Source organism: Dermacentor albipictus, chromosome 1 (assembly GCF_038994185.2).
Source record: "Dermacentor albipictus isolate Rhodes 1998 colony chromosome 1, USDA_Dalb.pri_finalv2, whole genome shotgun sequence".
Classification (NCBI taxonomy): Eukaryota; Metazoa; Arthropoda; class Arachnida; order Ixodida; family Ixodidae; genus Dermacentor; species Dermacentor albipictus.
The window spans coordinates 134,810,624-134,954,802 of record NC_091821.1 but is presented as its reverse complement, the minus strand read 5'-3'; the positions used below and the strand labels follow the sequence as shown (position 1 = coordinate 134,954,802).

At 44.5% G+C, this 144,179-nt stretch overlaps 3 protein-coding genes across 9 annotated transcripts in view; 2 read left to right on the top strand and 1 right to left on the bottom strand.

The window, feature by feature from the left end:
* Positions 1-8,680, top strand: part of LOC139050022 (tetratricopeptide repeat protein 5-like) — a 37,367-nt gene extending 28,687 nt beyond the window's left edge. For all 3 annotated transcript variants that reach the window (XR_011508716.1, XR_011508715.1, XM_070526122.1), the window contains one exon: positions 1-8,680. This exon is cut by the window's left edge and continues 5,729 nt beyond it. The gene's annotated coding sequence lies outside the window, so the exon portion shown is untranslated.
* A 23,054-nt stretch (positions 8,681-31,734) lies between these two features.
* Positions 31,735-96,747, top strand: CngB (Cyclic nucleotide-gated ion channel subunit B). Of its 5 annotated transcripts, none has more exons than XM_070526079.1 (19): positions 31,735-31,892; positions 50,479-50,602; positions 53,429-53,521; positions 56,090-56,324; positions 70,731-70,858; positions 72,646-72,819; positions 73,429-73,637; positions 75,002-75,052; positions 75,751-75,837; positions 75,959-76,023; positions 76,493-76,618; positions 80,198-80,499; positions 84,626-84,723; positions 84,813-84,896; positions 85,008-85,126; positions 87,712-87,858; positions 88,943-89,078; positions 89,795-90,080; positions 92,795-96,747. In XM_070526079.1, exons 1-19 carry the CDS (start codon positions 31,851-31,853, stop codon positions 93,196-93,198), a joined length of 2,910 nt encoding a protein of 969 aa, XP_070382180.1. In that variant the 5' UTR covers positions 31,735-31,850; the 3' UTR covers positions 93,199-96,747. The 5 variants fall into 5 exon arrangements, with proteins under 5 accessions (XP_070382180.1, XP_070382199.1, XP_070382188.1 ...); XM_070526087.1 differs by lacking the exon at positions 31,735-31,892 and adding an exon at positions 34,093-34,111; XM_070526083.1 differs by lacking the exon at positions 31,735-31,892 and adding an exon at positions 42,696-42,840.
* A 17,967-nt stretch (positions 96,748-114,714) lies between these two features.
* On the bottom strand, positions 114,715-142,037 carry mRpL39 (mitochondrial ribosomal protein L39). Its single transcript, XM_070526068.1, has 10 exons — positions 141,852-142,037; positions 140,951-141,160; positions 138,531-138,670; positions 138,245-138,344; positions 130,721-130,782; positions 127,943-128,055; positions 124,913-125,060; positions 124,582-124,653; positions 124,439-124,486; positions 114,715-114,947 (listed from the first exon to the last, which is right to left on the bottom strand). The coding sequence occupies exons 1-10, from the start codon at positions 141,916-141,918 to the stop codon at positions 114,765-114,767; spliced, it is 1,143 nt and encodes a 380-aa protein (XP_070382169.1). The 5' UTR covers positions 141,919-142,037; the 3' UTR covers positions 114,715-114,764.
* Between the last annotated feature and the right edge of the window lie 2,142 nt (positions 142,038-144,179).

The window sequence follows — 144,179 nt, the reverse complement described above, 5'->3', positions numbered from 1 at the left end:
TGAGCATGAGAGGCAGTATGGGAATGCTGGCATGATAAATTGCATCTGAGCCGGCTGCGGAAGAAGACGACGATGGTAAACGTATGAGCAGTGGCTCGAGCGCGGTTACACTGAGGGACACTGACATTCAACCCAGGAATGGCTGCCTAAGAACTGCGCTCTGAATATCTGCTTCTTACAGTCACTAGAATAACTTTCTCTTTTAAATGCAGCAAACTTCATCAAATTTGGTGCAGTGGTTGCCAAGAAAAACAATTTCTTCATTCCCATGTACTGTTAAACCTCGATATTGCTACACTTGTGTGGTATTTGATTGTTTGAACGAGGCGTGTAAATATAACCTGTAAATAGTTGCTTGTCTTACTGACTCGTCCTTCGCTTAATATTGTGGTGGAGTGGAACGTACCCCGTCCTCGCCACGAAGCTCCGAAGTGGCCGCACCGTCGTCTTCTCAGCCATGGCTTCTGATGGAACCACCCCGTCACAGCCTACACCTGCGGCGCCAACCACAACATACGTTACGGTTCAAAAGTTATCGCGGACATCCTACAGTCCTGTGCCACGAGGCACAAGCTATCCACGCCATGCCATCCGCAAACAAATGGCCTCACGGAGCGTCTCAATCGCACTCTCACAGACATGCTTGCGAAATATGTCTCTTCAGACCACACCGACTGGGACTTCGCTCTACCATTTGTCACATTTGCTTATAATTCCTTGCACCACAACACAGCTGGTTATTCCCCATTTTTCCTTCTGTTCGGCCGAGAACCAGCACTGCCCCTCGACACAACCTTCTCTGTTCACGCGGCACCGACCAGTGAATATGCACTTGACGCCATCGCCCGCTGTGCCCACGTAAGGGAAATTGCCCGTGATCGCCTTCTGAAATCCCAGGAGAGTCAAAGGCGTTTGTACGACCGGCGACACCGAGACGTGCACTTCCTGCCTGGTTCTTTGCTGCTTCTATAATCTCCGTCTCGTCAGGTCAGCCTGTCAGAAAAACTGCTGTCTCGTTACACAGGCCCATACCGAGTGCTTCGTGCCGTGACTCCCTTCACCTATGAGATCGCCCTTGACGCCCCATCTGGTTCCTAGTCCAGTGATATTGTGCACATTACACGACTGAAGCAGTATCACCCTCCCAGTAATGACATTTACACGCTCCGGGACGTCGCTTCTGCCGCCGGGGGATTACGCTACACGCGTGTGGTATTTGATTGTTTGAACAAGGTGCATGGGCGCCGTCACTCGAGAAAAGAGGAGGAAGAACGAACTGGGCTTGTGCAGTGAATCTAACCGGTCAGCGCTGCAACCACTGTTGTAAATATAGCCTGTAAATACCTTTGCGTAACGATATGATGAACTTCAATATGATGAAATTCGTGATATAGCGAAGTATTTAACCTTTTATAACTTCTTGTCCATAGAACACCTTGTATTTTGAACCTCAATATAACAAAATGTGTTTATACAGGATTTCAATACAACAAAATTTCACTGCCCCCACAAAGGAATACAGAGATAATAAATAGAAACTTCCACGGATGCAGATGGTCAACTGGTTGAATAACGTGCGACTGCTTGTGAACACACCAAATCATGAGCTGTGCAACTGAGAGCAACTGCCAAAGTGTAGCAGTGCCATGTTCCATGTAAAGTGCAAGTACGATAAGATCCTATCGCGCCCCGCAGTCTGTATGCTTTAGGCTCTTTATGTGCAAGTGAAAGCATCTAAGGGTGAGCCAAGAAGGATGGTGGCTTGATGAACTAAGTCTTCCCATACAGACAAGTAAAAGGGGGGGGGGGAGCCAGCTCATGGTAACGTGATCAAGCATGCACGAGGGCAAGGGGAAAAGAGTGGTGGGCAGGTTGGCGCACGTCTCCCTTTCTAGCATGGCTGTGGCTGCAAGTGGCTGTCAGCATGGCTGAACGCTTATGCAGCCCACATGCCCTGTTTTAGAAGTAATCCAAACTCTATCCAAATGGGTCATGAAGCTTCAGACGAAAAGCAGTGCAAAACCAATTGTCACCAACATCAACAAGGGTGGTTATGGGAACAGCAATTGAAGCATGACTGTGTGAGGAGGGAAGAAACATTGAGAAAGAAAAACACTTTATGTAAAATGAGGCATTATTTGATTTTTTCTAACAAAAATTAAATTCCTAATTAATCTTGTATACGTGTTATGTAGAAATAAAAGACAACTCTCTTTATCATTGGCTATAAATGCCTCCTTTTCTATGCACACTATAAAAGGGGGGCATTCACGCATCTATAAATTGCATTACAGTGTAGCTCTTGAAACGTGCAGAAAGGTGCGATCGTAAAGTTAACTTACTGTACGGCCCCCTCACACGTGTTTATTTACTGTAAACGTTTGTCTGAATTTCAGTGAGGCGGTGTTTGCAAGATGTTTCATCGTTCAACGTGTTCAGTCAAACATAGTGAGTTACGGCTGCAAGATAATTGTTTACTTTAGCTGCCTTCGTGTGGCTGTGCTGGCCGATAGACCTTGCATCTAACAATGCAACCAGCACTCAACACCCAAAGCTTTCTTTGGCCTACGAGGGAATAATGATCTGTTCATGGGTGCGATTTTGACACCTGGGGTGCTATAACGTAAAACTGTTCCAAACTTTTCTATTCCAATTCTGCAATCAGCCCACCGCGATTGGTCAAAAACTTTTTTGGACCACCCCCACTTCACCTGTCTGTCACGCGACGTCACGAAAACCGCGATGGCTCCCCATCTGATATGACGTGTACACACCGATTATGCATACTTTGACCGAACAAAACAAAAATTGGTATTTCTAATTCGACGCCTTTTTACCATTAGTCCTCGGCTATTCATCAAAAGTTTGGGCTGTACCCACTTCACCTGCCTCTCACGTGACGTCACAAAACCGCAATAACTCACCGCGTCAAAGTGACGTGTACACGATAAAGAAGCATTAATATGCTAAACAAAACAATTTTCTTCTGTATAGCCGCAGGCTGCCCCATTCCGAAAGGAATAAAAGATGGCTGCCGCCGATCGCTCCGGCACTGGCTACTTGCCCCTAACCCAGAGCATGGGTTTATTTGCTTGTAACAAAATTTTTTGCATGGCCGTGTAACGTTTTCGAGAACTTTCGGCACGTTTATGACCTTGTTTTGACAACTCTTTTTTGCTCAGGATCCGTTTTACCGTCATTCTTAAGCTTCCATTGCATACCGCTGCGATTGTCGACGAGCCGCCGCAAGCTAAGTAAGAGAAAGCGGACCAATCGCCGACGCCGGCACCACCCTCTTCATCCGGTTATCGATATTCAGTGCAGTGACTCGGCCCCTTCGAATCCCTTTCCACTTGAGCATGCTTCTCGCCTCTTGTGAGCCAATTAGATAAGACAAGCCGCTCAGTGCAGGCAATGTTATTCGTTTTTCAAGCAAGCAAAAGTGACCTCCTATGAACGAGGAGATCGTTTGATTGGTTTGTTCAGACAACCCTGCGGGTGGGTGACTGCCCGATGCTTGTGTTGGTGGTTATGCAAATTTGGCGTCAGGAAATTTGAATAAAAACATATGGAATAGTTTTACGTTATATGGCCCCTGTACTGGCGATGTTTTGCTGCATTGCTTTCCGTGCTAAAAGCTTTAAACGCCCATTCAGTCAAATTGCTGGTCATTTGAGAATACAGCTCCAACGTTAGACCACCAAAACAAATTTCGTGCCTTTTACAACAAAAATCATGTAACTTCTGTTAATAACTTCGTATCGCCAATGTCAAGGTATCGTTGGCACAGCATGAAACTATCTTTTGTCACTTACTCTCAAATTCAACAACTTATTCTTTTTCCATTCAAGTTTGCTTCTTCAGTTGCCCGATTATTTGGAAAATTTTGTGGCCCCTTCCGTGGAAGAAAAATAAATCGGCGACTGTACTGGTGTACATAATAGATCTAATTTCAGTACAATTGAATTTCCATATAACGAAGCAAATTGCCTATTTTGCTGCATCATAATATAGAGGTTTAACTGTATTTAGATTGGCTTCATCTTAAGCTAAAGCTCCCTCTGAAGAAAATGTGCGAGTTTGCTGATATAGTATGCTAAATATTTTGGAATGAAAGCACAGTGAGAATAGTGAAGCTTTTGTTGTAGCATATAATAAGTATAAATATTGCAGCTGAAGTTTTCATATATGTTGCTCTTGTTGATTGGTGGGCAGCAAGAAATTTGTTCTCCTTCATCTACAGCATTGTACTGCTGCCAGTGTTGTGAGGAAAATGCTGAAATCACTAAATAGTTCCGTTTGTTTACATCTAAATAGTACGCAGTGTGTCCCAACTAATTTTAAGCCTTAAAATTGAAGTATTCTGTACTTACGAAATGGTTGGGCTCCTTATGTTGTTTGCACTGGATGTTGCAGATGTAACCACTTACAATGTGTAGATAGTTGATTTGTGTGAAGTATTTGACAGTTTGAGCAAAACAGACTTTCCAACATATTTTTTATTTTTGCAAGAAAGGCAGGAAGGTTAGTTGGTGTCAGATGCATCCTGCCGAGTTCTGTGCAAAAGTTAGAAGAGAATCAACAGATGTATGTGTGTGTTGTTGTGTGGTACAGAGATTTGCTAAAGGCACAACTCCAGTTCAGTGTTCTTTGAAAAGTCTAATGTGACACCTTTTTTTAGCTTGCACATTTCTTGTGTGGCCAAAGAGCCCCGTGGCTATGAATACATGGCTGGAAAGAGGCAAAACTCCAATTCATTGTTCTTTAAAAAGTATAATGTGACACCTTCCTTTTTTTTTAACTTGCAGATTTCTTGTTAGGCCAAAGAGTGCCATGGCTACATACATGACAGGAAAGTGGCCAGTGTCTGGTGTTCAAGTGCATGTGAAAGGCAGCTGTAAAAATATGCCTTGGTCTCGTGAGTCATAGCTTGGGTTGTTCGCATGGATGACAGAGTGTGGATACTCCCTTCGGAACATGATGCCCAGATAGATCCTGATGGCCAGCTTGCGTTGCTGAGTTTGACTTCGGGAGGTACTTGAATTATGTGGTTTTGTTGTAAGGTTGTTGCAAGTTAATTGAGCCCTTTGAGTAGCATTTGCAAAAGCCTTTGTTTAGTAAGCCTTGTTAACAGTTTGTCTCTGAAAAACACCAAAAATATTTTTAACATGTTCAATAATGAGGTAATCCAAAAACAAGCAACCACCTTGCAATTAGGGCTCTTATTGTCAGGTACTAGTGTTATGTAACATTTATTCTTAGTACTACCATATCTGTAAACTTCTCTATAAGATTGTTCACATTGCTAATGGTTTATGACCATGGTTGTTGGCCACAGGGAAGTACACAGGAACCTGCTTTTCATGGTTTTATGGTGGCTAAAGTACGGTCACTTTAGCAAGGCCACTCTGAAGGTTTCTCAACAAGCTTATTCTTCCATCCATTTGGATATGAAGCTTGCTTTGGAAAGTCATTGATGTGGATTTTGATGTACCTAGCAGTACCTTTTTGGTTGAAAGGTTCTTCAGTGGAGCTACTATAGAGCTGACTGAAGCCATTCACAGTTTTCAGTAGCAGATGGAGAACAGCTCCTTGAGCTTGTAGAGTTTCTGGAATAGCCATAACATCAGTAGTGGAGTATATTGTGCAACTTTGTTTATAATTTTTTAACATTGTTATTGAAGTCTGAGATGTCGTTCTTTGAGTGTATACAAGTTTGGACAATTTAGTTGTGGTGAGCTAGCACTGTTTTGTGGTGTTTTATTCTGATGATGATAGGTAAATAGAGACATTAAAAGATCTCAATGATTTACTAAGCATACTACAGCTGCGAACTAGTTCTCGGAAATAATGAGCTTCTTTCACATATGGGGGAAGGGAAAATGCAGACTTGTTAAGACTAATTTAGGTTTGTAACAACTGCAGGTATTATTGTTAGATCTGTTAGTGCTGCAGCACTTGCCCATTTGGTGCTCTGTAATATGGCAAAAAAAGACTAGCTGAGGAGGACTTCATCACAGAGAGATGCTGTTGGGGCTGCAGAAAAAATAAATGGGGCCAAAGCACGATAGGCTGTAGGCATTTATGGAGTGACTGGCAACCTTGTCGTTCACTTTCTTGGATGGTTATTTTGGCCACAAAATTCATGGCTAATTTCAAGTGATGGTCATCTGTTAGGCTGACTAGAAACACAATGCAGTCTCCTGACACTTTTGGATTGAATGACTATCATCGTGGATGGTTTATATGGGCACTCAACTTTGCTAGTGTTCACGTTCAGAATGACATCCAAATGTTTTGATACATCATATTATTTGTTGTTCAGTCTTGAGCTGTCTGGTTACTCTAGTGAGGCAAGTTTCTCTGTTAAATATGTAGAGCTGATCCCTGTATACGTTGGCAAGCAGCATTGTTGCATGGTCACCACTCTGTAAATTATTTTTCTGTTGTGCACTTTGAAATGCCAGTGTGTTCTCTTAACCCTTTAACTACCAAGTCCTAGCTGCGCCCATCCAAGCTGTTTGTACCAATATCACTAATGAGCCGACTTGTCCAGGCAACAGCTTCTACTGTTTTGCATGTCCACGAGTGTCAACTTAGTTCTGGCAGTGCTTTAGAGTTTGGGTACCCAAACATATTTTTCGAAGCTTTCAATTACTTTCGCTATTGATTACTGTCATTCTTAAGTTCAGGTTATCGCACTCAAGCCTTGCATTTGTGCCGAGTGAAAGTATTTTCCAGAACAGATGTCTTTCATTAATATTTTGGTTGAATACAAGAGTTAAAGAACTTATGTAATACATTTTTCGAATCTGGATATAATGTGCAAAAATTTGTTGGATTAAAAGAAATTGGGGAAATTTTATGCCCTTTCTTACGAGAGAAGTTGGGAGTTAAAGGGTTAAGTGCTCCTACACCTCCTTAGGTATTGTCTTATGTGCAAACCTCATTGGATACTGTTTGCAACTGATGTTAAGTAAACACTTCTTCTTTCTGTTAGGCCAGAAAATGTCCTGGCAAATTAACAGGCAAAGTGTGATGTGCATATCTTTCTTAAGTTGAAAGCAAAGCTGTTTAAGGAGAAATTTTTTGTTTCATGTGCACTGTGCATAATGGGAACCAAGTGTGGCTTGTTTTTAAATATTTTAATATACTCATGTAGAATGCAAATTTAGTTTGAGTTTTGCACATGCATAGTGGTGCTTACATTATTCATTCGGTACCCTAAGCTGTATGTAGGGGCAGTACTCTTGCAGAGGTAGGCGTTACTCATTCTTTGTGAAATTGCTACTTTGTTGAAAGATGGGGATAAGCAATCTAATGCTGGGAATGGGCAATAACAGCAGGAGGGAGGTCATGGTGGGGATGGTTTGAATATTAATTCCTGCCCATAGCAGTTGTCAAAAAGCTTCCAGCACAGAATGCAATTTGTTCACAGAAGCTTTTTTTTTTTCATAGTATTAGTAAACAATCAAATTATAATGAATAAATTCTTTGGCAGCTAAGCAAAGTGCTCCTGCTTGCTCCAACTCCAACTACTCTGTGCTAGTGTATTATTTGATAGATCACCAAGTTTTCTGAGATCTAGGTCCAAACTATGTGGTGCATCCTTGTAAATAACATATCTTTGTGGTGAGTATTGTTAAAAGCTTTTTTTCTCCTTTGTCACTGTTAATGTCTTGTGACACAATACATTTCATCACCTCGCCTTAAAACAGTTTTTTTTTTTTCTTGTTCACATTGGTCATACTTGCTGTCAGAACACTTTCAGATGAACTGGTCACAGTGTTGCCTGTGTATTTGCATATTAGTTAGAAACAGTGCAGTACACTTTATTTTTCTTATTGCTCTTTTTGTTTGTCTGAAAGGTTGCAATTTTCACTTATATCTTGATGAATAAGCAGGCAGTACCTGCAACATCTTGAGTTTTGTACATGAATTGTATGCATACTGTGAAGCATTGTGGGATACTTTTTTATACATTGCTGTTATGTCTGAATGTTTTTGAAATCAGTCTGATCAGACTTGTTCTGTGCCCTAAAAGCTGCACTTTAAGAAAACATACTGTACTGTTGCTCTTTGCTAAGCTGCTCTACGGCTTCTTTCATGTAAGGTGATTTTATGACATATCTTTTTATGACAGCCACATGGGCTTTGACACACAATGTCTTTCTTTATATGTATGTATGTATGTATGTATGTATGTATGTATGTATGTATGTATGTATGTAGTTGAAGAAACAAAGGTGCACACTTACAAAAATTGCATTTTTAATGTTTTAACGTTCCAACCATGGCACGGCCTTGCCACGGCCAAGAAGTTAAAACATTAAAAATGCAATTTTCATAAGTGTGCTCCTTCGTTTCTTCAACTACCTGTGCACCGGACCTACAGAACTTTTCCTTGAATTATATATATATATATAACTATTGCATTGTTTGAACATACCAAGAAGCTTTTTACATGTAGCAGCTGAAATCTTTTTTGACTGTCTGACCAGGGGATAGCCACTCACTATAATGTTAGCATGTGAGACAGTGGTCAGTTAATAAGTGCAGCGTGTATTTAGTTTATTTCCCCAGGGTGTTGCAAGTCTGCCAGCATATCTTATTTCACTGGCATATCTCTTGGAGGGCCAATCTCATCTGTGCAATGAAGAGCATCTTGTATTACGCTTGACTGTGTGCTCTTTTCTTCTATCATATGTTTACTAATCATGAAAGGCTTTGCCTGGAGACTGCGTAATAGCAGAGCACTGCCATCACATTGATTCTTGCGTCAAACCCAGGTAGCTTTAAGGTGTAACAGAAATGCAGTCAGCCAGCAACTGGCTGTGAGCCGAAGAAGACAGTGTATGTAGTGCAAAACCATGAAAAGTATTTTGCATATCACACTACCACTACCAGGCTAAAATCCAGAAGGCTAGGAAAGTTTACAGCAGAAGTTCTATAAGATAAGCTTTGGCAGTCTGCACGCACTAAGGCTGTGGATAGTTAAATACAGTCTGAAGTACGAGTGGCTTATAACCGGGGATCTGAATTTGTGGATTAATTCAATCAAGTCTGAAAAACATTCACCGGCAAAAAAAGGGCAATTCAAATTTATTTTTAAAATCTCAGAGTTATGGACCTCACCATTGTGATCACATGACTCTGCCGTAATGATAATCATGGAAAAAATGAGGTTGCAGACTTTCGTTGGGGAACTCCTCGCATAACGTGGTAATCAAGTTTGCCTTCCAAAAAAAAATTTAAAATTAACTACTTTTGATAATTAAGAAACAAGAAGCTCGGTCCACTCTTGCATGATGTCTACCATCTTGCACGCCTGCAGGCGCTGAAAAGTTGATCAAATGACGCATCCGCGACAATCATTGCACAAACATAGACTACATACATGGCACTGTAGATGAGGTAAAGTGCTGTGAAGTGACTAATTGCTTCCAAGAGTACTATGTTGCTGTTGAAGAAAAGTGGAGCCACGCCGTGGAATAAACCAATCCTCAGGACTTGCACTACACCAGCAAGTCATTCTGATACTGCGCTGAGATCATGAACCCAAACATGAAGGCAGAATTGCCTGCAGCATTTGACACATGTGAGCAGTTGTGTCTGCCATTATATCACTAGGGCATGGCATGATCTTGCCGAAAAGAGAGTTCTGAGAATAATAGGTGTACAGCTGTTGCAACTACCTTGAAGGGTGTGTGCTAGGCTCGAGAATGGCCCTTTCCTTCACATACTGTGCTGGGTATACCGAGTTTTAACAGCATAGCTTTTCTTTGCGAGCCTCGCTGAGTTTTGTGACCATGGGTGCTGAAACCTGGCTGTTCTCTTGCCGAATAGGCCAACTAGTCACAGCAGAACACACACGCTGCTGGGTTCCTTGCACCACTACCAGATGGCGTTCACATCCCCGGCGGCATTTTCAAAGCGAGGTCAGGATGCCTTAGAACACGCACTTATAAAGCGAGATATAAGAAGAAGCATGTGCTTGCTGCGGTAAAGCTAGGGAAACGATGGAGCATGCTTTATTAGAATGTGAAGGTATCTTCCCAGCGGTCAATTTATGAATCACTGGCCTCCTTGAAGCCCTTGGGTTGGGTGACTGGAAGATAGGTGGAAGAAAATAGGGAACCGACAAACAACGGAGGCGTACAAAAAGAAGGTTCACAATAGAGGTTCAGAAACTTTGGTTATGGGAATTCATTGCGTTTTTTTTTTTTCCTCTTTTAACATAGGTAGGACATTAGGCAATAAAATAAAAGCTTAGGGGTGCAACCTACCGCCCTGTTCCAAAGGGAATGCTCATAACATCCATGCATCCATGGATGGATGTTATGGTGTTGCCGGTTCATTTCTTTCCGCAGATCCCGAACCAGTTTCATCGGAGGCGGAGTTGCTGCGGGTTATTGCGAGCATGGGCGTGGTATCGCAACTGAGTCGACGATGGTGATTTGCTGCTGGACAGTCTTCAGATTCCCTATTTGACTCGCCTAGGGAAGACACGATTAAAAGCGGAGACTTTTCTAGAGTGAGGACAGAGGGTCCTGGTGTGAACTGAGATGTTTATCTTGCTCCTGCATGGAGTGGGCTTCCGTATTGGAGCCGTGTAACTAAGCTAATAAACTCCTTTTTCCTTCATTTTCGACAACTTGACATCGTAGTCGATGGGCTTGGTGGATTCCATGCCCTGAAAGCCATCCTAGCCGCAGCAAGCTGGTTTGAAGCGGTGGGATCAAGAAGGCAGTCCTCACGATCTGAGATCCGCGGACCTGTGTACGTGGCTCCGGGAGACGCGAGCTTAGCAAGATCGAGGGAAACTACGGACGGAAGAGCGACTTCTGCAGATCCGGGATCAGCAGACCTCCCCTTCGTGGCTCGGAGAGGCACAACCGTCGCAGTAATGGCGTGGAGTCTTAGACTACTTGAAGAATCTGGAAGGAAGAGATCAAGAAGGCAGTCCTCATGATCTTGGATCGGCGGAGCTGTCTACGTGGCTCCGAGAGACACGACCTTCGCAAGCTCAACGTTGGGCGAGTACTTGAGCGACTACGTTTTGCCGGACGATAAGGGCAGTTAGCTGTGATTGATTGCCACTGGGTGTGCGGGAAATACAGGGCAAGTTGTAGTCAGCTCTCGAAAAGCATAGATATTACAGTGTTAAAGAAAGAAGAGCTGTTTCTCTTGGCTGTAGAGCTCGGTATGGATATGAACCATAGGTTTAGGAAGCCCGAAATTCGTAGCGCGATTGACGAAGTGGGACGAGCTCACAGAGGCTTGGGAAAATATATGTCACGAAAAGGATCAGAAGTGACGCGAGAGGAAAGAAAGAGCCCAAGAGGATAGAAAGAGTGGTAGCGAAGCGCAAGGAGGAAGAGAAGCAGAGGCAACATGAAATTGAGCTCGCGGAAATGAGACTAGAAATCACGAGATTAACTCTTTCCCTGACATGGGGAAAATAGGTGTTTTTTGTAGGTTACGCCAGAGGTTTTTTTTCTGAAGGAAGTACTGCACTCAATATTTTATGCAATGCTTAAACAAAAGGCAAAATGAATGCACTTTTCAATGTTAAAATATGTATGTCATAAAAAAAAGATATAAATTGCCAAAATCAAGATTGTGGGATAAAATTTAGTAAAGTTTGTGAAGACACGCTTGTATTACTAAGGCAAAAATGTAAAAAAAGAGATATACAAAATGTACTGCCGTCTAATTGGCACTACTACGAAAAAATTAAAATATTTCATTGAACAGGTATCCCACTACAAAAATTTAAGTGCAAGCACTACAGCTTGGCGAGCCAGGCTGCGGTCGTCGATGTCCCGGGCTGGCTTGGAGTGCATTAAAAAATTAATGCCTGGTGGCGTTAATTAACTGCTTAGAAAACAAAAATATATTTCTCCTTCACGTCTTACGGTGCAGAGTGTCCGTGAACGGCGCGGGAAGTCTCAAAAGCTGCGTTTCAAACCATGCTTTGAAATCGTCTATAGCGGGCGGCCATTTTTGCTTGTTATCTCGACGAGCGCGAAAACTGAAGAGCGCATTCAGAAATCACAGCCTGGAGGAAAAAGGCGAACTGCTTAGGAAACGAAACAATAGTTCTCCGCCTTCGCGTTCGATAGCGCAGTGTGTCCGTGAGTGGCGTGGAAAGTCTCTAAACCGGCGTTTCAAACCATAGTTGCGGGCTAACGATGCCCAATGGGCGCGGTACGGAAAGAGTTAAGGCGCAGAGCGCCGTCACAAACAGAAAGCGTGAAAATGGCGAGTTTGCTTCAGCCGTACAGAACACGCGAGGACATCGGTCTCTACCTGATTAATTTCGAACGTAATTGTGAGAGGCGATCATTTCACCAGGACACATGGCCGGAGCGGTTGTAGTCCGACTACAACCGGGAGAAGGTTGGGCCGGTAGAAGTCGCGCCGGTCGTAGTCCGACTGAGCGAGGCCGAGGCATACAAGTACAGTTTAGTGAAGGCGGGTTTGCTCGCTAAATTCAAGCTCTTTGCAGAGGAATGTCGGGAGGAACCGTTTTCCTCGACTGAAATTCTGGAAGAAGCGACGGAACACAGTGCGAAGAAAGAGGATGAAATCGCTAGCTCGGGAGGCGTAGTTAAGCCAGAGGAGAAAATCCTCGACAGAAATTCAGAAAGAGGAGCAGGCACTGTGTTGCGATGCGGAACACGTGCAGTGCAGAGAAGGAGGTTGAAGTAGCTAGCTCGGGAGACGTAGTTAAGTCGGAAGAGAACATCTTTCTGATTTCCCCGACCGAAATTCAAGAAGTTGGTCAGGCTGACGAGCCGCCAACGGAAAGAAAAGAAAGGCAGTCGGAACAGCGCACAAGAAACAGTGCCAAAACAAAGAGGCGTCGCAAATTAAGAATTGCGGTAGAGAAGACCACGGGGCTGAGTAAATCTAAAGCCAGTAAACCCCGGTAGAGAAGACCACGGGGCCGAGTAAATCTAAAGCCAGTACACCCTGTGGGGAGCGCAGAGAAATATTTATAAAGTCGCGTTTGTCGGTTGCAATGTTCCGAGTCGGAGCGCGTCCGAGTCGTGAGACGAGGTTGAAAAGAAAGCGACGTCCGGTGCGGAGGAGGACAAAAGCCAGGGGGCAATTATGTTCCCCCTCGTTTAGCTTATTTCGATATATAGCCTGTGTGACAGGGCAGAACGCGGCGGTCAGGCGACGCGACATGGCAATTCAAAATCTAGGATACGTTATTCAAGGCGCCAAATTCTTGGTCGAGATCGACCATGGCCCTCTTGCATGGCTGAGGCAAATGTCGCCAAGAAACGGGAGACGAATGAGATAGTCGCATTTGGCCGGAATAGGAATGCAAACGAGCTATGCCGGGGACACGGGCTCAGAGTTTTTTTTTTTACGTATTTTGTACGTATCGCTAGTGATGCTATTAAGTTAACCTATTTCTGTCTTGTTGAGAGCCGACCACGACTAGAAAGGAGGAAGACAGAGAGAGGGGTAAAACATTGTAAAGCGATACGGGGATCGTAGCGTCCGGTAGGCGTGTCGCTCGGGCACGCCGCGAGTGTGTGTGTGTGTGCCTGTGTATTCCCAGGGAAGTAGACACAACGAAGCGAGGGCTGGGTCCTCGGGCTGCCGTGTAGCATCAGCCATCACAACTAGAACGATCCCCAAGGCCGCGACCGAACATCGATGCTTCGGGCAACCTGACATCTGACTTCAGGTCGGATCTCTTAGCGGCGGAGGCGTTTGTTACGTCTCAACACCACCAAGGGTGTTAATTGAACGGTTGCCACGTGTCAAACCACCGCACCTCCTATCCAGACGTCAATGCGGTGTTGACAACGACTAAAAGCGCCCACCCCACCATTACCTGGAAAGCGGAGAAAAGGATGAACGGGAGGGAACAACGACAACGAATGTATAGGCGCTGTTAATTAGATGAGTCAAATCACCCCCCATCCCTCGGCTCTTAACACTTTCTTTTGCCCATTTACATACTTTGTTCAAGCCACGCTGAACATGTCGCTCACAGATTGCACGGTTACATAATTTAAATCTCAATTGTATATCATCTACGTATGTGTTATAAAACATATGCCGTCATATTATGAGAAGCCAACAAACACTGACACCAAGGACAACATAGGAGAAATTACTTGCGCTTAATAAATGAAGTAACGAAACGCTACATTAATTGAAATTAAAGTGGATGAAAAAAATTGGAGGACGCTTAAGCTTCGCCTTCAAGAGTGGAACGCGACAGCGTTCCCGTCGACCCGCCAAGGGGTGTAAGACAATGGGCTACAGGGCAGCCATCACTTACGAGGCGCCCCGCATCGGACGCGGTGAGCGTCGAGCCATATGGTCGAGCAACGCAGCGTTCGGCGCAGCAACGAAACGTGCGCCTGAGCAAGCGGAACGAACCAAAGAACTCGGTATCTCGGAGGGAGAAATGATGCACGCCAGCCAAACGTCGTGATCGGCACGGGCAGAGAGATAGACAGATAGTGATCTAAAGAAAGGAAGGACTCTTCATTCTACAGAGGGAGCAAGGCGAAGCGTTGTCAGGGGAGAGAGAGTCCGAGCCGCACAGCTCCAATGCGCGCGTGGCGCGCCATCTGTCGGGGCAGCTCCGCACATGGAGAGGAGGGGGTCTTCTGTGTTTGCCGCAAGATGGCTCTGCGTGTGCGGAAAGCGCAGAAGAAATGCAGCGGAAACGCACTTCGCTACTCGTGTAATTGCGACTTCTGTCAGTTACATGTCCATAATTACCTATATACACCGCAGTATAACTTTCCACGGCTCGTTTCGAAGGCAACACCGCATTCACTAGAGGCGCGTTTGTACCGCTTGGAAGCATCGAACTTGTGGCTGAGTGGTAGCGTCTCCGTCTCACACTCCGGAGATCCTGGTTCGATTCCCGCCCAGCCCACCTTGGAAGTTGCTTTTTATTTATGAAATGCCTGCCGTGATTTATCGCTCACGGTCAACGCCGCCGATGCCGACGACACCGGCTTTTCTGCGACGCGAGCTCCTTAACGCTATCGCGTTAAAACAACTTGCCGCAGGTGGGAACTGAACCCACAACCTTCGTATTTCGCGTGTGATGCTCTACCAAAGGAGCTACCGCGGCGCTGTATGGGATTCATGGAGAAACAGCGCCGCGGTAGCTCAATTGGTAGAGCATCGTACGCGAAATACGAAGGTTGTGGGTTCCGTTCCCACCTGCGGCAAGTTGTTTTTTCATCCAGTTTAATTTCAATTAATGTAGCGTTTCGTTACTTCATTTATTAAGCGCAAGTCATTTCCCCTATGTTGTCCTTGGTGTCAGTATTCGTTGGCTTCTCATGATATGAGTAATAAAAATCGGGCCCCTTGGTTAACCCCCTTTCTTCTCGTTTAAACATATTCCGTGGCATACATGACCGCAAGGAGTTCATCTTTGCGATAAAAAGAGTACTACTTCATACCCCACCTTGAGGTACCCGTCACCTGTATAAATGGCCTGAATAGAGTGGTGCCAACTCTCACGCGCAATGTTCGGTTTGCTAAGTAACTTTCAATTACATTCAGCATATTGCCTCGGATGCCCATTTCTTGGGGGTCTCGTACAGTCCCATGTCGCCAACTTGTGTCGTATGCCTTTTCCATATTCAAGAACACGGAAAGGAAGAACTGGTTGTTGTAAAGGCATCGCATAAGGATCAAGCATTTTGTTCAGCTCAAGAAAATGTAAAAAAAACGCCCATTTATCTTTTTTTTTTTTTAGCGTTTGCATAAGCAGCTTGTGAGTGCTGTTGGGCGGCAACTTAATACGTCGAATGGGTCTTTATCATGTTTCAAGACCGGGACAATAATAGCTTCTTTCCATGTCGATGGAAGATATCCGGCAGCCCAAACAGCCTTGAATAGTAGTACCAGCAGTGTCATCTGTGTGTCAATGTGCAGGTATTTAATCAGTCATACATGATCTGTCGGCTCCAGGCGCAGAGCTCCTACAAACGCTCAAGGCAGCTCTCAGCTCGGCAATATTAAAAGGACGCTTGTGCGGTTCAGTCGGTCGGCATTTACGGTCCAGTGATTGGAATTCCATATGCTTGGTTACATTTAAGAAATGATTCTGACTAGTGTATGGACTTTGATACGTGCTCGAACTGTGTGTCAAGGGCGTCCGCCTGGTCTTCCAAGGTATTCCTTTCGTTATCGACCTAGGGCAACGGGTGTATTTGCTGCCCCTTTAGCATTATTAGACCACTCCATACTATCGCCTCCTGCGTGTATGAATTTATGTTCGATAAAACACCTTATTCACCTAGCCTCTCTTCGCGTCCTCCTTCCCTGTTTCTTGGCGCGTTTAAATTCAGCGAGGTTTTCTGCAGTTGGGGATCGGGACATTCTATTGGCGCATGAACGGTGTTCCGTTGTACTATGCCATGGCTAGCTGGCACATGCCGGAGGTTTGTGGCGAGCCTCTTTTACCCGGCCATTGCCTGGGGTCACGGTTTGGATCAGCACTAGCACGAATGATGCCGGAGGAATTCGAGTACTCCCGGCTTACATTCAAGGAAGAGTAGCGTTTATGTTCACGTGGGGCTGACGCTCCCTCCGGGTAAACAGGAACCATGCTGCAATGGCTGGGAGCTTTGGTAAGCCCTTGTAATCCAACTTCTTGGAGGCTTTGATATGGAAACGCGTTCCTTGTGCAGGAGTCAATAATCGTGCTGTTAGGGCTGGGGATTGGTTGCGTGCCCCTGTAATCCAGCTCACTGGAGGCCACAGCGGGAAGTCGGGTCTCGTAATTCGGTCCTGGGAAGAGTCCGGCGGCCATTCATGGTCCAGAGGTGCCTGAACGATGCGGATGGTTGCGTGTTCGTGTAAGCCAGCTTAGGCGGAGTCGTGGCCTCTGGACGGGAGCTCTCCCCAGACTGTAAAAACATTTACACCCTTACGGGTGTTCTCTTATCCCACTGGTAACACTTTTACCGTTAGAGCCTTGCAAAAAATTTCTTGCCTGGTTTTGAAATGTCCACATTGAAGCCTACAACGATGATCACAGGGGTAGTGTCATCACTGCTAACCCACGCAAAGTGCGTGGTCATGAGTGAGTGAGTGAGTAAAAACTTTATTGAATATAAATAAGGCACGATGGTTGGAGCTCCTATTCCAGGGCCCCACTGGCACGAGCGGCTAGCAGGGCTTGGTGCAGAAGAGCCAACTGGCTCTCTCGACCCTCGTCCGCAAGCCATGCCTCCCACTGCCTATTCCTCATTAGTGGATGTTGGTATAATATGGGGCTGTCTATGTGCGGAGGCCGGGCAGGTTGCGTGCGCCAAATGTAAGTATTAGGTGCTTGGTATTGATCTTATTTCCCATCACGCCTCATTTTAATTATTTTGACATTGATCACGGTCTGATCATTCCACCCTTCTAGAAGTTCGGCTTGAGTCAATTACATAAGATCATCATCGGAAACGACACCTCGGGTTGTGTTCAAGGTACGGTGGGGGGTAATTGTCACCGGGATGTCCCTGATGAGACCAGATTAGACAGATTTTCATGCTGCTGCTTATCACGGAGTTCCAGAAGGAGATCACCGCTCGGCATCTTGAATACTTTATATCCTGCACCAAGAGTTCCCGTTCGAGATTTCGAAACTACGAAAGGTGAGATCATACTCTCTTTTCTGGCTTCTGGGAATGGATTACATGGTATCGCGGAACATTTTGTTTTTGTCGTCCAAAAAACTGGAACACTTCATCAGTGCACCTTGTTTTCAGAGGGCGATCAAGCAGTGAGGGAAAGGAACTAGCCATAGATAAACGTGTAGTTTTCGCCAGCAACGCCACCCACCCGCCACGGAGCCCTACAAGGGTACGCTGCACGGCCTATAAAAACAGGTCCTGCAAATGCCAACTGTACGTTACCACTATAACCAAGTATGACAACCTAGGTTGCCTACTCGCACAAGGTTAACGCTTGCTGCGTGGAGAGAGAGAGAGAGAGAGAAAACATTTATTTATCATGAGTTTGGGCGACTTCCTCGCAGGAAGATCGGAGTGCAGAAATGAGTAGGAGACAGGAAAGATGGAAAGTAAGAGAGAAAGACGAAGGCTTGGTGGAATGAAGAATGCACTCGAGACTACAGAAAGAGAAGAGCTGCTTTAAAAAAATTATTGCATAACCAGAGTCCCAAAAATTGGAGTGACTATATATTTTTTCGAGCTGTCTTTAAACATGCAGTTTCTCAAGCCAAAGATGAATTCGACTGTAAGCATTTTGATTTCTTGTCTAACAGTAAAAAGCGTGCATTGTTCCGTTTTTTCCGCGGTAGAAAAGTTCTTCCGCGTCAAATTAATATTGACTCTATAATCTTAAGTAGCGATGAAATGAAACAATCACTAGAAGAAATCGCGAAGGGATTAGAAATTAGATTTTCTTTTGTCTTGCCAAGTTGTTCTCGCTTACGAAGGGCATCAGATGATTTTACAGAAATCCCCGTGTTAGAATTGGCTGAAATCGTGGAGCGACTTCCAGATTCAGCTCCCGGCGTGGATGGGGTAACATCTACTATGATCAGAATTTTATTTAAGGAAGCTTCTGATGACCTTTTAGCTATTGTAAATTACTCAATTCGGTTCTCATGGATTCCGTCTGCGTGGAAAATTGCTAAAGTCATCCCTATTCTTAAAAATCGTGGGGAAGGATATACAATAGATAACATTAGGCCAATTGCGCTAACTTCAAATTTGGTTAAATTAATTGAAGGAATTCTATATGACCATATGATTAAATTTATGCAGAACAAAGACTTGCTTAGCCCCTGCCAAATTGGATTCCGACCATCACGTTCAATTTGGCATGCTCACGTGGACTTAGAAATTAGAATAAAATTAGCACGGCGACAGAGGCAAATAGGTGATCTTGTTACACTAGATATTTCCAAAGGCTACGACAGTGTAGAGCACTTAATTTTATTAGATATATTGCGAAATCTAGAGATTCCAAATTATTTTTCAAACTGGATTGGTGAATTTTTAAATGGAAGAACATTTTACTGCTGTCTAAGAGGCGTTTCCTCGAGTATATATAATCAATCAGAAGGTGTTCCTCAAGGAGCTGTCACTCCACCATTACTATTTAATATTCTGATGTGTTCCATTCCTCTTCATCAAGATGTACAAACATACGTATACGCGGATGACATTGCTTTCTTCGCATCAGAGAGTGATATACACTCTCTATATTATCGACTACAGAACTACCTCAGCGCCATGGAAACCTGGTTAAACAAAATTCGCCTTTCACTTAACGTTAGAAAATGCTCGATATTGGTCTTCCCTCTTAACGATCCCGTTAACATATCGATATCCTATCGCCTCGAGACTATACCTTAAGTGGAGTCGGTGAAATATTTAGGTGTAGTGTATGACGGTTCCCTCAGCTGGCTCGGCCATATTGACCATATAGTTAAAAAAGGAGTGCGAGCAGTTGGTATGCTACTTAAGCTGTGCAACAGTCGGTCCGGAATGCGGAGAGATCCACTTTTAATGATATACAAAATGTATGTGCGGCCCATTTTAGAATTTGGATGTGTTTTATTTGCTGGTGCTCCAGCTTATAAATTACGTCCCCTTGTTCTACTTGAGCGGAAAGCCCTACGACTTTGTTGCGGATTACCGAAGTGTGTTGCCAATAACATACTACACCAAGAAGTCAGGTTGCCCTCAATATTGTGTAGATTTTGTTTACTGACGGTGCAAACAGTCTTAAAATTGTATGAATCCCCTATTACAAGATTGGAATACATATTCATTTCCCAGCCTGCACTATTCTTCGGAGTACACTGGCGTCGTTTTCATACACCACAGGTGGTCTTCGGACAAACATTGATCAATCCCTTAATAGGTCTCTGGGAGGAACCGACTATTTGTGATGTGCGAGAGAACCTACAAATTATATATGATGACATCTACGCAAATAATGCAATACTTCTCTCTTGTAATATATTAAACGGCTTATTACAGGACCATTTATTGAGTTTATCTATAAGTACGGTCATTGCGACAGACGCCTCACAGTGTGAAGAAAAATGTGGAATTGGCATTTTCTCTCCCGCTCTAGACTGGTCATTTGCAATCAGGATTCCGGACTTCTTTTCCGTATTTTTGGCTGAATTTCTAGCTGTAGTTCTAGCCTTACGCAAACTAAATTCGTCAATATCGGCGGTAGTAATAATAACATATTCTTTATCCTTATGTTTCTCGCTCACAGCAAATGGTGTCACTAACCTTTTACGGACATTTCATTTTCTAGTGCCTGCCCACATAAATTTAATTAGATTGCTTTGGGTGCCTGGACATAAAGGATTAGCCATGAACAAAATGGCTGACAGTCTCGCGAGAGCGGCCCTCAGTGGCCCTGTATTACCATTACTTCCTACAATAGCTTATCTAACGACTACTAGATTCCGGAGATATACAATTATTCAAGACTCTTTGAACCCAGCTGTAGCTAATTTTTCATAATATCGACACCTCCTATTGCCTTGGCCCAAAAATTCCTTTCACACCAGAAAACCTGAAGTCATCTTTACCTGATTACGTTGTCGAATACCAAAATTAAGCTTCTATCGTCACAGGGCTGGTCTGGTGCCCTCCCCTCTGTGCCCAGTCTGTGGAGAAGATGAAACAATAGATCATTTTTTTCATATTCTGCCGCCGTTTTACTTATTTAAGAAAAAAATATTCTAGAATCAAGATTTACACAGCTTGGTTTAAGCTTTTCAATTATAAATATCCTTTCTCTAGGAGCCTCCTCTTTTGGAAAGTGTCACAGGGATATTTACTCAACCGTGGAGGAATTTATAATTGCTACAAAGAGATTGTCTTGAATTCTTAAACGTTTTATTTTTGTTCATTTCCTCCAGTTAGCTTTACCAATTTTAGTATTTAATAAAGATTGCCTAATTTCATCCACATCTTGGCCAATCCCCCACAGTGGGTGTGCGCCATCGCATAAGGAATATCATACCATACCATTTCGCCCGGGTAGGTCAGTCCGGGGGCGCCGTCTACGTGAAGCAGAGGTCAAAGAGGTGTGTTGCCTCTGCCGAGGGACCATAAAGGTGCAAACACCCGGCTTCGACTCAACCGTCCAGGATCCTCTTTTCCCCGGACACAGCTAAGCCGCGCACGGCTACACGCGGGAGGGCCCATCCCTCGTGTGCTCGGGTACGTGGTGCCGCAACAGACCAAACGCCTGCTCACGCAATGGATGGATGGAAACAACTTTATTTTGAATCCGGCAAATTTGACGACCCGGGCTCAGGTCTCCCATGAGGGGACTTCGAGGCCTTGCCTCGTCGCCGCCTCTCGGGCTTGCTGGACAGCCCACTCTTGTGTCTTGAGGTTGGAGCTGCGCAGAGCGGCGGCCCACTTCGACGCAAGAGCCTCCGGAGCTACTGCCATTGTAGCTGATGTAACCCGACACTCCCACAACATGTGTGACAGCGTCGCTCTAGTTTCCTGACATAATTTGCAAAGAGCAGTCGGGTATTGCGCGGGGAAAATGTGCTGCAATCGCACCGGACTGGGAAATGTTTGTGTTTGCAATTGTCACCAGATGACTGCCTGGCGACGTTTCAGCATGGTGTGAGTTGGGGGCAGCAACCGCCTGCCTAGCTGGTAGTGCATGGTGATGTCATTGTACCTGACCAGGCGTTCTCGCGTGTTTTGAGCCAGGAGTTCCAAACTCGAAGAGGCGGTCTCCGATTCTGCGCGACGGGTCAGTTCTCGCGCAGAGCGGTGTGCTACCTCGTTCAAGTTAATGAGGCCCTCATCGGTGGGCGTGGCGACGTGCGCTGGAAACCATATGATCGCGGTGTTATCGAAGTGCTGTCGACCAGCTTTCCTCAGAATCTGGAGAGCTTCGGAGGAAATGCGTCCCCGCGCGTAGTTGCGAACTGCGGATTGTGAGTCGCTAAAAACTACCTCGCAGAGGGGGTCGGAAAGCGCGAGCGCAATCGCTACCTCTTCTGCTGTTTCGGGGTATTCCGTTGCGACACTACACGCGTGCGTAAGCCGGGAGCTAACGTCTACGACTACCGCCGTGAACCGGTGTTCTCGTGTGTATTCTGCGGCGTCTACAAAGCGCGTAGTCCTCTTTCCACCCAAGGAGCGCAGCAGTGCTTTGGCACGGGCCTGGCGTCGGCCCCGATTAAATTCGGGTTGCATGTTTCGAGGTATAGGGGCGACAATCGGCGTGTCGCTGAGGTCGGGTGAAATGACCTGTTTTGTGGTAGTTGAAGCCGAGTTTCTGCAGGATGTACCGGCCCGTGGCTGTCAGAGACATGCGTTCGAGTTGAGAGGTTCTTTGCGCATCCACGATTTCCTCAAGCGTGTTGTATACCCCCAGCTGTAGCAGACGAGCAGTGCTTGTGGACTCCGGTAGGCCAATCGCCCATGCGGGGCTACTCTCATTCGAAAGTGTGCATTTGGACGGTACAGCATATATTCATGTGTGAAAGTACGCAGGTTTTAAGTATAATACGTGATTGAAGAACATCTAGGCAGAAAACTTGACGGAAAGAACAACATTCGTCCAAGGACGGTAATATAAAAAGGTCGCTGAGTTTAGGAATACAAATGCATGTTTCCACATAACAGTTCGCTAACATGATATTAAAAAAAAACGCATTGAAGAACACGTAGGTAACCAGTTATACATGTAATAGGAACGAACGGAAAGATAACGCAACGCGTCAAGAATTCATACATTTGTGTAAAGACATCCGTTTATAACATATAACACTTTGAGAGAAAGAGAAGAAAGGATGTGAGAAAAGGGGGGAAGGATGCAAAACCAACACTTTTCAAAATTTGTGACGATGATCCATGCGATGATAAATTATTTAATTACGTACTTCTGCTTATACTTGTGAGGTAAATTGTTATAGTGATTCGACGTTGATTATAGCAGGATGAAGTCGGTTCCGTTCAGTTACTGTGAGGGGAAAGAAAGAATAGTCGTTGGCGCATGTGTATTCTGTTAAAGTGTACGCATGTTTGCTACGTGTTTTTCGAGCATCAGAAAATGAAATGTACCGGGACATGTCTATCTTATCGTTATTTTTTTTAGTAGCTGAACCAAGAACTTCAGGTGAGCGTGTTAGTTGCTCTGGTACATAGCGTTCGCAATCCGGACTGCGTTAGAAGATTAGTTGGTGAGCCTGCGTGTTTATGTTCATTGTGAATTAACCTTATGGTCTTTGTTTGTATCGCCTCTAATTTTGTTATGTTAGTCACTGAATGAAGAAACAAGACTGTGTTTGCGTATTCGAAAACTGGCCTTACGAACATTGTGTATAGCTAGTAACTTGGTTGATGTGGTAGAGAGCACAATGCTTCTTTTGAGGAAGAATAATTTTCGCGTAACGCTCCTGCGGTGATATTCGTAATATATGATATTCGTATTAATGACAGCTGTGCTTTCATTAATAAGATTAGGAGCAGCAATGACCCAAGAACTTAGCCTTGGGGAACTCCGTAAGTAACCGCGACAGTGTTAGATAGCCTTTTTTCGTAGATCACGAATTATTAACGACTAGCTAAATTCTTTTATCCAGGCTGAAAGGTGCCCTTTTCCAACAGCACTTCCAACTTCAGTGATTAATTTGTTATGGCATACATAATCAAACGCCTTAGAGAGATGGAGTGAAATCATGTCAGTCCGACCGCGGTGATTGACTGTAAACGCATGATCGTGGACTAGTTCTGTTAGTTGCGTTACTGTTGAGAAACCACTGCGAAAAGCATGTTGGTATGGAGACAGGAAGTCAATGCTCTCTAAAAAATCATCATGTGTATCAGTATTTACGACCGACAGTAACATTATTCCCCTATATTCTAACCAGGCAGGGGTAAGAGTTGGCAAATTATACATCACGGACGCTGGCGCACTTAATCTTCAGCTTAATCTTGACCCTAAAAAAGACAGCAGTTCTGACAACATACCTAACGACTTTCTGAAATGGCATGCGGAATAGTGCAGTAGATACCTTGGCATAATCTTTTGCAAATCACTCACGACTTCACAGCTACCAAACGACTAGAAAATTGCAAAGATAATACGATTCATAAATTAGGTGACCCAACAGAAATTTCAAATTTTAGACCCATTTCATTAACTAGTACATCCTCCAAGGTTCTAGAGCACACAATCGTAAAGCGCGCGCGCGCACACACACGTTATGTATATATATATTTATATATGCAGGTAAGAGACGACGAGCTTTTCGGAAGTAAGAAGTGTTAATAAACACGTCTTACTTGCCTGCATATTTGATATATGATTGCCTGCATATGTTACGTCGGGTCCAGTGTGCTACACTTTCAAAAAAACCCCATTTATGTATGTATGTATGTATGTATGTATGTATGTATGTATGTATGTATGTATGTATGTATGTATGTATGTATGTATGTATGTATGTATGTATGTATGTATGTATGTATGTATTTAGCAACACTGGCGATCTCCCAAGAGAGCAAGGCGGGTATACATATAGATTCACAGCAGTACAATCAGATCATTTATACCATGCAAAACGCTGAAGTAATCAATACATTAAAATCAGTAATAGCAATGCGACAAGTGGCAATGCGACAAATCGCGACGAGACTACATATTATGACGATCACAATGGTAGGGTGCGCAATGATGCAATCAGGTTATTGAAACATCTAATGTGGCACTTTGTAATGTCGGTATCCGGCCGATCGACATATCTTACGCGCACACAAAGCTCTAGCATCAACTATATATACCACTGGTAGCTCGCAGCTTTTTAGCGATTCTAAACCGGTAACTTTGTCGAATATTGACGCAACAAACTGCAGTTCACGCTTTGTATCTAAAGCAGACCAGCTTTTCAATAGCAAAGTTTATTAGAACTTGAAGCTGACCGACTCCAAGTTTGGCCCGTGCCTTGAAAAGGGTGTGCTGGGGGTTGTCAAAGTGATGGCTTGCTCTAAGGCATAATTCCTAATAATTACTTCATCAATGTTAGAATTCCCGGCAATATCGCAGAGATTCCATTTTTTTCCCTTTCGTCTTCAATTGTGGCCAAAAATTCGCCGAAGAAGCGAAAATTCTCCGCACAGAACATCACTGAACTTACTCTCCTTCTGCATATGGGAGTGCGAGCGAGGTTCGACGCAGGAAGGCGCCAGCGTAGCAGCTAGGCCCTGACAAGCCGAGACATGGCAATCGAGCATCAAGTGCTCGTGCTCTGGACGAATCCCTCTCTGTGGCAAGAGTGTACCCGGGTGGTTATGGTGGATGGATATATGTTTACTCAGACAAGTATGGCTTCTTAGCCTGTTTTAGAAAATTGGTTATAAAACTGACGGTCAGAACCTTCCCTTCGACTTTCATACACGAGTATCTTCCTGAGCTAGGTCACGGGATGAAATCCCGGCCGCGACGGCCGCATTGCGATGGAGCGAAATGCAAAAACGCCCGTATCCCGTGCATTAACGTTAACGGGCCCCTCACCAGGCCCCATAGCAAATTTCGGTTATACGGTGGAATTTGTTACGTGTCCTCTAGCGAGAGTTCTGCCGCAAAAAATTTTCAAATTGACCCATTAAAAGACGAGACAGAAATATTTCAGTGTCGTGAACGCATGATTTCAGTAGCCGAGCTTCACCGCAAACATATACGCTCTCTCCACTTGCTCCGTCTAGCCTCCACAAGCGAAATTCCTTCTCTGCGTTCTCCCATACCGGACCTCGAGGACCGCGTGGCGCATAGGAATGGCTGCCATGCCTGCGTGCGACTGAAGTTGAAGTTTATTTACATCGCCAAGAGAGAGAGAGAGAGAGAGAGAGAGAGAGAATGAAGAGGAAAGGCGGGGAGGTTAACCAGATATGAGTCACCGGTTTGCTACCCTACACTGGGGATGGGGGATAGGGGTTAGAAAGATGACAGAGAGGAAAACGCAAAAAAAGAAACGAACGCGCACACATGGAGACACACACACAAAAGGCCTTCCAGTTAAAGTCGTTCACACAGGCCGGTAGATCGCAGGAAGCGCAAAAGCGCTTGCACGGCCTTCTTCTGTGACGGTACGTCCTTTCGATGTTGCAGAATTCTTTTTTCGGACAGCGGTTGGTCGTCCAGTTGGTCAAGTTCGTGGCTAAGGCATGCCCTCTGTGGACTGTACTGCGGGCAGGTGCACAAAATATGGCCAATTGATTCTTCATGGCCGCAGTGGTCACAGGTTGGGGTGTCGGTCATCCCTATGCGGAAGGCATAGGCTTTAGCAAAGGCAGCGCCCAACCAAAGTCGATATAAAAGCGTGGCGTCTCTACGGCGAAGCTGTGATGGCGCTCGAAGACTTAATGTTGGATAAAGTGAGTACAGTCGCGGATTCCTTAAATGTGGCTCATTCCATTGCGACGCGGTGCACTGCCGAGCAAGTAGGCGGAGCTTCCGTGCCGCGTCAGTTCTAGAAAGAGGAATTAGGAAAGAGGAATTACATCGCCAAAAAATCAACTATGCGGGTAGGCCCGGACAAAAAGTTAACACAATCACTTGAGGGACGCCCGAGCCCCCCTGTACAAGGCATACAGCGAAAACGCAAAGTGTAAAAGTCATAGTAACACTCTGGCTATTTAACAAGGGCAAAAATATCTCGTATATGCATGAGTTTGTGAACACAGCATAAACAGAAAAAACACAGCATAATAGTAAAAAAAAACACAGAAATGCAAAGCAGCAAGATAAAATTACACAGGATACATCGCAGCAAGATACGAAAAAAAGAAAAATACATGAACGCGGCTTTCAAAAAGAAGATATTAGTGAATTAATGCACTTCTCATGTCAACAAGTGAACATGTTTCAGGAATTATACCTCTTGACAATAATTTATTCAAAACAGTGGGCAGGCTATGTCGGAGCATCTGTTGCCCGTACATTGTACGGGAGAAGGGAATGTGCCAAATTTCTTTTTTGCGAAAGGAGTATTCTGAAAGATTTTGACTGAGACAGGGTAATTCAAGAAAACTAAGCTGGTTATTTTGGATACAACGCTTATATTTTAATGCTAAGTAATATTCGTACACGGTATTATTCGGCAAAATTTGGCAACGAGCAAACTGTTCCTGAAGGTGAGCAAGGTAGTCTACGTTTGCAATGTAGCGTACAGCTTTCTTTTGAAGCATGTATATTTTATTAATATTTGTTTTAGTGGTAGTACCCCAAACCAAGAAACAATAATTTAGGTGGGATACAAACAGCGCATTGTAAATAATTAATTTTATGCGTTCGGGCAGAAAATGCCGAAGTTTTGCGAGAATTCCGGTGCACGTTGCCAGTTTACTCATAATGAACTGAACTTCAGTGTCCCAGCTCATGGTCTTGCAAAAATTACCCCTAAAATCTTGACAGTGTCTACAAACTGGACACATATACGTAGGCGATTCACATGTATATCGGGTTGAGTGTTGGAAACCGTCTTGTACGGAATAGAACCGCTTTAGTTTTTTTCGTGTTTATGAGTAAAGAGTTTGCTTCAGACCATTCCTCAAATTTATCAAGAGCATTGTTAGTAACAGAAACCAGAGATTGTATGGAACTACCTGTGAAAAATAAACTTGCATCGTCAGCATAAATTACAAATTTCGGCTGGCTAATAGTCAAAACAAGGTCATTTATATATAAAATGAAAAGTAGAGGTCCTAAAATACTACCCTGTGGGACACCAGCAGTAATAGTTTGAAATGAAGATATATGTGGCCCTATTTTAACGCATTGTACACGATGACGCAAGTACGATTTCAGTAGTTCAAGTGGAGTGCCACGTATGCCATAAAGGTCTAATTTTTTAAGTAAGGTATTATGATTAAGGCGATCGAAAGCCTTTGAGAAATCTATGAAGATGCCGATGCACAATTCTTTATTTTCAAAAGCATTAAGAATAATTTCTTTTTGAGAGAATAAAGCTGATTCGGTAGATTTACCTCGTAAAAAGCCATGTTGTGCTGTTCATAACAATTTAAACCTATTGCAAAATTTCATTAACCGTTTTTCAATAATTTTCTCCAACCCTTTCGAAAAAAGCGGTAAAATGGCAATCGGTCGGTAACTTGACATGCTATTTTTATCATCGCTTTTATATAATACTGTTACCTTAGATTTTTCCATCTGCTTTGGAAAAGACCCGCTTGATAAGGCAAGGTTATAAATATAAGTTAACACTGGTGCTATTAGAGTGAGGACAAATTTTACAGGTGAGATTTGAATGCCATCTATATCACAAGACCTGTTGTTCTTAAAGGAAGTAAAAGTACTGCACACTTCAGTGTCATCCGTAGGTTCCAAAAATATACTATTGCTATTCCGTCGTATAGTGTTGCAAGCGAAATCTGAACTCAGACCGGTATTTACAATATCTTTGTAAAATGTATTAAATTTATCTGCAAGTGCAACACCCTCAATACGTTCACCTTCAAACCAAAGCTCTGTAACTCCTGACGTAGACTGTGCTCGGTTTAATAATTTATTAACTTTTTTCCAAACTTGTGCGCTACCATCACAGATCTCCTTGTCAAACTCATTGTACAGAAAGTTTCTTTTTTCGTTTCTGAGAAAAGACGTTACTTTATTGCGGTATTGTTTAAACTTGCCTAGATCAGCAAGGGACTTGGTCCTCATAAATTTCTTGTATAAATGGTCTTTCTTTTTAATCATTCTAAGGCAATCTCGATTTATCCGTGGCTTACGACTTCTAGTGGACTTTTTTACAGTTTTCTCAGGGAAATGATCATGGTATAGGCGTTTAAAACAGGTGATGAATGCCTCATACGCCGCATCTACAGTCTCAGAAGAAAAGACGTCATCCCAGTTTTGATTTGAAAGAATAGAAAAAAAGGACGCGAGGGTGTCCGGAGTAATATTTTGCGCAGTATTCTGCGCTGATTTCAGGAGCACATAAATGGGATAATGGTCGCTGATAGAACTGTGTAATAAGCCTGAAAGTAAGCTACTAGAATTTAGGTTCGAGATAAATACATCAATAAGTGTGGCTGTCTGCATCGTAACGCGTGTAGCCGTCTGAGTCAGTATGCAATTACCACTCGATTCTACAGTTAGTAAAAGAGCTTCCTGTGCAGGAGATCGTTTCAGGAGATCAATGTCAAAATCGCCCCCAAGAATTAAATTGAACTTGTCGCTTACGTAGCTGAAGAGGCGGTCTAGAAATTCAATAAAGGTACTTATGTCAGCATTAGGGGGTCGGTACGCTACGGAATAAATATAATTTTGTGATAACAAAGGTAAACATTCAACTTCGTTGCATATAAATGAAAATTTCGATAGAACTTCACAGTCGAACTTATTTTTAACCAAGATAGCAAGCCCACCCCCCATCCTACGGGATCGATCTACAAAGAAGCTCTGATATCCGTCCGGCTTGTAAATTTCTTCGCCACATGTATACCATGTTTCAGTCAACATGATAGCGTCGAACTGGAAACTAAATTCGTCTAGAAATACTGATAACTCATCTTCTTTGTGTCTAGCTGAACGAATGTTAAGGTGTAGGCAAGAAAAGCATACATCGGAGTTGATTTGAATTATGTTGCTGACATCTCGCGGTGACTCGTTCATCATTCAAGACTGCTCAGGCTCGCGAAAACCGGAGCAGTTTACACAATCTTTTCTACGTCATGCACACTACGGATGTGCACGACAGGAGATTTTTCCTCTTTTCGCGCATAGACCTTGCCACCACGTGTCCAAGCAAAGCGCCAGTTTTTCGCCTTTTTTTGCGCGATTGCCATTCCGAGCAACTGTTTCATAGCAGGGCAAAGGTGTTCGTTTATGAACACAGGTTCGCTAGACTTAAGGCCAAAGTCACGCGTCCAAAGTTTCAGCTTTCTTGCCTTCTCGAGCACAGTGTCACGCTTAGATTGACATTTAAACTGGACAACAATGTTAGGAGCAACATTCGAGTTTTTCGCTTGAACACGGTGGCAGACGTCAATATCCGACTCCGAAATGGGCTCACCAACAAGTCTACCAATCTGACTCAGGGTGTCAGGAATGCTTTCACCCTGAGTGAAAGGCAAACCCTTCACCTCGAGGTTACATTTTCTGGAGTACTGCTCGGAGGCAGTCATGCGTTGCTCAAGCTGAAACGCCCGCCCCTCAAGGGCCTCGCAGTCCAAAACAAGCTTTTCATTAGTTTTTTTTTTTGAGAGATCTGTTTTCTTGCACAAGCTCGTCACGTTCCTTCTTTACTTTCTCAAATTCCAAGTTGAAGAATTCGAAACTTGACTTAAGTTCGCGGATTTCTTTGCGTAATTCACGCTCCAACCTTGCCTTAAAGTCATTCATTTCCTTTCTTAGCTCCTCCTGGAACCGAGCAGCATCAGCCATGGTACAACACAGGTAAACGGTTAAAAGAAAATAAAAAAATGCTAGGAACTTGGCAGCAGTCAATGCAGCGTAACAGAAATATTTTGCGTTGAAAGAAATACTGTACGAAAAATGACAACCTGCAAAGATGCAGCGATTATGTCAATTGTCCGTGCTGCCTCCGCTGTGCCAATTGAGTGACCGTAGTCCTGGAGCACCACCGGCTTTTAAGCTTGCTTCCCCTGGCGGATGTGATGCCGGTAACTTGCTTGCGCTGTCACCGGCGTTCCTTTCCTGCAGCAACAGCAGCAGCCGCCGCTTGACGATACAGTCGCTTCGCCAGGGAAGATTCCAAGGTAGCTGCAAAGATAGCAGGTGCAGCGATTATGTCGATTGTCCGTGCTGCCTTCGCTGTGCCAAGTGACCGTAGTCCTGGAGCACCACCGGCTTTTAAGCTTGCTTCCCCTCGCGGATGTGATGCCGGTAACTTGCTTGCGCTGTCACCGGCCTTCCTTTCCTGCAGCAACAGCAGCAGCCGCCGCTTGACGATACAGTCGCTTCGCCAGGGAAGATTCCAAGGTAGCTGCAAAGATAGCAGCTAGCAAAGGTGCTGTGGTACCGAAGAAACTACTGAACACGTCTTGTGCTTTTGTTCTTCTTATAACGTCCAGCGCTGCCCTTTTCGTACAGCATTAAACCGGCTGGATTCAAGACTGTTTTCAGAAGCTAAGATTCTTGGACTATGGCCGTGCAAGCCGCTGGCACAGAAAGCAACGAGGTCGTCGCTACAACACGTAGTCGACAGGTCTCCGCGACCGTTTATAGACTTGGTGCGCACTTTCAAGGGTGCGCGCAACTATTGCTCTCTCTATTCCCTTCTTTCTCTCTTTTCGCCCCTACATCCCCTGACCCCAGTGCAAGGTAACAAACCGGACGTGCGTCTGGTTAACCTCCCTGCCTTTCCTTTCCTCTCTCTGTCTCTCTCTCTCTCTCTCCTATGAAAATCAACGAAATGGAAGTCAGGTAATGTCTCTCTTATCTCTGTTATTTCGTTTCATTTTATTATGATTTTTTGCTCGTTTTTTAAAAGCCAAGTGTTCAACATGGCTCCATCCGTTGATGGAAACTGTACCAGTCTGCATACGCATGCGCGTTTAACTTTCACACTGGAATAGCGCGTGGTTACAAGCCGACGTAACCGTCAAATGCGCTTCTCCCAAGGCGCAGTGCCAGCGCTAACGCGCGCCCTCCTTTAAATCTTGGCGCCACGCCGGGCACGCTGCAACGGCTCCTGCAAGATGGCTCCACCGGTCGCGCATCGGGAACGTACCTATTGTCTAGCGCGCACTCGCCGGGCACGGGTCAGCTGTGGCCGGGAATGCACTTATGAAAATCGACCATGATTACGTGATAACGGCCGGCCAGCGCTCAGTCCAGCCATGCTGGACTACATACTGCCGGACTTCTTCGTCGACGAAAAGGTGCGTACACAGGCATCGCGTTCACCAACGGAGAACGCATGCGGAGGCGACGGAGCGACGTTCCCAGCTCTGTCCTCGGTAGTCTGCTCGCTTTCTCTGCGAGGCGGTCTCTGCTGGAGGAACTAGCTGAATCTACCTGCGGCTGTGCTTGCCTCCGGCACGAATTTTTCTGCGAGCGAACAAGAAGGGTCGCTTGGTTGTACTGCGACCTGGCACCGCGAAAAAGCGTCTTCTTTCGACAAAGCCGTGCACAAAGACTCGCGAGGTGCATTATGCGGCTAGGCCTAATAAGCGAATGATTTGCGGAGGCGGACGTGCAAATTGTGATCCATGAGCGCCGCTCCTTTTGAAAGCGCTGGCGCGGCAGTCCTTTCGGCGGCAACTGCTGACAATGACTGTTGACGCCTACAATGCGCACCCCGCGACGGCTGCTTAGCTTTCCCGCTGTACCGCAATGCAAATAATAAAGTGTGCTTTACGGATGGAAAACACTGTTGGTTCTTCACCTGCTTCTCGCGTGAGAGTGCAGATACTATCAGGCTTTATTGGCACGTAGTAATCGCGTCTGTGATTCCAGAACTTACCCGAGCTTCTGGGGCGGATGTTACTACGTACACATATTTTGGCTGAAGGTCCTTCTGGTGAGCGTTTTTTCGGGTCGACAACACGAAAACCATCCTTGTGATTTTATCACACTTGTTTTGGTCAGTGTCGCAACGGACATTACAGAACGAAACTTAAGTTTTGCGAAACTAAAGGCTTTGTTTGCTAGAAGTGACACTACGCGATTTGCCGCAACGCAATATTGCAATTCACCGCCGATTACGCTGTATATATACGATTTCTCACATACACTGTTCTTTTCATTGGTGAGTGCCCATTTCAATACTGTGTATGTGTTTGTGTGTGCGTGCGTGCGTGCTTTAATTTATTTTTTTGCCATGTCTACGTGTTCGTCACAATGCATTTCAACCAACTTGCTTAATTCATCATCTTGAATTCTGATTATTTTGGAATCGCGCAAGATCTACTGATCTATTGATTTGGGCCGCAGTCTACTGACTAACTGAAATATATCAATGTACGGGGTGATTCCTAACTTTCATGAAAAGTTTAAAAATCGCCCATGTCAGACGGCATAATTGTTGTCCTTGAGCTGGATTATACGAAGAGGTGGACATTACTAGCACTAAAAATCGAAACACGTATTTACCTAATTAACAAAAATAAGTAATTAACTTCATAATTAATTATTTTACTGCACATATTGCAATTTACGATTTGTAGCCGATGAGCCTGCAAGATGTATCCACTTGAAATGAATTTACAGGATGATACCAGTTTTGAGATATTATTCTCTCAAGGTGTGCGGTCGGGAAATACATGGGCTTTGCAGTTACTTTTGTGCTTCAATGCATAAACGACCATTTTGTTAAAAAGTAAGTGGGACAACAGTGCATTTTTACGGCGAGTTTGAGGCCACATATCTCCAAACTGGCGCCATTCTGAAAATTCATTCCAAGTGGATACGCCTTGCAAACTCACCTGCTACAATTCGTAAATTGGAATGTGTGCCGGAAAGTAACTAATTCAGAATATAATTAGTGACTTTATGTTAATTAGTTGAAGGTATGTTTCAGTTTCCCGTGCAAGTAATGTCCGCCTCTCTGAATAATCTAGCTGACGCTCTAGAATTAGTTATCTGCAACAGGCTATTTTTTAAAATTTTGTAAAACTTAAATATGATCACCCTGTTTACTGTGCACGCTGCCCCCACCAATGAATGCTTTAAACGCGGAAGTGTGTAAGCACTATGCATACTAAAAGGCTTGAACCTACATTGTTCCATAAGTAAAACAAGAACGCGTGACAGATGATGCAAGAAGTGCTCTCTTTTCACCTGTGTTCACCTAATTGTATTTGATTTACTTCATTTATCTGGTCATGCGTCCGAAGTCCGCAATTTTCGCGGGAGCACAGGCACGTCCACATGCTGCGTAATTAATTGGTTAATTATGCCCGCGTCCAACCTTTTTATTTCTTGGAGACACAAAAACACAATTTTTTTGGATTCGCCTTGTTCTGCCTACTCGCAGGAACGACGTCGGGTGATAGAGGTAGCGAAGGCGCCAGTTCTTCGCCGGTCAGTGTAGGCGCTACACAACCGGTTTCCATTGTCTGGGACACTATGGCAATGACAGCAATGGAACAAGGGAGCAGTATGTTACTAGATGCAAGTACGGTGTTGTGCTCGCTGTAGTGCGATACTGTAGAGAACATTGCAGACGCGTGATACACCACCACCACACATTGTTTGAAAGGGATGCAAACATATATGGTGAGACTGGACAAATAACATATCGGAACGAATTCCCTGTATATAGGCTGCCTAAAATGTTCTTTTTGACTTACTGGACACTATTGGGCAGCGGTTGGCTGCTCCGTGTGTTCGCTCAGGAAATGATGCTTCTGCGCAACAACCCCAGCTATCCTGTAGCGCAGTCTTTCGGAACATGTCCTCACACCCATCATCATGTCTCCCTCAAAACTGCAGTAATTGTTTTTATTTCTTATATATTCGAAATAAACAAATATTCGACAACTGCAAAAAGCGAATTCTCGAATGGAATACGAACAAAATAGTGCGGACTATTCGATTCGTATTCTAAATTTTGGATATTCACAAACACGTACTTTTTAGGCAACCATCTATTACCACAAAAATAGTACCAGTATCTAGTACCACAAAAATAAGAATGCTGAAAATTTATATGAAATAAAATCATATTGCATCTGTAAATATAAGGTTATCTTAATATACTGATAGTTTTGACGTTCTGCTGATGTTTATAATCAGTACACCTATATTTATATCTCCCAATTTGAAGAATTGTTCTCAATTTTATCTGTTGACTAGTCATTCGATAGTTCTAACACGTATATAGGGCAGTTAGGCTGATGAGTCATTGTTCAACTGACTGGTTCAGTTGACTAACTATTTTAGCCTATAGAAGTATTCTCTGACATGCACTGCTAGCCAGGTTGTACGGCTTGGCACACCTTTACCTAACAGTACATTCATTGTCACATCCCTAGATGCCAGGTGAATTGAATTCTGGGGTTTTACGTGTCAAAACCCCGATTTGATTATGAGGCACGCCGTAGTGGGGGACTCCGGAATAATTTTGACCACCAGGGATCTTTAACGTGCCAGCAATGCACGGGACAAGGGCGTTTTTGCATTTCGCTTCTATAGAAATGCGGCCGCCGTGGCAGGGATTTTCAGCGCAACACCATAGCCGCTAAGCCACCGCGGCAGGTCTAGATGCCAGGTGCTACAGCTTGCAGTACAGAAAGTTCATGTGAAGTCAGTGTCTGTGAGCCACGATAGCTGTATTAGCTGCGGATGGTGTGGCGGCATATTGTCGCTTGCGCCCGCTTTGGTCCGTAATTACGAAACTTAGCAAAGTGTTGATTCGGGCTTTGAAGATGTCCTTGCTGCTCATTGTGGGACCGCCGTGTTTTCCAGTAAGCAGGCAGACTCTTCGTCAGGTGTAGTATTAAAGGAGGAAGAACTGCACAATACGTCTGCGGTTGACTTACGTAATACTCCGAACAGTCCATAGGCTTTGTTTTGGTTGCTGTTAAGGCAGCTATTAAAAATGCATTCAATGCCCTAACTCGTCGCAATATCACCGAAGGAAAGGTTTCATGATTAAACTGCTGCAATGAATAAAGGGTCCTCATTGGAGAAAGTGCTTTCAAAAGATAACTTGAGTCCAAGGGCGACCACAAAGATTGCACGTAGCGGAGACGAAGAAATAGGAAGTAAAATACATTAAGTTTAGCCTGTGTAGAACAGGCTGACTACTCTGTACCGGGGTGCGAGATATAGGGATTTAAAGATGATAAAATAAGAATTGAAATCAAATAACAGAGAGGGAGAGAGAGGAGGGGGGGGGGGGGTAACTGCGCACATGCAATGCATCTAGCGAACAATCGAAGTATGCCACACAGTCCGCATGCCCTCAGGAAGCGGAACCACACGTTCATGGTTTTGCGTGCCTAAGACGGCCTGGACCAGTGTCCCAGGATTCTCACCTCCGACAAGAGGCTGTCGTCCATGGCATGGGTAATGTAGATGTGCACATACACAGATGTGTGTTCAGTATAGTTTTGAACAGTGTAGCCGTACGTTGTAGATATGTATAAGGCAGAACCCATGGATGTGTTCTTTATATCTCGGCAGGGGCGAAGCCTGGAGGTATCAGTCTTTCATGACGTGACACAGCTGATGAGAAACTGCCCTCAAAGTTGTCGTTAGATAGCGACAGTGAGAAATAGTGTTGGGCGAGCATTCGTAGAAAGGCGCTATGAGCTTCACGTGACAGATAATCTATTGGTCAAGAACGTGTTTTCGCACCGTTTGTTGCCATGCTGCGCGGTAGGCCTAAGCATGTAAGCATGTACGCAGTGCTTTTGCTTGAAGGCTTTCAAGTGTACGCAGGTAGGAACTACGCATACTTGTGAGTCCCGGCAAGCAGTAGCTCATGCACGCAACCGACAGAGAATACCTGGTGAAGTTGCATACAGCAGGGAATATTCAGAAGGCCTCCATCTAGTGCCTGCAATGACACAAAATTATGTACAGTAACGATATCAGCAAAACAGTTTCTCTTATTACACATTTTGTTCTTCTCGTACTTGGCACGGATGCAAAAGATTGCCGGAAGAAATCGACAAATGCATTGCGCGATGCGGACATGACTTTCAGCGTGCCGGCGCGCCCACACAGGAGGAACGTGGTCCGAGTGGACGCCCTGCAGTAGTGTGTGCTTGCTTTTAGCGCTCACACTCCGCGCGTCATCCGCGTCGTAAATAGCGGGCTCCTTACGCCCGTGAGCTCGCACAATTTCCTGATTTGCTGTGCGTTGTACGGGCGCAAAGCGACGCCGAATCTTCCCGCCCGGCGGCAAGAAGAGAACTGCGAGTTGCGTTGGGCGGCGGGAAACGTTTCCCCGATCAGCAACTCTATAGAGGCATCGATGAGGTTCACGGCCTTTTGTTGGCGACGACCTCATTGGCGATGTACTACGCTGTAAGACTTGTCTTGCGTGGTTAAGTTCAAACATGTCGATGACATTCCCTCACCCTACTTCGTCCGCTCACACAATCCTCCCCCATGAATCTTGGCTGGAGTAACGAAACGAGCACGGGAAAGCGACATACCGATGGAAGGGGCAACTTCCGTGCGCCGACTGGTGTATGTACACTTTCTTTGTCTAGGCAAGTTAGTCCGTGCACGCAAACGCCCATGACGATACAAAGAGCAGGACCACGCATAGATGAGTCACGTACGTTCTGTATGTGCGCCTTCCCTCGGAAATGTCGTGCGCCAATGAAATGTTAGTTACAGGCACCCTTGTCATAAGCAAAGTGGGCAAAGCGCGATGTTAAGGAGTGCTCTAAAACTGCTGGCCGCCGCCATCGTTACTAAATCATTAACTGCGTTGAACGACTTGAGGTGTTGGCAGACGACGGGCTTGATCATAGGGCCATTAGAGAAGTTCTTGCGTGGCAGTCATGTCGAATTTGGGCACGGCTTCGCGTTATATATATATATATATATATATATATATATATATATATATATATATACGTAGCTGCACGTCCTAAAAGCGATGACCAGTAACGGTGACTTCCTTGAAAACTGAACGGATCGCACGTAGACGCACATACTTCCATTCGCAATTAAATGTAATGGCACCTTTGTTTTTATGCGATGTTTGTTTTTTGTTTCTTTAGGCCACAGATCTTAAGACACGAGGGCGCGCTTGGAATATAGTCTGTTCGTACGGCTTTGTGTCTTCCCCTTCTAATTAACTATGCCCTGCTGCGACCTGTAGTATATTTTACTTCCTTACGATCCTTCGTCTTTTGAAGTGTCGACGGACGCACACATTCGAAAAAAAAAAACTCATGAGCTATGCGTCATTCTCTTACGTATTCTGCGCCGATGTTGATGTCACAATGCTCTTTCTACAGGCCATGACGTCATACAGATAGCTACCGTTGCTTACTGCGAATCTGCTGGTTCTGGTCGAGGCATATGATTCTATAATCAGGTTTGATATGATTCTATGAACAGGTTTCGCTAATAAAAAAAATACACGATTATAACAAAGCCAATTACAACGTTATGAATTCGGAATTAGATATATTCTTTTCCCACATGCTGTTTCTTTCATTTCACAGTCGGTCGGCGGAGGAGAATTGGATGCTCTTCAGGAATAAGATTTCTGCCTTGGTGAACCAGTACGTCCCTCTCGCTAAGATAACCAATGATAAATCTAATCCATGGTTCACCAGATCCCTACGCTTACTGAGAAACAGGAAGAAGCGCCATTACGAAAGTGTTAAGCGCTTGCGCACGCAAGCAGCTTGGGACACGTACAAGGAAACCTTGAAAATTTACTGTTCTGCCCTGTCTTCAGCTAAAGATAAATACTTCACTCATGACCCACCATCTCTTCTAAAATCTAATCCCAGAAAGTTCTGGCATATTATAAGCCCAGATCAGGACTACACTAACATTTCTTTACACAACAATAATAACACTCCTATACCAGGTAATTAGTGTGCTTCTACTTTAAATACTTATTTTTCTTCTATATTCACCACAGAAGATCAGGCTGATCTGCCAGATGCATCGGAGCTGAAATACCAATACATGTCACCAATTGAAATAACAGTGGAAGGTGTCGCATGCCTGATAAATAACCTCAAGCTAACCGCATCCTGTGGCGTTGACGACATTAACTCCAAAATTCTGAAAAACGCCGTCATAGCATCTTGTAAAATTCTGTCTCACATCTTCAGGCAATCTTTAGGGACTGGACTGCTGCCCTTAGATTGGAAGATAGCAAAGGTCATACCCATATTATGTCAGGTAATAAACGCGCACCTGAAAACTACCGTCCAATATCACTAACATCTATATGCTGCAAAATGCTAGAACATGTAATTGCATCAAATGTCTACAGTCACCTGGAAGCGAACAAATTTTTATTTTCTAACCAACACGGATTTCGGAGAAACTTCTCTTGTGAAACGCAATTACCAGAATTAACAACTGATTTGCATGCTAACATGGAAGAGGATCTACAAACTGATTGTGCCTTTCTAGACTTCTCAAAAGCGTTTGATCTCGTAGCACATTGCCGTTTGATTTTGAAATTATCTGCCCTTAAATTATCTTCTCTTACACTAACATGGATTCGCAATTTCCTTTCTCATCGTCAGGAATTCACAGCAATTAATGATTTTCCTCTCCACATTCGCACGATACTTCAGGTGTACCACAAGGCAGCGTTCTTGGGCCATTACTATTTCTAATATACATTAATGACTTACTCAGTAACATTTCTTCACACGTGCGCATTTTTGCAGATGACTGCATTCCTTATCGTTCCATCAAATGTGTCGATGAGCATGCAATCCTCCAAAAAGATCTAGAACTTATTTCTCTTTGGTGTAGCACTTGGCTAATGAAGTTTAATGTTTCTAAATGTAAAATTATCTCTTTTAGCCGCAATCATACTAAATTTACGTTTCCTTATCACATAAATAGCATCACTATTTTGCATGATACTCATATATAAATATCTTGGTGTTAACTTTACTACGACTCTTTTGTGGTCAACGCACATTGCATACATATACGCCAATGCTTTAAGATCATTAGGGTACATGAGACGCAAGTTGCATAATTCTACTAAAGACATTCGTAAACGAGCTTATCTAACATTTGTTCGACCTCAGCTTGAATACGCCGCGTCCCTCTGGTCTTCCCATAAGATATACTTGATCGAAAAACTCGAATTTATTCAGAATACGGCTGCGCGTTTTATTTCCCGTTGTTATGACTGCAACAAAATCATAACACAAATTAAACTAGACCTCTCACTACAGCCCTTGCATGATCGTCGTGATATAGCCCTGCTATCATTATTTCATAAATATGTCCATAATACAGCACCAACAGTTCTGCCTCTTGAAACTCCTCATTACAGGTCACACCGGCTGTACAATCAGTTCAATTGCATGCGCATCTACGGAAAGACTAATTCATTTAACTACTCCTCTCTTCCAAGAGCCATTCGCCTTTGGAACAATCTTCCTAACGCCATCGCTTATGAGAGTAACGAGTAAAAATTCCGGCATCTTCTAACAACGAGTTTTTCAAACTCTACACAACCTAACGTGTTACTTTTCTTTAGTTTCCCGTTATTATTGTGCTACTACCCCTTAAATACTGTTTTGTTATAGCCAAATATTGTCCCGCTCGCTTTGTAATTCTATTGGTTATATTTTACTTTGTGAAAAGTTCTTGTTCACTGACCTCTCGCGTTCAAAAGCATTCGGTTTGTCTTTTGTGCAACATTTAACACCACATTAGTGCATGTTAGCGCATTTCTTACATTATATTTTTGGTATATGTATTCACATATGTATTCTAATTATTGTATAATATTTGAGGGTACTCTCCTCCTTACACAATCCCTCTAGAGGCCTGTAAGGTATATTTAAATAAATAAATAAATAAATAAATATAGATAGATAGTTTGCATTGACTTCACCGTGGCCGCTATTTTGGGGTACTAGCACGTCGAAAAGCTACATATGCAGGAAACGTGACAGGGCGACAGGTGCCTTTTGCGCTGAGCGACATATTGATCACAGTGATAATCCCGTGAAAAACGGTTACCGTCAAAAAGCAAAACAATACACGCGTGATAACATGGTGCGCTGATGTCATCGTGGCCGCCATGTTCGAGTACGAAGCTGCGTCCATGACGTCACGTGAAGACTACCTATTTGTCCTGAGCCTTTTATCGTCGTAAATGAAGCCACATATTATTACGGTCATGAATTGAAGTGGTTCAACAAGAAATAAAGAAAAGTGTTTTTTTTTTTATTTTACCATGCGACTGCGCGCTAGCTATGTAATGGGTTTCTTATTTACAAACATGGAGCTTGTCTATCTGTCACCCTGACAGCGGACTGCTCGTCGACTTCGCAGTAAAGCAATTGGTTGGTATAGTGACACTGTTCACGATGAGATAGCCAACTGTTCATTCGTTGCAACAACGGGATATCCAAATTTTATTTAATCTGAATTAACCACTTTGCAAAGTAAAGCTAAGGTACGTCTCCGGCAATTATGGTCACTGTGATGAGCAGCTGGGCATCAGGTTGTCCCGTGTAGCTATGGTAGATCCATTACTCTTACACATACCGTCTCTCCCAGTTAGCCAGGCCGTTCAACGAAAAAAAAAATATATTTATAAAGCACGATGCAACATGCCATTATACGGCCTACGGTGTTCGGCCGTCGGCGTTCTGAAAACCGAACACAGTAGGTGAGCTTGCACTCTGTTTTTTAAATATATTTTTGATGAACACCTCGGCTAATGTTAGCTGGGACACCCTATATAATATAGCCATCATGTCGCATTTTGTAACAATTCTTTAATTCGATAGGCATTCTAAAGGATACTTCACGCACTTTCCGGTATCCGTCCGTCCGGATCTAACCGTTTTCCCGCCAGCTTGGATCACTGTGTAGTTCATGGTCAAACGTGTAGAGCATCGGGCTGCTCTGCGGAGGGAAGCGGGTTCGAAACCAGTCGTCAGAACAACTTGGGTCTCTGGCTATGCGACATTGGGTACGTGCCGCTCTTCAATGAGCCTTTTTCACGCCTCATACATGCCTGATACATAGACTGCGATTAGGCGTCGCCTTCACGCGCAAATATTTGCACATTATTGGACGGACAGACTCCCAGGACTGTTCAGTGTGTGGCGCTGTAGAGACTATAGAACATGTGCTCGTGGTGTGCCCTGAGTATGCGCGAGAAAGACTGACATTGGCAGATACATTGAGACATTTACACAATGGACCACTGTCGGAGGACCTCTTGCTAGGCGCGTGGCCACAGAGTTGGCAGACGACAGAGACAATGCGTGCACTTTCACGTTTCCTAGGTGACACGGGCCTGGACTCACGCCTGTGATAACAGTTGTGTAATGTGTCCTTCACTTCGTTCCTCCCATTATCATCGCCCATTGTGACCCCTTTTCTTCCCCTCTTCCCCTTCCCTTCCGTAGAGTAGCAGGCCAGATGCTCCATTATCCGGCCGACCTCTCTACATTTTCCAATCATTAAAATACTTCTTTTTCACGCCAACTTGGGCCACTGGTGAACGTATAATGGTTTCCAGCAAGTACGGACGCGAGCACAAGAAGTAGAAACACGTAGGACAACGCTGGTCAACGCCGGTCAAGACGCTGGTCAAGACAGGACAACGCTTTCTACTTCTTGTGCTCGCGTCCGTAGTTGCTGGAAACCATTATACGTTCCCCATGTACCAACTGACCCAGCAAACTACTCTACTAAATTGGGCCACTGGGTATGTACCGCATTTAAATGACAGAAGGAATCCTTTAAGATTGCTCCGGTGCTGTGCGGAATCGAACCCCCGTCATATATATTGAGACCATTAATATTGTCTGAATATATATTAACACGCGTGGCGCGCGCGGGCTTCGTGGCGGCGCTGCTAGATGGCGCAGCTTGTCCAGAAGGAATCGCGAGAAAGGAGCCTGCATGAGTACAGTCGGCGTCACCCTTGTGTTCAGCACGAGAACGGTGGCCGCCGGACTGCTCCGCAGTCAGCCAGTGACATCTAACGGTAGCTGCTGGGCTCAAGATAAGAAGTGTCTGGGTACGCGTGGCCGACGCATCTAATCTCGGGCCCAGCCACTACCGTTAGACGTCGCTGGCTGACTGCGAAGCGGTCCGGCGGCCACCGTTCCCGCGCTCAACACAAGGGTGACGCCGACTGTACACGCCTCATGCATGACACGTTTCGGCGGTGACAATGTGGTATGTTGCTATACATTGTTTCAATGCTAATCTCATTACCGTCGGCATTCATCGTGAGATGGGCGTTTTTGTAATCTTGCCTTTTTAAAATTATTTTTGTCCCCAGCCATTGGCTCGCACGAGCCCGTACTACCGCTATCACCGAAATTCCAAAGACTCGCAGAATTAACTTTCTGTAAACTTTATAATTCATGGGGGCTATAGCGTGAAACTATTCCAATCTGTTTTTATTCCGATCTCCTGACGTCAAATTTACGTAACCGCTAACGAAAGCTTCGGGCGGTGACCTGCAGCGTTCTCTGAACAGCCCAATCAAACGCTCTTCTCGTTTATAGGAGGTCACATTTGTTTGCTTTCAAAGGGAATACAATTGCCTACATTGAGCGCTTTTTCTTATCTAATTGGCTGACAAGAGGCGAGAAGCACGCTCAAGTGGAGAGTATATTGGGCCTAGTCAGCGCAGTGAAAGTAGGTAACCCGATGAGGGGGGTGGTGCCGGCGTCTGCGATTGGTCCACTTCCGTTTACTTAGCTTGCGGTACGGCGTGCATCGCTACGGCGTGCAATGGAAGGTTAAGAATACGGCTAAACGGATCCTCAGCAAAGAAGAGTTGGCAGAGTGATGTCGTAAACATGCCGAAGAGGCTCGATAACGTTATATCCACGCAAAAAGCTTTGTTGTACGCAAATCCATGCCCTCCAGCAGGTGCGAATAGCCAGTGCATGAGCAATCGGCGGGCAGCCATCTTCTTTTCGGAACGGGTCAGTCTCTGGCTATTCAGAAAAAAAAACAGCTTTATTCAGCATGTTAATGCACCTTTAACGCGTACATGTCACTTTGGCGCGGTAAGTTTTCGCGGTTTCGTGAGGTCCCGTGACAGACAGGCGAAGTGGACGCGGCCCGAAACCCTTTTACCAATAGCAGAGGGCTAATGGCGAAAAGGCGCCGAATCAGAAATCATTATTTTTCTTTTGTTCGGTCTATTCATGCATAATTAGTGTGTTCACGTCATACCAGATGGGCAACTATCGCGGTTGTCGTGCCGTCGCGTGACAGACAGGCGAAGTGGGGGTGGCCCGAAAATTTTTGGACCATTCGTGGAAGGCCGATTGCAGAATTTGAATAGAAAATTTTGGAATAACTTTACCTTATAGCGCCGCAGTTCTTTAAAGTTCGGGCTCATTTGGATGAAAGACCTCAAAATCGTCGTTAAAATCACACTGGTGCAAAACTCGTTCATGTTCCAACCGCCCTTGAAGGCTTGAAATCACCGCTTTCTTCGAACTTGTAGTCTTAGTACTATCAGATTCAACTTAGACACAGTTCAATGGATCTAAGCGAGTAGGCCTGCATATGTGACAAGCTCAATTTTTTACTAAGTCCGTGCGCCCTATTTGACACCGCGAGTTTATAATGTTAGATAGAGAAGGTTCACGTCGCTTCGCGTCATCCTTTCCACGCGACGCGTCAGGAATGTTGTAAGGGGAAGTGGCGCTTAGCAACACAGAGCGAACACAGTGCCGCCCGATCAATAGGGGTCTGTCATGTCCCAATCTTAGCAGCATACCCAGAGAAAAGGCAAAATAGCAAAGAGAAAATAAATACTACGGGTCACGACAACTCGTCTGTCTGAAGCGCCGCCCTTGAGACGAGAGTCTGCAGGTACCACCAGGCTGTGTCCGTCCGCCGAACTAATGAGCCCTCACCGGCAAAAGGAAGCGCGCGGAGTGAAGTGCGGCAGGTTCGAGACACAGAACAGCTCCAGGAGCTAAGGCCCTTGTTGCTTCGTTTAGAACTGGACACAGTCTTGCGCTGCAGTTTTCCATTGGCGGATTGCCCTTTGAGGTGAGAAGGCACTGGTTACGTCTTCGGACAAGGACACGGGTGGCAGACGTGCGACGCATGTTCACTGCACGCAGCAGCTGTGTCTTGAATGAAGGTTTTTGAACAACAGGCAGATCTGCTGCCAGTTTTGGATGTTACCGCGCATTTGTGTCTAAATTCGCGCGTTAAAACAAGGGTAATGCACGGGACACGTGCATCGGGCACTTGAGGATTTTTTTTTCGCTTTTGTTCTTTGTACGCCCAGCGCTCTGAAAAGGAAACTTTTGGTTATTATTTTGGTCTACAGCCTCACTGACACTCATGGTAGCCTTGTAATCGTACTTGGGTCAGTGTCTTCGTCTGTGCGATTATCGTGTGTGGAATGCCTTCTGTCGCTTTGAATTTGAGAAAACTTGCCTCTATTCGGTGCACAATGGTCTGGCGCCTTAACTCATTATCAGATGTCGAACATAACAGCATATTATCAGAAGATGACTTGTCATTGTAGGGCATACTGCTGCATAATAGGCAGTCATGCTTTCACACTCGAAAGCTTGCTGACAGTTATAAGGTATTAAAATACTATATCTGCGATCCAATATTATTACGGTCACCATTGCCTGTATCTTGATTGCTAAGTAGCAGGCATTACACGGTAATGCAAGATAATTTACAAAAAGAAAATGTTCTCAGTGACAGCTTTCGATCATACGTTTAGTGGACAATACAGAACATATTAAGTATCGCGGCAGTGCCAACTGGAATCGATCAGTCTGTGCCAGTTTGACCATGACTGTTTGTGACAGTAAGATAGAAGTATTTAATTTAAAAACAAGATTTGCACAATGTCAAAATGCCGAGTGCATCGGCAGCATCTTGCTAACCTTTAAATGTAAAAACGGTCTCTCTTCCACACATGTACTCCGCTATGTCAACATTCTAGCTTCACCTAGGCAGTTACACACACGCACGCACACACACACGCACGCACGCAAGCACACGGACACCTAGGCAGTTACACACACGCACGCACACACACACACACACGCATGCATGCACACACACATATACGCACGCATGCATGTACACACACATATACGCACGCATGCACTCACGCACGCACGCACACACACACAAACACACACACACACACACACACACACATGCACGCACACATGCACGCACACGAAAATGTTATCGCGCGAACGTTGACCGAGAAATAACTTCGCACCGTCAGAGGTTGCAGTTGGAGGATGCCCCCCCACCCCCCCCCCCCACCCCTTCCCATTACTCTTCCTGCTCTTTCTGTGTTTGCTGCTTGTAGCGATCACAACTCTTGGTGGCGCAATCAACCCCTTCGTTTACGCATTATGATTTTCTCATTTGTCGTCGTCATATTTGCGTTTCGTTCACAACTGCGCATTAATGAATAATATTGGGAGATATAGTGTTCCCGAGTAATGGTGTCATCATCATTGGAGATAATTGTGAACGGGAAATATAAGCAGCAAGAACGAAGAAAAGAAACACGCATAGGGAGATGATAATTGCTTTTCTGTGATAGTGACGATTGCAATACTTGAATGCAAACACTGGAAAGAAGAGCGAATAATCGTCCCCTCTGATAACGCCTTTGTACGGCGCCGTGACTATTTCGGTCATCGCTCGGGCATTGGCATTCATATCGCATACACTGTATATGTCATTGGCGCTGATACGATCTCGACCGGGTGAGGTGGGTCTTCACCGCAAGAATAATGAAACGACGACGAAGCCGGGCATCGTGATGAAAAAAAAGTAGAAAAGGTTGTATTCACTTCATTGGTACATGAGTGTGACTCTTATCCGAGTCTCGAGCAGTTCTGATCGAACACGAGGGCCACAACGGCCTTAAATAACCCCTCTTTCCCGCGTTGAGGGAATCCACTGGCCAGGCACAAACGCCGAATCGTTCACCACTTCTGTCGCCCCTCACTGGTCTCCACTGTGCTGCTCGTGGTGATGTCCTCAATGTTCTGCTCGTTGTGCTCCTGTCTTCTATGCGCTGCTTGTGCCTCAACGTGGCGCACATGTCGCCAACGTGACACAATAGGAGGCAACCGCCTGTCGTCGACGCTTTCCCTCGGGAGTTATCGACAAGGGCCCTTTCACCGATAAGTGGCCATTTCGTCAACGTGGCGCACATGTCGCCAACGTGACACAATAGGAGGCAACCGCCTGTCGTCGACGCTTTTCCTCTGGAGATATCGACAAGGGCCCTTTCACCGATAAGTGGCCATTTCATCAACGTGGCGCACATGTCGCCAACGTGACACAATAGGAGGCAACCGCCTGTCGTCGACGCTTCCCTCGGGAGTTATCGACAAGGGCCCTTTCACCGATAAGTGGCCATTTCGTCAACGTGGCGCACATGTCGCCAACGTGACACAATAGGAGGCAACCGCCTGTCGTCGACGCTTTCCCTCGGGAGTTATCGACAAGGGCCCTTTCACCGATAAGTGGCCATTTCGTCAACGTGGCGCACATGTCGCCAACGTGACACAATAGGAGGCAACCGCCTGTCGTCGACGCTTTCCCTCGGGAGTTATCGACAAGGGCCCTTTCACCGATAAGTGGCCATTTCGTGACGGCCAGGAGGACGACGTTGCTGTCTTGAAGAGAAGTGAATGACGAGGCGGGAACATCAACCGTAACAGCTGCATGTTGCTGGTGGGGCACCCCTCCGTCGCCAGATGTGGTAGTCGATGGCTTCTTGGAAACCTTAGGTAAATCATAACAGCGCTGGGTAACGTCACCAACAGTGTTAAAGGAATCATGCGCACTTATAACTCTTGAATAAGTGCATGGCAAATAGTTCTAGTTTATTTATTTGAGAGAGTGTTGCATTATGACTTAGGAAAAATGTAATATTGCCATGTTTCTCGAGCCATGTAAGCAAATGCTGTGGAGGGTAGTCGTCGATGTCATCTAAGCTCACTAGATGTTCAAGCTTACAGACAAAGAAACGATCCTGTGCTAGGAGCAACTGAAAATCCTCTCATATTTGTTTCAGACATTTGAATCATTTCGTGCACATTTATATAGTCAGAAAAGAGAGGTAGCCGGCACCGCCTACAGGCGCCAACGCATCCATAAGCACAGATAAATAAAAATAGAAAAACACTCAGAAGTCAGTGGAGCTGCTTAGCGCAGCTGTTGACTCGGGACTGTCTGTGTGATGAACACTCCACGAATGATTTGGCCAAGAATCCGCTGACTAAAAGCGGTTCAGTAGGTAATAGCTTAATGGAGAAAGTAAACGAGGAAGTGAAAACTGTACAAATAACAATGAAAACAAGATAATTATAAGGAGACTGGTATTTGTAATAAATGTGTGTGATTTACTGGAGAATAACGAATTTGCAGCTATAAAACGATTTCAAATACAATGAGCAAGTTTGAGAGGACCAGATCTAATTTCATGCGTGGTGCGCCTTTCTTAATCTGCCTCACTGACCTGGTGGTCACGCTATCTTGGGCTATTGCGATGACTTGACGCGAGAAGACGACTAGGCGCGCAGTTGATTGTTTAATATATCCAAGTGTACTTTTTAAATAGAATGTAAATAAATATAAGTAAAGACGGCATTTCATATTTATAGGGTAACTTTAATGTGACCCGTTAAAAGCATTTTGTAGAGCGGATTAAGCTTGTGAAACAACTCTTTAGCGGTGGGAGAGGACTACAAGGAGGAGGCTTGCTCGGTTGGCCACTGGGTGCTTTTAAGATATACTTTCAACGACGCAAGAAGGGATTTTATATTTTAAAATGCTCACTTTATTGTGACCCGTTAAAATCATTTTGTGAACTCGGTAAGTAAATCTATACCGCGATTGTTTTTCATCGTAACTGCAACGTAGTTGAGACTTGCCGATCACGTTGTAGGGTGTCCGCTTCTTCCCATCGAAGAATAATATTAATAGAGTGCCTTACGACTTGTTTACGCTATTATTCATTACGGAGGAGCCGTATGATCGACAGACAGGATGAGCCACTTCGGCCAACAAGATCAGTCTTCCGAGGAGAGCGTAATCAAATACGCAGCGTTCGTACCACCCATTCCTGAACGGTTTCCACTGCTAAGTGCTTGTGTGCGTTTGCTAGAATTTTAATTTTTCTCTTGGCTATTCCGTATAGTATGTGCCTAGCATGTCCTTTTGCGCTCAAGTGCTACGTAGATAAGATTCTCGCTACGTTTGTGACAATACTTGTGGCACACGCAAAGTGCCTCGAGCGGCCAGTCGCGCGGCAATTTTGCTTGTACTCGCGGGCTTCTTTCACGCTCGGAAAAACACTTTTATGTAGCACGTATTGAGCAACAGAAAGCCGTATCGGGAGTGTTTCATGTTGCTCTATATACAATTTTCTCATTGACACTTTTCATCGAATTATAATATTAGAGAAGCTCATTGATTGAGTCTGATTATGTAAGTAGGCGCAATGCAAAAAAAAAATAATCTGAGTATTTCCAATCGACGGCAAACAACATTACCTCGGTTCTGTCCAGCTACGTGGCATTTGTGTATTTTTAAATCTTGGTGCATGATAGTTGCGACACCCTGTATAAGCATTCCCTTAAGCATTGCAGTACTCTATGGTACAATGAAAAATTCACCGACGATTACGATACTCTCTAGTGCGAAATTTGAGCGCAGCTCTGTACGTGTTTTCATTTCGCGATATATTGAGGCAAATAATTCAAGAGAGACATGTAGCAGAGTCGGCAATCGTCGAAAATTTGATCTGCAGGTCAAGCCGGTCGGGTTTTCTGCATGACTCGTCGAAGGATCCAGTGTAATCGCTGGTGCCGCTTGGCTTCCAGAAAGTACTACACAATTCGCGTCGCGCATACAGTCAGATTACAAAGCAATCGCAAACTATGACAATCGAAACAAGCGCGAACGAGACCAAACCAAGCAAACTAAACACGCGCGAGCGAGAGCTAACGCGAGCACCCGATAATGACCCGATAGCATGAAACTAGCCGTACGGCTGAGACCGGATACGAGAGTACGCATCGAGTGGTCGGGCGGGTCCGCGCGAGGCCAGTTTCCCGCGCGCACGTCACTGAAGGGGCCGCTCTCATTGGTGTCCGCCGTTCGCGGCTTACGTCTTTCATCTGCCGCTCCCATTCGCTCTTTCAACTTTCGCTGTTACGCTCGTTCGCTCGGTTACGCCACCGACGCCCGCCGCAGGAACGGGTCATTAAGAGCTGCGTTCTAAAAATAAAAGGAAACACGAATCACATCACCGCTCGTGTGAAGTGGCCGCAGCCGTACTCAACCAATGGAGATTAAATGATTATTCAGGCCCCAGTCACAGATGGCCTTCTTTGTTTTTAATCGTAGACTGGAAATCATGTATTCTTCAAGAAAAATGTCCTTGTTACCAATGATGAGGATCAGATGGTGCTGAAAAACACAAGGTGGTAAAGTAGACGTTGGTCTTCACGGTGCTCGTGAGTACATGCGCCTTGGCCAATACGGCAGTTTAAAATAAGAGGCGCTGATGAATGGCAGTGCGATTAACCAGAGCACGATTCCCGCAGGCTCTGTTCTTCGGTACAAGAGAAAGGGGTGTGGAATCACTCGGGGACCAAGGGCCAGAGCGCGTGTATGTTGGGATGGAGAATACAGCCAGCTTCCGTCTCACGTATTTCATTTAGAACTGGCAGACTTCTAACGCACACACGGGCAAGCGTGTGGCATAGTTCTAGCACAAGAAAACGTTGTGTGTGTCTTTTTATTAATTCGCTGTTTCGCTTTTGTGTGCAGGCTCGAATGTCCTTAGAGCCTTTGGTTCAGGAAGGAGCCCAGAACGGAGCCCTATGCCACAGCCGGAGCTGCAGCCCCACGACGGGTTTCCAGAACCCAGCATTCCGAACGGACGTCGTACGAGGTAAAATATACCTAGGGTCCTTCGTTTCCTGGTTTTATATTTGTGAAATTTGAGGGTTAAAGTCATCGAGTGTCGGTTTTAACTCTTTCCCTACCGCGTCCATTGGGCATCGTTAGCCCGCTATCGTAGGCTTGAAACGCTGCTTTCGAGACCTTCCGCTCCGCTCACGAACACACTGCGCCATCGGACGTGAGAGAGAAGTACTATGGTTTTGTTTCCCGAGCCGTTCGCTTTTTTCCCGCTTGGCGGTGACTTTTGAACGGGCTTCGAAGTTTAGCGATCGTCAAAGTAGAAAGCAAAAATGGCCGCCTACGGGAGCGGCGCGCGCGTTTCGAAAGATCGCAGATCTCGTGGATCCGCCGTGTCTGCGGCCGATTTTATCGATGGATCGAGCAGCAGCTAGTCTGAGGATGCTGCCTTTTCGTCGGAGTTTGACTCTGAGGGCGACGACGACGCAAACCAGCCCGGAACATCGGCGGCAGCAGCCTGGTTAGTTGCGCTGTTCGCGTCGGCCCGTCTTTGTTGTTGTTTGGAGTGCTCGAGAGCCTGCCAAGTTGTAGACTAGAAACTGCAAGAAATGCTATATCGACAGGAGAACCGAGCAGAAAACGAGGGTGCTCTGCAATACATGCAACGTTCCGCTATGTTTTATATCGAGGAACTGCTTCGCCCCATGGCACGCCCAATCGTAGTGCTTGCAGTTAAATTTTTGTTGTGAAAGACCTGTTCAATGAAAAATTCAGATTTTTTTCGGAGATAGTGCCTATTAGACGGCAATACATTTTGTATGCCATAATTTTTGTTACAATTTTTTCTTAGTAGATACAAGCGTGTCCTCACAAACTTTGTTCAATTTTATCACACAATCTTGATTCTGACAATTTATATCTTTCTTTTATTACATATATCTCGTTAATAAAAACTTTATGCGCGAAAAGTGCATTCATTCTGCTCTTCGTTTATGTATTACATAAAATATTGAGTGCAGTAATTCCATAAAAAATCTGGCGTAACCTACAAAAAACACCTATTTTCCCCACGGTAGGGAAAGAGCGAAATAGGAAAACCAGGGGAGAAATCGGGATTTTCGTTGGCTGGTAGCCCAAGTTTGGGATTTTCCTGGTGCTTATCAGAGGCACAGGCAACGATCTCCTTATAAATGCAAACATCTAATTTAAACAAGCGAAGTTGGCTCACAGGAACATATACTGACAAAGAGGGCTGCTCGCAAGACATGTGACGAACTTAGACAAATTTTCGATGGCAGGCTTCATTATCCATTTTTTGAAGAAACCGCATAAACAAAAGCACATGCGTGCTTGGAGATCCCAGGCTTAATTCGTTCTCCGCTCTTTTTTTAAAAACACAACCAAATGCTTCCTTAACTCCCGATGAAAATAATTACGCTAAGCTAGCTAGGCAAATGCGGCTTGCACAGATGTTTTGAATTGAATTCTGGGGATTTACGTGCCACAATCATGATTTCATTATGAGGCACGCCGTAGCCACCAGGGGATCTTTAACGTGCCCCCTATGCACGGGACACGGGCGTTTTTGCATTTCGCCCCCACCCGCCGTGGTTGCTCAGTGGCTATGGTGTGGGGCTGTTGAGCAAGAGGTCGCAGGATCGAATCCCGGCCGCGGCGGCCACATTTAGATGGGGGCGAAAACACCCGTGTACTTAGATTTAGGTGCACGTTAAAGAACCCCAGGTGGTCGAAATTTCCGGAGTCCTCCACTACGGCGTGCCTCGTGATCAGAAAGTGGTTTCGGCCCTTAAAACCCCATAATTTTTATTTCGCCCTCATCGAAATGTGGCCGCCGCGGCCAGGGTTCGATTCCGCGACCTCGTGTTTAGCAACGCAACACCACAGCCGCTAAGCCACTACGGCGGGTTGCACATATGTTTTCTGCGCCTTGGCGGACACACTCTGAAATGAAAATTAAGTAAAGAAGTGTATATAGTCATCTAAAATGCGTTATTCATCATTTTCTTTAAGTTTAGCACCTGCATTTGTATTGCAAACACAAAGACTGTCGTAGTCTAAGGCAAGTTCAGTTTATTTTGTTCTTCTACAAGGCTGGTGTGGTTAAAAGACTGGTTGGCGGGTAGTACACATGTATCCAAGGCAGTTCATCATGTAATACTTATTATTTACTCACGGCGTAAGAAGTCGTACGCATCTCGGCTGTCACCACCACAGCATTTTACAGTAGAAGCACGTGTGCGAAATTGCAAGAAACCACCCGCGGTTGTTTTAGTGGTCAGATTGACTAGGGCACCAGGCCGAGCTTACATATGACGCGGAAAAACAACAGACGCGCAGCAAAAAACTTTCCCTCCGTATTACCTCTTGCACATGTGAGAATGTAGTCAGAGTGATCCAACTTGCGTAATGAATTTCATTCTGCTGTATTTTTGAAAGCAAAACAAAAGAAAAGTGCTCCGAGATTCTCCCTGTACTACACTCGTTCGCACTATAGTTGTGAATCAAGCGTGACAAATGTGTAAATGTGCCTCTACACGAGCTAACTCCTACTCAACAAAGAGAGGTATTCTACTCACAAAAGAGTAAATAGTATTCGTCATTGTTAATAGAAACTGCGTAAAATACTCATATATGAATAAGCACATAGTTTATGGGTTCTCAGTTCACGCTAAAGAGGCCTGAAAACATGGTCCCCTCAACAAGGTGACCCGTAGCTTGAAACATTGGCTATGTTTGCTCGCTATGAGCCACTGAATTACACGGAGAAGGTAAGGAGGAGACGCGTCAAGACACATCTCGCCGATAATCACGTGGATTTTGCGGTGTCGATGCGCAGAGCCCTGCAAGGTGCCAGCCGCAACACGGAATGTCGTTTCCCAACAAGAACGGCCCCCTGTGCAAGTAGCGAACGACAACGCTTCAACAAAAGGTCAGCTTCAGTCAGTGGCGTAGCAAGGTCGTCTGGCACCCGGGGCCCATAGGTCTTCTGTCACCTCCCCCCCCCCCCCGGCTGTAGTCGAGGAAGGCGAGGATATCAAGTTCCGGGTGTCTTCAGACGTATATGACACCCCCCCCCCCCCCCACTGGCCCCTTGCACCCGGGGCCCACGGCCCCCCGGCCCCCCCTGTTGCTACGCCACTAGCTTCAGTGCATGTTGCCGTGCACGAGGTCGTCCACATTTAGGGGAAATGCTCCTCATTAGTATTTAGCAGGTATAACCAACATTTCTTCTACTCCACGAAGGGAAATCTGCATTATACGACACCTAATCATCATGTCGATAAAGGAAAAAAAATAGTTTTCTGGACTTTATGGCTAAACATAAGCTGATTCTATTTCTTAAATGCTAAGGAGGTGTTTGCCCTAAAAGTGACGGACTTGTAACGGCAATATCGGCGTTGGGTCTGCACCATTTCTGGACTCCTGCAGCAGTGAAAGCGAGAAGAGAAACTTAGTGGTTGGGAAATCAATGTACCTAACCTTTGGAACAGGAATTTAATGATGTTTGACATCGGGATGAAGGGAAGAATAGCACACATCTAACAGATCTGGCTTTCACTACAAGTATTGTTCAAGAGACTGCAAATTCAATTACAGCAGTGGTGAAGGTGCCCATTGTGTGTGTGTTTTTAATATTTGGTGCATTCAATATTGCATGTCATGTGCCCGTCACCTGTATGTGGTCATATGCTTCTTGGCGACACAAAATAATTGAGTTATCGTGGCTTCTCTTTCTCTGACAACTCACAACAAACGAACAAACAGAAAGTTGTATGTAATGTTAAGTCTAACTATTGTATCTAACAGTCTGCTGAATATGTTATGCATATCTGTCATAGGAGTCATAGGAAATGTTTCAAGTACTGGAGGCATTGCATATTACCCTGCCCTGTGTACCCTCGTCCGATCTTGGCTAAAAAAAATGTTTTGTTTTGCTTTACTATCCAACGAAGAAAGTAGCCATAGGCGCATGCTGTCGTACCCTAAGGCTTAAGTACGGATAAAGTCAATAGAAAGCGAAATCAGTGGTTGTAGAATTTTAGCAGCCTTACAGTTATCTACGACGCGGTGGCGTTCCATCGAGCCTTATCGAACCATTCAGTCAACCGGAAATTAGCACGCTGAAAATAAACTGCGGGTGGCTCCAAAAACAACAATGCTGCGCAGCAGTAAAGGCGAACAAATTTACTGCATGAGCGCAACGACGACCTCTTCCGCGCTCAGTTTACCGCACAAAGAAAACGGAGCAGAGGGGCGCAGTTTTCCACCGTAATATCAGAAAGTGGACGAGATGCACAGTGAGCGAAAGACAGAAAATAATGTAGAGGCGTGCGCAGTCCTGCTGTCCCAAGGCATCGCAGCGCGTCCGCTCTCATCACTTCATGCATCAGCCATGGGCAGCGCTCATTTTGTGCCGGCTCTTGTCAATGTTGCACGACCAGCGGCCGTGGAGCCGGGGCCCTGACGAGCCGCGCGCCCGGCAACGCCCCGGCTGCAGCAGGCATGCGGGCGGACAGCTGCTGGACGCGGCGCCGCGCTTGTTGCGCAGTCTCGCCTGCATCGCGGTCACCCCCTCGTGCACTGCGGCTGGGTTTCACCGACCAGTTTCGTTCACGTAGACCGGCGACCTGGCACTTGCCATCGCAGCGTCCAGCCACGCTCTCCGAGTCAGCTGCGTGTCTTAGCGTTTTCCAATGACTGTGCATCTATCGAAGCTCCAGTATGAACCACTTCCTGTACTTGCTGTCACCTGAACGTTCAGATTCTTGGGAAAGACATCGTGCGACTACGGTCTGCCTCACGGATAACTAGCCCTGGGACGTGCATCAACGTGCTGGCGCTTTTCGGCGTAACGTCGTAAGCGGTGGAAAGACTGCCCTTTCACCTAAAGTAATTGCTTCCGATACTGAGGACTAGGCTTCGCAAAAGGAAAAAAAAAATAGCCGTGCAGTTTCTACGTAATTGCTTTTCTCGCTATAGCTCGTCTGGGAGGTGGTAAAGGTTACAGCTTCAAGGTGACCCAAATAAGGAGGCAGAGCAGTAACTAAAATATTACGCCCTCGTATTGCTTAAACACTACGCTGTCATAATTGGCTGCTACGAGATTTGTACCTACTGCAGAGAGGAGTGTTCCAGATGTGCGGCAGACAATAGAACAAGTTTTCTTTTCTGGAAGCGATCATTTTTCTTTCTTTAAACTGAGGTGTCTCGAGGCTGGAAACTTGGGGTACGTGACGCATCTTGACAGTGACCGACGCGCTGTGTTCGTACACCGACTACCTACTCGACACAATGGACGGTAACATAGCCGATGACGAGAGCGAACGCGAGCCATTCGCGTCCTACGCCAGTCGACGAGCAAGCAGACGCCTACTGTTGGGTAAGACTTATAAATTCTTTTAAAAAATGTACATGAGAGACTGTTGCTTGCACTGAGAACGAACGCGCAGTCGCGGAAATCGCCAGCAAAGTCTGAGCAAGCGCGCGGCGCCCGCAGCTCGCAGGCGAGACGAGCGCTGCTGCTGCGTGGAGGCGGCCGACCAGCGCCTGCCGGCGCCGGCAGCGACGACCGCAGGTTCTCCGGAGAAGCCTTCGACCAGGTCCAGCACGCCGTCACCGTCGACGTCGTCGGCCGTGGCCGCGTCCCGCAGGGCTGGCGGCGACGGCGGCGCCGACGGACGCATCCAGACACGCATTGGCGCCGACCTTACGCCCTTTCATACGGCCCTCATGTGAGCGACATGCGTTTTTTTTTTCGAAGCGCTCTGCTTGCCCTGCTTGATCGCGGCAGAAAGGAAGAGCGCAGTTATGAGGTGCTGCACTTTTTCTTTCTACCTTGGCTCCTCAAAAAAAGAAAAAGAAAAGAATTCAGATCCCCCACAGCGTAGAAATCATTGTTATGAGAAGCATCTTGCATCAGTGTTACGAGAAGCTGGTCGTCCAGTATTGCTTGGAATTACGCAATGTTTAACAAGGAGGCGCTGCATATCCGCGTAGGGCGAACAATTCAGTGTCTTTGTGACGCGAACGTGTGCAACGACAACAGCAAGGCGGCAGCACGAAGACGTATTTATTGTGCTACCGCGAAGAAATGTGACAACCTGTTCCGTTACGACCTGGGCCAATCCTGAAGACGGTGCAAGGTCACATAGCGTTCCCAAGCGAAAACTGCCATGAAGGAAAAAAACGGAGGAACCAGGCGTGTTCTCGCTTTTATGAACAAATTGTTTCTATGCAACGTGACGCACGCGGCAACAGTGCGAAAGCGATAGCATACACGATGGAAGGACAGTAGTAAGGCTTGTAATCTTACGCGTCATGCATGCGTCCGTGGCCTAATGGGCATAGCGTGGGGTTGCTGCGCTGGGGAACCTTGGTTCAATCTTACCATCGGGCACGTAACTTCTTTTTTACTGAGGACCCAAACGAGGAGAGACGAGAACCTACCTACCTATTTACTGCAAAGTGGCTGGTAATAGACGAATAACGCTTCACAATGAACCAACACAACAGCTAGCCAACTTCGAGGCTTCCCGGTCTATACGCCTGTGCGCGCGAGGCCACTCGTGTCCCCAAGCACGGTGGCGGGCGGAGACACAGGCTGAATGAACGCTGTGGTGGCTAAAGACGAGTGCCGTATGCGCCTTAGTCTACAGCAGATATGAGCGCTGTGACTGGAAGAGTGCGCGCTCTCACACATGCAATCACGCAGAGGGCACGTGTGCGTCGCTCGTGTTCACTACACGCAAACATGTACTGCGATTAGCTGGTGCACATATTCAAATATGACCCTTGTCTTTTGACTGCCTTCTTCGTACTTACAGGCATAGGAAGTCGACACTGAATTAAAAAAAAAAGTTATAATTCTGGGTTTCAAAAGATGAAGCGCCAACAGAGACAGCACACCTAGAAAGAACACAGGACAAGGATCTACTTGCAACTGTTTATTGAGGTCAAAAGTGGCTGAATATATAGCCATGGGGAGAGGGGGAAGTAAAAAGAGGGAGCACTGATTATGTGAATGCACACGCCCGAGAACACGGAAGATATATATGAAGGGAATCACAAGATTAACAAAAGTCTAAAACTAATCTAAAAACATGCTTTCATTTGTGTAAATATTCAGAGACGGGGTGCTGACACAGGTCCCCTCTTTTCTTAATCTAGTTGGCCTCCAACAGTTCACACGCCGCAGTATCTTTGCTTTTAAACATGATTGTCGTATCATGAAGCCTTGCTTCACATACTTGCTTATTCTCATTTCCGCAGGCCTTGCAATGAAGCGGCAAGTTTGAGCCATAACCATTTTTCAGCGAAAGCTTGTGCTCGCGCAGGCGTTCATTAATACATCGGCCAGTTTGGCCGATATACTCTTTGCCACACTTCAGCGGTATGCTGTATATGACCCCTTCCTCACACTTCAAAAAAGGGTTTGTATGTTTAATAGAACACTCCACTTTCTTAGAGTCATCAGATCCAATCAGGCGGCACAAAGTAGGAAGTTTTCGGGGCGCAGAAAAACCATAGGAATTTTGTATTTCACTGAGCCCTGTTTACTGTTATGCGCCACTTTGTGAGAATACGGTATGGTTTAGCTTTCTTTTCCAATGCTTGCCCTTCACTGCTTCTTTTTCTTTCTTTTTTCACCTTTTTCAACAACACCTCCGAAACTGCGCTCAAAGCCAAACAAGGAAAGCCAGCCTTCCTCAACCTCAAAATCTGTTCGTCAAAGCTTTCGTGTGCCTTATTACAGCACGATTCTTAAAGGGTGCATTCGAGGCACATAGTGGCAATCGCACGTTTAACGGTCTTGGAGTGTGCAGACTCATACGGCAACAATTCCTTGAGGGCATGGTGTCGGTACATTCCTCAGGAACCTTCGTTAGTAAGGGTTATGTCAATATCTAAAAACTGCAAGCTGTTATTCTTGGCTAGTTCGAAAGTAAAATCTAAACCTTTGACTTGCTGTTTAAAATCAGATAAAATGCCCTGCACAATATGTGAGTAAGTCATGGGAGATGGTTTCGTCAGTAAAATTTAAAAAATCAACATACCTAAAAACTTCGAGCACTTTGCCTCCGTCAAACACATTGGATAGCGCTCTATTGATTAAGAAAGGAGTCCTGTGCCAGCACCGTGCCTGTGTCAGTGCCCCGTCTCTGAATATTTGCGCAAATGAAAGCATATTTTTAGATAAGTTTTAGATTTCGGTTAATCTCGTGATTCCCTTCAAATATATCTTCTGTGTTGTCGCGCGTGCGCATTCACATAATCAGTGCTCCCCCTTTTTTCTTACCTCTCTCCCCATGGCTATATACTCAGCCGCTCTTGACCTCAATAAACAGTTTGCAAGTAGAGCCTTGTCCTGTCTTTGTTCTTTCTTAGTGTGCTGTCTCTGTCGGCGCTTCATCTTTTGAAAGCTATGAACCAACCAGCCCCACAACGTGTTCTACTGCCGGTAATTCTGGGGTTTTACGTGTCAAAACTATGATCTGATTACGAGACACGCCGTAGTGGGGTTCTTCGGATTAATTTTGACCACCTGGGGTTCTTCAGCGTCCACCTAAATTTAAGTACGCGAGCTTTCTTGCATTCTGACGGAATGCGGCCGCCGCAATCGAACCCGCAGCGTTGAGATCAGCAGCGCAACGTCACAGCCACGGGGCTATCTCGGCGGCCTGGCTGTATGAGGAGGCAGCATTAGCACTATACGCATGCTTGTACAATACATAGAAGCAGAGTGTAAGAGATGCAGTACGCTGCGTTAATAGGCACCCCCAACGTATTACTGTCTCGAAAGGACGTCTTATCACATTATGATGTGATTAGGGATATCACTGACTTACCAAAAATGTGCACACCCATAGTCTGTGAGATGAGGCTGAGCGGCGGAAGGTTGCTCATGCAGACCGCTCCACGCGGCATGCTCCCTAGAAGTTGAATGAATGAATGACTGAAACTTAATTTGTCTACAATGTGCTCTCGCGTTTTGGCTTTGACATGGTGCAGAGGAATGCGTTCGAGTGTACGTACGAGTATGCGTTAGCTTCGGCTTAGAACAGCAGCTCGGCTTGGTTCGTGAATTGGGCACACATATATAGGCCGTACATTAGAGAAATGTGCGGAATATAACCAACCCTTATATATAGCTTTCATTGATTACGAGAAAGCGTTTGATTCTGTCGAAACCTCAGCAGTCACGAAGGCATTACGGAATCAGGGTGTAGACGAGCCGTATGTAAAAATACTGAAAGATATCTATAGCGGCTCCACAGCCACCGTAGTCCTCCATAAAGCAAGCAACAAAATCTCAATAAAGAAAGGCGCCAGGCAGGGAGATACGATTTCTCCAATGCTATTCACAGCGTGTTTACAGGAGGTATTCAGAGACCTGGATTGGGAAGAATTGGGGATAAAAGTTAATGGAGAATACCTTAGTAACTTGCGATTCGCTGATGATATTGCCTTGGTTAGTAACTCAGGGGACCAATTGCAATGCATGCTCACTGACCTGGAGAGGCAAAGCAGAAGAGTTGGTCTAAAAATTAATCTGCAGAAAACTAAAGTAATGTTTAACAGCCTCGGAAGAGAACAGCAATTTACAATAGGCAGCGAGGCACTGGAAGTCGTAAGGGAATACATCAACTTAGGGCAGGTAGTGACGGCGGATCCGGATCATGAGACGGAAATAATCAGAAGAATAAGAATGGGCGGGGGTGCGTTTGGCAGGCATTCTCAGATCATGAACAGCAGGTTGCCATTATCCCTCAAGAGAAAAGTATATAATAGCTGTGTCTTACCAGTACTCACCTACGGGGCAGAAACCTGGAGGCTTACGAAAAGGGTTCTACTCAAATTGAGGACGAGCTATGGAAAGAAGAATGATAGGTGTAACGTTAAGGGATAAGAAAAGAGCAGATTGGGTGAGGGAACAAACGCGAGTTAATGAAATCTTAGTTGAAATCAAGAATAAGAAATGGGCATGGGCAGGACATGTAATGAGGAGGGAAGATAACCGATGGTCATTAAGGGTTACGGACTGGATCCCAAGGGAAGGGAAGCGTAGCAGGGGGCGGCAGAGAGTTAGGTGGGGGGATGAGATTAAGAAGTTTGCAGGGACGGCATGGCCACAATTAGTACATGACCGGGGTAGTCGGAGAAGTATGGGAGAGGCTTTTGCCCTGCAGTGGGCGTAACGATGATGATGATGATGATGATGATGATGATGATGATGATGATGATGATATAGGCCGTTTTTTTCTAGAGTTTGACAACGGGTACGATTGTACTCGGGGTACTTAGCCGGCTGCATCTTGTGTAGTGCTGGATTGGTTGTAAAGGTCTTCGTTTATAATCCTTTCAGTGTGACCTTGTAGAGGCGGTAGCTCTTGGTTGTGAAGCGCCGTATTTTGCGGCTTCCTTTAAACGTGGCTTCATTTCGCCTGCGTTCTAGGTTAGCTTTGCATGGACTACCCGAATACGCTAAACATTCGGAGTGATGGGGGGAAAATCATCCTGTTTCTAACGCGTTTGTGATCATGGACGGCCGTATACAGCAGGCAATAGCTGCACGTTGTGTCTAAGAAACCCAATCATTACGTATTGCCAACTTTACTTGCCGACCGCTACGTCGCCGATGCATGCGGAATCGGTGCAGATATGCTCGAACGTTGGTATAACAAGCGATAAAATCGCGAACAGTAAAGAGAACTGAGGAGCTCGGTTTTTAGTGTCAGCCCTTCAGCGATAAAATCGTTTCTTAAAACCGTTTCTTAAAACCGTTTCTGACAGCCGTTTTCTTTTTTTTTTCCCCTTTGACAACTGTTTAACGATAGGTAACAGCAATCTAGTATTATAGGAAGTATAAGAAAGTATATTGAAAAGACCGATAAATAAATTAAGGCGTGGTGCGTACGTTTTCAGAAGCTTTGCGCAGTCAATTGTCCTCTTACATGAATGTTTCTGTGTAGCACGAAGCTAATCGCAAGCAGTTAAACGCAGAACATGTGAAGACTATGAAGTAAATCCTAGTGTAAAATGGCATATTTAGCAGGTTGTCCTGCATTTTTTTCTCCAAAAGAACAGAACGAAAAGGGGAGAATGTATCACCTAAGCCAATTTGCTACATCCAGGAGTTACGCCAAACGAGAGAACTACTAGTCAATACATAGGCGCCGACTACGGGGGAGCTCCGGGGCTCGAGCCCCCTCTGGACTTTTCCGCAACGAGGAAAAGGGCGAAGGTGGGGGGGGGGGGGCTGAGCCCCCCCCCCCCACTCCACCTAACGTGTCATTGCCAGAGTTTTGTCAAACACATCATTTGAGGTTTCTTTTGACTTGCCTCGACCTTTTCGCTTAAAATTGTATTGTGGCTAATAGCTTACTGCATTATTGTTGGCGCGGACATGCACGGATTATAATTCATAATTCGCTTTATTTCTGCAAATCCTGACAACAGGGGAACAAGCGCATTAAAACTTCCAGCGGTGGCTGCCTCGTCCGAATTTTCTCACTTCAACATTGTTTTAAATTTCCACTCTAAACACTATGCACATACACAATATCTTTAAATATATGCACAGGAAAAAGTTTCTTATATTTTTTAAAGAGAGGGAGGAAGCGAATTAACATTTCTAAAGGTATGGATAGCTTATGCCTAGAAAATGAATATGTTGCTGTATGTTCACCTCACTTCAAAATGATTTGCGTGCTTTTTTGGCCCTGCAAAAAACCTGTAAGCTTTAGTGACCCCTTCGGTAGAGTCTTTTATCAACGGCGTGTGAAATGCACGTGAATGATATACGTCTCAGTCTTGCTTCTCTTTCCAATCCACTAGCCATATATACAGCTTAGCTGTAAAACATCGTGATCAAGCTAGTGCCTTATCTGCCGCGCCTCGGCCGAAGTAACACGTGGAGTTTGGCGTTAGATGGAAACAAGCTGTGATAGCTGTTGTCTTAGCGTAGATAAAGTACATGGATGGTTCTTTTCTTCTTCTTTTTTTTTTGCCGCAAAACCTATCACCGCAAAAGCGAATTGACAACGTTAGTGCAAATGTTTAAAGGTGCGTTTTGTTTCGTCCCAGTCGCCATGTGTTTCTCTAAATTTACGCCGGTGCTATGATCGGTCCGATCTTCTTCGATCACACACTGAATCGGACAGCACTGCATGGATGAAATACTTTAAGGAGTGGTGGATTACTTTCTCAGTGAAGCCCCGCAGTCACGTCTTCCACTTCTGTGGTATCAGCAAGGTGGGGCACCTGCACACAGCAGCAGCCGAGCACGAAACTGGCTGGATGCGACTTTCCATGCGAAATTGGCTGGCCAGGCCACCTGACCTCTCTCCACTCGATTTCTTTCATTGAGGTTATGTGAAATATTGTGCTTACATGATCGAGACGGACGTCAGATTAGGCCAAGGCAAGGATAACGGATGTCTGTCGTAGAATTCTGGCGTCGGTCATCAAGAAAGCCACTGAAGATGTGATAAAGCGAACTCAGTACTGCGTAGCTGCAGAAGGAGACACCTATTCTACCATGTCCTCTATGCAGCAGCTGGTGTCCAACGGCGCTTAAGAATTCATAGGTAATAAGGGCCCACTGAAATCTGATATATCTTTTTTAGTTTCTTTTTCGTGCAGGCGTCCCGATCACCAATTCAGCTCATTTAGAAGTGCTATATTTACTTTCTTGAATGCATTTGTTTTGCCTTTTCCCTACACGAGGGTCGCTTCCCCCCAGTCGGTTTATTTCGCTTTTATTTTTTCCCACGACCCTGTTTTTGCAGCACGTATACACTCTCATGACAAATAAAACCGTCACTTTAATTTGAATTTGGTCCGAAGCAAACTTATGGCGCGACATATAGCTTCGCGCGCACTCTGTCGATGCGGTGCGAGTAAAGTCGGGATGTTGAAACATGCTATGCGTATTACATTGCTTTTCGCGTTTCGTGCGTGGTCAGAGCGGTGCTTCAACCACGTTATCAAGGGGCTTTTGTTATCAATGGGATCAGTCGGCCATGAGATAAGGAATAATAAGTGTGACGTAGAGAGGAATGAATAGCTGCAAAGCCGCGAAACCTGCTGTTGGTGCTCCTTCCGTACCATTATCAAAGTGATGCGCTGTCTCTTCGGGTTTGCGAGAGGCAAAGCAGTTGCTTTCAATCAGCTTGTTTGAGGGCGCTGATTTATGATGCGGGTGGGAGCGTAGCCACGTGGTATTTTTCATATTTCGTGAGGTTTGTTTGCCAGTCGGACAAAATTGCAAGCAATTAGTACGTCGCTGAAAACACAGCAGTTAGATGTCATTCAGGGGTGCCTGGAGGTGCCTACAAATGCCTCATCGACAATTTGAAAATTAGGACAGTAGTTGTAGAGTTAGTTAATTAATTGCAATTATCGAATGAAATCTCAGTAACGAAATAATTACTGGCGGCTACATCACTGTACTGGAACTAATATGCACTAGGCTTTTTTTGGAGTAACGCAACTGCTCTTTCTTTAAGTCTTGGTGCTTGATAGTTGGGGAACACTGCATAATTCACTTAGTAACCGAAATGAGGCCAAGCCGGATTCACTCGAAATCTGAATCAGCAGCAGTCATGCGCAGCAGCACTTATACTCGGACTCACAGAATAAGTAAAAAAGACATAGCGAGGCTGCAGTTTCGCCGGAAACGCGAAGCAGTATTAGTGATAGCGAAGTATACGACAATTACACGAAGGAAGGTTACACCACCGAGAGACGCCAGATTCTTGGTTGTGGGAGAGCACTCAGGCTGTGAAATTGAACTGTCTCCTAATATGAGGTCTTCTAAATTCTCATATACCGCCGTCACTTCAGTGAACAATTCTTCGAGGTCACACGAAGTTTCTTCAAGTGCAAAGTATATATGTGGTTCATATAGGAGGTATAGGAGGTATAGGAGGTCATGAACAGCAGGTTGCCATTATCCCTCGAGAGAAAAGTATATAATAGCTGTGTCTTACCAGTACTCACCTACGGGGCAGAAACCTGGAGGCTTACTAAAAGGGTTCTACTTAAATTGAGGACGACGCAACGAGCTATGGAAAGAAGAATGATAGGTGTAACGTTAAGGGATAAGAAAAGAGCAGATTGGGTGAGGGAACAAACGCGAGTTAAGGACATCTTAGTTGAAATCAAGAAAAATAAATGGGCATGGGCAGGACATGTAATGAGGAGGGAAGATAACCGATGGTCATTAAGGGTTACGGACTGGATCCCAAGGGAAGGGAAGCGTAGCAGGGGGCGGCAGAAAGTTAGGTGGGCGGATAAGATTAAGAAGTTTGCAGGCACGGCATGGCCACAATTAGTACATGACCGGGGTTGTTGGAGAAGTATGGGAGAGGCCTTTGCCCTGCAGTGGGCGTAACCGGGCTGATGATGATGATGATATATGTGGTGGGGGGTTAGGAAAGCTGATTGCCCCCCCCCCCCCCGGGGGGAAAACGAAAAGTGTCCGCCTATGAGTCAATATTATATAAAAGAAATTGGCTCTAGTGGTTAAGCGACTAGTAAGTTACGCTGGGCGGTACCTGCTCCTGCGACCTGCCCTAGATCGTGAACTACTTCGCGAATACGGACCCAGTTTGGTATTTTCTAATCACGGAAATCCACTAAGCCACCAATCGGTTTTCAGGTCACAACATTACTGCTACGTGTCGTCATGTATCTCATTAAAATATATGGACGATGACTGAATTGTATAGGGTGACATGTATAAGGTCCATAGCCTCATTATGTAAGCGGCAGAAGCAGAAAGCATGGAAGATAAAAGTAATAAAAATCAGTATTTTATTTAGAAACTTAGGGCGCCAAATATAACTTCACTCGTTTATACTCTATTGCAGTCACACGTACTGGCACCCATTCATGCTCTTACTCCAATAACACTCACCAGCACTTACTCGCGTTCATAGTCACGTCTGATCAATCTATCACTGGCTTTCTCTGAAACTCACGTTAATCGGCACTCATTCCTCTTCATACGCACCTGCACTCAAACTCACCGATACAATCACCGGAACTCATTCCCGTTCGTACCGACGTCCAATCACGCCCTTCGTCACTCACTCACTCTCTACACCACGTCTGTGAAGTCAGTGTGGAGCGAATATGAGCCATTGTACTCTTGAGTTAGTGTGCCGAAGTATGCATCAAGCTGAACTTTAACTGTTATGGATTGCTTGATGCCTAATTCTGTGTGGCTGACTTGTTCTGGCTGGCTGAATGACACTCAGAGAGCAGAACTTGTCGGCTTAGTTGAAACGAGTTCATCGTTAGATAGTGGTACTAGTTTAATTTTGCCTCCCTGCATGGTGAAGCTGATACAAAATCAACGAAAGTTATGCTATCGGCACACCTCGTCCGCGGTCTCTTGCATCAAAGAACTTGATAGTCACAATGAGCACGATAAAAAACAACTTTCCTTGCGGACATTATTGTGCTCAGTTATTCAGTGCACTGCAGGACTCCAGCAAAGCGCATGTTCACACCTACCCAGGGAGAGAACACTGCTATGATCACGACCGCTCGACCAGTGTAACACGTGTAGTGCCGCATTATGTAAAGTGCTGGTTTTGTTAATTACGATGCAGGAGACGGGATAAACTTTTTGGGGGGGTGGGGAGGGGGGCTGAAATACTATAAATGGCAGATATTCATACGCCCCACAGCGCATGGGGGTGAAAACGGCCTTATTTAAACCGGGATGATCTGAAGATTATTAAGGGATAGGAGAAAGTATGGAAGAAAGTATTTTGAGACTGCACTATCCTTGGGATCAGCCCACATTTTGAGGTGTGATGACAGTTAAGTTTAAATAATTTCCGAGATTTAACATCTGCTTCGAGCTTTTCAACTGCAGGGTTTTTGAAGGCGTTCTTACATATAGCCTCGGCCTCCTGTTTCCGCAGCGCCGCGTCTGGGCGCCCCGACGTTCAGCTGCAGCGTGCGTAGCACACGCAGCAGCGCATCATTCCTGTGTCTGGACCACGGAGTGGTCTTGGCACGCACCCGGGCCCTCCTTGCTTCAGTGCGAATAGCGCTTCACAACAGCTTCTCGCTGGCGTTTTGTTTGCGCGATGTGAGGGGCGCGGTGCTTCGCTGCAGAAACCCTGCACCGACAGGTACACTTCCATGCTACTACGTGTGAGAAAGAGATGAGACAACCCGACTGAATCTGCATAGCTGTGGTATAATTCGTCACTGCAAGCAAAGCTGTCTATAACCTGAGGTCGTATACTCCTGTCACACGGGGAAATTTCCGCTGCTTCTGGGCACCACTCTGTGCGCCTAGACATATTTCGCCGCCTGTCGTTCAAATTATGACGCAAATCGAAAGTGTACAGATAATGTGAGTGACGTCCTTCAGAATACTTGATAAAACGAAAGAAATCAGTATTTTTATGCGTAATTATCGACTACGGCGAAAGATCGTGTGGAGTGTTCACATAATTCATATTGCAATAAAACGTGCCAAGTGTCTCAACGCACTGACTTGCACGGTGGAAACGCTTAAGGATGTTCTATGCACGCGCCCGTGGTCTAATGGTTAGAACAGGCTTGGGGTTCGAACTCTGCCGTCGGACAATATTATGTATGTTTATTTCGTCAATATAATGTCCGTAACATCACGGCGGCCAGTAGCCTCAGGGGCACATACCAAGTTGTACATAACGGCCCACATTTTTAGGCTGCACTATCTCAGGGATCGGCCCTCGGTAAGAGGCATGAGACATACCCCATGCGGGAAAGTGGTGGTAACCCGCTAAGAAAGACTGTCTTGTAAAAAATATTTCTGGTTCTATCCCTTTTTCGCCATTAGCACTCCGCTATGGGTCAAAAATTTTCCAGCTGCGACCAATTTGCCTGTCCGACACGCGACCTCACAACACTGCGAAATCCACGTCAAAGTTACGTGCACGCATTAAATAAGCAGTAATACGCCGAACAAAGCTGAATCCTTTTCTTGGGGGGGGGATAGCCAGAGACTGCTCCGTTCCAAAATTAATAAAAGATGGCTGCCCACCGAGCGCTGTCGCACTGGATACTAGGAGAACGGATTTCTTTGCATATAATAACACATTTTGGGTGGCAGTATAACATTTTCGAGTCCTTCGACACGTATCATCATCATCATCATCAGCAGCAGCAGCAGCAGTAGCCTGGTTACGCCCACTGCAGGGCAAAGGCCTCTCCCATACTTCTCCAACTACCCCGGTCATGTACTAATTGTGACCATGTTATCCCTGCAAACTTCCTAATCTCATCCGCCCACCTAATTTTCTGCCGCGCTCTGCTACGCTCCCCTTCCCTTGGAATCCATTCCGTAACTCTTAATGACCATTGGTTATCTTCCCTCCTCATTACGTGTCCTGCCCATGCCCATTTCTTTTTCTTGATTTAAACTAAGATATCATTAACTCGCGTTTGTTCCTTGTTCCCTCACCCAATCTGCTCTTTTCTTATCCCTTAACGTTAAACCTATCATTCTTTCCATAGCTCGTTGCGTCGTCCTCAATTTAAGTAGAACCCTTTTCGTGAGCCTCCAGGTTTCTGCCCCGTACTTGAGTACTGGTAAGACACAGCTGTTATAAACTTTTCTCTTGAGGGATAATGGCAACCTGCTGTTCATGATCTGAGAATGCCTGCCAAATGTACCCCAGCCCATTCTTATTTTTCTGATTATTTCAGTCTCATGATCCGCACCAGCAGTCACTATCTGTCCTAAGTAGATGTATTCCTTTACCACTCCCATTGCCTCACTACCTATCGTAATCTATTGTTCTCTTCCCAGACTGTTAAACATTACTTTAGTTTTCTGCAGATTAATTTTTAGACACACCCTTCGGCTTTGCCTCTCCAGGTCAGTGAGCATGAATTGCAGTTCGTCCCCTGAGTTACTAAACAAGGCAATATCATCAGCGAATCGCAAGTTACTAAAGTATTCTCCATTACCTCTTATCCCCAATTCTTCCCAATCCAGGTCTCTGAATACCTCCTGTAAACACGCCGTGAATAGCATTGGAGAGATCGTATCTCCCTGCCTAACGCCTTTCTTTATTGGGATTTTGTTGCTTTCTTTATGGAGGACTACGGTGGCTGTGGAGCCGCTATAGATATCTTTCAGTATTTTTACATACGGCTCGTCTACACCCCGATTCCGCAAAGCCTCCATGACTGCTGAGGTTTCGACTGAATCAAACGCTTTCTCGTAATCAATGAAAGCTATATATAAAGGTTGGTTATACTCCGCACATTTTTCTATCATCTGATTGATAGTGTGAATACGGTCTATTGTCGAGTAGCCTTTACGGAATCCTGCCTGGTCCTTTGGTTGACGGAAGTCTAAGGTGTTCCTGATTCTATTTGCGATTACCTTAGTAAATAGTTTGTAGGCAACGGACAGTAAGCTGATCGGTCTATAATTTTTCAAGTCTTTGGCGTCCCCTTTCTTATGGATTAGGATTATGTTAGCGTTTTTCCAAGATTCCGGTACACTCGAAGTCATGAGGCATTGCGTATACAGGGTGGCCAGTTTCTCTAGAAAAACCTGCCCACCATCCTTCAACAAATCTGCTGTTACCTTATCCTCCCCAGCTGCCTTCCCCCTTTGCATAGCTCCCAAGGCTTTCTTTGCTTCTTCCGGCGTTACTTGTGGGATTTCTAATTCCTCTAGACTAGTCTCTCTTCCATTATCGTCGTGGGCGCTACTGGTACAGTATAAATCTCTATAGAACTCCTCAGCCACTTGAACTATCTCATCCATATTAGTAATGATATTGCCGGCTTTGTCTCTTAACGTATACGTCTGATTCTTGCCAATTCGTAGTTTCTTCTTCACTGCTTTTAGGCTTCCTCCATTCCTGAGAGCATGCTCAATTCTATCCATATTATACTTCCTTTTGTCAGCTGTCTTACGCTTGTTGATTAACTTCGAAAGTTCTGCCAGTTCTATTCTAGCTGTAGTGTTAGAGGCTTTCATACATTGACGTTTCTTGATCAGATCTTTCGTCTCCTATATGACATCACAATGCCAACACTTCTTCGCTGGGGATACATGTTACCGAAATATTTAACGTTCCGTTTCACGCCGCCGCAATTTTCGACCAGCCACCGCAAGCTAAGTAAGGGAAAGCGGACCAATCGACGACGCCGACACCGCCTTCATCATCCGGTTATCTAATTTCACTGCGTTAACTCGGCCCCACGGAAACCCTCGCCCTTTGTGCTGCTCCTCGCCTCTTGTCAGCCAAATAGATAAGAAATACCTGTCAAGATAGGCAATGCTGTTTGCTTTCAAAGAAAACAAAAGTGCCCGCGTATAAGGGACGAGAGCGTTTGAGTGGGCTGTTCAAACAACGTGGTAGGTCACCGCCGAATGCTTGCATCAGTGGTTACGGAAATGTGACGTCAGGGGATTGGGATAAAATCAGAATGGAATATTTTTACGTTATACGATCCCCGCATTACCTTTTGCAAAGTATTTTAGTGGGCTCACTTATTTTTTTATTTACTTGTGCATCTTTTAACTTTCGCCATTACTTCTGCCCAATGTCTGCCGCATTGTTGCAAAGTTTAATTTTGACCAGACTTTTAATTTGTATACCGCTATCGTTTTAGCCCCTTCGTGATCTCTGCGCCGCCTTCAAGTTGTAGAGTCAATTTGATCGTTTTTTATGACTTTTCTCAATACCACAATTTCATTGTAACTTCTTCAGTATACCTTTTAAAGTATCTGATCTATTTCTTCAAATTTCCATCCTGATCCCACTTACAGTTTCCTTACAGGAATCGTTTCAAACGTTCCGGTGCGAGATTTCGAACAACTTCTTTTCACTGCAACATTTATTCCACAACCAGATCATTTCACCTGCATATGAACACAATGCCTTTCTGTATTTTCGTAAGGTTTCTTTCCGATCCTGCATTTAGTTCGCTTATACTTGCCGCGGACGCTTGCTGTGCACACATTTTTGCGAAGGCATTTCTCTGCACGCTTATGAATGATTATATGTATAGCAGCATTAACAGCGTGACGGTAAAAGCAACCAGTGAACAGGGAAAGAGACTACAGCTACGCAGCTGACAGAACTTTCTCTGACTCTGCGCAGCTCCGACTCTGAAAACACGACGGCCTCGGAGTTTGTGTCAGAGAGGATACAGACCCTGGTGCGAGCCTTTTCTCACCGATCACAGCGAGTCAAGGAACGCATCGCAGAACCTCCCACACCAAGCCCGAGTAAGCTTTCCATGTGCCCTGTACAGCTTTTTTTTTAATGGCAATGGATGTAAATGGCCGCAAACAACAATGGTCAAAGGTCACACCAGTTGCACTAGCAATCTATTTTGTGTCGCTGGCACAGTATTGTTTTTCTCATTGAGCTCAGTTAAATGTCGCATGTACCTGGCAGTGTACGCAAGTCAATTTAACTATATTTAACGCCATGAATCACAATGCCGGTTCCTCTTGTTCCGCACATACTCAAGCAAGAGTTCTTTGTAATGGAAGCAGGGTCCTTAACATTAGCCTAAGGAAATGGCAAAATAAAAAAAATCACCGGTGATTGCGTTACTCCTTAATGCGAAATTTGAGCGCAGCTCGATACGTGTTTTCATTTCGCGATATATTGAGTCATCGCACAGATCACCGCCACGATCACCGCGCCGATCACTGCACCGGTCACCGCACCGAGTGGCAGAGCCGCGATGCGCGGCGCTATATATAGGCCGGCCACACAGTTGCCGCTTCCCGGCGACTGCAGCTTACGCAACCGTAATCTTTACAGGGAAACGCTTGCGACGAACGCTATGCGCGAGGCGAGCTTTCTGGTTCCCTTTTTGTTTCCCCGCACCGCCGGTGCCGCCACTGCCGCGGATGCGCGGACGTGACTGCCATCTGGAGGCGCTTCAAGGTGGCTTCCTCCGCTTTCCTCCTCGTGCTTCCGCTGCACCCTCTTCCTCCGCTTTCCTCCTCGCGCTCTCTTCGCACATGCCGTCTTTCATCCACCGCTCCGCGTTCGCTCTTTCATCCTTCGCTGTGCTCAGTCACTCGGTTACGCCGAGGGGCGCCGACCCTCTACGCAGGAACGGACGCCTGACAGTTGCACTATAATATATGTATCTTTGTGCCTGGGTATAGAGGAGTTTGGTGGAAGGGGCAGAAAATAGTATACTTCCAGCTTCTCCATTTTACTTGTAGATACAAGCAGACATCCAACGTACAATATTATCCACTTTGAGCAGTTCAGGTGAGTACTACGCACTGGCCACTTATGTCATTGTTTTTAATGAGTACCCTTCAGCCAGGACGTGGTTTAACTGTAGACCAGTCAAGATTACCCCACTTTTACGTGACCTTTCTCTCTTTCTTTTTCCTTTCTTTCTTTTCGTTTCTGTTTGTTCGCCCAGTGGTCTGTATCCAACAATAGCAACATATGTGTCTCCTTCTGACTAGTTTTCAAATTAATTTGAGCGCTGTATTCTCATCCCCTCGAGTCGCTTTAGAAATATTAAATATGGAAGGCTTCCTGAAGCGAAGCTATTTGCTGTAGCATTAAATAAAGATATACCGTAAGTGCCTAGCACCTTTTGCAATGCGCAGGACGCTCAAGTTTTTGCACTATGCCGAGGGTTGACTGTTCATCACAAGTTTATGGTCGCGCAACAACCATTTTCGCAGTGCATAATCCACCGCTAAAATTACCTAGCCGAATAGGTGGTTCGTGCTAGTCCCGCATAGCTACATACTGTAAAAATTATTACCGTCAGAACTAGAGTTTGTTGCAGTAAGCACTTTTCATGTCTTCAATTCCTTGTGTCACCTCGTTCACTGCGTGCGTCTTATTTCGACGCAGCATCTAACGTTCAGAATGGAGGGAACGTTACCTTGTTACATTCTGACCAATGCTACATTATCGAAGGAACATCTACGTACCTGTCCCATACTACCTACAGCAGCGCCACGTGCTTAGTCACAAGCGCACTTGTTTCTAGCCGCATAGAACAAAGCTCGTCTTCGCCACGCAGCCCCGCCGCCGGAGAAGCGCGAGGACTACGAGAGTCGGCTGCGGTTGGATTCGTTCGCACTCGTCGAAGACGTGCCGGCCGAGAGCCAGGCCGATTCGGAACAGTTCATCAGGATAGGCTGTTGCTCTTTTTCTAAGAAGGCCTGTACTTTTCCTAGGACCATCGACCCTCAAAGTAAGTAGGGCAACTGTGAACCACAGATATCAGTGTTGTGAAGCGCCTTGAAATGTGCGATGCCAGAGAATTTGAATTAGCGAAGCTTGTTTGCGATGAGAACTGCAAGTTGGTAGCATTTTCAAAAGATATTTTCTGTAAGGGCAAGTGTCCGACTGGCACAGTATTTGATTACCTCACATAAATGTATCGCTTTATTTTACCACCCCGCCTGTTGAAGTTCAGCTTCTGTTTTAAGGGGAGCTAAAGATGGTATTGATTCGTTGAGCACTAACAGCTCAGAGAGCAACGGTGGACACCGGGAACCAGAGAACAGCGTGCGTAACCAAGAGTTCGTATTGAATCATTGCGCTCGTCAGCTCTCGAAGAGTCACGTTTCGTGGCTTACCGTTGTTTTTGTGTGCATGATGCGTTACCGACATAATACGTAACTACATTCGTCTTCAATAAAACGAGAGAGCCCAGGCTTATAGAGAATGCGTAATTTCACGGTTGCTGACGTGTAGAATATGTCACAGTGCATAAGAACCTGTACCCACTCCTAGACGTGTACGTTGCAACGACGCAAGTGACCGAAGGGAATGCAGAAGCGAATGGCTTGCACCGCAGGCAAGCTCTACGTATCATGGCAACTGGCAGTGAGCGTGTGCTTCCTGTACAACTGCTGGGCCATCTTCCTACGCGCCGTGTTCCTGGAAGGTTCGCACGCCGACGAGGCCGGCTTCTTCGCCTGCGACTACCTGTCCGACCTGGTGTACCTGCTCGATATACTTCTCTTCAAGTCGCGCATCAGGTTCCACTCCGCCGGCATGTGGGTGGTAAGCCCAGTAATCACTCGCGTTTTTTTGTCAGTCATTTGACGCGCTGCCTCAATTCTTTGTTTTATTGGGATAACAATTATATGGGTACTCCGAGTGCATTTCTGCCGTCGCCGTGGTGTTCCGTTAAAGTACAAGGGCGGTGTTGCGGCGCGCCGCATCGAGTGACAGCGTACGAGGGTGAACCTCGCGCGCGCAAGCAAGGAAAGCGGGGAGGAAGCGAGCCGTCTTCCATCGCGCGCAAGGTACCAGGGAGAGAGAGAGGGGGGGGGGGGGGGCGCTCTACTCCAGCGGTTGCTGCGTATGCGCGGCCACGCGGGCCCTGTCTTGAAAGCGATCTGCGATGGGGACAGTCTAGGTGCGACGAGGGCTGATAGTCTCGTGTGTGCTGTGTTCTCGCCGCTTAGTTCGCGTTGAAGCGAGAGGTGCAGCACGAAGGTCAACTGGCTCGCTGCTGCTGTCGCCCTTCCTGACTCCAGCATTTGGACGGCGAGTTTCCGCGGTGATCGAGTGAGACGTGTTCACATTTTTTTAGTGCGCGCGTGACAGAATGTTTGTTAATTTAGTTAGTAAGCGAATACTTACAAATCGATACGGCCGACAAAACTACTATCCTTACTTCGTATAGCTGTCTACTAATTTGCTATTGGAATTGATGCTTCACCTTTCGGGCAAAACTGCGACCTTTTAAACAACGAGGAAGAAAATGCTATCAAATTTTAATTCATACCGGAACGGATATGTTGGGGCTCAGCAAACGTGTTGGCGACTCCGAAACTAATTTGCATCTTAAGAGAACGTTGTGCTGGGATAGTTGATGTTTGAGTGAAAATATGACGCCTGGCGCAAAAATAAAGAAATAAAGAAAAGGCGCAGGCTGTACGGGAGCTTTGATGATTCGTCTCGCGCGTCGGGTGCATCCGTGAGCGATTATTTAGTTTCTTAATTGCTTTCCTTTTTTCTTCTTTATTTCTGCGCAAGTGTTCACCAATTTGCGCAGTTTTTTCGTGTTTTTTTTTTCTCTGAGCCTAATGGAGAACAAGTGTATTTATTACATTTTATGCTGCCCAACGTTCTTACATGTCTTTTTCCCCCGTCATCAACACGAGTAGCTTTGACAAACCGGTTCTCGCAAACGAGCAATTTCCATGGATTTTTGTTTTCTACTGCGAAGCTTGTTTTCTGAGAACCCCATATAGCCGCTGTAGCTTCATGCTACCGTCTATAATGGACGACAATTCTTCCGCTCGGGAAAACCTTTAATGCGCCCTTGTCACTATAGGGTTGCCGCTAAGCATGCATTTTCTGTACAAGAAAGGCGCCTTCCAGACATTCACTGCACGCATGTTTTTTGTCTCTTGCAGGAAGATCCCAAACTCACCCGATGGAACTACTTCCGCAAGCTTATATTTAAGGTAACGGCGTAAATTTTCAACTTCTGCAATGTGTACTCTTGGATTGATTGAAAACATTTTTTATTCGATTTAAAAATTCTACGAGTCGAGTGGAAGGTCAGCCTAGCCCGGCCGCCCTCTGGTTTCCTCCGCTGCCAGGGCGTGACCGACGAGCAATTGCAGCCGGTTAGGGTCGTCGCTGCGAAGGATGGGTTGCTCGAAAGTGGAGTTGAGAGTGGGTTCTACCTCGGTGTGAAACTGCCAAGCCCATGTTTCGTGGTATTGATCCGCGAGCTCTCCGCTGTGAGAGCATTGCGGTTTGTAATTCGGGAGACACCATAAGTGTAATTTTGCGAGGGATGAGAATGTGCTTGTGTTGTAGCTACGTGGTATTTGCATATATTTAAATATTGATGCATTATAGTTGGAACACTCTGTATACGAATGAAATCATCTCGAAACACGCAACTTGGCTTGTTTCTTTGTCGTCAGTTCTTTTTTTTTCGTGTAATCTCTAATTAATAGTATAGCTAACCAATCTTTAAATATTCACACAATTATCATTTCACCTGTTAAAGTTGGCTGGTTGAAAACCAAAAGAAAGGAATGCTTACTGTGGCCTAGCTTTTGCGTAGCCGTCCGTTATTTCTTTTTCTTTTTAGCCATTCGGTCATTTAGTTGAAACCGCCTGTACAATCTTGCAATGCAACGTTTTGCAGATGGACGTAGCTTCCCTGCTTCCGTTGGACATCCTGTACTATTTTTACGGCGTCAACCCACTGCTCAGGTTGCCGCGTATGCTCAAGGCGAGTGCCCATGTTTTATGCACGCGCTGTGAAGACGACGCCGACCTAATATGGCGGCTTTCAAAACGCTGATCTCACTTTCTAATATATCATCACATGCGCATGTGCTTTTCCCACCCAGATACAGACATTCTGGGAATTTTTCGACCGCATTGATGCCCTCGCCAAGTCGCCTTATGTGATCAGGCAAGTGTTTAATTCAGTCACAAACATACAAAGTAACGACACTGTTTCGTACGAGTTTATGTCGCTCTCCCTGTCGGTGGTGTAAAGCTGTGAAGTAATCCTTACATAGAAAACGTAATAAATGCGAGTACAAAGTGAGTATGAGATTTGACAACAAGGATATCTTTTTTTTTATTCCATGTTGTAGACTTCATTATTGTTGTGCGGGGAAACTTTCGGCACAGAACAACTCTAGCTGTAATAGATACAGTAAAATATGCAGCTATTGCACGAATATTTGAGATTGTGAACAGTGTTATAAAAATAATTTTTTACATTTCTCGTCGTATCAGCCGATGCTGAAGTGCTATAGAGTTGTTCCATTTACGACTGTAAAAGGAGCGTAGGCAAGATTTTGCTGAACATGCAAGCTCATTTTAATGGTGGCAGTTGTTCTTGGGGTGTAATAGGGTTTCCCAAATCATTTCAGGGTCTTGCGAACGCTTCTTTACATGATGTACCTGATCCACCTCAACACTTGCGCCTACTATGCCATCTCCAAGTACGAAGGCATCGGCTCCAACCAGTTCGTCTTTCAAGGCGGAAACAAGACCGCGTGAGTATACTTTGCACGAGTTGCACCTTGCCTGTGCGGACGCGGTTACCGCATTTTGAAAATATGCATCTTGTTTTCCTATTCTTCTTTTCCTTTCGCTTATTATCCGTCGACCCGAGTGGCCGATCCCGGCGATAACGGCGGTGCTACCCTGTCTGAGTCAGTGACGAAGGGCGACAGAAGTGGAGAATGAAATGGATCGTTACAAAATACGACTCTCAAATGTGTAACACGGACGATGCTCAGGATACTTCTTGTTGAGCTAGCTAGTTGGTGAAACATAGCTATTAGAAAAAGGGTGCCAATTAACACACATATACAGCCGAAGTAGAAGGAACGAGCCCAAGTGTGTTGGCAGCAATTTTAGCACAAGATGACTTTGCACCGGCGGCACTAGTGGTGAAGTTTATGCGAAGTTTAGACAGAGCACAAGCAGGCGTCATACTCTGGGACTGTTCACTTCGGTTGAATTCAAATTTATACGTACGAGCATAATGTGAGCATAGACGTATCTACCCACTTGCCCCCCACTGTCAGAAGTGGGGTTCAAAGTATAGGCCATTCGCTCTTCCACTTTAGAAAGCGGGTACTGTCGGCTGCGCTCTGGCAAAGCCAACAAAACAACAGGTGACGCCAAGTTTTCTTTCAGAATAGCACCCGCCTAAATATGCTTTCTTTACTAGGCATCCCCTGATTAGGCAGCGAGGCTTTCGGGCCTCGCTGCCACGCGCTGTAGCAGACGACGCTCGGACGCACCTTGCACGCCTGAATTGCAGAGGAGGCTGTCGTCAGACAGTCCAAAACAAGTTTCACCTTCCGCCGCTTCCATCAACCATGCATGTCTGTTGGGGCTGTCTAACCTAACCATCTTTGAATACTCAAAATCAGCTTTGTTTTTTATAATTTACCGGTCTGTAATCACTTGCCATTTTAGCAATTTTGTCACTTAATTTAGACACTTTCTTGTCTGTTTAGCAACAAAGTTTTCTATTTACTAACCGGTGACTTTATTGGAGACTTGAACGAACAATTGGCGACATTTTAGTGACTTCGAAGTTAAGAAAGTTGCTTAGAAAATGACCCTCCTAAAGGCCGTGCAATATTCAAAAGCCAGTTGTATTGGCCTAAACTTGCTGTACGATGCACAGGCTCCGTAACCATGATGAAGTAACGGTTAGGCCAGGTTAGCGAACACTTTGTTAATGTACCACTTGTACCAAACGTTAATGCCATCCTTAAGAAACATAACATACTCATGCAGAGTAATCGCCTCAGCAATGTGTTTCTGGAGCCGCCACACGCAGCTTACCGACGATCAAAAAACTTGTGCGACATACTAACGTCTACTAAGACAACCAAACCTGTTCACATAGGCTGTCATCCCTGCAACAAGTCACGCTGCAAGGTCTGCGCTCACATAACGACTTCGTGGGCGGAGTGTTATGAGCACCGCCTCAAATTTTAGCGTTTTAACCTCACCAGGTCTGGCCATTTTGAACTGACAAGCGCACAGTATACAATGCGTGATAACGATCGCGTCTGCAAAGTATTACATCGCTACGCGCCGCGCAAAGATCTGAAATTTCAAACCGAACGCCGTTTTCCCTTCTCCTCGCGGCCGCTGCGCTCCAAGCCGGAGGATGACGTACACGCGCTAGTGCGCGTACGTACACGTGTTCGTACTGTGATTTGCTCGTGGTGACACGTGACTTCGAGAATTATTCAAGGCAACATGTGTTATTTGTGTAATATGTTGCTAGATTAGACGAATTAAAGCTTAGAGGAATAATAAGACACACAAACCGAATGTCTGCATGTTTTTGTTTTACTTTGCAGCACAGCAAGATAGATGTACTTCCGTTTCGTCTGCTTGTTCCCACGTCGTGCAGTCGCGCGCGCATACACCGAAACTATGTCATTTTTTTTACCGTGTTCCAGTGCGGGATCATGCTCTGTGATCCGCTTGTGTCTGCCTCAGTATTCGTGCGCATAGACTTATACCGCTGGTCAGGTGTCCTCGTGCACAGCGCGCAAAAATCGTGTGCTTCGCGAAACAAGACAATCGCAACAGCTCGCACGCGACGCCGTCAGCAGAAGTGCGCCGCGCCGCAAAAAAGCGAGGAGAGAAAAATAATGAAGGTGGGGCCCGTGACGTTTGCGTCACGCGATCCTCGAGGTCCGGTATATGGGAGAACGCAAGGCAGGAATATGCTTTTTTTTTTAATTCTGCCATTGCCGCAGACGACGCTCATTTCTGTCTCGAACTCATGCACGTGTGCTAATTGGCCAACAAGACTGCCTTTATAAATTTAATCTGATAATGCACGACCACGTAAGCTCCCAAGAGTCATCCGTGTGTGATCAAATTGTTTAAGTGTGCCCCTCGAGTTATACAAATGCTTCCAAGGAGTGCGCTTGTTGCACTTACGAAGACAAATGTTCTTGCCAAACTCTGACTCCCCTTGTTTCCCACTCTTGATCGCTTCACCTTCCTGCGACTCATTTGTTTTGTTTGTAATGCTGCATTTGTGCTTTCAATAAACCGTGCTCCATAACGTGAAATGTAATGACATAAACTTGCTAGCATGTGAACATCGTTTTACATTAATGGTAATTTTACTTTACTCGAAAGCTATAAGTATTCGATACTATTATAAGTATTCGGTGGCAAAATTTACTGTTCGTGCACCCCTAGAAGAGCCTAGCGACCAAGTAAAGAGTGATGAAACGAAAAATGATGGGCGTAACGTTAAATGACAGGGAGGCGGCAGCATAGAATAAATAAGCAAACTAGTATAGCTGATATTCTATAGCTGAGATTGAGGGGTACAAGTGGGCTGGCGTTTGTCATGTCAAGGGGTTTGACGTCCCGAAACTGCATGGCGGGTCTTGAGGTACGGCGTACGGCATAGTGGTTCTTCAGCGTGCACCCAATGCACGACACATGAGCGCCCTTGCGTTCCGTCTCCATGCGTACAACAGATCACCGGTTGCCTATTAGAGCAACAAAATGGGCGCCAAGGAAAACGAAAATCAGACGTGTCGAGGGTGGGAGAGGATTAGATGTTGTGATAAGGTTTGAAATTTTCAGGCGTAGGATGGAGCCGGTCGACACAAGACAGGGACGATTGGATCTGGGGAAGAGACCTTTGTCCTTGCAGTAAACAGTGCAATGAAATTGTAATGACTATGATCATTATTGTGGTGATGAATTAATGAATGAACGAATAATACAAAGATCTCAGAGTTCGAAAGACTGAAAGGGCGTGACCTCCTGTTTGTGCGTGTATATAGTACATCAAGAAAATAATACTATACTGGTACAGGTCGCACATAAAAGAAAAACTGAACATACATAAACAAAATTTAGTGCGATATAAATTTTAATGAGCAACAGCTAGCTAGCTGCAGAAAGCATGCACGATACAAAACGAATAGCGTATTCGGCACTATAGTGAACACGAATTCTCTTCATGTGATTAGATTGACGATGCCTTTATACCTGCACGCTATGAACTTCATAACGAGGTTCAGTGTAGAGTCGCTGTTGATAGCGGTGTTCTGGTCTCGCTTGCGCAGGTACGTGCGCTGCTTTTATTTCGCCTTCAAGACGGCCACGTCGATCGGGAAGAATGCGAAGCCTAGCAACGAGCTGGAGTACGCGTACATGACGCTCTCGTGGTTGCTGGGCGTTTTCCTGTTCGCCTTCCTGATCGGCCAGGTGCGCGACATCGTGGCCACGGCCACGCAGGGCCGCACACAGTGCCGCCAGGCGGTCGACGCCTGCGTGCGACACCTGCGCCGCCTCGGCCTGCCCGACGACCTGCAGAGACGCGTCCGCCTCTGGCTCAATCACACCTGGGCGCAGAAGAAGACGCTCGGTGAGGATCGGAGAGGTTGTGGCGGGTTCGGACCCCCACCTGTGTTTACTTGCTTCGGTTTCCTTTCCCTTCAATGATTCTCCATCCGGAAATGCTGGCTGCGCTTCAATTCTCCTATTATTTGCTTGCCCTCACCAAGTTTTGGTTTCTTAGGTAGAAATGCAAAAATAGTTCATTACAGACATTCGCACAAACATTAAGAAAAAAAAAGAAAGCAGGAGGACGGGAGAGGGGGGGCGGGAGTGAAGGAGGAGGATATCACAGGCGCAATATCATACCATCACGCACCTGCTATTCCGCAGCAGTATACATGGAGAAAAACGTATCGCCAGTTGGGGCTCCGTTGCACGGCTCAACTTCCACGGCTCCGCTGCAAGAAAAATAGTGCGCATGTTTCTCCGAATGCTTCGCTACCTTAGAGAAACCCGTTATTCACGCCCTTTAATGTGAGCTTCCTAGTACAGCAGATGAACAATTCAAAATTCTATCCGGTCATTCACTGCCGAAGAGTGTTAAGGCGCTCCCAAATAAAATTTTTTCGACTTCAAAGTCATTCCGTCCTGCATTATGTGCGTTAATTGAATAATGTACATAACGGGATTTAAGTTGACGGATATCCTTTTTTTTAAAAATCGTTAACAGAATTTTTAAAGATAACCCACGGCCTGTACCACAGTTGTACTTCTCGAGCTAAACCACTCGCAGAGGCAGACATTATGCGCACGAGAAATCAGAATTAATATTTGACTAATAACAAATTTTCAGTAATTAGTTTTTTTACTGCACATATTGCAATATACGAATTGTAGCAGCCACTGACTTCGAAAGTCAGATCCACAACAAAATCTGAGGATGACACCAGTTTAGGGATATTCATTACCAAAGCGAGCGACGAAATGCATGGGTGTCCCAGTTACTTTTCACTTTCAATGCATAAAAAGGCGTTTTCATTAATAATGTAACTGGGACAACACTACATTTTTTTCCTCCAATTTTGACGCACTTATCTTAAACTGGTGCTAGTTTCGACACTCTAAGTTGATGTGCCTTGTGAAATCACTAGCTTCAATTCGTGTATTGCAATAGAGGTGCTCAAAAGTAATTAGTTCTAAAGTTTAGTTGTACAATTTGTTATTTGTCAATTGTTCATTTTAATTTTTTTAGTGTAGGTAATGTCTGCCTGTTTGAGTAATCCAGCTCAATAACTAGGTTTGTGCTATGTGTCATAGAGGATTTTTTTTTTAATTCATCGTCATTATCATCATCAACATCATCAGCATCAGCCTGTTTTATGTCCACTGCAGGACGAAGGCCTCTCCCTGCGATCTCCAATCACCCCTGTCCTGGACCAGCCGATTCCAACTAGCGCCCGCGAATTTCCTAATTTCATCGCTCCACCTAGTCTTCTGCCGTCCTCGACTGCGTTTCCCTTCTCTTGGTACCCATTATTGTAATCCTAATGGTCCAATGGTTATCTAACCGGCGCATTACATGACCTGCCCAGCCCCATTTTTTTTCTCCTTATGTCAATTAGAATATCGTCTATACCCGTTTGCTCTCTGATCCAAACCGCTCTCTTTCTGTCTCTTAACGTTATGCCTAGCAATCTCCTAGCAATCTCCATCGCTCTTTGCGCAGCCCTTAATTTGTTCTCAAGCTTCTTTGTCAGTCTTCAAGTCTCTGCCCCATATGTCAGCACTGGTAAAATACACTGATTGTACACCTTCCTTTTCAATGATAATGGTAAGCTTTCAGTCAAGAGCTGACAATGTCTGCCGTATGCGATCCAACCCATTTTTATTCTTCTATGAATTTCCTTCTCATGATCAGGGTTCCCTGTGATTAATTGACCTAGGTAAACGTACTCCTTCACAGACTCTAGAGGCTGACTGGCGAACTTGAACTCTTGTTCCTTTGCCCGACTATTCATCATTATCTTTGTCCTCTGCATATTAATATTCAACCAAACTCTTACACTCTCTCTGTTAAGGTCCTCAATCATTAGTTGTAACTCGTCCGCAGTGTTGCTGAATAGAACAATGTCATCGGCAAACCGAAGGTTGCTGAGATATTCGCCGTCGATCCTTACTCCTAAGCCTTCCCTGTTTAATAGGTTGAATACTTCTTCCAAGCTCGCAATGAATAGCATTGGAGATATTGTCTCTCCCTGTCTTACCCCTTTCTTTATAGGTATCTTCCTGCTCTTCTTTTGTAGAATTAAGGTAGCTGTAGAACCTCTGTAGATACTTTCCTAGGTATTTACGTAAGCGTTCTGTACTCCTTGATTACGTAATGCCTCTATGACTGCTGGTATCTCTACTGAAACAAATGCGTTTTCGTAATCTATGAAAGCCATATAGAGGGGCTTATTGTACTCTGCGGATTTCTCGATAACCTGATTAGTGACATGGGTGATCCATTGTAGAGTATCCCTTCCTGAAGCCAGCCTGTTCCCTTGGTTGAAATTATGTTAGCGTTAAACTAATACGATCGATCGGTAAGAAATATAATCGCGATTAAATCGTGAATGTAAGTGGATATCTCCAGCATACGGAAGCACAAGAAACATTTTCGGATAAATACTAGACAAACACGAAATAAGGCAAACAACAAAAATTCCGCCTATCTAAAGCTGAAAAAGGAAACGAGTGTCATTCTGTAATAGTTGTGTTTCTCACAAACTCCACCTTCGTTCCAAGGTGCAACGTTCTTTTTTTTCCCCCTTTGTTCCACGTATTAAAAGGCAGGTGGAAATAAATTGCAGTTAGGACTTACAGAAACAGATGTCGGGGTATGGTAAGCGCTTCTGCCTCCGGATATACGATGGAATATCAGCTGTCAACTGCTTCTAAGAAGCATACCCTAGCTTGTGTTAAAGAAAACATGCGCGTACGTACATACACACACGCGCACGGACCGTTAAGCACTTCCTAACGTCAAATGTATGCGCAAAATTGAGAGTGGCATGTTTCCACCTTCAGGCATGCTAGCTGCGCCATATGTATTTTATGCTAATGGCTACGTCTCAATACGGCGATGAACATTCCTTAGACGTTTTCCACGAGACAGTCCTTTCATCAGCGCGTGCCCAGACGATGCGGGGCCCGAAATAGACTCTGCCGCGCAAACAAAGGAACTCGCTTCGAGGTAACAACTGTCGCGAGGATCACTCTACCTGAACCTGACCATGACAAGCTCAGCCAATCGATGAAAAGGGCCAACGTCCAAGGCTACCGTGGGAACAGCGTCAACCTCAGATTTACAGGTTGCTACACGTTCGCGCCATATGCGGGGACGACGGTGCAACATAGGAGGCGGAATTCGACGGAACGATACGACGTCATGGGCGGGATATTGCGACAGATTCGACGATTGTGATTGGCCGAGATAAAGTCATCAGATTCTCTAGTCTAGTCTCCTAGGGAATACGATGGTATTAAAAGCGGAGACCTTTGGTGCAGTGAGGGAATGTGCTGACGTGTCCTGATGTGAATGCAGTCGTTTAATGTGCTCCTACATTGAGTGGGCTTCCGTATCTGGAGCCAGTGTAAATAATGTAAAATAAACCCTTCATTCCTACCACCGGACGTACTCATGAATGAGCCGGGCGCATTCCTGGCCTAAATGATACCACGAGCCACAACAGAGCCTGTTCAGCTATTCAGCCTGAAATTTTCCCGCCGCGCTCGTGTAAACGATAGCCGGCCGAGTTCAGCGAGTGTCGAGCCAGAATGCCTGCGCGACTGCATGGGCCAGCCTGGCATTCAGCTCGACCCATTTGTAATGTGCCTGTAAACGCGGGTGGGTCGGGCCGCCGTTCGCCACCAAAGAACATGACGCAGTACTCGCGCGCTCTGCGATCTCAGCCCTGTGGAGGCTGGATTTCGTTCATGTAAACGATGTCAGGTCAGCCTGCCTAAGGCCGATTTCTGACTAGACTTACAAATAAAGTCGGGTGTTGAATGCAGTATTTGTTTCCACGTTAAATTCCTGCTTACGCCTTTTCGTTTTACTTTATTTGACGTTGGGATAACGGAAGAGCCGCTGGTTTCTAAATTTGGTGAACTTGTGATGCCAAGTCAAGACGACATATAAAAAACTTTTCACTGTTTTCTTGTAAACGCAGACGAGAACACCATCTTGGCCACGCTCCCTAGAAAAATGAAGACCGACATCGCCATAAGCGTCCACTACAACACACTGGCCAAGGTTCAATTTTTCCAGGTCTGTGCGGCCGGTCTAGTGAAGCAGTTCTGCTTTGGCCAGCCCAAACCGTTAATATATCTCATCTCTTTCTTTTCTGATTTGCGCAGGACTGCGAGCGGTCAATGCTGCGAGACCTAGTGCTAAAACTGCAGTCTGTTCTCTTCCTTCCTGGCGATTACATCTGCCGCAAGGTGTGCCTTTCGCGTTTTGTGTTCGAGCCATTACACGCACTTCCTTCATTGTAGGTTTGCTCAGCTCCGTTTCAGCTACATGGCATGTAATTTTGTTTTCCTTATTCTCAGGGAGAAATCGGTGTGGAAATGTACATCGTCAATAAAGGGGTCATCCACGTCATCGGAGGAGAAAACAACAACGTCGTGCTCGCAACGCTCACCGAAGGCAGCGTGTTCGGGGAAGTGAGGTAGGAGCCGCGCAGCAACTGGTATACTTGAGGGTCCTTCATGTTGCTGTAGTGTACGCTGCACCGGGGAGACGAGCGATGAGGAGCCACACGGAAGCCACATTGCGAAGTCCCGTATTTGCCTTCTTGGAAGAGGCCCAAATTCAATCTGAGAAACGCACTATCTGCAGGCGAAATTCTGTGCAGGAGGCTGCGATTTTCAATTACTGCTCATATCCCCTTCTGAAAGAATGCGCGAGTAATTTCCGGAAGAGTCAGCTCTTTCACATCCATCCGCAGTCGATATTTCGGCGGCGGCGCCGCCGCCGCCCAGCTCCATTTTTTTTCTCTTTATGTCAATTGGAATATCGTCTATACCCGTTTGCTCTCTGATCCAAACTGCTCTCCTTCTGTCTCTTAACGTTATGCCTAGCAATCTTCGTTCCATCGCTCTTTGCGCAGCCCTTAATTTGTTCTCTTCTCAAGCTTCTTTGTCAGTCTCCAAGTCTCTGCCCCATATGTCAGCACTGGTCCATATGTCACCATATAGCACCATATGTGAGCACGGCGGCGGCGGCGGCGGCGCCGCCGTTGCCGGTTGAAGTTTATTGAATACTTAGTGCAGATACAAAATTATTGATATTTACAACAGAAAAAGGTCCGATATATAGTGTAAACCACTGCAGGGGGACCTTTTATAAAGTGAAAAAAAAAAACAACACTGATACTACTTGACAGCAAATAGGCAGCGAATTATAAAAATACGAAAATGCAAATACAAATGCAAATACATAATGAGGCAAAAGAATAATACAATGGAAAATATAAAACGATAGGGATAAGGCTTAAGCTGAAGTAAGAAACGAAGCAAGCAGTATTAAAAACGACAGAATTGAAGTTGTGTTTTAAAAGACATATTCAATAAACGGAGCTATAGTTTAAACATGAAATTGCGAAGCTGATGCTTGAATGACGATATAGAAGAGGCAATGAATTCCAAAGTTTGATTAAAACAAATGCTACTCTTTGTGAACCATAGTTAGTTCGTACCTTAGGGAGTATAAAATTGTTATTGGAGGAAAAGCGCGTAATATTTGAGTTAGTAAGGTGTCGGATAAGAACAAATTTGAGAAGGTTATGGTCTTTAACTGCTTGATAAGCAAATGTGCAGACATTAAATTTGATTAGATTGTCAATATTCCGTATGTGCAGTTCCCGGTACAGATCAATAACATGTGAACGTCGGTTGCTGCAGGTGAGAATGCGAATGGCTTGATTCTATACATGTTGGAGGGAACAAAGATGGCAATGATATGTTTGATCCCAGGAAGCAATACAGTAATTTAGATGACTGTGAATGAATGCATAATATAAGGCGACCAAAGTAGTCAAGTCAAAGTAACATCTAGCTTTTAGTAATGCCCTAATACCATAGGAATTTTTCCGCTGTAGCTCATTAATATGCAAATTAAATTTTAAGCGGGAATCAAGTTTGATACCAAGGAAGGAACTATGATCTGATAGATGAATAGGATGTGTGTTTATAAAGAGGGGAATAACCTGCGCGTTATTTATTGACCTGGAATAGAAAATTAAGAACTTACTTTTCGAGGGATTTATCAAAAGCTTACTTTTAGCACACCATGCACTAACGTTAATAAGTTCAGCATTAAGGGTTGTTGTAACGTTGCTTAAAGAATTACTCGAACATAAGACAGTCGTGTCGTCAGCATATAAGATGCATTCTGATAATGCGGTTAGACACTGTGGAAGGTCATTAATGTATAGTAGAAATAAAAGCGGGCGCAGAATTGAGCCTTGCGGAACGCCGATGTTAATTATGTTTTTAGTGGAATAGATGCCGGAGATGGATATTAATTGCTCACGATCAGATAAGTAACTACGGAAAAGATTGAGAGAGTTGCCAATAATGCCATAAGATGCAAGTTTAGAAAAAAGAATGTCATGATTAAGTGTATCAATAGCTTTAGTAAAATCTAGAAAAACAGAACCAACGAAGTTACCATTGTCAATTTCTAGTTTACATTTTTCTGTGATTAAATGAGGGCTAGGTTAGTCGAATACCCTTCTCTAAACCCAAATTGTTTCGGATGAAGTAGGTTAAATTTTGTTAAGTAGCTAGACAGGCGAACATGTATTATTGTTTCAATTACTTTGCTAAAGAAGGGGAGAACGGATAACAGCCTATAATTAGAAATTACGCATTAAGCAGGCCGTATCTGCGAAAAACACGACTGGTTGCTGATAATAGTACTCTGCCCCCCCCCCCCCCCTCTATATATTAACAGTACAACACTCAGCTTCCTATATGGAATTTTCAGCGCCTGTTCTGGTGATACTTAGTGGAAACCGTACTTTCTTTCGGTAAAACTCGCATATGTAGCACAGGGCCTCAGCGTTCTGTGAAATATACAAGAACTCAGCCAAAAATAAGTCTGTTACATGCACTAATTAGTTATGTGTAATCGTTCGAGGCATGCTAGTGAGCGTGTTTTCTTTTCTTTTAGGGGGGAGGGGGGGGGGGGGGGTTGGCGGCGTTGTTAACACTCGTAACGTGAATGGTATACCTTGCTTTTCTTTCCCAGCCTCCTCGGGCTACCCGGCTTCAATCGGCGCACTGCTGACGTACTCTCGGTGGGCTTCTCGAACCTTTTCGTGCTCAGCAAAGACGATCTGAACGACGTCCTGCACGACTACCCTGACGTCGAGGCCATGCTTCGCCGCAAAGCAAAGTGAGATCACCGTAATCAATGCATTGCCGGAGAAGCTTCGGCCTACGGACAGTGTTTCCACAAGGGGCCTTGTGGTTAAAACTTTGCCTCCTTCCTGAGGTTCCCCTTTGCTGAAGCTTTTTGGCAATGGTTGAACACGCCACGTCCTGTAATAAATAACGTTGAACCAATATACAAGATAACGCATTATCTATAAGCGTCAAGGGCAGGCAGAAGACGGCATCAAAAAATTAACGCCTCCATTTTTTTTTTACGCCGTTGTTGGCGTTATATTTTTTTCGTATCACCGCCTAATTGGAACGGTCAGAAAGCGCGCATAGTTTGTTGTGAGAGTCGGGCGCGCGTTATCAGCTGAAACGCTTAATCTTTTGGCATGGAGATGCCGAGAGCGCCCTGAGGAAGCGCGCATATTCGGTTAAACAACGGCCCTTTTCAACGTTGCCACTCGAGCAATGCAGGTCTGCATGTATATTAGGCCGCGCATGCTCCTGGGCACAGTGCGTCAGATCTCGCAACCGCCGCACGGTGTCGCCCCGCAGAGCAAGGCCGTCTGCTCGCGCGCTCTGCACAGACGTGGACGCGGCTGTACACCACCGCTTACCTGAGGGGCGTTTTCCTGCGGGTATTGCTAAGTGTAATATGCGTATATATCTTTCGCCTGCAGCGTTGGCGTGTCTGTACGGATAGCCTGATAGCATTTTTCACAGATCCTCCTCACGTGCTCGTAGCTTTCACGACAATACTGGGTACGTGACACATCTGCCAGCTTAAACACAAAAGGAGGCGATGAAAAAGAGACAAGGGAGATTAAATGTCGTACGCAAAATGTCGTACCTCCGCCAGTCTGCCTAATAGAATGTTTCTTTTCTCTCTCTCTCGTCTTTCTCTTTCTATAACGTATGACATTGGTTGTTAGCTAGTGCATAAGCCCACGATGCTCAGTTCTTTTATAATGCAATGAATGACACTCTCTGTCAACTGGACAAGAATGCACGATTCTGACGACACTTCCACGAATTATATCATTGAGTCTCTTAATAGCAAACAAACGCGAGCGCCTGGTATTTCTGCCATGTGCCCGCAGGAGTCAGATGATGAAGAACAAGGCGTCGAACGAGAAGACGCTGGAGGGCAAAGCGCGGCGCATCCACGTCGAGCCAATCATTAAGACACCTCCGGCCAGGCCCAAGACTCCCAAACTGGTGCAGACAGTGTTGCAGGTGGGTTTCCGGGTCTCAAGAGCATCCGTCATGACTTCATACACAAAAGTATTTCACGCTCGCAAAAAGTAAGACTACGACCTAAAACTCTGATAACTAAACTATCGCGTCGGACGTACGTTGAAGTTGTCCAATGAAGAGAAATTTAGCGATACATGTTAATTCAGCATGCTCTATAATATTCGCATTCGTAATTTGCCTTGCACTGCATCTTTACTCACCTTGGCGAACCGTACATAGCCTTTATCTTTTGCCGTGTGGCGTCTGCTGTGTGTGAAGATACGTGCTCAATTAAACTGAGAGGGAAGATAACGTAAGTTTAGCCTTACTTAACAAAACATGTTCCAAAATAAAAGCACGCAATTTATGGATTAAGCATCATTTGTGCATTCGGCCAGTAATAGTAGTAACAAGATCAGAGAAACGCTAGCGAAAAATAATATGTATATAGAATTGGTGGATTTAACATTCAGAGCGCATGTATGGCGTACTCAGGCTACAACAGCACTTACCATGCTGCTGCAAAGCCGGTTTCCATCTTACTGCTCCTGTAGAGGGTGCACCGCCGCGTTATCTTATTTAGCGCGGACAAGCGACCTCGCAGGAGCTTTTCTCGCGATGGCACGTAAAATTGCCGTCTGGCTGAATCTAGCTTGCTCGCCACTAGGTTGCAAGCTGCCGAGATTCATTTGCCACGTTCTTGGCACGTTGCGCAGGTACTGCGGCCGGAGTCTAAAACCGGCTCAGCCCTAGCGAGACGCGTTTTCGGCGGCCGCGCGAGCCAGCGGCCTACAAGCGGCAGCGAGTCGGATAGCAGCAGCAACTCAAGCGAAGCCATGGGGCGGCCCACGACACTGAGCTTTCGCGATGAAGACGGCGTGGAGATGCGCGTGGACACGTACCACGATGTGACGCAGAACGCGCTCACCCTGAGGGCAACTTCAGCATCGGGACTTCGCGTACCGCGCTCGGTGCCACCGCGCTGCAAGAGCTCGCCCGCAGGTGAGTGCTCGAGGGGAGCGCTTTCTCCTGCCGTCCTCCTCAAGGCGGACACCTCAACTGTTTTGTGGAAGCTAGCGGCACTTGGACTTCCGGGGAGGTCACCCTGCCAAGGACTCAACGAGCACGGTGCTACTGCTTAGCTTGTGTAATATTAAGGAGAACCGTCGTATTTATCATACCATGGCCAATGGGTAGAGCTCATCTGTATTGATTTTTTAGCGGTTGTGGCGTTTAGCGACCGTACCTCAGTACCTGTTGTTTAGTGACCGTGCACGCGTTCGTACTGTGGTTAGTACGAACGAATAATAAAAAGGCAACAATTGAAATGCCTTACTCGGGAATGGAGCCTCAAAGTCTATACGTAAACGTGTTGACTGTTCAAGTAGTACGTAGACTCAAAACAGAAACCTAGCGAAAGCAGGACACCACCACGAGAACATAGCACCCACGCAAGGTAAACTTCGTAAATGTATATTCATGTGATCGAACTCTCAGTTGACGCGTGACACAACACGCTTGTGAAAATATAATGAAACAAAAAAATTATTTTCAAATAACGCATGGTGTTAGAAGATAGCGCGAAGATTTAAGCACCTTGTATATACATGTGCACACACATTTCACCCCCATATACACATTTCGCCCCCATCTAAATGCGGCCGCCGCGGCCGGGATTCAATCCCGTTAGGCCACCGCGGCGGGCTCTTGTATATCTGGCCATGACATGGCAGCATTGTTGTCTTCAGGTAGCATGTGTGGGTTTACTGACCAGTTCCCTTCACCCAAAAAGTTCACGTACACGTGACGCTTGCGGCAGAAAGTATGTTCCACATCCGCCGCCAAGGCCGTGAGTGGTGGTGCTGGCTAACACTCACAGGGTTAGTTCTGTAGATCAACATAAATACCCTGGAAAGTTAATGGGAAAAACGGCGCCAAGAACATCGCACACTTAATGTGAAGAGACGGAGTTTTGTGTGTGTGTGTGTGTGTGTGTGTGTGTGTGTGTGTGTATATGTGTATATATATATATATATATATATATATATATATATATATATATATATATATATATATATATATATATATATATATATACAGTAAAAGCTCGTTAATTCGAACCGCAAGGGGAAGCCGCTTTAGTTCGAATTAACGAAAGTTCGAACTAACGAAAGTGAAGGAGAGCAACAGTACACTGCGATTTGGAAGCAGTAGGGAATGTCAGAAATTTGGCGTGTCAGAAAGTGATGGCGTGTGCCGCGGGCACACGCCATCTTCTAGTCGAAGCTCTGGGTCCGACTGTGCCACACCACCGATGTACACAGAAACGAACGTTAGCCGAGGCTTAACACCATCACAATGAATCGCGACGACCGATACCTCCTAAGCTGAAAACAGAGGTACACAACCGATGAAGACTGCCGAGACAAAGACGCCGAACATGTGAAGGTGGCGAAGGCCCTGATTCGTTGGTTCTTGATTGCAAGCGCAGCTGCGACGTACTTGATTCGCTGTGTTTTGGCGCTTGCCGTGCCATCTCCGCACAACATTAGCAGCTGCACAAGATTTGCAAAGCCTCCGAGATTCGCAACGGGCAAGAAGTCTCGGAGGTTACGTAGAACGGAGAGGCGGCAGCCGCCGCTGCCTTCTGGCTGACGCCGCGTCGGTTAGATTTTTTTCCGATTTTGCCTTCTCTCGCCGTTCTCTCCGTTTAGGAGGCAATACAGCCTTGTGTGTAGGCAGTAGGCGCGTTTCTCTGGCCGTGTGCCAGGCGAGCGTAGTTCGAATTATCCGTGAGGGAACCTTCTCGCGTTCGAATTAACGGACTTTTTTATACATAGACTCCTGTGGAGCTTGGCCGGACCAAATCGTACAGTTCGAATTATCCATAAATTCGAATTATTGAAGTTCGAATTAACAAGCTTTCACTGTGTATATATATATATATATATATATATATATATATATATATATATATATATATATATATATATATATATATATATATATAAAACAAGCCAACACTGACACTAAGGATAACATAGGGGAAATTGTGCTTAATGAATGAAATAAAGAAACGATAGAAACGATAAATAAATGGAAATGAAAGTGGATGAAAAAACAACTTGCCGCAGGTGGGGAACGATTCCACAACCTTCGCATTTCGCGTGCGATGCTCTACCAATTCAGCTACCGCGGTGCCGTTTCCCCAGCCACTTTCTTGGGTATTTATCTTTCCTAGTAGAACCCTGGGAGTGTTAGCCAGCGCCACAAGTCGCGGACCTTGGCGGTGTATGTGGAACATCCTTTCTCTCGCAGTATTTTATATACTCGCAGGCATCACGAGAACGTGAGCTTTTTGGCTGAAGGCAACCCAAAGAAAAATCGGGCTCCTCGGTTAACCCCCTTCCTCTCGTGTGTGTGTGTGTCTGTATATATATATATATATATATAATGTAATTACCGTTGCACGTTTATTTTGCCGTTATGCAATTTTTTTTTCTGGCTATCGCTCTAATATGATAATAGTAATAATCCGACCAAGTGCTGTTGTTCGATCGTTTTGGTCGACGTATATACACGTAATTTTCATGTCACTCTTGCGAGTGCAGGCGTCATTCTCTTATTTGTCCCGATGTGTTCGCGTCACGGATGCGCGCGACCTTCAGCTAGCTCTAGCATGGATGAGCCGTCTCCCTTGTGTCTTCCTTGCGCAGTTATACGGCATCCGGAAGAGCGGCGACCCCAACGACCTACTCCACTGATGCGGCGGCCGCGGCCATCGCCGCTTTTGCTGCTCAGCCGCTGCCTAGGCACTGACAGTCCGGAGTCGGTGCGCCGCCACTGGCGACCGCTAACGGCACGAAGCCGCGTGACACCGCTGACGCCGCCGGTGCCGCACGACCTCGCCGCCGCAGACGGATCTGTCACCGCCGACAACGACGAGGCCGCGGCGTCGCAGCGGCACAGTGGTGACTCGGCGCCATCATCTAGGGCGAGTCTCCGGTCCGCGTCGCTCTCGGGCAATGAGCTCTCCGACAGAGACGAGTTCCACCTCGTGTCGCCCGGCTTCCCGTCCAGCTCGTCGCCCAGCTGGACGTTCGAAGAGCCTCCGTGCTAGAGGGATGCCATGACAACACCACAGCTTGCTGTTGAGTTACTCGAGCAACCCGCGAATTAGGAGCTCCACTTCCACACGAGAGCTGCAGTGTTGCACTGAAAATTTCAATGCTGACGGCTTTCTCTGAACAGAAGACGCATAGGCACAGCTGCCAAGTTACCTGACAGGCAGAGGCATTGCCGCAGAAAGCCATCGCCCTTCCGGGCACAGAAGGTTTGCCATGGTGCAGCGAGTTTGCCGGGGATGTACCTACCCAACATCCTTCTAATTTTCACTCGCATGCTGCAAGAAAGATACCACCATAACTCGCGGGTGACTTCGGGCTAAGCGACAAGCCAGTGGCAAAGCAACTTCTTAAGGCCATCATGCCAGTTCTTCGGGTAACGTGGATACTAACGTATCGCAAAGCACACTGAAAAGCATCAAATATTGAACGCAAGGTTCAGTCTCCGCCAGGCATACATTGTAGAGTGAGGCCACATAGGCAACGGCAGAGCATGTTGGCCTATGTACCTGAGCGTTGAAGCAAACACTAGCGACGGGACATACTTTTACGAGGCAACTGAGCAAAACAGGTAGAAATATTACCCTGTACTACATTTATTACTAGCCATGTACAATATTCCAATCGGAGCACAATGTGGGGCCATCATACCAGTAGCGTAGCCAGATTTTTTTTCGGGGGAGAGTGTACTTACTTGACCAGGGACGGGAACGAGGATGAGGGAATGCTGAGCAGGCTGCCTACTAACAGAAATTTCGGGAGGAGCACATGCCCGATCTGCCACCCCCTGGCTACGCCACTGAATCATACCCGTGCAGCGGTGTCTTCACGAGCACGCTAAACCATTGTGTCCATAAGTTTCTGCACTGTACAGTTCATCCATCAAGGCGCCACAGCAGCTTTAGCTGCTTTTCAATGCAAAGGCCAAATACCTATATTAGCGCAGCTTCCCGTTATTGTCATAGAGTACTTGCAGTGCAAGGCCTTAACTGTAACGTAAATAACAAAATAAGCACCCTTTACAAATCGCGCCGACCTTTCCCACTTTTGCGGTTGCTTACTCGTTTAGTACTTACTTGCACCCAAGTTGCACTCAAGTTTGTTACCGATAAGCACCGGTGCATTATTTAAAAACACTTTTCAGTACGTGACTTGCATATCGACAGCCCTTCCGTGCCGTGCATATTGCATGACTGTTTCCAATATCTTTCCGCGCATGAAGGCAATACATGCAGCTACACAGTACTTATGTAGAGGTGCGTAGTCTGTGCTCTTGGTAGGCTCACACCATGTGCCAAAATGCTTTACACATGTTCACGCAACCTTTAGGACGTACTGTACAAGACAATTTGAGAGCTACGTGTTGTGGCAGATTTGTAAGTTGACGAGGCCATGATCAGACTGTTGAAAGGCTGGAACCAATTTGAGACTTCTGGCGGTGTCGGAGGTGCCGTAATAAATTCAGTGCTTAAAATGAAGTGACCAGCTCTAGAACCATGGAACGATGTTCAATCAATGAACGAAAGAGGCGTTCGCACTGACATAGCACAAGTTAGAAAAGCTGAGAGTTTATAAGCTGTAGCCAAGGAAGTTGCCTGCAGAACATACCTATGTGTTTAATATTTACAAAAGTGTTCTAAAATAGTTAAACTGACTAATATAGTAAATCTGTGGTGAACATTTTGTAAAAAAATTCAGTTAAACCCCACAAATAAAAAGAAAACCGAAAGAAAAGGCAATTTCATTCAAGAGAATGCATGAATTTGAATTAGCACAGCACTAGGTTCATTTTTGTGTTTTGCTTAGCATAAGTTTGACGAATGTTCAAGATGACATGCGAACGCTATCACGCAGTTCGGCTGCAGTGACAGCGACAATTAGTCAAGTGTTCCTTCAAGCACATAACTGCACATGCACGAAATAACCACAGAATCGAAGGGTGAACGCAGCTTCATGTTCCTTTCCTTGTTCTGCTTACACAGTTTAACGCTGCACGAGCCATACAGAGTCAATATACATGTGCCCTTAGGTCGCTAGGCTGCATGAGTTCTTGTAGCTTAAAGTGAACAGACATTCATTTCATGCAAGACTACGCAAATATAAACTATGTTTTCTCTACAACAAGCTATTTACTGCGTGCAAAAGAAAGAAGGAAAACAAGAAGCTTCGTTGACGAGAAAAAAAAAAATGTTGCATCAGTGACGCCTACTTTGAATACTAAAAACAATTAGGATAAATGCATACAGTTCTTGGAGTGAAGTCATAGGAGGCAGAAAGTGAGTGATGCCGTATAGCTGTTCTTCCACTCCTGAACGGGCCAACCACACCAAGCAACTTCTATGGCGCTCCTGGTAAACGTTGAAACCAGAAGGCTTCCTCAATTTGTACCCACGCTTTCAGCACCTCATGTGCACTGCAATTGAGTGCTCATCTTGCAGAACCATAATGACAATGTCGTTTTCTTGCATGAATGAAAAATCGCCTTTCCGCGAATTCAGCTTGTGCCGCAAGCTAAAGCCACACGATTCCCTTTGTTCAGGCAAGGACCGCGGTGCGGTTGGCAAAATGGTTCACCCAACGTCACACGATTGGGTGCCCCTCAACCGGCGCCGAAAAAAACAACCGAGGTTGAAAGGATGCTTCCAGTTAACAGAGTGCCGCCACGATGACCGATTTCTCACAGGCAGAGTAAAAAACTGAACATGCTCAAGCAACTGTTACATAATTCATTTGTTGCATTGGCAAGCACGCCATTATCTTCTTCGAGATGCCACACAAAGCCATTTAAGTTGCGAAGTGTCACATATGTCACAAAACGCATGGAAAGTGGAACATCTTATTACATAAGCAGTCCAGTTACATCTCTTACTGTAGGATGTCTTGCTGGCGCGCGTAAGGTCAATAAACTTTTGTCAATTAGAAGCTTTCCCTCATGTATACTCGAAAGGTTAACTACCTCGACTGTTCCTTCATGAAACTAGACATGCAACTCGTAGTCCATTCAGTAATGTAACTTTTCCATGAGCATGTGAATGTGCAGATGACATGCTAGCTTTAGGATTACACACACACTGCCCTGCGTCAGCCATGTGGCAGCACAATTGCATACGAATACATACACTTCACATAAGCCGCTCGATGCCAAATATGGCGTACTAGGTGACCACAGATTTGACTGCAATATAAAAGCCTCATGCAATCTGTATGCCTTCAAGTGTTGTGTGCTGCTGTATGCTCAACAGTACGTTGAGCAGTACTAGCTCCTCTGTGACAAGACTCCTTGCTGGTGTACTTATGCGTTAACCGTGCCCGAGAGTTGATGTGCTGTACTACGCATGAGAGCTAACCACGAATGAAGTGCAGTGCAAGACAGAGCTACCTCCTAATGTTAATACCATCGTGATTAATTGAAAAATACCCAAATCGTCCAGCCACCTTCAACCAGCAGCCATTACCCAGCGTTCTTCACAGAGTTAATAAACGCAAGTAGTGCTGTTCATTAACATGTTACGAGTTCTCCAAATAAATTTTCTACGATTTGCAAAGTTTGTGTCCTTATTTTGTGCAACACACTTGTGAATGTTCTGACGCTGCGTGTTTGAGCGCCGATAAGCCAGACTTATATGCAAGTAGGAAGGTTACTATGACGGTCTTCTGCTGAGTACAAGGTGACACGAGAGGAAATGTCTGGAGCTTAACGGGACAGTTGTACCTGGTTTGCTACCCTGCTTTTGGGCAAGGCAAAATGGAAAGGAGAAGGAAATGGTTGTTTAGAGTGGATAGCAAATCTTCTACCGTGGATTGTGGAGGCGGACAAGAAAGGAAACATTAGAAAGATGAGAGAGCACTCTATTAAAGCTACTGAGTGTGCCAGCTGCCTGCTGAAATCTCTCAAACACACGTAAAAAGGATACATGGTAAGCCTGAACAGAACAGCTGATGCTGTAAAAAAAATTCATGTATTGCTGTGCTTTGTTTGATCAACTGGCCTCTCTTGTACGTTAGTCGTGCTGCTCTAGCAACATGACTAACTACAGTGTTTGCGATGGTAAACACTGCAAATGTAGACTTTAGCTTCAGCTACATATGAAATGAAATATGGTAGAGCGGGCGGGCAGCTGGCGGAGAGGCCCCTTCTCAGTTTCTATAATACTCCTCACATAAACATCTGCAGATTTGAGTGGTCTTTTGGAAATTGCTGCATTAGGTAAAGGTTGAACTTGTAAATACTTCTGGGCCTTTAGAGGTTCGCTGTCAGCTGAAGCTGTTATTAATGTGCGGTTACTAATAATCTGTGTAATAAAAATAATAATAATCTGGTGGTGCAGCGGTGGTGTAGAGGTAGAGCATCCGCCTCGCATGTGAGAGGACCTAGGTTCGAATCCCGGTGTCGCCCAATTTTCCACCGGATATAACAAAAATTTTAAAAATCCGCATGTTAAAAAATTGCACAAACGGGCCTGGAGTGTCGCCTAATCCCGGTGACCAGAACCGGTAACGAACTCCCTCACCAGAGCAGGATTGGCCACCCTGGTGCAGTACTTGGCTACAACCTCCTATATGAATACAACAATCAAACCCCGGCCCTCGGTTCCCAGCAGCTGGGAAGCAACTGACCACGGCGGCGGTCAGACCTGTGATGCAGCACACGGTGCTAAGAATCCCTGGATCCAGAAAGGCTACCAATGGAATCTGAACCTGGCAACGTTAAACGCTAGAACGTTATCTAGTGAGGCGAGTCTAGCAGTGCTATTGGAGGAATTAGAGGGCAGTAAATGGGATATAATAAGGCTCAGTGAAGTTAGGAGGACAAAGGAAGCATACTGAGTGTTAAAAAGCGGGCACGTCCTGTGCTACCGGAGCTTAGCGGAGAGGCGAGAACTAGGAGTCGGATTCCTGATTAATAAGAATATAGCTGGTAACATACAGGAATTCTATAGCATTAACGAGAGGCTAGCAGGTCTTGTTGTGAACCTTAATAAGAGCGACAAATTGAAGGTCGTACAGGTCTACGCCCCTACATCCAGTCATGAAGACCAGAAAGTAGAAAGCTTCTATGAAGACGTGGAATCGGCGATAGGTAAAGTCAAAACAAAATACACTATACTGATGGGCGACTTCAATGACAGCGTAGGCAAGAAGCAGGCTAGAGACAAGTCAGTGGGGTAATATGGCATAGGCTGTAGGAATAGCAGGGGAGAGTTATTAGAAGAGTTTGAAGAAAAGAATAATATGCGGATAATGAACGTCTTCTTCCGCAAGCAGGATAGCCGAAAAAGGATGTGGAGGAGCCCGAACGGCGAGACTAGAAATTAAATAGACTTTATAATCTGCGCTAACCCTGGCATCATACAAGATGCGGACGTGCTCAGCAAGGTGCGCTGCAGTGACCATAGGATGGTAAGAACTCGAATTAGCCTAGACTTGAGGAAGGAACGGAAGAAACTGGTACATAAGAAGCCGATCAATGAGTTAGCGATAAGAGGGAAAATAGAGGAATTCTGGATCAAGCTACAGAACAAGTATTCGGCTTTAACTCAGGAAGGGGACCTTAGTGTTGAAGCAATAATGACAATCTTATGGGCATCATTAAGGAGTGTGCAATAGAAGTCGGTGGTAACTCCATTAGACAGGATGCCAGTAAGCTATCGCAGGAGACGAAAGATCTGATCAAGAAACGCCAATGTGCGAAAGCCTCTAAACCTACAGCTAGAATAGAACTGGCAGAACTTTCCAAGTTAATCAACAAGCGTAAGACAGCTGACATAAGGAAGTATAATATAAACAGAATTGAACATGCTCTCAGGAACGGAGGAAGCCTAAAAGCAGTGAAGAAGAAACTAGGAATTGGCAAGAATCAGATGTATGCGTTAAAAGACAAAGCCAGCAATATCATTACTAATATGGATGAGATAGTTCAAGTGGCTGAGGAGTTCTATAGAGATTTATACAGTACCAGTATAGTACCCACGATGCTAAGGGAAGAGAGAATAATCTAGAGGAATTTGACATCCCACTAGTAACGCCGGAAGAAGTAAAGAAAGCCTTGCGAGCTATGCAAAGGGGGAAGGCAGCTGGGGAGGATCTGGTAACAGCAGATTTGTTGAAGGATGGTGGGCAGATTGTTCTAGAAAAACTGGCCACCCTGTATACGCAATGACTCATGACCTCGAGCGTACCGGAATCTTGGAAGAATGCTAACATAATCCTAATCCATAAGAAAGGGGACGCCAAAGACTTGAAAAATTATAGACCGATCAGCTTACTGTCCGTTGCCTACAAAGTATTTACTAAGGTAATCGCAAATAGAATCAGGAACACCTTAGACTTCTGTCAACCAAAGGACAAGTCAGGATTCCGTAAAGGCTACTCAACAATAGACCATATCCACACTATCAATCAGGTGATAGAGAAATGTGCGGAATATAACTAACCCTTATATATAGCTTTCATTGATTACGAGAAAGCGTTTGATTCAGTCAAAACCTCAGCAGTCATGGAGGCATTACGGAATCAGGGTGTAGATGAGCCCTACGTAAAAATACTGAAAGATATCTATAGCGGCTCCACAGCCACCGTAGTCCTCCATAAGGAAAGCAACAAAATCCCAATAAAGAAAGGCGTCAAGCAGGGAGATACGATCTCTCCAGTGCTATTCACGGCACGTTTACAAGAGGTATTTAGCGACCTGGATTGGGAAGAAATGGGGATCAGAGTTAATGGAGAATACCTTAGTAACTTGAGATTCGCTGATGATATTGCCTTGCTTAGTAACTCAGTGGACCAATTGCAAGGCATGCTCACTGACCTGGAGAGGCAAAGCAGAAGGGTGGGTCTAAAAATTAATCTGCAGAAAACTAAAGTAATGTTTACAGTCTCTGAAGAGAACAGCAGTTTACGATAGGTAGCGAGGCACTGGAAGTGGCAAGGGTATACATCTACTTAGGGCAGGTAGTGACCGCGGATCCCGATCACGAGACTGAAATAATGAGAAGAATGGGCTGGGGTGCGTTTGGCAGGCATTCTCAGATCATGAACAGCAGGATGCCACTATCCCTCAAGAGAAGAGTGTATAACAGCTGTGTCTTACCAGTACTCACATACGGGGCAGAAACCTGGAGGCTTACGAAATGGGTTCTACTTAAATTGAGGACGACGCAACGAGCTATGGAAAGAAGAATGATGGGCGTAACGTCAAGGGATAAGAAAAGAGCAGATTGGGTGAGGGAACAAACGCGAGTTGATAACATCTTAGTTGAAATCAAGAAAAAGAAATGGGCATGGGCAGGACATGTAATGAGGAGGGAAGATAACCAATGGTCATTAAGGGTTACGGACTGGATTCCAAGGGAAGGGAAGCGTAGCAGGGGGCGGCAGAAAGTTAGGTGGGTGGATGAGATTAAGAAGTTTGCACGGACAACATGGCCACAATTAGTACATGACCAGTGTAGTTGGAGAAGTATGGAAGAGGCCTTTGCCCTGCAGTGGGCTTAACCAGGCTGATGATGATGATGACTAATAATCTGTATAGATTTATAGACTGGCTGCAGTAGTCACGCGTATATCTCTCTTCCCGTATTCGACAATTTCACTCTGGCAAATGGCACATGTATACGTGCGCTTTAAAATTTGCCACCATACTTTAACAACTGTTGAGCTTCTGTAGAAGCTACCGTGCTATTTCTGTGATAGTAAGTAGAGCAAAACCTGTCCCAAATTTGCATGGAGAAACACACATTTTCACAGATCGTATAAAACCTCAAAATCAAAAGAAAGAAAAGCTTTTGCGTAAAACTACTGTAACCAACCGAAATCTCGTGGCAGCACGATGTAAACCGAAGCATGCGAGGGCGCTGAAGCAGATGCTCCAGCATATGATACAGCTCTCCACGTCATTCAGGCACTGACACCGCCACAGTATGTCCTCGCCCCCAATACAGAACGTATTTGATATAGAAGGTGGCATTGTCTTGCAAGTGCATATAAAGCCCCTTAAAAATGCACTTAAAGCCACAAGGGATTTTAGATGCATAAAGGGGCTAAGCATGTGCTCACATTGTGCCAGAAGACAGTGCTGTGCATAATTTATAAATCAATTCCTTTATTATGGTGATTGAAAATATAATTACTATTGCGATAGCAATTATATTGACACTCTAGGTGAACTTCCGACGTCGAGGTCGGTGTGATGTTGCATATAAAGTCCAAGTACGATAAGATTGCAGCCGCACGCTTTGTGCAAGGGTAAATATGGGAGGGCGAGCACTAGAAGGACAGTGGCTTGATGTGCCGGCAGACGCCAGCACCACTCCTTCCCCTGGTGGAGAACGGCATTACTATGTATGAGGTCGCCGGCACCGTAAGGCATATTCGATTAGGCCCGCAATATTTGCAATTGCTCCTCGCATCGCCGTTGTCTTGCGATAGTTCGGCAGTCGGGTAGCCAAGGTGCCTGGTACTGTTGTGCAGTGAACTGCCACAACAGTGACAAAAACACCTGAGGCCTGCAGCCACCTGTCAAGTTCTACAGTTTCCTGGGTAAGTGTATGAAAAGGGAAGCAGGCAGGCATGGATAACCGCCGTCAGCAGAATCAAGTAAGTTCTAGTGCGGAAGTTTGCCGTTTTGCTTAATGCTTGCTATTATTCGTGGCAGCGTTGTTGCTTCGCCTTGTAGCTCAGTCATGACCATTAGCTCGTGACTACGGGAATATTGCTGCAGCTCTACTTCGATGTGCTTTGAGTGACGCATTGAGCATCGGCTGATTTGCGCGTACGACACACATTGTGCTTTCTCGTGTTTGACAGCACGCGCTTTATTAGCAACGCTTCTGTAGTAGCAAGTTGCAAACAGTTGAGTGCTTTAGCACATTCGTATGATTAGGTAACCCATTTCTAAAGCAAATGTGGGCCGCACTGTGTAGCAACTTGACTCCGCGTGTTGTGATGCGAAAGGAGAGCAGCGGCAGTTTGAATCGCTTCTGCTAGTGGTCATTCTATAATATACCGGTGCAACACGGACACTTTCAATCGCAATCAAGACCGATAAGGATCAAACTTTTCAGTTGTGTTCAAGAATGATAGCTGTTGCACGGTCCGACAATCCGGATCGAGTTGGCTGAGCTCACTCAGAATTATGGTGCAGACAACAGCCTACGATCGCGATCTACTGGATCCGGATCATGCAAAATCGAAGTCGAAAGTGCCCGTGCAGAAGCACCTGATCCGGATATTAGACTCGACAGTGCTACAAGGTGCCCATGTAACAGAGGTATAAAATCACCATGGGTTTCGACGGAAGTGCCCGTGCAGAAGCACCCGATCCGGATTGGACTCGACGGTGCTCCTAAGTGCCTATGTGACAGGGGTTTAAATTCATCATGGGTTTTGACAGCTCAGAGATGTCACAGTCACGTTGCGCGACGCAATCGTTAAATTGTCTCTCCTGGTACTAGTGAGGCGGCCTTCCACGCGAGTCTCCTCATGCTTTTTTAAAAAAATCTTTGACGAATTCTTTGCCTCCTTCTTCGTTTTCGTTTTCAACATGCAATGATATCGCATCACATCACGTCACTCACTGCACCTGTGTGAAGCCGCCACTCCTGCCGATGTTCAGCAATGGTACCCAGCGTAGGCTACGAGCCCCAGTGCCCCCTTTAATAACAGACCTGTTACATGCGACAGATGGAAGCAGGTTACATCGAGGGCATGCTAGTGTGCATCCCTTTGGTCCGACCACACGGAGCACAGGATACGCGCCTTGCTAAGTGTATACACAAAAATATGCGTGCGTCTCAGTTCTTACGTCTGTGACGAAGAGAAGGGCGAGCAGCCACAAAATGCGCGCACAAGTGAGCACTTTATTGCGCATAGCACAGTGCTGCAAAATCACCTTCGAGGGAAATGTTCGTGTTTGGGTTTGAGAAAAGTTAATTCTTAACTTGCTCAAAAGAGTTAGGCAATCGCGATCGAGAAATCTGATCTCGACCGGACCCGATCGCGATTGAAAGTGCCCCGTATAACACCCGTATAAAATTCTGAGCACTAGCTTGTTACGGCAGCGGTGGGCATCACATTTTTCGCCACCTCGACCCACAAGAACCTTGCCACGTGCTTATTCTTATGGTGCTTGTGCTTCATCGGACGAAGTGCAGGTCGAGCCTGCGTTTCGTTATTGATAATTTCCATCGTCTGTGTGTGGCACCCAACCAGCGGTAAATCCTGGCATCTCGGCACGATTCCCAATCCGCCACAACCTGTTTCAAATCCCGTGCCAGAAGTTTACATGTCGGCCATGTGACATCAACACACAAGCGGTCACTTCCGTCGCGCATGCAGCCCATGCATCTCCTCGGTCTAGACGTGTAGGACAAGTGTGCATGACCTTCCAGACGCATCACTAGGCGCGTACAATTAGTCGCATGTGGTTGGGCCTTTATTCCTGCTGCGCACAGTCCTTGTCGCCGCTGTGCACGCCCTATCCCTATCTTGGTTGTACTAATCTGCAGTGCGTTCGAAGGCTAGGCAACCCGAGACAGCTTATGACTATATGGCGTGCGCTGTGTTCTCACACACCTAGTTCACGCGTTGATATGAGAGGCAGCACGAAGGGGAATTCGCTCACTGCTGGTTCCGCTCTACATCACTTCGTCAATATAGACACGCTGGAGTTATGATCTGCACACACCAACACTGGCTGCACACCGACACTGCACTGTATTTAAGTAATTAAAGTATCATAGGCGGAGAGCTTTCATTTTTCCGGGGGTGTGGGGGGCTGGAGCCCGATTAGCTTTCCGAACCCCATGTGTGTGTGTGTGTGTGTGTGTGTGTGTGTGTGTGTGTGTGTGTGTGTGTATATATATATATATATATATATATATATATATATATATATATATATATATATATATATATATATATATATATATATATATATATATATATATATATATCATCAAATTTTGTGTGGCCTCAAAGAATTGATCGCTGAAGTGACAGCGTTACGAGTATATACAAGTCCGCATAGTAGGAGACGGTTCAATTTCACAGCCAGAGTCCTCTCGGTGGTGTAATCTTCCTTCGTGTAATTGTCCCATACTTGGCTATCACTAATACTGCTTCGACTTTCCGGCGAAACTGCAGCCTCTCTCTCTTTTTTCTTTTTCTGTGAGTCCGAGTATAAGCGCTGCTGCACTTGACTGCTGTTGATTCTGATTTTGAGTGAATCCGGCTTGGCCTCATTTCGGTTACTAAGTGAATTATGCAGTGTTCCCCAACTATCAAGCACCAAGACTTAAAGAAAGAGTAGTTGCGTTACTCCAAAAAAAGCCTAGTGCATATTGTTTCCAGTACAGTGGTGTAGCCGCCAGTAATTATTTCGTTACTGAGATTTAATTCTATAATTGCAATTAATTAACCAACTCTACAAGTACTGTCCTAATATTCAAATTGTCGATGAGGCATTTGTAGGCACGCCCAAATGACATTTAACTGCAGTGTTTCCAGTTATGTACTAATTGAGTACACTTTTTTTCCGGGTGGCAAAGAAACCTCGCCAAATATGAAAAATATCATGCGAGTGCGCTCCAACCTGCATCATAAAGCAGCGCCCTCAAATGAGCTGATTGAAAGCAACTACATTGCCTGTCGCAAACCTGAAGAGACAACGCATCACCTTGATAATGGTACGGAAGGTGCACCAACAGCAGGCTTTGCGGCTTCGCAGCTATTCTTTCCTCTCATTTCTACCTCACACTTATTATCCGTCTTTCAATGCCGACTTATCACAGTGATAACAAAAGTCCTTTGATAACACAGCCAAAGTGCCACTCTGACCACACACGAAATGCGAAAAGCAATGCAATAGGCATAGTATGTTTCAAAGTCCCGGTTTTGCTAGCACCATATCGAAAGAGTGCACGTGAAGCTATATTTGGTGCCATATTTTGCTTCAGACCAAAGCAACATTAAAGTGACCGTTTTATTTTTCATTAAAGTGTTTCATTAAAAACAGGTTTGTGTCAAAAAATAACATGAAATAAACAGACCGGGAAGCGACCAACGCGTAGAGGAAAGGCAAAACCAATGCATTCAAGTAAATATAGCACTTTTAAGTGAGCCGAATTGGCAATCAGGATGGTTGTGCAAAAATAAATAAATAACAAAAACCATCAGATTTCAGCGTGCCCTTACTATCTATGAATCCCTAAGCTCTGTTGAGCAGCAGCTGCTGCCTAGAGGACGTGTTCGAATAGGTCTCCTTTTGCAGCTATGCAGTACTGAGTCCGCTTTATCACATCTTCAGTGGCTTTCTTGATGACTGACGCCGGAATTCTACGGCAGACATTCGTTATTCTTGCCTTGAACTAATCTGACGTTCGTCTCGATTGTGTAAGCATGATCTTTCACATAACCCCAAAGAAACAAATAGAGTGGAGAGAGGTCAGGTGACCTAGCCGGCCAATTTACAGTCCCTTGCCTTCCAATCTATTGTGCATGAAAAGTCGCATCCAGCCAGTTCCGTGCTTAACTGCTGCTGTGTGCGGGTGCCCCATCTTGCCGATACCACAGAAGTGGAAGTCGTGACAGCAAGACTTCGCTGAGAAACTCATCCACCACTCCTTCAAGGGTTTCGTTCACATAACACTGTCCAGTCTGTGTGATCGAAGAAGATGGGACCGATTATAGCACTGGCGTAAATTCCAAACCACACATTGAGCGACCACTGGTACTGGTGCCGTTTGCGCTTTACCCAGTGTAAATTGGAGTCCCTCCAATAGTGTGCATTATGCAAATTTACCTAGGCGTTTCTGCAAAAATTGGCTTAATCTGTGCACATGATGTTGCTCAAAAGGTTGTGATTGATCAACTTTTGTGAGGCCCCAATTCGAGAATTCTAGACGATTCTACAGGTCCCTATCTTCCAAGCATTGGTGCTGGTTAAGGTGGTACGGGTGAAAGGCCATCATTTAGAATCGTCCATACTGATGATTTGGAAATTGGTACCCTGGCGGCCACGTCCCGTACGCTAGCATGAGGGTTTGAGGCCATAGATGCTAGAACATCCTTGTGTGGACTAGGACTAAACGATTGAGTCCTCCGCCGCTGTTTCTTAAAGCGGCCGGTTTGCCTCAAGTTTTCATAATTTCTGATGATAGTCGATGCGTTTGGTCTACCACCACAGTTCCATGAATGATATATATTTGCGGCCTTCCTCTTGTTGCCATTTGCAGCTCCCAAGGATCATGTTTACCTTCTGCTCATTAGAGAAAGACATGGTGACTGGGACGAAACAAAACGCACATTTATACCTTTGCACTGACGTCAATGCGCATTTGTGGTGATATGGTTTATGGCAAAAAAAAAAAAGTATCCGTGCACTTTATCTACGCAAAGATAACAGCTACCACAGTTTTGTTTCCAACTAACACCAAACGCGACGTGCTACTTCTGCCGGGGCGCAGCAGATAAGGCACTAGCTCAATCACGATATTTTTCTTTATTTCCTTTATTTCGTTCTGGATAACTCAGATGGAGCCTGTTCGAGGGCGCTGCTTTGTGATACGGGTGGGAGCGAAGTCATGTGGTATTCTCCATCTCTCGCGGGGCTTATTTATCAGTAGTAAAAAAATCTGTACGCAATTAGTACATCGCTGAAAATACCGCAGTTAGATGTCCCTTGGCTGTGCCTACAAATGCCTCATTGACACTTTGATAATTAGGATAATATGTCACGAGTTATATAATTCATTACAATTACCTAATTAATTCTCAGTAGCAAAAAATTACTCGCAGCTACTCCACTGTTGGGAAACATGTACTTGGTTTTCTCTGAGTAACGCATTGCTCTTTTGTTAAATCTTGGTGCATGATAGTTGATACACCCTGTATATATTTATGACCTTTGCAAAAAACTCCGGACAGAGCTCAGGCCCCGGAGCACCCCCCCCCCCGTAGTCAAGGCCTACGTAAAGTATAAACCCCATGCAGGTGATCTTGCATGCAACAGCGACAAGCGATGGGATGGAGATGGCTGTCGCGTTCGCTCGTTGCCTACAAGTCGCGCCCCATGCTAGCGACGATTTTGAGCGACATCTTCCCAGTGTTGCCGGTATGAGGGCAACAAATCAAAACTAGCGTGATGTTTTCATTATTAATTTAAGTTGATGTATATTACTGTAAAACGCAGCATAAACTATTCTGAATGTCTTACAGTAGGTTCTTATCCTTGCACACATAAAAATTCAATTGTTTGCTTCTTCCGTGCGACAACTGGTAGTAGTTGAGCGATGTACATCCAGTCCCAGCTTCACGATATTGGCTAGCTGCTCATAGCACTTCCGGGTGACGAGTGACAAATTCTAGATTTCCAGAACCGAATGATCGAGCGACAAGACTGAGCAATCTGTTCAAGCCATGGCCCGTTTCGTCGCTCGAAGCTGTCGCTCGATGCCGTCATGCACAAAATCGCTCTCATGGGGTTTAGCCTTAAAGAACGTATTTTTCCAAGTGACTTGAGCAACTTTAAGGAAGCCTTTACAGCTTCTAATGGTGATATCCATTCTACAGGTCCCTCACGAAACTGAATATTAAAAATGACCCTATCATAAAGTTACCACACAGTTTTTTCGCTGAAAAACCCCTTAAAGCCTGGTCCACGTGGTATGAATGTGACTGTTTTCAGACTTGCGAATTCCCATTTGTGGCAAATGGGCTGTCGGGCACTTAGTGTGTGCGATTTTTCAATGTTTGGAGTGCTGAACTTCTCTGCGAAAATGCACATACGGCAAGGATGGGGAACCAATAAAAACGTGGATCTAGCCATGTCACTGTTACCTTCCTACTTAATTTTTGTTTTGATAATGCAATGCACTCAAACAAAAAGAACCCTCACGAAAACAGTTTCTAAGTTGCTTTACTTTGTTCTTACCGAAGCGAATTGACGCCAAGAATAATTCAGTCATATTTGTTGCACATCTGATTTCGGAACCTTCTCTATGTCGTGTTGAAGTCGCCGAACTTTGCTGTGGCATCTTGTGCGTTGCAAAATGGAGGATCGTCGTGCCTTTTCCTGACCATCACTCTGTTGAGCCTTGCGCAAAACAATCTACACACATCAAAATGTAGTAAAATACTAACAGGTTGAAATGTGCTAATAGAGGTTTAATAATTTCGTTGCATGTTGTGCTAAAACAAGCTAACAGACGTTGTGGTCTAAAAAAAATATGCAGCGAAGGGATAATCATTGACAGCGATAGCAATGAAGACTAGAAAGATGAAAGCTCGTTTTATGGGCAGCACTTAAGTAAACGTTTGCTACAACGCGTGGTCACCGCGCCCAAAAGCGCACATGAACAGAGTTGAGCTGTCATAACGCTGTCATGAGGAACGCTGGAAGTGGGGAGCATGTGTAGGTACCTGTCACAAAGTGACCGATGGCCTTACATGCCTCCGCAACTCAGCAGATCGTGTGACCTACAAGACCCGGCACCCAGGAAGACTTCTCGTCATAGAGGGCCTTCGTGCTTCTCGCAGATCACGTGACCTCCAACACAAGGCACGCGGGCCGACATCATACTCGCGGGACCTCAGGACAGCACGGCACCAACCCTAGCCAGCCTCAAGTGTGTTGCGGCAAGCAACATTGATACAAGGAAGCAATGCAGGTGCTGCATGTTTCGTGAGGCAATTGAGGAAAATCAGAAGGGCTAGAGACGGCACTGTAGGTGGTGTTGACGTTGCGATGGTAGGGGGGGAGGGGGCTTCATTTGTTGCTGATGGGCAATGCAATTAAGGCGGCAACATAGCCGGCGCCCCAGCGTGCCCCATACCAAGTTGCCCGGCAAAAATGTGAATAGACTGCTGAAGACGCGGCAGCCGAAATCGCACGGTGATAGAGACACGCGAAGATATGATGCTCGCTTACTTCATCTTTGAAACGAAGCAATGTCGGCCACAACCGGAGAAGCCGTAACTCAAGCTTGGTTACTTCAGAAACATGAATCGGAGTGACGTATTAGAATCCTACACGAGATGCCAGAAGCATGTGACGCTTGATAATAGTGTCAGTATCCGGAAGCGAACACACCATCAGCTATCGCCACTGAATCTTGACACGCGCCTGCATTACGAGTCTCACAAATTTTTTTTTTCTTCTTTACTTCTTGGCTGATGAACTGAACCTCTTTAGCTTTGGTTACTTGCATGCTCCCTTGCTCTCAAACAGTTACGTGCTGAACACAGGCACTATCTGAAGAAAAAAACAAGGCATCAAATAGAGTTGATTTCTTTTTAAGGCGTTTAGCTAATTTTCTCTGACACACTTTTATGACGGTATTTAATTTACAACCACCCCACCTGCCTTGCTGCAGTATTTGTATGCATACAACTACGGTGCATTGTAGACATACTTTATAGCTATTTTGAGGATACTGCCAGCCTACACTGTATTCACCCTGTTGCGAGAGGCAATATTTTCTTGAGGTTTCTCTCACACTGAGGCCTTTCTACAAAGCTGCAAAGTTGTGGCTGAGAAAAAGTGCCTCCACCACCTTCCATAGCTCAGCATTGGCCACTCATGTGTCCTAGCACATCCTAAGGTGTGGTGCATTAATTTTGTCCCCTACATGTGTACATGAAAGATGCCATGCAAACTGGAACGTCCCCTTTATTTCGGAGGCAACAGTGTTTTGTTGGTACTGAAAACTGGCCAGGCTGTATTTATTAACACCTTGAGGGCTCATTATTTGTTGAGGAAATGGTATTGTAATAGTTTTTTTTAATTGCACAAAGTAATTTAATAACATGCTAGAACACAGAAGTATGACTAAATCTCATATAGTGAAGCATAAACATTTATGTACGGGAATAACTGACCTATTGTCCTCCTTAAAACTTTCTCAACAGATAAACTTTTTTTTATCACAGTAAGCCGCTGCATTCCTCACAACTACTGTGGTAACTAATGGAGACTCGCAACATTGGACTTATGACTTGCCACCATCTCAAGCTCCATTGCTGTCACCTTCGCTGGTAGAGTGAAATGAAAAGCTCATCTCTTCATCACAAACTACAATAATCGGATAGATAAAAACACATTGGATTTCCATGCTGCACAGATGATGCTTTGTGTGAAAATTGCAAGCGAATAGGATGACTCCGGCATGCGAGTAGAGTCCCTGTATATGCTAGCACATACTGAAACTCTACACAACGATAATGATTTCTATTGGCATCCTCTTTGGAATGAGGCAGCGACAAATAGTCACCTAGCCTACTTGAGCTAATCAGGTGTTACATAGATCTATTGCAGTCTGAAATTTCGTCTCTCTCTCTCTCCTTAATCTTTTCTCTCCATTAAAACCTATATCTCTATATTGAACAGTTACCTATGCCTGCAATGACAATGGCTCTATCAATCTCTTTCCTGCTTTTCTTTTTCCATCAATACTCTAAACATCTCTTGCTTATGTGTTGCACTCACCTGGCACTCAAGGAAAGTTTACTGCCATCTAGTGTGGAAAATCTCAATAAAGAAAGAAACAAGGTTTGGAACCCTCTGCAAATCACAAACCATTAAGAAAGTGATGAATAACCAAGACGAAGTGGGCTTGCCATAAGCCAAAAAGTGATGATTGCTCATGACTTGCTTAGGTTGTCAAGATCCCTTAATTAAAGCCAAACATTGAGTGTTTCACACACATTTATTAATGAACGGTTTGCAAAATTTTGCAAGTCAGCTGCCTTACAAGGTTTTGTTTCAACCAAAAACTCTCGAAGTACGGCTTGCTGGGCCAGTTGGTTCATACTGAAACTCGAGAAAACCAATAAAAAAATTTGAGATGCAAACACAACGTAAAGGAGAGACACCATAATGCTGGGAGACACTACCAGCATTGTGGTGTCTCTTCTTTCTGTCACTTCTGTGTCAAATTTTTTAGCTGATTTTCTCAAGTTTCAAAAACTCTAATTCACAAACTATTTTTACCTTATGCAGACAACACTCATGGGTCAGAGGGAAAGCACAAGAACGTACAAAGCCAGTGATCACATGTGTACCTAGAATTGCTTTTTTACTTTTGTCTTCAAATACTAATTTGAAAAGTGGGTTTCGCCTCTGCGGTCCACCTGCCTACCAGAGCACGGTTGTGCTTCTGTTCCTTATAAAAAGAAGCAACTGCCCCCTGTCAATAACTTTCACTCCATGTGGCCCTCACAACAGGTAGAAGCTTTAAGTGAAAATTGTGGAAGCCAGATGGCATTCCCTGTTCCATTATGAAAGAAATAAAAATGCAGAACATTTTCAATGGAGCTTTATGATTAGGAAAGAGTTCTGCAGAACAGGAAGATTTGTGTATACACTAAAACAAAAGCACAGATAAAGTTTGCAGCATGCACATTTTAAAATAAATACATTGACAGATATCTGCCATCCCTCTCTGACAAGCACAAGTATAGAGGAAGGGACTAGCCCAAGTTCACATATAATCATAATCTGCTACATTACTAGAGTTTGCAGTTACTTGGAGTAAAACTTCAGCATAGCAGCCTCACATTACATGATCTTTACATTTTCTTTCCAGTTCACTGTCAAGGCATGGCACCTTGGGTTGATTATCACATCCAATGCCCTATGCAGTTATGCTGCTAAACATTATAGACCGATTGCTGGGGCTTAAATTCCCAATGCAACACATGCTGTAAGAGGTGCCATAGTAGTTATTTCTGATGACCTGATATGTAATGTGCACGCAAAGCGCAGTACAGAAGTGTTTTTGCATTCTGCTTCTATCTAAATAAGGTTGCAGCATTGGATGCGAATGATGATTATAGTGGACCAACGACCATTCAAGAATATACAGTAAACCCTCGTCAATTCGAACTTTGTTGATTCGAAATCGCAGATAATTCGAAGGTTTTCTGCGGTCCCGTATTTTCCAATGTAAATCTGACCGAATAATTCGAACTGGTGGCTTAGGCCAACTTGGTTAATTCGAAGATTTGGGATGCTATGCGGCAATTCCCGATCCCCATTTCACCGCAAACCTGACGAAACGACGGCCATTCAGAGCCACGAGACGACACCACATAGCAATCACGATTATTTATAGACGAAGCGCCCAAGCCGCTGTACTCCTAGCACAAAAATCAGTCGACGGTACGTCCCGCGCACCGCTGAAACGTGCTCCTGCAGAGGAGAAGATGTGCTTCACTGCAACAGAGCGAGCATACCGGTTTTCGTCGCGTGCTCTCGTCCCCAACTACGCATGCTCCTCGCAGTCACAGAGGGTGCAGTGTCAGCGCGTTCCGTGCCGCTGCCACTGGTTGCCGTTTGCCCATTCTCTCTCCGCGCCTGCGGCAACGTGTGTGCGCACAACGCCAGTCTGCGCCGTTTCTTTGTGTGCGGTAATTAGGGGTGTTGCAGCTAGCATGGTGTTCTTGTTTTTTTCTGAACTGTGCAGAAACGCCAGTGAGCGAAGATGCCAAAGTATAAGACTTTAATGCTGCAGCAGAAGTTCTGCTTGATCGAAGAAGCGGGTAACAACATGTGTTCCAAGACCGAGTTGGCTGAAAGGCACAGCGCGCCACTCTCAATGTTGTCCACAATATTAAAGAACAAGTCGAAGGTACTGGAGGCCTACGGCAAGACATATTCTTCGAAGTTATAGTGAGTACGGGCTCCTACGTACCAACATGTGGAATCAGCTTTACTTCAATGGCTGCAGAAAGCCAACGCAGCCCACCTTTCCGCCAATGGAAAGATACTGCGGGAGAAGGCCAACGACTTGGCTCTACAACTTGGGCACGAAGAGCTCATGTGTAGCAATGGATGTTCAGCCGTTTTAAAGAGCGCAATAATTTGACCTTCATAGCCGTCTGCGGCATGAGTGGCAGTGCAAACGAGAGCGTCGTCGACGACTGGATGAAACACACTTTGGCTCCGTTGCTTAGAGAGTATGGTGCAGACGATGTGTGCAACCTTGACGAGGCAGCCTTTTTAACAAGATGCTGCCCACAAAAACATTTGCAGCGAAAGACATCGCGGTCAAGGGTCGAAAGCAGGGTGAGGAAAGAATTTCCATTCTGTTCGGCGCGAACATGTACGGTAAACACAAGCTGCTGCTACTCGTAGTTGGAAAGAGTGGGAAGCCTCGCTGCTTTAAAAATGCACGGCTGCCGCCAAGGGATGAATAAGCTTATCTACTGGCACAACAAGAAAGCCTGGGTCACACGCGCAATATTTGAAGATTACATTCGGCAGCTTGACCGCAAGTTCGCAGCCACAAGCAGGAATGTACTCTTTGTTGTTGATAATTGCCTGGTGCATGGTGACATCCCACACCTGAAAGCTATCAGGATGGTATTCCTTCCTCCAAACACCACGTCGATCTCGCAGCCAGTGAACGAAGGCATCATTCACTACACGAGGAAGATTTACCGCCACCACCTGCTCAAGCGCGTGCTCCTTTGCTATGACAACGGCAAGGAGTACTCCATCGACCTCCTCGGGGCCATATGTCTTATTGTGTATGCATGGAAGCAAGTGGAACTCACTTTGATCATGCGGTGTTTTGAACACGCTGGCTTTTTGAAGGAAAAGACCGTCGATGCTGATGCTGACTATTCATGTGCACTTAATGAAGAAGGAGCCGAGTACTGCAGCCGCATCAATGCACTCTGCGCAGAGGATAGAAAATCCGGTGCAGTCGGCTTCGCAGAGTATCTAACCTTTGAAAATAATCAACAAACGTGCTACTCAGACTTGGAGAGTGAAGCTACCGCTGATGCGACCATGTGCAATGACAGCGACGACGACGATGCTAACAAGCCCTCCCGAGCACCCACTCTCGGGGAAGTTATCGAATCGCTGAACGTTATCCGCAATTTTGTTGAGTGCCACGGAAGAAATTCTCAAATGCTGCAAGTAGTTGGCCAACTAGAAAACATGACCCTTGGAGCCTCGAACTACAGGACGTGGCAAACCAGCATCTCTGATTACTTTAAGTCATCCAAAGATCGCCGAATAAAGGTAGTGCATTCCTGCAGTGAAATTTTTTGCCTGGGTTGCATTTTTTTTTGTGTGTGTGTGTGTTTTCGGTTAATTTGAAAACCCGCTTAATTCGAAGATTTTTTGTGGTCCCGATGACTTTGAATTAACAAGGTTTTACTGTACTATGAAAGTGGTAAAAAAGAATAGGAGGTCATGAGAGATGAAACAGAGTAAAACCGAACTGCTTCCTCGATTGCTTTCTTTTTATAAGTTAAATCTGACAATTAAGGGTGAACCATTGTGGGCTGAATGGCTATTTACTGCTGTATGCAAGTTTACTGTGTTACTGATTACAATACCATATATGGCCTGGTAGTGACCTGTTCCAAGATTAGGAGTCAGCATATGCAAAAAGTGCCTTAACTATTGGAGTTAACGGAGTACGACATGCTCATAAAACCTTTAAGGTACAGCACAATAGACTCCTTAATGTCCACAGGGCACTAACTACAGGTATCACATCCAGCAGTATTACTCTTTTATCATGACATAACTACAAGTGTTCCTGATTTCTCAGGTAGAAGAGGTACGGTTAGATGATGCAGGTGCAGAGTCTTTACAGGCAGCTGTGACACTGGCAGTTGCAGTCTCGCTTTTGACATGTTCATCTTCAGCACTCATGTCTTCAAAGTGCACATTGTCTTCACTTGGTTCCTCATCAGCTTCAGATTCAGTCCGTGGAAGACCTGTGTAATTCTGCAATCAACAACAAAAGGGAAGTTGTGTTTGATTCTGACAAAGCAAAATATTCACTATTTGTCTACCACAGCCCCACTTCGGATACTAACAAAAAATTTATTTCACACTACCAGAGCTACTTCCAGTCTACCTAGGTGTGCCGTAGTGGAGGACTACAAAATTATTTTAACCACCTGGGGGTTCTTTAACATGCACCCAATGCATAGTATACGGGTATCCTTGCATTTTGCCCCCTTCAAAATGCGGCCACCATGGCAGGAATTAGATACAGTGCCCTCAGGTTTAGCAGCACAACACCAAAGCCACTTCACCACTACAGTGGGTATACCGTATTTGCACAATTCCACTTTTTTGAATAAAAAGTGCTTTTAAATTTGCATGCGCGTTACAATCATAGCTAATTCGACTCAAATGAAAAACGAAACCGATTCTTTCTGAATTAGAAAGCTAAATGAAAGATAACTAGCCTCAGTGCCATCGAAGATACATTGTTTTTTATGTCTTGGTGTGGGTCACCACTTTCCAGTTTGCTGTACATGTGGCATTTCTAATGCATTACATGGAATTAAAAATGACATCTGTGGTTGGCAGACAGCGAGAAGGAGGTGTCGTTGGACTCTGATGCAACTAGCCGCTAAGATTCAGCTGTGCACGAGTCTGTGTGCCTTTGTACGTTCCACGAAGTTGTTTCAATGCATTATGCGTCGACTCAAGTTCCTTTACTTGAAGCGCACGGCGAAATTGGCACCAACTTTTTTTTTGGGGGGGGGGGGGGGGGGTAATATAACTGTGCATTACAGTCAGGGGCTGCAAAATAGGCCTTAATAAGACCTTTCTTGGGAGCTTTTGTTTCTCAAATGATCAAATTTTTGCGATTTATTTTTATTTTCACCTAATTGATTTTTTTTTTTTTCTACACAGGATCAAGGTAGGAGAGGTTGACAGTAATAACAATGCCACCAAAGAAAGAACACCCGGCTCTCCAGAGCAACTATACAGTGGACCACAGCACCGGTAAGCAAGAATAAGGCCCAGAATGGCAGTTCATTGTAGTGCGCAAAGGTCATATGCTTATCATGAAGCACACAAATAAAAAGCTGATATTTTGCCCTCACAAAAATGGGGTAGGGCACAGAATGAGACAAGTGTTGGCAATATTTTTCACATGTGGATGACATTCAAGCACTTGCACGCACTGTACTATCATTACAGCTAGACACACATTCAAGAGCCCTCTCACTAATTTCTGCTGATTTCACAAGAGTGGGAAGTCACTGAGTTTAGGCAAGAGTAAATGAGCGCAAGTGTGGCTGAATGCCAGTAAGTGTAAGGGGCATAAATGAGTACACCTGAGCACCAGCTGACAATAAGGGCCAATTAGTTATTACCTGCAAGTGGGAAGAAATATGACTGCGAAATAAACCATGAGACCAAGCACAATGAGTTGATTTCTAAGACGGCAAGTATATGTAAGATGTGTTCGTGCAGAATGTGGAGAACGAAACTGAGCACATTTTGCTCATTTTAGTTGCTTGCTCAGAGCAATAAGTGCGTTAGTCAATTGCTATGACTTGAATACTTTGTTTACACTATGCATGCACTGATTGTATTCAGACTAAGTTGGGATAACGCCAGTGAAATTTCAAACACAGTGCTGTAACTTGAAAGGTCAGACACACTCGCATGTTAACAATTTCTTACGAGTTATGCACATGTGAAGTATGTGATACAGAATGCTTTGCTTTCTGTAGTAAATCATTGCCACCTAGTTTTATAACGTTAACATGGAAAACTGGGTGTGTTGGTTAGGCGCGATCTGATGTGAAAGGTGCAAAGATGACAAACAAAAAGATACACACACACACACACACTGGGCACCTTATTTACTTCCAACAATGTTCAGTCAGGAAAAAAATGCCACTATGTTATACATGGAGCACTATCACAGTTAATCTGTTCACATTTGCGTTCCAGTAAAGCAGTTTCTTTTATTGAAATGAAAATAAAAAAAGAGACGTCACTTTATAATGGTAACAGCTACTCTTTTCGTATAGCAGAAACAACAACATAGCCTCAATTACTAATTTAACCCATTTGTCATGGCTCCTGGCAGGCGTGAAAATTTGGCTTACATTTGCAATCTCTACAATGAATTGCCAGATGGCTCTCTTTCCCATTTCTAACATTGTTTTGATGTTGCCTCGGCCTATCATTCACACAGTGCTCGGTCTTTCCCACATACTTTCTACCACATGACAAAGGAATTTCATAAATGACTCCTGACTGACATATTATAAGAAGCCAACAAACACTGACACCAAGGACAACACAGGGGAACTTACTTGCGCTTAATAAATGAAATGAAGAAACGATAAATTAATGGAAATTAAAGTGGATGAAAAAACAACTTGCCGCAGGTGGGAACCGAACCCACAACCTTCGCATTTCGCGTGCGATGCTCTACCAATTGAGCTACCGCGGCGCTGTTTCCCCATCCACTTTCTTGGGTATTTATGTGTCCTAGTAGAACCCTGGCAGTGTTAGCCAGCGCCACCACTCACAGACCTTGGCGGCGGACGTGGAACGTCCTTCTTGCCGCAGGCGTCACGAGAACGTGATCTTTTTGGGTGAAGGCAACTGGTCCATAAACCCACATATGCTACCTGAAGGCATCAATGTTGCCGGATTCGAGACCCTCGTTATGTAATAAACGAGAAGAAAGGGGGTTAACCGAGGGGCCCGATTTTCATTAGTCATATTATAAGAAGCCAACAAACACTGACACCAAGGACAACATAGGGGAAATTACTTGTGCTTAATAAATGAAATGAAGAAACGATAAATTAATGGAAATTAAAGTGGATGAAAAAACAACTTGCCGCAGGTGGGACCCGAACCCACCCACTTTAATCCATTCAATTTCCCACCCACTTTAATTTCCATTAATTTATCGTTTCTTCATTTCATTTATTAAGCACAAGTAATTTCCCCTATGTTGTCCTTGGTGTCAGTGTTTGTTGGCTTCTTATAATATGACTAATGAAAATCGGGCCCCTCGGTTAACCCCCTTTCTTCTCGTTTATTACATAACGAGGGTCTCGAATCCGGCAACATTGATGCCTTCAGGTAGCATATGTGGGTTTATGGACCAGTTGCCTTCACCCAAAAAGATCACGTTCTCGTGACGCCTGCGGCAAGAAGGACGTTCCACGTCCGCCGCCAAGGTCTGTGAGTGGTGGCGCTGGCTAACACTCCCAGGGTTCTACTAGGACACATAAATACCCAAGAAAGTGGATGGGGAAACAGCGCCGCGGTAGCTCAATTGGTAGAGCATCGCACGCGAAATGCGAAGGTTGTGGGTTTGGTTCCCACCTGCGGCAAGTTGTTTTTTCATCCACTTTAATTTCCATTAATTTATCGTTTCTTCATTTCATTTATTAAGCACAAGTAATTCCCCCTATGTTGTCCTTGGTGTCAGTATTTGTTGGCTTTTTATAATATGACTAATGAAAATCGGGCCCCTCAGTTAACCTCCTGCCTGACATGTATGACATGATGTATTTATTTTTGTGATTTGTGACACAGGCCGGTGCCTTGCGAAAAAAGGGTTGGTCATTCTGCAGATCCTTGAAAGCTTGCATGGGGCAGAAAACACCATTTTACATTATCTTGCTCAGCAATCTTCTTCAAATTATGTGACATGCGGGTACCTTTTCTTTTTCGCGAGGTGGCTCTGGGCCAGTTGGCGAGTTCAGAACTTCTTCAGTATTTTTCCTGCTACAGAAACTGGCACAAGTTGTGGGTAACCTGTCTCCATTAGTCGTTCAATATGCTTAAGAAAACTCTCCGCAGATTGATGTGAGCATGACTTGAAAACATTCAGCTGGCACATTTTAGCCATGTTGCGTTTTACTAGATTGATTAGACTGGCTGGACTAGATTGTCCGTTGTTGCCTTTGTGCCTTTCGCATCAGATCAGTTTTATGATGCTGACACATGCTCTCGGGGCAAGGAGAAAGGAAGATAGGAAGATAAGCAGGTTAGCCAGCATAAATACAAGCGAACTACTCTGTGCTGAGGAAAGGGTATAAGGGGAATGAAAGGAAGCAGGGCAGCCAAGGTTTAAAATAAAAAGTGAAAGAATGTGTGCACATCAATGCGATACAGTGCACTCTGGCAATAGCCCGCATGTCAAGTAGCAGGGCAACACAAAGGTGTTGAGCACAGTCTCGACACTGGTTTTCTCCCCCAACAAGGTGCAAATAAGTGCAGTCGAGTTTGGCTTTCTAGACACACCACAATGAAGGCATTCACATATGAGATCTCGGATTGTTTCACAGCCTCAGGAGTTACGGCTAACATAGAGACCTGTTTAGTACAAGATCACTACTATACATATTGGCCTTGAACAACTATTGAACAAAACACAGCCTTAACAGGGCCAAGGTGAAACAGTTTCTGTAATTGTCTAACATTGAGTAGAATTTCTTTTTCCTTCCAGGTACAACGATCGACTAGAGATCCAGGAGTCATCAGGACAAATAATTCTGAACATATACAAACGATATCTGACGTGTTTGTGACAACGAAGCAATTATGTCAACATGAAATACTTTTCTGAAAATGCTTCTTTTTTCTCTTATTGGCAATGTATATATAAAAACTTCACTTGCATCTCCCTGCATTCACCCAAACACTGCGACATGTATACGGAGTGTGCTCCACAGGCAAAAAAATAAAGTTTACATTGCTTGGCTCCCACAAGAGTTCTTAAATTCGAATATGTACATATCCTTGCAGCACTTTCATTCTTTCTTTTTTCATGCTCGTCGTGGATAGCTATCTTTTCATTAGCTGCAAGCACTTCACTGTCTAAGTTCTTCATTGGATAACCTATCTATAAAAAATGTGACCTTACACTAAGTTTGGGACACGTGTTCTATTCCTGATATTGTACTTGTCTGCTATTTTACATAATTTTGGTTCTAAACAAAACTTTTTAAGGAACGAGAAAGCAACGAACTCTGAGAGGCCCAGATTTTGTCGGGCACAACCGCATAAGTTCATGCAAGTTCATGTGTTATGCTTGTTTCTCATTTTAAAAGCTGCAGGTGCGAACACTGCCTATCTGCTTTTGTATTTCCTGTCGCAGTTTGTCTTTTACTTTTTACTGTCAGAGCTTGGCAAATAAGTCCTCATTCTGTGTTAAGAAGCTACACTGGAACTATGTTGTGCGCTTTGTTGTATTGTAAATAAATCATTCTCCTTTGAAAAATGTGTTCTGTGTCAGAGTCTGCATGAACATGTCTGCATGAATGTACAGCATGCTTTCAGACTGCGTACACAGATGAAGTGGACATTCCTCTAAAGCATACTTCGGGCGGTAAGAGAAAAACATGCTTTTAATAACTGTGTATATGGGTGCAGTTGACACAGCAAATATAAGGAAGACAGAGGCACTCAACATTTGTACATGACACCTAAATCCTGATTCAATTGTTCCTTCGAGTTAATTGCGTATACAAGCATGCAGTCCATCTCACCTGCTTGCAACCACTGCCTGGCACACCTTACTTTGCATGACGCACAGCACAATAGCATCGTGCCTGCTTAATACAGCGTGTCCACTTTAATACAGTTGGCATTATATATATATATATATATGATTCATGCACAAAAGTACTTTGTGCATGAATGCGGCTCGTCTTGTGCACGGTGAATTGCTTGCATTCCAGACAGCAGAAAGTGCTCATTGCGGTGGTGCTGATCACAAAAAATGTAGCACAAGACAATGGGAAAATCACGATTATTCCAGGTTCATTCTGCGTCAGAGCCATTGACTTTAAAGGCTAGGCATGGAGCCATTATCAGCTTCGATACACAGGCAAAATCGGGCCTCGTTATACATTTCCAAACAGCTGAATCGTTATTCTGACGACAGCTGCCGCAGTAACCTGGTGGCACTAGCGCTTCGGCCCCGCTTGTCGAATTCCAATGGAATTAACTTCGCACCCAAAGTGTGCGCAATAATTAACCCCAGGTGGTCACAATTAATCCGGAGCTCTCCATTACTGCGCCCCTCGTAATCCGCAGCAGTCTCGGTATGCTAAGTCCCACAATGTAAATTGTTTAACCATACTCTAATTTCTTTCCTCCCTTCATTCTTTTAACATTGACGGCACTGTAGGTATGGCCACGGTAGCTGCGCTGACATGCACCTGGCAGGTAAATAGGTGAAAACAAGCTAGTGTGTGCAAAGGGGTGAAGCTTCTGATATTTGCAATACAGTTACGTTAGGCTCACGAACGGAGATAGTGACGTGCCTTGCTGCTTCAAAATAAACTGTGCTGATAACTATAACGAAGCGGCATAAAAGGCACGATTCGGGAGCATTTTTCCTGTACTTACAAAAGCTATATCTGTCAGTCTTACGGACGGGGCACCCTTGTTGCAGCCAGCGTAAGTGAACAGAAATATTTGTCGGTTCAACAAACTTACAGATGTGCCGGCAAAATCCCACCTGCTTATTCGATGTCTCAGAATACTGTAGCCGTATTGCCGCTACAATGTCGAGAAAGTGCAACTTTGAAGCAAGTGCAGTTACCTATACTTGCAGGTGTGCATGTTGGCGGCGGATCACATTTGACTGAACCTTGTGAACGAGGTTGAAAGTTTCTGAGACAAAGCCACGTTCCCAGTTAAACAGGACTGCAGTGACCAATCCACAGCATAGTGAATAAAGACAAAACATTGAACAACAACATTTGCCTGGCGAAGCAGTTTGTTTTCGCGCAGCTCCCACGCTAGGCTATCTTACCACTTTTAGCCTTTCCGCCGCACATGACAGCTGTTCAAAGCGAATACTGCTACTTATTTAAATACATCTTTACTATCGCTAACCACATAAGCGTCGGCAACAGTTACACAAAATATGTATACTACACACGATCGCTGACGGTGACCAATCGATATAAAATGGCAGCCTTGGAAGCACAAATGTATGTACAAATAGCTATGTGAATCCTCCGTGTCAGCGTAGCGATGTTGTCTAGTGGTTAGTGTTCGGTTGTCACGCGGTGTACCCGGGTTCTATTCCCAGTGTGTCCATGTTTGTGCAATGTGTGTTTCGATGTTTGTGCGATGAGTGTTACCACCTTTCCTATAATGTAGTTCTAAGCTATATGTATGAAACCTCGTGCAAAATTCCTCTGGGTGGCGCCTGTCCATTTTTTCATGAAAAATGCCTGTTGGGCCACATAATCTTGAGCCGCATAATATTTGAGCCGCTTAGCAAGCAGGACAGATTTGATCTGAAATACCACATAAACATTCGGTGTTATGCGTGACATTTTCCAAGCAGCCCTTCTCTGCAACGAATAGGGCCGTTGAAAAGAGCCGCATAAAATAGGCTGCATACGCAGTAGGCCACTTGGGGTGAGTCATTTATAAGCGTCAAAATTTTGATCTACTTTCCGCGTTATATGCATTGTTTTAGCCGGTAATGACTAAGAGTGTATCGAAATGAGGAACCGAGTGCAAGACGGGTGGGCGAGTATAGCGGTGAAGCTGCAGCGGCGGGCAGCTATATGCTGTTCTCGATCGGGCGCGCCTCACTCATTTTCTTGTTTACATGGGATCTAGCGGCCAGAAAACGTATCATATGATCGCACTTTGGCGATGTACTGAACATTGGTGCCGAAAAATCATGTTTTTTGGGAACGTATGATCCGGTAAAAAACGAGCATAACTCTATTGGGTCATTTTTTGTGTCCTTGATTGCGAATGCTGGCACCAGGAAAATGCCTTAACGGGAACATATCAATGAGGTTCTACTGTATTAGGGCACAACATACAGTCTCTTCACAGAGACAGAACACCAGTTGAATTCTGAATGTTGCATCACTGCACAGACATCCTGGGTTTTTGCAGTGCCTCACAGTTTCAACAATAGTTCTTGCAGGTTCTCCTAATGTTTCATGGTTGTAAATGGCACCATTGTTCAGTAACTTGCTGTGTCAAGTGACTTGTAGCTTCGAACAGGAATCCACACAGCCATTATAGGATTGACCCACACGTGCACTTTTGCACATCAATAAAATTTAATGGTACTGTGAAGTTCACTAATAGCTATACAACTTGATTAACGTTAACACCAATGTGTATTGTCCATTATGTTACCGAAGACACTTAGAACCAGCTTTGATCAGGTTTTCCTACTTTTCTATCACTGTTTAACGTCTGCAACATCTGTCAAGCTGCACTTGCAATGCTATTGTTATGAAAGAAAGCACTAGCATGAATAATTCATTCTACCTTCCATAGGACAAGTGCCACAGCGTACTGAGATTGAATCGAATGGCCACACATCACAAAAACTCAGATACGTGTGAACACATTTAGCGTTTTTATAGCACACATCATCACATTTAATCACACATTTTTGTGATTATGCTATAAACAAAATATGTGTACAAGCCTTTTTTTTTGCAATTTCAATACACACTAATTCATAGACGCTAAAGTTTGCAAGTTGACACTGCTTCAGAGGGGCATGCTAGTGAAAAACTGGCTCCACAAACCGTTCCTGAATACATTTTTCATAAGCAGGGCTCTTGCAAGAATCACGACAATTAGGTTCTTGTGACAATCAAGTCTCTTATAGCATATGTGATTGCCCTCTACACTAATGCATTAGGCAGGCAGACATTCAGAATACACTGTTTAACAGGAGCACTACCACCAAGACGATCTCTACAAGAAATAAGAGAATTTCACTGACTCATGGAGGGTCTATACCATCCAAATGGCATTTTTGCAGAGGAGTTGTAAGGCAAGGCGGACATACACTGCCACTATTAACACAAGTTTGAGAAGACTAACAAAAATTTGTTAACTTTATTCTTGGAACCTCGGGGCAGTTCTATAAGGCAAATTTGGAGACAGTTACATCTTATGGCACTGCCATACGTTTTACAAAGTCCTTTGCCAGGTAAAACATTTTGCTACTTTGCCTGGCAAGCACATGCCATGATGTGCCATTATTCAAACTTCACCACGCACTTCATAACAGGGTGCTTCCAACTGACATAATAGCAAGGTTGCCTTTCTGGTGTTCCCACTAAGCCTGATATCAATAATTCCTCAACTAAGATTGAGCATTGTAATGCAATGATGAGATCTCGAATTACGTGCAATTTTCAGGATTTAAAAAAATATGGAGTGCCTTAAAATGTGATCGCCTTCAAATTAACACATAAACAACTGCACCTAAGGTTCTAATAAAAATGTCAATTATAATTTACAATATCTTAATTTAAAAATGTGTCTTCTCAAACATAGTTACTAATAATATCATAGTATTCCATCCCAACTTACAGCTCCTCTACGAAGACGCCACGAAAGCTACACTTACAATCTTTTAATAAAAATCTGCGTGGTCTAAAAGAAAACACTCTGTATGTATCAATTGTTGCTCACTGAAGACTTACCATTCTTTGTGCACGTTCACAGCAGACATTATATGCAAATTCACTTATCTGTAATCAAGTAAAAATATAAATATATTGATTAAAAGAGGTATGAACAAAAGAAGGTTACATAGCATCTATGGAATAGAACACAGGAATCTTACAGAAAATGAGCTTGGTATGGCCAAGCCCTGGAATCGATAAAGCACCCCTACAGATGTGTCCATGGGATAAACCTAAAACAAAGAAGAAATGAGAAATCCTGCTTTCAAGGCTACGATTATTTCAATACTGTAGTACACAGCTACACTTTTCCATGCAAAGCTCAAGCACATGCCTATAAGCTCAGGTAAGTTATTCTGCAAAATATTTGCAGAGCAGTATTTAAGAAAAAATAACACTCCTAACATTAATGTTATAAACACATGCCATTAGTAACGTTGGGAACTTACTACACCAGCTGCAGTACAGAGAATCCTATCTACTAGCACTTACCGCAACAACTTTGAAACGGCTCATGTGATCGAGAGACCCAACCATGGGTCCAGAACTGATGTCCACATGGTCCAGCAAACGGTACAATGTGACTGTGTTACCAGTGGGTGATGCTGCTGCTATCCTAGGAACCTGCTCTGCCTTATACCTGTTGCACAAAAGAAGAGCATTTCATTTTTGCTTGCATGTGCCAACAGGCTGTTACAAAATGTTGATAACGCATGTTGTCCTTATAATTCTTAAGGTAAAATCCCTCGACGATGGCCTGTTCAGACATAAGTAGACCCAAGTATGTGCAATACAATACAAACAAGTTGACTTTCGTTGAACAAGTTGATCTTATTTTCATCAGTGCTTTTGCTTTGATGCACTATTGTTGCACTCACAATTGTGCACACAGCACATGAAAGGGATAGGGATGGTTGATTAATTTCTTTGTTCATTTTAGACTTTAATCGAAACTTTTACCAGGTACATTAAAAAGGTTGAAACAAAGTTATCTACTTTTGTAGAGCCCTGTTTTAATGTTTGAGACGTGGAACCAAGTTAGAAATACAAGAGTATAAAGTTTGATAAAGAATAATCTTTAATTTGTTAAAGACTAAAGAGAGTTGGCACTAGTGGTCTTTAAATATATAAACAATACATGTTACAAAATGGCACTTAAGGCAGGCTTAAACAAGATAAATGGCACCAGTGAATCCCTGTACAGTACAGTTAAACAGGAAATAAGAAAAATGGCAAAAGTGAAAGGTGAAGTCTAACTAAAATATGCAATAAATTGAAATGTGCACAGGGGAAAAGAAAATTACTGGTTTTGGATTTTAAGCCACATGCTCCTTTCCACAGAGCGAAGGAATGTGAATTGGCTGGGGTGTTTGGGTGAATGACCACACAACCAGCATGTGAGAAAAGACACTTGGAACCCATAGATTTGCTGGAATCGACATGAACATCATCGCTATGTCAAATACATGCTCCAAATGGACGCGAATACTGTGCCACATCTTTAGTGGGCTGGCAGTGACACGCCGATCAGTGACTGGGTTGCTATAGTATGCCTTGAGTTGCAAGGGCATTTCAAGCCTCCGGCTTCAGACAGGGTGGTGGCGTGTGCGGTGGTGGGGAAGTGCACGGCACAGCATCACTTGGGACGCGGAAAAACAGTCGACAGCCCCACAGTCATTTCTTGTGTTTCGCCATTCTAGTACTATTCAAAAATTTTCGCGCAACTCCTGTCAAACTCTCCAAAACTATTATTCAAACATGTCTAATCAACTGAGTCGATGAAATGAAAGGTGACATCAATGAAGATTAATTGTTTTGCGGGATAGTTTTAATCGATTAATTATTCATCGATATTACCAACATTAGAAAGGGGCTAAGCACAATCAAAGTCACATAGTATTTCTGCATCATAGCATTCTGATAACTGTTCCGCAAGCATATGGCTTCAGGAAAGAAAGAAAAACAAAACAAATCAGTGTATGCTAGTAATTGGTCGCATGACCAAGGAATGGGTTGCTCAGTAGGCCATTTCTGGAGACATTTCACGTCTACACGTCTATTTTTAACTGCATATCTTATTTTGTTATAGCGCAAGCTTGACAAGGACAAAAGAAGGCACATCAGACACACACAGCGCTAGTGTGTGTGTGTTAGCGCTATGTGTGTCTGATGTGCCTTCTTTTGTCCTTGTCAAGCTTGCGCTATAACAAAATAAGATATGCCGTACCAACAAGCCCCTATTGCTATCCTCATCGATTTAACTGCACTTGCAATGGCTGAAAAACAATCCCGATCTACACTTATGCCTACTCATGCCTAATAGTAGGCATAAATTACATGACAGTAGCAGTTTTTTTACAGAGACAGCGTCAATATTTAAAGCTTATAAAAAGCACTAAAGATTGCCGAGTACATTTCAATTTTTGCTTTAAGGTCATTCAATGAATGCTCCAAACAGCACCACCATAATTGAAAATAGAGAAAATACAAGCAATTCACTTCATTTATCATGTGCTGCAATTTATTTCTCAAAAAGAACTTCTGATACGCTGACGCTGTCTACCTAGGATCACTAGTGCATTTTATATGTTATTGTTACACCTAAATACTAGAAGCAGCTCAAATTAATCAACACATTATCTTCAATGCTATAAATGTGTGTAAGTGCATTCTGCATTTTAGTTTTTGGGAACCCTCGTGTCCCAAGGCGCCCATCAGGGCAGGAAGCTTCACATGGCAAGGGCAGACACATGCCAGTAGGCAGGGGAGGGGACCTTCCTCACAAGAGCTACACCCAGGAAGTGCAAGTGCTATCAGCATGACTGAGCAATTCATGTGAGATCCCGTTGACATCACCTAACTCCTTCTGGTCCTCAGCAAGTGGCGAATATGGAGCACTCCGCCGTCGCTCACAATTTTTCAGGACATGGTTAGTAAGCCACGTTTCTGTCGTGGCTGACATGGCCACCCGTAGACTCGGCTGGTAAGTCGGAAACACCTGTTCACCTAGCATATTTATTTCTAAGAGTTCTTGAGTGATTTTAGCCAGAGCTAGCTGACCTGCTCAAATTATTAGTTGCATATGTAATAAAAGCTCTCCAACTGTACAACGTGGTTGCTGTCCATTGTTTCCTTGAGCTTGAACAGAACCATGGTTGGTAAGCAGGCGTGTGCCAACCACAGTGTGCGGAGCGCCAAGGCGTAGTGATATTGGCACTCCTGATCTCTACAAGTTATAGGAGTATCAGGAGATCTTTCATAAATTATTTGCTTCCCCCATATATGATATCACAAGTTAGAACTTAAGAGTGTCAATTAGACATAAAATATAAAGACAATAAGAAATTCAACAAATAAAAGCCCCTCATGAAGAGGACAGTACAGCTACTAAGTAAATTAAGCATAACACACAAAAAGATTATGAAACTATGCGAAGAAAATCAGTTTAGATAGAATGGAGATCTCGCTCACAGCTAAGTTGCACTACACCAAAGTAGAAAAAGGTTGTGAAACAACACTCACTTGTTGTCTTCAAACATTCGAAGTGCCACTGAAGCATCTACCTCAAGCCTCTCAAAATGGTGGGGCTTTGTTGCAAGTCTCCTGCCCATCCCAGAAAGAACATCTAATTCATCCTAAAAAGGAATGTGGTTTTGTTACCGAGAGCAACTCCGAAAGAAATTTGTATCTCAAATCAGTTTCGGAACCGTCCCTTTTCAATGTAAAAACAGCAAAGAGGCAACTTTATATCCTCCAAACGATAACCTTGCATTCTTTTGTTAGGCCTATAGCCAAGTGACGAACATATTAAACCAAACTGTTTTTTCTTGGTAGTGTTTCTTTACTGTTGCATTCAAAAACTTGCATACTTTACAGATAAAAGGAGATAAAGCAGGAGCGAAGATCCTGCATGCTCTGCATGCACAAATTATTGAACAACATAATCTAGGGGCTGCACTAACTTGATACATGTGTTATACAAAAACATTTTTCCCCCTCCTTTTCAACAACTGCCATTTCTACTTTTCAGCTATCAACAAATTTCATCACTACTGTATTGCCTGTTATTCTCATCGCAGAGGATTAATTTCTTTTTCTTTTTTCAAGTTTTTCCCCTTCTTTGAAACATATAGCTGGAAAAGGTAAGAACTGCCCAATTTTTGCATTTCAGCAATTTATATCCCTTCTGTGCTCACAAATTGACCTAACCTTTTCCATTTGGTGTTCGTAAAAACACTTCGACTAAAATGTGAAATAGGGAAGAAGTACTGGTGTGTGATTAAAGTATGAGTTGAGCACATTATGCTTCAAAAAGAGAGAGAAAGAGAAACACCAGATGGAGCTCAGTGGCATCATCAATCAAATATGTTGTGAAGCCATGAGAGTACACTGAATAGCAAAGCTTGTGAAACGCAGTCTAGCGAAGGCACAACACTGTATGGCAATGTGACTATTTAGGAATTGCAAGTTAGTGCATTTGACACTCGAGCATAAATAGAATGAGACCATTTGTGACATTACATGGCTACAAAGCTTAAAAAGAAAATAACTGCTACGTAGACGTGCTCCTCCCCACTTTAGCATCGGTGAATGTGTCCAGTTCAGTCACCACAACGGCCGCAGTGTAAAGAGTGAAAGAGCCTGGGCCAGGGCTCCCCCATACCCTCTGAATACCACCCACTTCTTTCAGCACAGCAGCATGCAAATTAGGCGTAAATATAAAAAAGAGCAGTAAGGATTTTTTAGGCAGAAGGCTCACGCACGACTCTGGCCTCACCAGGCTCCTTGCGTCAAAGCACATGCAGGCTTGTAGATGCACACTAATTGGTGTCTTAACTTAAAGCTGTCTGAAGAAGTGAAGGAAGTATGGCGATATTTCTTTAACAGAATTCTATTTTAACCAAAATGGGTCAGGGAAAGCAAATTCACCAGAGGTAAATTTGCTTTCACTCACCCTTTTTGGTTCAAACTGAATTCCGCTAAAAAAGTTTGCCCTACTTTTTTTTTTATATTCCTTTGCAAGTTTAAACCAAAAATGTGGAACCCCAGTTACTACTCATTTACCCAGTTAGGTACCCAGTTAGGTACCCAGTTAGGTACCAATTCTCTAGCTTAAATAAAACCAACTGACCCTACTAGAGTAGTGCGGGACACTTTGCACTCTTGGAGGAGCAATGCCAGAGAGCCAAGCTTATTCCATGCAAACGCCCAGAAGCACTGAGTGGACGAGCATGGAAGGGCTGATTTGGCACTGTGCCTCCTATCTATACGCAACAAGCCAACAACTCCGCACTGATTCGCTCACATATCAATGGTTTATGATACCAGGTATTGCAATTTCCATTATATAACCTCATTACTTGACATTATACCCTGGCATTACTCTCAAAGCCGTGCTGCGCATGGGGTGAACTTGAATCCGGTGACCTTAAAATATAATGATTAATTATGTACTCGAGAGAATGAGGCTTCATACCTTAATTATGTAGGTGACAATTATGTAATGAAAACGATAAAAGCAACACAATATTTTTATGTCAACGCTCCTTTAAAGTAACGACAGCTGCGAAAAGTTAAAGACAGGAGAGGGACAGGTAGAAGCAAGAAGCATAGCTCTTCAAAGCAGATTGTTCAGGCATTTTCTGCAACTGATATAGCTTGAAACAGTGCAAGCCTTGCAGCACTTAATAATTTGCAAGTTATTGCTTTCACTGCTTCGCATTGTAGGCAAAATAACTGCAACCTTTTGAGACTCCGATGAGTCTTCATTTTCCGCATTTACGCACATCGACATGTCCTTGTCACGCCTCCACCAAGCAGCCTAAATTCAGCTTTACTCAGGCATTCTTTTGCCCTCTTCATATTGAAATTCCAAATGTCACATGACATTTCGCTTGTCTTATTTGCACTGTTGAACAATGCTGCATACTCTAAAGAAACAAAAGGTGATGCATTAATTTTGTATTCTACAAATAATTATTTGTCATTCCTGTGGACAATCAAGTCAAAGGGAACAATAACTTCTTGAAGCATAGCAGATTTGACACATCGCTAATATAACATGCAAAATTATTTAATTACCACATACACAAGGCAGGGTATGATGCTTAGCTGTCACTAATGACAAAGCATGTCTCAAATTTTGTGCAGATGAACCCCATCTATCTTTCTTGTGTGTGCTGATGGCATTTGATGTTTTGGTAAGACCAGCAGCTTTAGTATGTAAAACAAGAAACACTGTCAAAAAGTTAAAAAAAAAAACTGTTTTATTTGGAAGAATAAGATACTAAAATAACTCACTCGGCGAGGTTCCCAGTTTTCTATGCCAAGGTCCACATTGTACACAAAGCTGCCAGATCGCACTGCACATGAAAATAAATTCAAGAAACACTTAAATGAATGCAGCAAGTACGGCAGATCCCCATTACAGTGTTTATGACCTGCACTTATATGTGCAGGTCATAAACATATATGTGCATTATATGTACCACTTACTGCAATTGTGTAGATTATGCTGGACAGAAAGGACAGAAGTTCTACTGGGCAGTCACATGCAGCCACCACACAACAAGGCCAAACTTCTCAATTAAGGTGCACAGCAGCAGGTGTGTGATATTCAACAGTGTAAGCATATTGTCAGTTCCACTTACAGACAATGCAAGACTCAATGAGGGGATATTCTCCCCTAATGCTAGGTGAGGAGGAAGTACACCGTTTCTGGCATACCACACAATAATTAGCTCTCCAGGCATGCACTGAACTTATGTTTTTAACAGCCATTTCTCACAGAATTCCAACTTCACATGTCTAGAAGCATAAGTTAAGCAGACTTTAACAATACTTATTGCAAGGTATTGTAAGAATTGCAACACAAGTGAAACAGGTCTCAGCAGTAATCACCAAGCAATGTTTCCCTCATGTCAGCCGCTTACATCACAGTGACATGTACACTGTTAGCGTACAAAAAATGACAGATGAAAAACTATGTTTTTAACTATTGCATGAGGTGATCTACAACTTACCGTAATTCAAAAGCATTTGCTCTTGCAGTGCCATAAGCAGTACTGCTTTTCAGGTATTTGTCTTTCTAGTTGAGAAACAGGTGGTAAAATGCAACTGCTTCCTCTTAAAATTCTCTACAAAACTTTTCATAAAATTAATTTTACTACTAAGCAAATTATCAGGATATGAAATCTGTAGTGCCATGCTTGAAGTTCTCTGCAGTTACCTAGATGATTGGTACCAGTTGGTTAAATAAAATTATGCAAAATCAAAAGAACTGAACCTGTGACAAAGAATGCCATGCCAACATGTTCTTTTGTTGTATCTGCATGAAACTGACCTTCTTGATTACATTTAACTCCACCCTAAAGTTATGCCGCATGGAAACCCAAGCAAATAAAAAAAAAAACAAGCACCCATATTTGGCATGATACTGTTTTCTGTTTACATAAATGACATCACTGAAATACTCGGTTCTCCCAAACTTACCATGAATGCTGAAAACACTAATGTTTTTTTCTATCCACTTAATAACTCCAGAAACCAATGCCTACTAATTGCAGCTTTCAAGTTGGCTGAGCAAGAATTAGCTGCATTTAAATGCTTCAAAAGATACATATAAGTCCTTCGAGCATGTTAACAAGCCTTTACACACTTCAATTATTAGAGAATGTTAATGATAATTATCACACAAGTTTGTGGAAAGAAATATTTTTTGGAGTGAGAGAAAGCAAGAAAAGTTTAACGAGAAGAAAGCCGGAGAGGTGCACTGGAATAACTAGGCTTCTGCTTCACACAAAGGTAAAAGGGAAGAGGTAGACAGAACCTTGGGGTACAGTTTCAAGAGTAGCCAAACTTGTCTGTACACAATGCACCAATATGAAAGAGTACACATCACCTGTACCAAAACAGCAATTTCTGCAATTGTGCAATTCATAACCCCACTCATTGCTGTTTGCTGTACATAGTTCTTACGTTGAACAATTCTCCTCGTGGAACATTTTATTAAGAGAAGGAAGAAGAAAAATTGCCAACCTTAAATGGAAATCGGGTGTTCACTTTCATACTTCCATATGGGTGCACCATGTACATCCTATCATAAAGAAATAACAGCCAGCTACCGACTGGTTGCTACTTGTCTGCAACGGCTGTGCGAATAAAAAAAAACTTGATTTTGGAACATGGCCACACAGACAAAATTTCTCATGTTATACCATTATGACTAAAAAAGCAATGGACAATTTTCTACTTTATTCAAAATTAGCATTGCCTTATTTAGGAAAGCACCACGTGAACAAATTGTAATAAACTTTTTGTTTTAAAAATGAAAATTTTGAACATATTGACAGTTTTTATGGTAAAATGCAATATTTGAAAACAGCTCCACTATATTGTTAACATGAAATTTTAAAAGCAGACCAGTTCTTACATGTAAAGGGCCCCTGAAACCCTTTCTATTGAAGTCGAGAAATGCATTTGAAGCTAAAATAGACTATTTCAAAAACACTTTGATGCAAAAAGTACTTCAATGCAATCTGCAGAAGTGTAGTTATTGGCAATCAAATATAGCCTTTCATCCCCTTTGTGGTGCTCCCACTTCTTCTTCAATGCCTTGCACTGTGAAGGCCATAGTGGAGCGGGTCAGTGTTCACAACGTTCAGCGAGTGAAGTGACCTTTGTACTGTCTATCGCTTCAACGCAAGAGTGGCGAGAACACAGCACGCACAAAGGTATGGCCGTCTGCAGATCCCTTTCAAGATACGTCGCGTGTGACCGTACAAAGTATGCACTTGTTGGCAGAGTTGAAGCTGCCTCCCCACTTTCCTGCTATCGCGCACGAGATTGAGCCGCGATCGTCAACTTCTTTTGCGCACGGCCACGAAATACACAGTTGCTGTCAAAGCACAATGCCGTTACCCCTCCCTCCCATCCCCCCCCCCCCCCCCCCCCGACCTTTCGCGCAACAGAAAACGGTGCATTTGCTCTCCGTTTTCCTCCTTCACGCACGCCAGATTGAGGCGCGATCGCAGGCTTCCCACACCTGCTTTCACTCACACATACAGCACATGAGGCACGGCGATGGTGTTATTGTCCTTGGACTTTATACAGAACATCACGGCGATGGCAAAAATGTGCTTAGAGTGTCCACATAATTGCTATCACAACAAAAAGCAAGCTGCCGCACCCGCTTTTATACCACGCACTGGATGTGGCAGGATTTCGCCGCCTCGCACACCTTTCTCCCATCTCCTTTCCTTTCTTCTGAAACACAAGTCCAACAGCACCGACTCAGAAGGGGTGGAAGGAAGACGGGAGAAAGCATGAGAGGGTATGACTGCGACAAAGTCGCGCAGTGCGGGGTGAAGAAATTCAAGGGTTTTCAAGAGAAAAGAAAAGAACTCCAGGACTTTCAAGTGCCTTGAAAACATACTTTTCAATTTCAAGTGTTTTCAAAGGTTTCAAGGGCCTGTGTGCACCTTGAGATAGCTATGCATGGGTGTATTTTACCGCACTGAGTGGCAAGTAGTACATTTGCTTTCGCACTTATCTTTACGGCAATCGCACAATTTCTAAGGGTTGAATGAAACGTTGACTTTATGTGTGCTTGTAACAAGCTTCAACCATGACAGCAACACACCACAAAAGTGTGCAACTCGAGAATCACACAACCTGTTCCAGTTGCATGTTCGTGCTTGGGCAGGCTCGCCACGTGCTTGAATCATGTCGCCCACAGAGACCACTCGGAGAATATGGTGCTCCTCAGCGAGCCACAGTGAGCTCAGTGAGACGGCTACGTAACGTTTGCACAACTCTGTGCAACGTTTTATTATGTGCACAACAGGGCTGGAGTGCACACTTGTGCTCATGTGATTAATGTTGAAAGTTGGGCTAGTCGGTATTGATGCAGTTGCTGTGACATAACTACTAGCGGAAACAGGACTAACAGAAAAAAGGTGGGACAGGACAGAGCGCTAGTTAGAAAGCATTCACCAGGTTCTTCTCAAGGTGCAAGACTTCTTTATCAGTGACTGCCAGTGGTGGAGCGCTTACACATTCATCAGCAGCTTTTGAAATGCAATACGCCTTAAATGTTTCCCTACCTAACTGCCTTGCAAACCATCTGAGCACTTGTGTGTTATGAAAACACAGGCAGCCTTTATGATTACATCTATGGCAGTGGTCAGCCAAGTGGCCAGTGCCTGCTAGAGCGTTTACAGCGTTCCGGTGCTCCTTAAGCCGGTCATCCAGGCACCTGTCTAATTGTCCAACATAGCACTTTCCACAGGGAAGTGGAATCTTGTTATATCAATCCCACACTGCAGTTAACAAACCGGGTGACATGCTCCTTAGCGCATGTACCTTGACTCCCGGTGTTGTTAACCAGCCTGCACATTCTTGCGAGCTTGAGTGGCGCTAAAAAAACAACACCCACGCCGCACTTGTTCGCCAACTTTTTTAGGTGGCGGGACACCCCGTGTACGTATGGCACATCTACAGGGCGCCCACAGGGATGTGCATTATTGCACCAAGTGGCTTCCAGGTCAGCTTTTACCTCTTTAATGAGGCTCTCTATGACAGACACCAAAGTGTCACTGGGATACCCTGCCCTACATAAATGGCTCACTTGTTGCTGAACGTTGCAGAAAGCATGGTGCACGCAAGATTTAATCAGAGCAGTGCTCTGTCCTGTCCCGCCTTCTTTCCGTTTGTCTTGTCCGCGCTAGTAACTATGTCACAGCAAGTGCTCATGTGCTCCAGTCTGGCTGCACTGCATGGTGCGGTCCGACTTTGTCCTGCACCACCTTGGCTGACGGATAGTAGCTCCAAATTGCACATTTAGAACCGCTGTCAGTAGCTTAATATGAAACGGCGTCTGCCAAGCCAGGAGCTGCCAGAAGTCAGCGCGCACTGGCAAGCGTACTTGAGGTCTGACCTTAAGTTTTACATGGTTCAAGGCTAGCTGAGTGTTCAAAACTAATCAAAATTAGCCAGACTCAACAGCTACGACATAGGCAAGCAGTGTGGACAAAGTTTCATTCTTATGCGGGCAAGTACAACCGAGGGTGATCAGACGATAGTCAGCTTCTTACGAAAGTATACAATTCTTGTCGAAATTCAAAATGCAAATTTTCATTTACTTCAGCCTGTTTAGTAAACTGTGTCAATAAATACACACAGTAACAGCAGAAATAAGCGCACAGATCCAAACACCCTACTTGGATTGATGTCAGCTATTGGCCGATAGCAGCGCTCTATGGGAATCTGCCCGCCGACATCAAGGAGCAGCCGCCAGCAGCCCCGAAAGGGCAAGGAGAATGTCTCTCTTGTAAAAAGAGTGTTTCAGAAAAGGTGACTTTGCGCTCCCCTTGTGAGCCACATGCGCCGCGCACGAGCGCAAAATTTGGCTGAGATACAGCAGTGTATGCTCTCCACAGAATGTTCTTTCACAAAGCCCAAGAGGTGGTTTGAGCCCCTTTAAGGGGAAGTGCACCTTAGAGATTCATATTCCTTAATAATAAAGCCAATTGGATGGAATTTATACACAATGTAGAATTTCTGTCCTATTTCTTAATATAATTTCAGTTTCACAATATGTTATCTGGTTACTTTTCTGTGCTTCCTGGAAGTGGATAAGTAGGGTCTCTTCAGCAAGGTTTGGGCTTCAAACAAGGCCTACGAGAGTGTTATAAAGTAGGCTATATATTTCCTTGTAGACAAATAATTACAAATGAGTTTAAAATGATTTTATTTTAGTTTTTGTATTATAAAAAATTATTTCAACTGTAGTGATCAAGAACACTGATTATTAGTTTCCTTAAATAAACATGACCAAAATTGCATGTGCATGCAAAATATGGCAGAGATTGAGTCAGACTAAACACAAATACAAGAGTTTTTGTGCACAAGTAGTAAAAACAGAGTAAGACTGAAAAAATAGAGGAAAGATGAAGATAAATGTTTCTAGATTATATAATTACTATCACAGACAATCAATTTTCATGAAATTTGGCCAGAATATAGACCAGTATTTCCAGAATAAGTGTAAAGCTTAACATTCTAATGTTGTGTAAGAGGTACCCTCGGAACATCTGTGAGCCCCTTCCCCCAGCCGGGCTTTCTTTGTGACACTGCCATGATGAGATTTAGCTTCAGCTTTCTGTGATCCAGAGATTCTTTTGATTCTTCTCTGGTCTCTCTGGTTGCTCAGAGCGATCAACTCCCGAGTTGAAAAAATCGCCAACTACTGGAGAATCTGCTTAAAGTCTTTGTTGAACTGCAGTATGGCTATAGAAGTGGCCATCTCCATATCACTGCGGAAAGCAAATTTTGCTTTTGGGCACAGCAATGAAATTTTGTTGTTGAGAGGCTCAGTCGCCTTTTGGGTTTTGCCTTGAATACAGCAAAACAACAGCTTTTCGCTTGTCAGTCTCCCATAGCTAAAAAGCATAGCCTTCGTCTGAGCGCTGCTGAAAAGTGGAGAATGAACTGGTGCCAACTCAACCAGCGCTAGTGCTCACTTCTTGTTACATCTGGAAAGCTCACCACATGGGCAAAAATTGTGGCTGTAAGCCCTATCAGTAGGGCATGAATGAAAAACGAGGCCCCTACGGCTACCATGCCTCAATTGGAATTTTTCAGTTTTCCAGCAGGAGAAAAAGCTTGATTTTTTTACACGCCAAAATAGAAGGTCAAAGCATAATTTTATGATCAAAATCTAAAAACCAATTTTTGAAAATAAAAATGTGACTTTTTGACTTGCATCTTCCTTAAAGTTCGAACAACTAATACATCAAAATAGGCTACACATTTAAGGCATGCTATAACACCAAGGCCAAGGTCAAAGACAAATAACAGCATACCAAATACCTCGCCTAAACAAACTTTATAACAGCTTAAAGGGTCGCTAAAAAGAAACATTAAATCAGTTTAGACTCATCAATTATTCATTGGAAACTCTTATTTTCATTAATTTTTCAGTAATAAATCAAATATTAGAAGATAAAATGAACTTGAAAGTTCAATTTTTTTTATCTGCACCTAGACCCAGTGGTGGTACATCAGCGTGATGTCATGGAGTTCAAGGATTTTTTCGTATTTGGGCCGCGTTGCCTCAGTAAAAGTTCCCAAAACTTGCCATGTCCAGTTTTTGGCTCCTTTAGAACACAATGTAGTACAATTTTATAAATAAACCATTAACTAAGCCCGAGCAAACGCTGTCAAAATAAATGACATCACAGCGAGCTGGTCTCTCTCCACCCCCCCCCGTATTTCCTTTTTGCGCCTTTTCTGGCTGAATAAGCCTGCCAGCCTCACGAACAACTCTATCTCAGCGCCAAAGGATGACAATCAAGTGCATAGAGCCCTGAATCTGCCTTTTCAACGTTGCTATTGGAAATGACAAATAAAACTTCAGCGTACTACAAGTTAGAGCTTGATTGATATTGTGAACAAACATTTGGAAGAACTCGGAAGCAATATTTTTTGTAACTTGGGAAGTAACTAGCTTATGTAATGTGGTTTTGACTAGTTGCTGGGATGATCTTGTTTTTGTTTCCCAATTTGGCCAGATTTTTTCATTTGAGTGCCCAGATAACAGCTCTGGCTTTTGGCTCACGTTCACTTGAAGGCCGCCTACAACGGGAGCTAAAATTATTTCATGCTTAATAAATGTGCGCTTTAAAATGAGGGTACGTCCAAAGTACTTCACAGATTTACTGAGACTTTGCTCTCAAATACGGATTCTAAAACGTGAAACAGATACCTAATTGCTACAGGACCTCCTTACTCTTTCATTGCCAAGCCGTGTGGCTAGATACTGACCTTGCGGCTGTGGCCAACTGTGCAGTTGTACATAAAATTGGTCCTTGAAAGCACGGTCTACTACGTAACCAAGAAGGAAACTGCCAGTTCGCCAAAAAGCCTGGAAAAGAGTAAAAAAAAATTAATACAACAATCAAATTTTTCTACATTCTGCAATTTTAATGTGCCCATACTGAGCAGGTCGAGAGCAAGGTTGGTTACAATGTGAGTAACAGGAGGACAAGAAGTAAAACATACAACTAGCAAACAAGCAAAACAGGCTGGAAAAGGTGCGCAAGGGCTGTACCTTGTTTGCAAAGTAGGGGTTGGAGTCTTTGTAGAAGTTTAGCCTGAGCTGGCAATCCTGTACGAGTGGTCTACTCATATCCCATGGTTCTCCATCAACCTCTGCAATGGCTCCTCTTTGCACTAGGCTTTCATGGATGTCTGCAATGTCCCAAACATGAAAGTATAATTAACGTTCAATCACAATCCAAAACTGCACTAGGATTGGTAATATCGATGAATGACTAATCGATTAAATGTATCCCGCAAAGCAACTAATCTCCATCGATGGCCACCTTTCATTTAGTCTACTGTCCGAATAATCGTTTTCGAGAGTTTAACAGGAGTGATGCTGAGCCGAGCGCTTCCCCTTTCTTCCCCCTCACCACACAGGCTGCCCAAAGCCGGACGCTTGAAATGCCCTTGCAATTCAAGAGCTACTATAGTAGCCCCATCATTGACAGTCATGCCACTCACAGTCCACTAAAGATGTGGCACAGCATGTGCGCCGGTTTGACACAGTGATGGAGTTCATGTTGATTTCAGCAACTCTATAGCGTCCGAGAATCCATTCTCGCATGCTGGTTGCGCGGCCATTCACTAAAGGTGTCAGTTTCACTTAACCATCCCAGTCAACTGACATTCCTTCACTCTTTATAAAAGAGCATGTGGTTTAAAGTCCTAAACCAGTAATTTTCTTTTCCCCTGTGCATACTGCAATTCCTTGCATACTTCAGTTGGACTTCACCTTTCACTTTTGTCATTTTTCTCATTTCTTCTTTAAATGTATTGTACATAGATTCACTAGTGCCATGCATCTTATTTAATTCTACACAATGTGCCACTTTCTAACATATATTGTTTATCTTTTCAAAAGTCACTAGTGCCAACTATATTTAGCCTTTACCAAGTTAAGGATTATCCTTTATCAAACGTTTATACGCTTGTGTTTTGAACTTGGTTACACCTCTCAAACATTAACATAGGGTCCTACAAAAGTAGGTAGCTGTGTTTAAACCTCTTTAAAAGTGTCCAGCAAAAATTTTAAATAATCAATTAATCGATGAAAAACCTTGCAACTAAAGTGATTAATTGATGAAAGGATAGAATGAACAATTATTTATTAATTGTTCTCTAGGTATCTAGCAGTGCATGCAAACTTAAGAAGCCAATCTTTATGGCCAGCTTTCAGTGACAGCACACTTCAGACAGAAAAAGTAAACGTTGGGGGGAGGGGCTGGTCTCATAGAAGATTGTCAATGTCAGTCACTGATTTAAAGGGACTGACAACCAATTTTTATGGTACCTTTTTTTTTTTATGCAATGGAAAGCTTACGGTCAGAGTGTCTAATCATGAAGTGGTAACGTGGAAAGCGCCATGCAACATTCTTTACCAGAATTTTTCGATCTGGAGTGAGGATGTAGTCGTTCACTGGAAGCATGCGGGAAAAAGTGATAGGTGAGAGTGATAGCAATTATACACCGGCATTAGTGGGAGGCCGACAACAAATGCAGTCGTAACTGTGAGAAAGTATTTCGTTTACCAAGTTGATGTTCCTGCGATTCATGTTTTCCGAAATGTTAAAGTATTTCTGCGATAACAGCTACATGTTTCCATGGTTTCCTGCCCAACTGCTTTGGTATTTAACCAGTCAATATGAAACTAATTGGGTAGAAAACGAAACAACGCTTTTACACGTGATACGCATTTCAGCGTGTTGCTGTTGACATGCGAGTGCTTTTGATTTCCGAAGCTCAGAATAAAGCGCAAGTGTCTAATAATATAGCAACTGCAATTTTAAGCAATAATTATGTTGTACTTAATAACAGCCGGCTTACATACAGTAATTTCATAGACTACATCTGAAGTACCAAGATGTCACCGCCAGGCCTTGCCACTTACTGGTTTTTCAGCCTTTCTTGGCCAAATTAAAATTATAATTCCTACTTAAATCGCGAACAGCGTGCTGGGTTCTGTCACTATATATCATGGTAATTTCATTTCCATCAACATCTCACAACATATTCTGGCCAGTTGTCAGTCCCTTTAAGGTCCAACTCGTTAGGCACCGAAAGCTGTGCATCACGATACATGCACTGCCTGAGGAAATAACTGCAATGAAGTCAGTTGGTAGACGAGAGCAGTTTGTATGATGTTAAACGGGACTGTAATGAATGAACTGTCCATAAAATGGTTCCTACTACAATTGTTTCTATGGCATCACCAATAAACAAGGTCACAAGCACATTGCATCATGAGGAAATTACAATAATAATTACCAAGATTTTGAAACAAGTAAAATATTTTGTATTGCACAGCTAGATTTCGCACTACTACTGTTCATATAGACGCAACTGTCGAAGTGCACATCAGAAAATAACTACGAGTTCTTCCATCAATCGAGACTCCTGAAACCACCGCAACTTTTGTACTTTACTCACGTCTAGCACAGTCGTGCGGCGTAGAGATTCCTTTGTTCATAATAAGGGTGCAATCCTCCATTGGACCCAAGTACCGAACTTCAATTTTCTCTACGCGCGTGATGAGGGCTGCTTGACGTTCCTTCTCAGCTGTGAACAAGGCATCTCGCTTCTTTCTGACGGCCTCATTTGTGAGACGCAATTCATTGGTGGCCACCGAAGAGGAACAGACTACAAAAACCAAGAGACAGCGCAAGAAAATGTGAGCCAAATATAATAGATCGCCTCATCGCGGACCATATAACGCTATGTATCGCTACAAAAAACACTTTGACGAGCACCTACGGGAAAAACTACAGACTTTACAAGCTCTAAACATTTGAACAGAACAGCCAGTTTGTTGTGCTAATTATAATGGAAATAACATCGCCAACTAAAAGATCAGAGCTATTATATATGATGCACCATGGCCAAAACGGCTCCTTGTTCAAGGTTTATATGACGGATGGCGGCGGAGTGCAACTTTATCGAAGAATTAATAATTGAGGGAGGGTGTTTCCCATAGGCTAATAAGCTTGTTTTTGTGGTATGTTTGACAAAATGGTAAGACGACTGGGTACGTGGATTAGGGGCGCGTCAATATCGCCATCCAGAATGTCTGGTTTGATAAATATCACTTTTTCGTTGGTGACGTTATTGTAAACTTATCGTATGCAACAAATTACAATCGCTCATAGCTGAAATATGAGATAAAATGAGAGGAGTAACTGCTGTTTTTGTGTTATTAAACTGCATGCACCAAATGAGCCTCTGCAAGGGCATTCTCAGCATCTCATCACAGCAATCGCTGCTACACGTGCACACATCACTGAATACAAAACACGCCGCGCGATCACAAGTAATGTGAGTGCATATTACTCACAAGATCTATGTCTTGAACACGCCCTTCTCAAAAGAAATATCACGCGATTTGCTGAATTTAATGACATTGTCACGACTTAGCTCAGAGTTTCGACTCGGTGGGGCTCAAACGAACCCACGCATAGCAGAAACGCGCAAAGCGCAACGATAGCAACGAGCTGCAAACTGCTGATGTCCATTACAAGGTGCAGCCCAAAAAATATCATGGTCAAATGTGCCAAGAAAGAGTGTGGATGTGTGAATGTCTCTGTGCCCTGTCGTTACCACAACACAATATACCTTAGCATTAGTTTCACCACTGTTGAATAAAAATGACATCGTGTTAATTATTTGCACAAAATCGCTTGCAAAAAGTAAGGTTACATTCAAACGCCACGCAAAGATAGTGTTTGTTTTGGTTTCGGTTTAGACATTAAGAGCACATTGCATTTGTTACATTCCACATCGCAATGGATGGACTGTGTTTACTGCATTCATGGGAGAGTTCAGCCATTATTGCAGTTAAAAATTAGCGATGTTTAAGCTTAATTTTGGTAAATGTAATGTTTCTAAGGAGAGTTGTCAGGATAAGGTATGCACAAAGAAACTGGAATGCAGACGACATCCAACGTTGAAGGCATCTAAAAGCATACGGTACAGAATTATGAATAAATGTATTGAGCTGGTTTTGATTATGGTGATTTCCTCAAATGTTTTTCTAGTCATGATCACTCATATTTCCCAATAGGTACACACACAATCGGTGGTTTCCATGACCAAATGAATAACACCAATTTTCAAGCAATAACAAAGCCTGATAACTTGATGGCATACCCTGCGATTCCGGAAAAGGAACACAAAATTTTCTTTGCACTCATCACACCACTCTCCCTATTTCTCTTAAAATGCCAAGCATCTGAGCTTATATATTTATGTTTTAATTTGAACAATGTCATAAAAAAAGAACGAAAGCTTGATGAATCTGAACCCCAAACTATCATGCACAGGTGCCCAAACTCGAACACACACACTCAATAAATGAGCGATATATGTGGTTGGTTTATGGAGGGAAAAGTGGAAGGAACTATAGCATCAGCGACTATAGGGCCTGTATCCTGTAATAAACTGCAAGGACAAGTACAGCTAGGGTCCGAGAGTTAAGAGAAACTGAGTTGCATGTAACCATACACCTTAACCAGTTAACTTCATTTGAATGCTATCAACTGGACTTACCTTAAAACAGAATTTCCAGTTTCAATCAAAGTGAAGCCTTTAAAAAAAAAAAAAGCCCCTTTGTTCTTGACTCTAAGAAACGTTTCCACCTTTTGGGGCTGATCTTGTCCGCAAACAATAATCATCTCAAGTGCCTTTCCTTCTTTTAATGCTTTTTGCCTGGTACTTCCAGGTCACAAATGGTGTGTGCATTATCAGCATGATTGCGCCAATAAAATCCATAAATGACCATCATTGTCACTGCGAGATAGTATCTTGACAGGAAAGTAGCGAGCGCAGAGTTTTCAAGAAAAGAAACGCAAGCAAGACAGTGACAATTATTGTTTGGCGACAAGTACACCCTAAAGGGTGTAAACTTTGTTTAGCGTGTAAGCAACAACTAAAACTAAAAGCCGGAATGCAACTAGTGCCCATACAAAATTTCAACAACTAATCATTGCTTGTCGCTAGGTACAGTAGACAATTGCCTAGATTTTTTAAATATAAATATTATGCCTTCCACAAACAAGCCCCGTCTACAGCATAAAGTTAAAAAAAAAAAGTGGAAATGTGGTCCGCAAGTCCAGTTGAGCTGGCTGGGATGAAGGCCGGCATGGTGTAAGTGACGTTGATGGACAGTTTGCAGCTCGAGGCACGTCCACAGAAGGCGGTGCTCGTCTGCCTCCCACATTGGTGCAGGGCAGAATGAGTATACCTTGAAGAGGCATCAGTATTCACTGCTGTGTACGGCTGGATGGTGTGACAGCCGCACTCATGCGAGCTCTTTAATGCTACCATCAAGTCTAGGCTATTCTTCAGGTATTGCTCTGAAGAATAGCCTACCTTTGGTTGTAGCGTTATAGCATTGTACATTAGCGACAGGTACCGGTACAACATGCTCAATAAGTTAGCAAACTACAAACCAAGACGAATTTCTTGTCCTATAAGCGCATTGTTATTAATCTATTAATAAGAATGTGAAGCCGATTATTTTTACGTAGTAAAGAAATATTTTGTGTAAGAAGCAGTGCAAAAATTAATATCACCATCTACACAGAGTGCAACATGGCACAGCTAGAGAACAAAAGCAGCTCAAGGAATAGTGCCGAGCTTGTACAATTCTCATCCATTGTCCCGC

Excerpts from the sequence above, each read along its gene's own strand:
- mRpL39 (XM_070526068.1), bottom strand. The coding sequence starts at position 141,918 with ATGTCATTAAATTCAGCAAATCGCGTGATATTTCTTTTGAGAAGGGCG. Across the intron at positions 130,783-138,244 it reads CAGTTGGCCACAGCCGCAAG|TGCGATCTGGCAGCTTTGTG; the intron begins GTCAGTATCTAG and ends TTTCATGTGCAG. Across the intron at positions 124,654-124,912 it reads GCCGTTTCAAAGTTGTTGCG|GTTTATCCCATGGACACATC; the intron begins GTAAGTGCTAGT and ends TCTTTGTTTTAG.
- CngB (XM_070526079.1), top strand. The coding sequence starts at position 31,851 with ATGCTGGACTACATACTGCCGGACTTCTTCGTCGACGAAAAG. Across the intron at positions 76,024-76,492 it reads AAGTCGCCTTATGTGATCAG|GGTCTTGCGAACGCTTCTTT; the intron begins GCAAGTGTTTAA and ends AAATCATTTCAG. Across the intron at positions 84,724-84,812 it reads CCAAGGTTCAATTTTTCCAG|GACTGCGAGCGGTCAATGCT; the intron begins GTCTGTGCGGCC and ends TGATTTGCGCAG.